The 120,947-nt window shown below is 39.8% G+C and overlaps 10 protein-coding genes and 1 long non-coding RNA gene across 20 annotated transcripts; 4 read left to right on the top strand and 7 right to left on the bottom strand.

The window, feature by feature from the left end:
• Window positions 1-8,351: 8,351 nt before the first annotated feature.
• Window positions 8,352-16,885, bottom strand: LOC125316106 (NAD(H) kinase 1-like). Its single transcript, XM_048283331.1, has 11 exons — window positions 16,786-16,885; window positions 14,431-14,512; window positions 14,266-14,355; window positions 12,857-13,032; window positions 12,482-12,574; window positions 12,192-12,286; window positions 11,253-11,356; window positions 10,763-10,821; window positions 9,925-10,003; window positions 9,474-9,781; window positions 8,352-8,943 (listed from the first exon to the last, which is right to left on the bottom strand). Exons 1-11 carry the CDS (start codon window positions 16,810-16,812, stop codon window positions 8,629-8,631), a joined length of 1,428 nt encoding a protein of 475 aa, XP_048139288.1. The 5' UTR covers window positions 16,813-16,885; the 3' UTR covers window positions 8,352-8,628.
• A 5,939-nt stretch (window positions 16,886-22,824) lies between these two features.
• LOC115735327 (NAD(H) kinase 1) lies at window positions 22,825-31,804 on the bottom strand. Its single transcript, XM_030666526.2, has 11 exons — window positions 31,638-31,804; window positions 29,781-29,934; window positions 29,552-29,671; window positions 28,443-28,645; window positions 27,783-27,896; window positions 27,491-27,585; window positions 26,177-26,283; window positions 25,635-25,708; window positions 24,116-24,194; window positions 23,661-23,968; window positions 22,825-23,391 (listed from the first exon to the last, which is right to left on the bottom strand). The coding sequence occupies exons 1-11, from the start codon at window positions 31,662-31,664 to the stop codon at window positions 23,083-23,085; spliced, it is 1,590 nt and encodes a 529-aa protein (XP_030522386.1). The 5' UTR covers window positions 31,665-31,804; the 3' UTR covers window positions 22,825-23,082.
• Window positions 31,805-36,659: 4,855 nt separating this feature from the next.
• Window positions 36,660-39,305, top strand: LOC115735528 (protein TRAUCO). 2 transcript variants are annotated; one of them, XM_048284438.1, is made up of 3 exons: window positions 36,663-36,808; window positions 36,901-37,955; window positions 38,806-39,305. In XM_048284438.1, exons 2-3 carry the CDS (start codon window positions 36,944-36,946, stop codon window positions 39,069-39,071), a joined length of 1,278 nt encoding a protein of 425 aa, XP_048140395.1. In that variant the 5' UTR covers window positions 36,663-36,808; window positions 36,901-36,943; the 3' UTR covers window positions 39,072-39,305. The 2 variants fall into 2 exon arrangements, with proteins under 2 accessions (XP_030522666.1, XP_048140395.1); XM_030666806.2 differs by having other exon boundaries at window positions 36,660-37,955.
• A 2,156-nt stretch (window positions 39,306-41,461) lies between these two features.
• LOC115735336 (ABC transporter G family member 15-like) lies at window positions 41,462-47,030 on the bottom strand. Of its 4 annotated transcripts, XM_030666543.2 has the most exons (10): window positions 46,840-47,030; window positions 46,200-46,279; window positions 45,197-45,658; window positions 44,664-44,783; window positions 44,184-44,336; window positions 43,618-43,771; window positions 43,487-43,542; window positions 43,114-43,386; window positions 42,904-43,011; window positions 41,462-42,162 (listed from the first exon to the last, which is right to left on the bottom strand). In XM_030666543.2, the coding sequence occupies exons 1-10, from the start codon at window positions 47,003-47,005 to the stop codon at window positions 41,806-41,808; spliced, it is 1,929 nt and encodes a 642-aa protein (XP_030522403.2). In that variant the 5' UTR covers window positions 47,006-47,030; the 3' UTR covers window positions 41,462-41,805. The 4 variants fall into 4 exon arrangements, with proteins under 4 accessions (XP_030522403.2, XP_030522402.2, XP_048140394.1 ...); XM_030666542.2 differs by having other exon boundaries at window positions 43,487-43,771; XM_048284437.1 differs by having other exon boundaries at window positions 43,487-43,771; window positions 44,184-44,306.
• A 1,130-nt stretch (window positions 47,031-48,160) lies between these two features.
• LOC115735338 (ABC transporter G family member 15-like) lies at window positions 48,161-53,513 on the bottom strand. Of its 2 annotated transcripts, none has more exons than XM_030666545.2 (9): window positions 53,016-53,512; window positions 52,296-52,375; window positions 51,103-51,564; window positions 50,789-50,911; window positions 50,559-50,690; window positions 49,912-50,196; window positions 49,545-49,817; window positions 49,361-49,468; window positions 48,161-48,722 (listed from the first exon to the last, which is right to left on the bottom strand). In XM_030666545.2, the coding sequence occupies exons 1-9, from the start codon at window positions 53,251-53,253 to the stop codon at window positions 48,366-48,368; spliced, it is 2,058 nt and encodes a 685-aa protein (XP_030522405.1). In that variant the 5' UTR covers window positions 53,254-53,512; the 3' UTR covers window positions 48,161-48,365. The 2 variants fall into 2 exon arrangements, 1 of the variants encoding a protein (XP_030522405.1); XR_004014763.2 differs by having other exon boundaries at window positions 48,587-48,722; window positions 49,281-49,468; window positions 53,016-53,513.
• Window positions 53,514-56,210: 2,697 nt separating this feature from the next.
• Window positions 56,211-70,923, bottom strand: LOC115735520 (RNA-binding protein Y14). The gene is made up of 5 exons (XM_030666792.2): window positions 70,893-70,923; window positions 59,046-59,338; window positions 57,756-57,892; window positions 56,748-56,899; window positions 56,211-56,471 (listed from the first exon to the last, which is right to left on the bottom strand). The coding sequence occupies exons 2-5, from the start codon at window positions 59,314-59,316 to the stop codon at window positions 56,426-56,428; spliced, it is 606 nt and encodes a 201-aa protein (XP_030522652.1). The 5' UTR covers window positions 59,317-59,338; window positions 70,893-70,923; the 3' UTR covers window positions 56,211-56,425.
• Window positions 70,876-74,179, top strand: LOC115735482 (zinc finger CCCH domain-containing protein 53-like). 3 transcript variants are annotated; one of them, XR_004014772.2, is made up of 9 exons: window positions 70,876-71,797; window positions 71,975-72,157; window positions 72,266-72,445; window positions 72,547-72,638; window positions 72,733-72,990; window positions 73,098-73,254; window positions 73,583-73,804; window positions 73,908-73,994; window positions 74,117-74,179. XR_004014772.2 is itself a non-coding variant. In XM_030666740.2 (9 exons), the coding sequence occupies exons 1-8, from the start codon at window positions 70,926-70,928 to the stop codon at window positions 73,939-73,941; spliced, it is 1,998 nt and encodes a 665-aa protein (XP_030522600.2). In that variant the 5' UTR covers window positions 70,876-70,925; the 3' UTR covers window positions 73,942-73,985; window positions 74,114-74,179. The 3 variants fall into 3 exon arrangements, 2 of the variants coding, with proteins under 2 accessions (XP_030522600.2, XP_030522599.2); XM_030666740.2 differs by having other exon boundaries at window positions 73,908-73,985; window positions 74,114-74,179; XM_030666739.2 differs by having other exon boundaries at window positions 73,908-73,990.
• Window positions 74,180-74,510: 331 nt separating this feature from the next.
• On the bottom strand, window positions 74,511-75,171 carry LOC115735483. The gene is made up of 2 exons (XR_004014773.2): window positions 74,685-75,171; window positions 74,511-74,651 (listed from the first exon to the last, which is right to left on the bottom strand). It is a non-coding gene; the product is annotated as an uncharacterized LOC115735483 (long non-coding RNA).
• Window positions 75,172-90,233: 15,062 nt separating this feature from the next.
• LOC115735441 (zinc finger CCCH domain-containing protein 55-like) lies at window positions 90,234-95,280 on the top strand. Of its 2 annotated transcripts, none has more exons than XM_030666678.2 (9): window positions 90,234-91,267; window positions 91,416-91,598; window positions 92,899-93,078; window positions 93,182-93,279; window positions 93,431-93,694; window positions 93,788-93,944; window positions 94,454-94,643; window positions 94,757-94,843; window positions 94,950-95,280. In XM_030666678.2, exons 1-7 carry the CDS (start codon window positions 90,348-90,350, stop codon window positions 94,623-94,625), a joined length of 1,974 nt encoding a protein of 657 aa, XP_030522538.2. In that variant the 5' UTR covers window positions 90,234-90,347; the 3' UTR covers window positions 94,626-94,643; window positions 94,757-94,843; window positions 94,950-95,280. The 2 variants fall into 2 exon arrangements, with proteins under 2 accessions (XP_030522538.2, XP_030522537.2); XM_030666677.2 differs by having other exon boundaries at window positions 93,182-93,291.
• A 5,546-nt stretch (window positions 95,281-100,826) lies between these two features.
• LOC115735457 lies at window positions 100,827-111,450 on the top strand. Of its 2 annotated transcripts, none has more exons than XM_048283275.1 (11): window positions 100,827-103,383; window positions 103,503-103,739; window positions 104,122-104,251; window positions 104,903-105,055; window positions 105,150-105,388; window positions 105,508-105,577; window positions 106,464-106,670; window positions 106,918-107,153; window positions 108,691-108,769; window positions 108,845-108,982; window positions 110,445-111,450. In XM_048283275.1, exons 1-11 carry the CDS (start codon window positions 101,120-101,122, stop codon window positions 110,646-110,648), a joined length of 3,957 nt encoding a protein of 1,318 aa, XP_048139232.1. In that variant the 5' UTR covers window positions 100,827-101,119; the 3' UTR covers window positions 110,649-111,450. The 2 variants fall into 2 exon arrangements, with proteins under 2 accessions (XP_048139232.1, XP_048139233.1); XM_048283276.1 differs by having other exon boundaries at window positions 105,508-105,580; window positions 106,467-106,670.
• A 1,295-nt stretch (window positions 111,451-112,745) lies between these two features.
• LOC115735529 lies at window positions 112,746-119,386 on the bottom strand. The gene is made up of 14 exons (XM_030666808.2): window positions 119,044-119,386; window positions 118,421-118,518; window positions 117,985-118,067; window positions 117,720-117,846; window positions 117,411-117,474; window positions 115,371-115,468; window positions 115,201-115,285; window positions 114,868-114,991; window positions 114,036-114,137; window positions 113,809-113,873; window positions 113,497-113,578; window positions 113,340-113,419; window positions 113,071-113,257; window positions 112,746-112,970 (listed from the first exon to the last, which is right to left on the bottom strand). The coding sequence occupies exons 1-13, from the start codon at window positions 119,304-119,306 to the stop codon at window positions 113,200-113,202; spliced, it is 1,329 nt and encodes a 442-aa protein (XP_030522668.2). The 5' UTR covers window positions 119,307-119,386; the 3' UTR covers window positions 112,746-112,970; window positions 113,071-113,199.
• Window positions 119,387-120,947: the final 1,561 nt, after the last annotated feature.

The following is a 120,947-nucleotide window of genomic DNA, read 5'->3' as shown; positions in this document are numbered from 1 at the left end:
TTGGGATAAATTTATCACGGGTGTACTGGTTTGAAATTTTTCGTGATATTAATCCTTAAAACAAATATGGGAATTCAGGCCTTTCTTTGAAATAAAATTTATTTCTTGGCCATGGGATGGGTGGAGCTCGAGTTCAGATCAGAGAGAACGAAGAAGACGATCGAGAGTCAGAGAGAGAGAGAGAGAGAGAGAGAGAGAGTCGCGCGGTGAGTGAACGAGCAGTGACAACGAGCGAGAGACGCGATTAATTATAAAGGACGCTTGGACTAACGCTAACCATGCGATTAAGGGTTTTCAAATTTCTCTTTTTACTTTTTTAAACTCCCGGTTTTTAAGAAAACAATGTGCGGCTATCTTTTCCTTTTCCCTTTTTTTTTTTTACCCCTCTCTAAATCAGCGTTCGGACAAAGCATGCAACTTCATAAAGCTGAAACGTATTCGAAAATGGTGAAAGGATGCTGAAAATCTACCGTGTCAAGGACGACTCCTTTTCTGACCAAAAAAAAAAAGGACGACTTCTTTATTCGATCAAATACATCATATAAATTAATTTAAACATGACTCACCGTAAGTCGGGTCGGAACAGGGCATCAACGGACCCACGATCCGACCCGGCTACGAAGCGTACGTTTTCCTGACGACCAAACCCGACTCGAGAGACCCGCTCCATCTAATATGTAAAGTTAGGTTTTTCTGTGAACTGAATTTCATCAAGAAAAAGGAAGGTAAGAAAAGAAGAAGATGGAACTGACTTTCTTTTAAGTCGTTGGATTTGTAGGTGGTGGGGGGCGTGGGATTACGTTGGTGGTGGCGAGATCGAAAAGGGGATCCAAGTTTGGTGAGAGTTGAAAGAGAACGGTTTGGGCAAGCATCGAAGGAATATTCCTTCGGTTATTTTCCTTGTCTGCCAAGTCCGATTGGTTCAAATTTCAAATCGAGGTTGGAAAGTTTTGGAGCTCCCCACGTCGTTTGTCCGTTCAAAGCATGCGTCGCGTCAATCGCGACACAAGAGAGTCGCAAATTGGGGGAAAAAAAAAAAGAGGCAAGTGGGATCCAGTTACTGAATTATCACTGATAGGTGAGAAAATTTTCGGTGGTTTGCGATTACTACTACGTTATCAACTGATTTGGTAAGCATTCTTTCTCACAACCTCTAAAAACTCGACACGTGTATAAAGTGCCACAGCAGCAAACTGACGTGGAGTAAGATTTGAAAACCCTTACGTTTCTCTCTCGCTCTTTCGTCCACAACCAGCTCACCACTGCTCCCTCGCTGTCGCCCGTATCGGTGCAGGCTGCGTCCAGTCACCACGTCCTCCATCGTCTTTGCAAACAAAAGGAGCAATTTTTTCGTCGATCTTCTGGGTTTTTTTTTTTTTTTTGGGGGGGTAGCTGCCTCCTCCGTTGTCTTCCTATACTCTTCCGGAGGTTTTTTTTTTTTTTTGTCAATCTTTTGGGGTTTCCTTTGATTCTGAAAGAGATGACAAAAGGAGCAAATTTTTTTTTTAACGATTTTTTCTTGGGTCGATGCTTGGGGTTGGAGGAAAATTGAAAGGAAGAGATTTTGTGGGTTCGATAATAAAACACTTCAGGAACTCCAAACAAACCTTTCACAAGAGCACACCAGACCTGTAATGAAAACATTCAAGTTGAGGAATCATCGTGGTGGCGGTGGTGGTGATGGTGGAGATTGAGCCGTCGCTGGGGGACTGTGACTCACCATAGATCTAAGACCACGATAGAAAGATGGGGTGAGGGAATCTCAAGCGACCACCAGCTCCACCTTCATTGTCGAGGTGGTGCAGTGCAATGAAATCAGAGCGATTGCCAAATTGGCACTAACATTGATCCCGTCAAGAGATTCAAATACGAATTCGCCAACACAAGTCCATGTGTTTCCTTACCTCTGGTTTCGATTAAAAATCAACGTTCGCAATGTAGTCCCGTGAGCTGGAGCTATTGCGACAAGTTCTTCCGCTGGTGCAACTCGATAATAATTTCTCTTATTTCATTTCGTATAAGTCAATTTGATAAGTCGCTAATTCAATTAGAAAATACGGATATTTAGAAAGAAAACGAATTATGTTTGAACACTCTAATAATAATTTCTTTTATTTCATTCCGTATAAATTAATTCGATAAGTCATTAATTCATTTTTGTGCACGCGCGTATCTGTGTGTGTATATATATATATATATATTTGTTCTTTGCATGAGGTTTTTTTTTTTTCGAGGTTCTTTGCATGAGTTCTCGCCTTGTTTAATCTCACACCCTGTCACTTTCGGTGGCAGGCGTGCCCAAAAGTCTGTTTTTTTTTTTTTTTTTTTTGGTCAGAGCCCAGAAGTTAAATATGGAACCTTTTAGCTCGTTGCCGATTCCAAAAGAAAGTGCAAAAGAAAAAAAAACTTTTGGGTATGCCTGCATTCACATTGGTCGATAGATCAAATAGCTAACAATTTCCATATTTAACTTTTGGCTTTGACCCAAAAAAAAAAAAAAACTTTTGGGCACACCTGCACGGCAACAAATCAAGAAGCGTTCACATTGATTGACAGATCAAATAGCTAAAAAGTTCCTTTTGGGCTCTGACAAAAAAAAAAAAAAAAAAACTTTTGGGCACACCTGTTTGGCGACAAATCAAGAAGCGTTCACATTGGCTGACAGATCGAACAGCTAAAAGGTTCTATATTTAACTTTTGGGTTCTGACCCAAAAAAAAAAAAAAAAAAAACTTTTGGCATGCCTGCGCGGCGACAAATCAAGAAGTGTTCACATTGATTGATAGATCAAATAGTTAAAAGGTTTCATATTAATGAATTAGTGACTTATCAAATTGATTTATACGAAATGAAATAAGAGAAATTATTATTGAGTGTTCGAACATGATTCGTTTTCTTACTAAATACCTACATTTTCTCATCGATAATAATTTCTCTTATTTTATAGTTTGAGCCTATATTTTCTCACCGATAATTTAGGTTTAGGTTCACGAATAGTTACTGCTATATATATTCTTTTTAATTGTAATTGAGTGGTACAACAAGAGGTGTGAGGTGCTAATTATAGTAGAATCTTATACTGGACGTAACCCTAGTTTAATAGTGAACTAAGATAAACCTTTTGTCGACTTCTCTTTCTCGCTTTTACGCTTTTTTTTGTTGTGATTGTGCGCCGAATCCTAATTGATTACCCGAAAAACAAAAACAAAAAAAAATTGCATAGGGATTTCTAAATAGCCATGAGATTGCGACCGAAGGGCAAACAAGAAGAATAATTAGGTATTGCACTCAGAATATGCTGTATTGGTAACAATCGCTGACTGAGTCCCGGGAAGAGTTATTGGAGCCACCCAAATTATCTCATTAATAAATCCGGAAGGGCCGCAGGTACCATAACTGGCTAGTTCTATCTTATTCTTATGCTCGCCCCTAGTTTTTGTTGGACAATTTCCCCGAGTGAGTAGGTTTTCGACGCTCCGTCAAGTGAAACAATGGTTAAGCAGACAAAAGCAAATCGAAGTTTTTCGATTTCTTGATTTAATGGGGTGGTCTTGGCTTGTCAATTACCCGATTATGCAAATATCTAGCGTTACGTGGATGAAAATACCATAATAGAAGAAATTATTAAAAAATTCATGAACCTATTGTAATTATGGTATTCGATCATAAGGTCCATTGGGGCAATTTTGGCCAGCCAACACTAACGTGTCAATTTTAAATAATTTTATAATACTTTCGATTTTTTAATTATTTTTTATTTCTTATGTTCTTTCTTTTTCTTTTTTCCATCTTTTTTACTGGAGGAAGAAGATGGGAAATAAAAAGAAAAAGGAAAGAAAGAATAATTAAAATTTTGAAAATAATAAAATATTATTAAAAAAATTTAACGCCAGCGTCGGTCGCGGCACGTCGGCAAGTTAATAATTTTCTCTACCATAATATTTTAGTTACATATAGGTTTAGGGCTTTTTTGATAGTTCTTTCCATCATAATATTTTAGTCTGGAGCAAGTTAGTAGTTACGAACAATTTTCTAGAAATTATGTAACATGTTAGTAAATTATAAACCTATCTGTTGAAGTGCCAAGAGGGTTTTTATTTTATTTTATTATTACTGTTTTATATTACCAACTATTTCCACAAGTTTTCATTTGCGTAGCTTACCATTTTTTGAAGTTCGTAACTCTTACATATAGAAAATTACCGACTATTATTTGAGTCCAATCACCATTTTTTAAGTTACCCATTGTTCCTACGACTCACTAACATCTTATATGCTAGTGTTACCATCATATTAAAATTACTCGCTCCAATTGCTAGTTACTATTGACACTTAAATTTTGAATACCTTTTTTTTCATAAAAATCAGGAATTAATTTTAATTCCTATAAAAAAATAATTATATCATTTTTCACGTTTATTTTAGCATGCATTACATTTTTTTTGCATATTGCATTCCAATTTGACCGGCAATGAAAACGGTCTTAAAATTGACAGGGGGACCGAGCCAGCACTGAAGCAGAGTCCGGTCAAATTATGGGACTAGATTGCCGAAATTTTCACATGAAGGGATGAGTTTTGAGTTCTAATTGGGCTTAGTTCATTAAAATCAAAAGGCCTTGAACTTAATTGAAATAACCTTGAAGGGTTAAGCTTGTTAATTGTTAAAAACCCGTAAGGCTCAAAGAACATAACCCATAATTAGCAAACAAGAAATCCTAGATGATGATGATGATGATTATTATTATTATAAGGCATCGTTCACGTTGAATAGGGAGACCACTCACTATAACGAGCAACACGTTCCTTCCTGAGCTGCTCAACGAAGTCCAGTCCAAGCCTATATTGCTTGTCGCCTCTTATTGTCCCGAGACGATGCCAAGCCCACGGTGTGTTCCCTGTGCTGCTTCGAGTCGTGGAACATTCGTACCTTTTATTTGTTCCAGCCTTCGTCAAAACAGTGAAGGGGATCCTCCTTGGCGTCCGAAATTATGTTTGCTGCAGGTTTCTCTGGCTATCAGGTTTCGTCAAAACACATCTTTGAGCAAAGGAACGAAGTCCTTCCCGTGATCGGCCGTAGCTCCGCCATTGCTGCACGCTCGTAAGCCGTCCCCGAGGAGTCCCTAGCCACAGGTCCTTCGGGTCCAAGCTTAATCGTCAAGTTTTGGCGAAGTTCAAATTAGGAAAGTGCAATTTTTGCAAGATAGGATCTTGAAATTGAATATTTGATTGTCTAATTCGAAATATTTGCATATCCTCACAAAAAAAGTCTGGGTTTTTCCGGAGAGGATGAGAATATTTTGCATAACCCGGCATATATTGCATAAAAGTGAACACTTTTTTAAAAAAAAGTACAAGTTGATTAAGAATCTTTCCTAATCCACAACTTGTCCATTTTTAAGATTATTGACCTAGTATTCGATTTAGGTAAAGATTTGAATTCCATAGTTAGCTCGTGAGATTACGGATTAAAGGTTGAGTTCAGATATTGTGAAATCTTCAAAAAATTGATTTGCATATATCCACTTCTTGTTTTGATTTGAATTGATTTTGCATATCTAATCTTGAAATATATTCGTCGTATGATGTAATATTTTTGAAAAATCTAAAAGATTTGTATTTATCAATTGCCATGTCAGGATAAAGATTGCATCTTTAAAATTTAAATCATGTAAATAATTGCACATTTAATCTATCTTGTAAAGATTTAAGTTAGATTGCATCTTTCTTCAAAATTACTTCTCTAAAATGGTTATTCATGTTAAAAATACTTAATCTTTAAGTTAGGGTTTAGAGCAATTTAAATCCTAAAATATTTGAGAAATAAAGTATTTTGGCATAGTTTTACTTAGGGTTGTAATTAAATCCGAAAATAAAAAATCATTCATGTCATGTGTTGCATACAGTTTAGTTCTTTACCTTTTCATAAATAAAAATCCAAAAAATAATTTCCCGGTGCATGCTTTTTGCAAACCATTTATGTTAATTGATTGTGCACCCGTGTAATCACTTTTATTAGTGACTTAGGTTAAAATTTAATCAAAGTTGCATGACAAATTTTTCATGAAATAAAATGGTACCGAAATGGATTAATTGAAAAAATTGATATAATCAAGTCCCCGGACTCTTAGGGCATCCATGGTAACCAGTCGGATCCCAAAAAGTGATTCCGATTAAAATGACTTTTTCTAATTTTGTTCCCTTGATGAGTTTTAGAGAATCAAATTGCATTTGGTAATCGCATAAAATTTCTGTTCTTGGAACAGGAACGCGTTTGGTAATCGCGTATAATTTTTGTTCCCAAAAATAATTGTTCTTCCCAATTTTTGTCATTTAAGTCAAATAATATATTTCAAATTAACCCAAGATTAATTCATATTGGTATTCTTATATAGCATATTGCATATTGAATCTTCACAAGTCATTTTCGCCATTTATTGTGAGATTTCATCCAACTCTTTTGAGTGAACAGACAACCGATACGAGCAACACCCTCATTTCTACAAGGAAAACGCACTGCCATACTATGTATTGGTGTGCATTGCCATACTATGTATTGGTGTGCATTTTTGGTTCTAGGAAATCAAATCTCTGTCTCAATTCATTCAAAACTTAAGAACAAGAGCTTGCTAAGTGCTCGCGCTGGTTATTTTTGTCCTTTTCCAAAATCTTCTAAAATTGGACTACGTCTAAAGTAAATAAATCTAGGCAAATCAAAACCAATAAAATCAAGTGCACAATCAAGGAATCATGGAATTGATAAATTGAATCATAAAACCCTAATGAAGCCCTAAAGACTTAGAGAAATATGGTTCGAGTTTAATTTCAAAGGTATTTATGATTTTCCTAAAAAAGAATAAAATCTAGACCCAAATTTACGAAAATAAGGTCGATCTAGCCTAATCTAAGCTTTTTCTACTTTTAGGGATGTTTTGAAATTTTTTTATTTTAAAGAATTTTTATTTTTATTTTTATTTTATTATCTTGTATATTTTTCTTTGAAAATGAGATCTCATTTTGTTTTAGGTGAAGAAAAAAATGAGATATGTAAGACTTCATTCTGTTTTATGATTCTCTAAAGTGATTCATTTCTCCGTAACCATTTTTTTTTTGTCCAAAACTGCTCCTGGAAACAGAATCAGAATTAGAATCATTTACGTTACCAAATAGCATTCTCATCTTTTTTTGTTCTTGAAAACAGAATCAGAGAACTAGAATAGTTACCATACAAACCCTTAATCTCTGGTGCATATGAGTAATTTAGTTGTCCCACTAATTTACTTAGTTTCTAATAGGCCTGCCAAAAAATAATTAGTGGCAGCTTCAATTTAAAGTATATTGTATGTTAGTCACATTGAACCATAAGTCACGATTTGGTAGAACTTGAAACAGTTCAAGCTAAGTTAATTAATCTAATTAATTAATTTGACAATTCATTAACCCGAAAGTGAACTCTCGATTTTTAGGTCGCGACAGTTATCAACATATATTGCAATGATCTACGACCTCTTAAAGGGATTAAGCCAACATCTAATTTTGACTTCATGAACTCTCATTCGATCAAGTCCCAACATTTAGTTAAATCGTTTAGTATTCGCCATTTTGTTTAAGGAATTTGCTAACATTTATGCGCACATGTTATCAACATGTTCAAGTTACCGGCTCATAAAAAGGCTACTGGCTCTCATTAACCGAGGCTTTTGTTATGAACTCGCTCAACGGGAATGACGATTCCGAATGAGCTAATTCTACTATTTTCTAGGTCAAGAGTGCTCAATTATCCGAAGAATAAGTACGTTGGAAATCATAAAACTTGTCATGAAAGTGCAATCAAATCTTAAAACTTGTCAAATTGTGATATTGAGTCCTAAACTTTTAAAAAATACCATTAACAGAAGGACTTAATTTCACCGAATTGATAAGTTTTAGGATTTAATTGCACATTTTAAAAATTCTAGGGCTCGATTGCACTTTTGTAATAAATTTTAGGACTTGATTGCACATTTTGAAAGCTTTATAAATTAATTGTACTTTCATGGTAAGTTTTAGGACTTCATTACACTTTTTGAAAATCTTAAGACTCCATTGCACTTTCGTCATAATCTTTAAAACTTCCGACGCATTTATCCATTCATTTAATCAATCTGGCGGTTCTCAAACACTTCATTCACTAAGACTTTGTTAGGCAGTAACACTATAGAGTGCCCACTATATCTGTAGCTCATAGTATAGCATGGTGCAATTTTCTCTCTTCCATAATCCCCCGAAGAAGCAGGTAATGTACTAGCAAGACAATTGGGAAAAGGGGTGCTCTTAAGTTTCCGACTCTATCGAATCGGGCGTGCCTCATATCGCACGCTTAAATTCTTGAAACTTTATCTGATCCAGCAGCTTTCAAACATTGTGAAGAAATACATCAGGCACGCACGCTTACTACTTCACTATTTTAAACATCTTGCCGCTGTTAAGGCGCTCCCCCTCACTTCAGGCGACAACTCCGAGTAAGAGTGTTGCAACAGCTTTAGACAATCTATAACTGGGAAACAGTAGATGTTCCTTTTCACAGGAATCACTTTCTTATTTAACTAACATGGCTTGATCTGGTTGGCCAACACCTGGGGAAGCAATGCTTACGGTTGTGGTTGTGGGGGAGCATCAGATGACTGAGTCTTTCTCAGATTCCAATTGAGGCCTTCCAGGATGCTGCACATGAAGTCCCTGGTGGAACCATTCAGGCAAACAGTAGGGACGGGCCACGGAGCCATGCTACAGATGAGCTGGTCCCCAGTTTTCAACTCTTTCCTGCCCTTGCCGTCGAATGATAGCCAAGCGGAACTTCGGCTGCCGGCAGGCACTTCTACCCCAATAGTGACGTGTTCGGGTAATATCAATGGCCTAAAGGATAAGGAATGAGGACATATTGGCGTCATTAGTATGCCGGGAACCTGCAAATTGACACAGCAAAGTCAATAGTCCGGACTTCCCAGATAATAATAAAAAAAATGTTTATTTGATTGATGATGCTTGTACTTAATATGTAGATGGATTGTAACTAATATGCAATTAACTCATGAGCATCTAGAATCACATTGCTTTCAATTTTTCTGAGAGCATTTGGCTTCTACAGTCAACAGCTCTCGAGGCTGGGGAGACGATCCTAAGAAAATGAGAAAGTAAAGGGCAATCTTCTGATTAATTTTTATAGTAGGTGAAATGATGATATACTATAAATAGCTTGTATATCTGTTTTAAGCATGTGCAAAGCACGGACATAGATTTATTTTTAATCTGAAACGTTTCGTAGACTCGTATGAGAATGCATTACCCTGCTATTGCAACATCAACGGAAAACACTGATCTGTCTTCTCATAGTTTTCATGAACTTGTAAAATTCCTCCACTGAAAAAGTCCTAATTTGACTAATGATATTGAAACATATAAAAAGTAAATAAATACCAAGAGAGGATTATGATACCTGTGGATGGACCATTGATCCTCCGGCTGCTAATGAATAGGCAGTGCTTCCAGATGTAGTTGACAAGATTAGCCCATCCCCCTGTACCGAAGTGACATATTCGCCGTCACAATAACACTTCAAATTTGTGAGGTATGGTGACTGCCCCCGATCAATTGTAACTTCATTTAAAACGAATATCGTTTTTGCTGTTGCATTTTCCTCTTCAGCCGAATCCCCAACAATTTGACACTGCAACCGATGCCGCAATGTTATCCTGGTGGGACATTTAATAATCGATTCAAGTTGTTTTTTATAGCCATCCCTGCCTGAAGTATGTTGAGGATCACTTTTCCAAGTTATTAACCAGTCAGAGAGTGTTCGATTAAATTGATGGCATCTGTGCATTCCCCATGCTTGGTACGTCTCATGCCAAAAGGATATCATACAACTTTCAAAAAGCAAAGGATACTGAAAGGGGTCATAAAGCCCAAGGACCCTAGAGAAAAGGAGACAAGAGGAGGCACTGGTCCTTGGAACAGTGATGCTGCCTGCAAAATATATACTCTACTTGTTACTCAAGATTCCAATGAAGATTCAAATAGGAACATCAGAAGTACAACCGAGTACAATTCCGCCACAGAAGCATGCGTTCATTCAATCGACCATCAAAAAAAGGAGCTAATAGATGAATATTCATGGTCTCAAGTTTCAGTAACTAAGTGATCACACCTTGAGATCCCTCCGTCGAATAGCAACAACAACATACTATTGAATGGATGACATCCGTGGCTCCTCAGGGTTTCCCATTCTTGTTTCTATTCAATTCTCCTCAGGGTTAAACGTTCAGCACCACTCGAAGTGCCAATTTAGGGGGAATTGGCAGTAGATTGCTTTTGAAAATTGAGAATGATTACCGTTTTACAATGTAAATGAACAGCATTTTCATTTTTTGGATTCTATACAATCCTCAGAAACTTTCTAGTAGTATAGGAATACCGTTCACCAACATTTTCTTCTTTTGCATTCCAAAGGGCAGAAAAAGACTCCATGTTAGTGAATGCTTTTCCCCTTTTGCTTTCATGATAAAAAAGGGGGAAAAAAAAAGAGTCGATTCATGTCCATATAGTTCGTGGAATGAACTTGAATGATCCAAGAATAATGACTACGCAATTACTTGATATTAGAAAAATAAGGGCTATCACACTCAGGCCTGGCTATGATGCTACACTCAGCAACCTACTATGGAAAAATAGCAGAAATAAGGACTCATCACTGATACTACTGTAAATGATGGATGAATACATTACCCAAAGGACAGTTCCATCCCCACCAAGAGTGATCAGAAGGTCAACTTTCTTCTGCAAGTCTGGAATCTCACATTTTGAAACAAAATCAAACAGAACAAGTCAGCAACAGTGGCAGCATGACTAAGACTGTAATTGACATGAGAACACAGTTTGAAAAAAGTTGAAGACTTGTAATATCTTTATTTAGCATCACTAGAGTCATTAGAATAACTGTCTCAAATGACATAACACCATTCCACTACGCTTGCAAAGCAGCTTATTTTGAGAGAGATCAAATTGGGAACATATACCAAAAAGAGAAAAACTTTGTCATATCCAATAATTAAGGCATGGTGCTGTGAAAGAGGCTGATGTTCTAGCTGAAAAGTTCTCCACAAGAGAAGATAGAATTTGAGATATTTATCCCCACAAAAAGTAGAAAATAAAGACCCATACATAAGCGATCATGAGTTAATTGCATCAACTACTAGTGATTCGTTCCCCAACTCACCATCTTGCCATATTTTCACAAACTTGAAGGAAGACGATATACTGAGAAGCTCCTCTTGCACGCGTGGTTCCACGTAAATTTTCTTCTTGTGCATGTATAACCAACTAGCAATAGTGATATGCACAAGAATGCACGTGAGTTCATGATTTCTTTTCCTTACCAGTATTTAAAGATGTAGGAGTATAAACAAATACTAAAATCATCCGAACGTTCCACTATTTTTTGCAGGAAATTTGAAGTCGTCAATTTATTTAGTGATGCACAAAAAGCGAACATCACTTTTGTAACTTTAACCTGTTGTGAACCACATCGTAGACACCTAAATTTGTGAGGAATGAAGGTATCCAAGTACCATCAAGCTGGACAAAACTAGGAGCCCCATGTGGACATCCAGACACCACAATCAACATTATCTGACAATAGGCCACAAAAGCCACCGAGTTGGCCATAATCAATTGCAATCATTGAGGAAATAAAAAAGACGTCACCCCTAACATAAGCACTAAGCAGCAACAACCTCATTTAAACACAAGTCCAGCAATACTTCAAGATATGAGCTGATAGAAAAACTCTGAATTTGTAACTTGATATAAAAAATTACAAAGGAAACTCTGAAACACCATAAGTCAGAACATCAGTTCATCATAAGTGAATTTGTCCTGTTTTCATTAGTTTGGCGAGAGAAATTTCCATCAACCCTGTACTTCTGAACATGCTAACAGCATGCCCATCACATAAACCACATTTATTCATACTTGTCCTGCCATAGTTTAGTGACTGGAAACTGAAACACCATCGGTGTGAGAGACCTAGCCAGCAGTTCTGGCAGAAAAGAAGTTGCAGAACATCATCCACGCAGACGTTGCTCCAAAAATAACTGCCTACAACAGCATGAAAGAAATTGAAATGGTGTGAAGCTAAGGATTTCATAGTTCAAACCTGACTATATCCTCACATAGATCTAGAACAGGAGTCGAATTTGGTTTTGTGATAATAAGCACTGTCTGTGGCTCAGATTTCCACGTCAAAGTAATCTGTAAAGATAATGAGCTTTTGATTATAACTGCAGTGAAAGGCGCTCATGTAGTACATCAAGAAGTTTGCCACAAAAACTGTCCTATATCAGTCAGCAAAATGTTGCAGAAAGGTACTCAAACCAATCCATTTAAGATGAAATATAAATTGTAGTCCACTCTTAAACACTGACTGACCATCAGGAGAAGACGTACCTGTTCACTAGTGCGCCCAGCTGTTTTTATATTTCCCATTTCACAAGACACAATGTCATTACCTTTAGAACTCCACGTAAGTTCAAACAATACCTGTCTCAAGAGAGAAGATATGCGCGAAACAAAATATTCACAAGCTTAAAAACTCTGAACAAGTCAGATATTGCTTGTATAATTACAAAGTACTTATACAGCAAAAAGTCTTCACTAAATGATAGTATGTACAAATAACATAACCAGAAAATTGCCTATATTCTTCAAAATGACATGATGCACAATGTGTGTGTGTGTGTGTGTGTGTGTGTGTGTGAGAGAGAGAGAGAGAGAGATAAATGTCTCCATGGGGATAGGGAGGACAAATGTATGATATCCAACCTTTTCCGTCATCTGGTTTTGAATTGCCCTGTGTGCAGAATCACTTTCCCCTCTGGAGAGAACCTCATTGGAGCCCATTCCATGCTCGTTGGTTTGGTTTTTCGAATCATTCTGGTCATCCAAGTTTTGTGCACTCTCGCAATGAACAACATCATGTTTACCTCCCGATATTTTGTCTGTGAGGATATCAACAAGAGCTATTCAAAGCACTTAAAAGACAAGGGCAACAGAGGAAAAAAAATTATTGCCAAATGTTATTCTGAGTATAAAATTTCTCATCTGCATTTTGTTTCAAATTCTTTCCAGAAATTCAATGTAACACATTGAACATGCCCGGCATCTCCAACAAAACCTAGAGCAGGTATGATTTCAGTGCCTTGACACCAACTAAATGACATTTTGCGCTAGACTTGTGAGTTGCAACTAACATCACCATTTGCATTAACTGAAGGACTGACGAGGCATATCCAAGGAGATTCAACATACATTGATGATCCATAACAGATGAAACAATTTAGCTGATAGGAGTTCATTAAAGTGAATCGAGCCTTCAAGGAGAACAAGAAAGTAGAGAAGATGATCACGCAATCACTGGGAAGTGTGATCAGAGAATATTAAAAAATATATGTGACTATTAGATTACCTTATCAGCGAAATGCGGTCAAAGAATACCATAGCAGCAGATCTTGATAAACAATACTCGATGATGGACGCTCTATCAAAAATGATGTCCATACCAGAACTAATGCACCAAACAGAAGCTTCATGCCTCCTAATCTATAACGGATGAAACAATTTAGCTGATAGGAGTTCATTAAAGTGAATCGAGCCTCCAAGGAGAACAAGAAAGGAGAGAAGATGATCATTCAATCACTGAGAATATGACCAGAGAATACCAAAAAATATATGTGACTACTAATCACCTTATTGGTGATATGCTGTCAAAGAATACCATAGCAGCAGGTGTCGATAAACAATTCTAGATTGTGGATGCTCAATCATAAATGATGTTTACACCAGAACGAATGCACCAAAAAGAAGTTTCATGCCTCCTAACCAGTTATTACTCCGTAGCATTCTATCCTATGAAATGAAGTGGTTTACTTGTTTGTACTGTCTCTGTAAGCTGTGTACATAGATGTACATATATACCTATAATCTATCCAAGTAAAGAAATGCATAAACAAATTTCCAATTTAGATACACACATGAACATAAGTATGCCAATCAGAACGTATGAACAAAAGGAGGACCAAACTATTCGTGAACAGTCGGTACCAAACAAGACACCATTATGTCCCGGTAACACATACATGAAAAGCTGAAGGAAGGCAACAATTATGGAAAGGAAGAAAGATTCAACTTGAGTTAGATAGGTTAGGCACATTTGTTATGTAATCTCACAAAACCTGGTTGTTCAAACTTCCCCTTCCATTCTGCAGCATCAGCTTGAGCAGGATCTTTCTCTTCAGCAGCTTGCTTTGATGCCTCTGCGATAGATACAAGTCAAAGATAAGCATTAATTCATGAACTGCATCTGGGGTACAGAAATAAATGTAACTGTCCAAACATACTTCTCAAAGCATCTGTAGATTCTCTGAGACGGTCATCGTTATCATGAGCAGGATTTTGTTGCAGAAGCTCCTGGATAGCTATCTCAAAATTTACAAGAGAACCCGAATCATCTGTGCGTGAGCTAGAATGATTTGCATTATCCTGTTCATAAATGGCTCATTTACATATGAACATCATATAAATAAAGGTGAAAAGCATAATGCTTGGTCCCAGTCCTTGCTAAAATAAAGGGCATGCAATGCCAAGCGATGCATAACAAAGCGCTAACTAAACATTAAGCACGGGAATGATAATTTAATTCATGGCATTTCTTATTGTCCAAATCCATTTCACATAAGCTATTACATAATAATTGGTTAATAGGAATTATACCAGATGGTGTAGTCACCTCATATATCGAGAATAACTGTTGTCACAGACCAGTAATTAGACACTACATTGGCAACAGCACCTGCTAGTGGAGTTATTCAAATGGAGGATCGGCAAAATTGCTTCCGCATAAGAATGCACACCAACAGCTCCTCAGACACAAATTGACCACAGGAACCCTAAACTGGTTGCATTTCACAATTTGTTCCATAAATAGGCTTAAAATGACTTATGCACACCTCCTCTCAAAGCATGTCTAGAAGCCCTCCTGACAATCCTTGATTTGGAAAGCTCCACATTATAGTACAGTAGCAGTCCAGAACACTAAACCATGGGTTCAGTACAGAAACAATCATCATACTTTCATATGATGTATTCTCTGCAGTATTACTATTCATTGAAAAAATTCAATGTGCTTCGACAATTTCCGCTCCCGGAAAGCAGCCCCCCACCCAACTATCCATCTATTGAAACTCTGGATCTGACCCTTATTTGCCTCCCCAATAAAATATTTCTGCGCTTGGTATCACGTAAAAGACTAAATTAAGTACGAGGGAGAGTGTAAAGCTTCAATTTTAAGAATAGTTGAGAGTGATCCCATGAAATCTAAGGCCATCAGCGCTCTACGGTTCGAATGTATCAATGGAAATCACTCAGCTAGGTCCATCCAATCATCAACAATCCCTCGTCGCACTCTTCTCGATCCCAAAGGTAGATGGTGCTGCGTAAGGTCGAATAAAAACCTGAGAAGGAACGGAAGAAATAGCAACAACGAGCGGGAACAAACAACAGAACCTGAGCTCCCCGTCCTTACTCCTCGAGTCACAACTGTTCTAGATCATCAGCAAGTGAAGGCGGCAACCGAAAACAAAGGAAGAAGACAACATCGGGGTGAACTTAGTTTTGAGAGGTTTTTGTCTTTTTTTTTTTTTTTTCTTGGTCGGAACATTAATTTTTGAGAGTTTTTTTTTTTTTTTTTTGGGTAAATAATTTTGAGAGGTTTTTTTTTTTTTTTTTGGTCAGAGAAAAGAAAAATTTTAAGTTTCTTGCTTAAATATATTTGAAGTGACAAACCCTCTTTTCTGAAATTAAGAAGAAGACAACATCATGGTGAAAAATAGACAATTTCTTTCTTCCAACGTTACGATACCCAGAAAAAATCATTTTTTATTTCCAAAAAATAAGGCTAATGCCAATGTCATGAATTAAGAAAACCTAATTAAATTTAGTCATACAAAACCAAAAAAAAACATGCTAATCGGTTCTAGTGAAGGGTTGAGATGAAATGGGTGTAGGTTTTAATGAATCAAATTGAATATCGGTCAATATAAATATAAATAAGTTTATATGAGTCCGAACGGATCTATTTATTTTTAGCTTGACAAACTCGACTCGATCAATTCATTTGTCTCGGATTCGACCAAACAAAAAAATCATTCGTCTCAAAGAGAGAGAGAAGGGGGGAGTGCAAATGAAAAGCTAACAATCAAACTCCAGCTATCGTGAATGGGACCGGATGTAAACCGATTCACAAGAGCGAAGGCATTACTTGTCATCTAGACAAGATCCACCGCCCTTCGCCTCACGACAATCTTCGCTCCTCCATTCATAACCCGACCCTCTAAGCCCCTCAACGCAAGTGCTTTTGTCCCCGTTATCGCGGTGCTTGCCCTCGTATCCCACATCGCTCATGCGCCGCGCGAGGTCTTAGCCCATTTCCGTACTCTCGACCCTTGGTCACTAGCTTGGCGAGTTGATTTATGGAGTTACTCATTTTTCAGGTGCAAAATCATGTTGATAAAAATGAATTAAACAGGTTAATTTAGGCTCGAGCATTTTCGATTCAATCCACCAATTTAACGGGCCTATCAGCCCCGCACTAACCTATTGCGGTTAGATTTTAAAATCGAGGAGGTCTCAAGTCGGAGAGAAACAAACATGCACACGTCAGCGTACTAGAGAGAGAGAGAGAGAGAGGGGATTACAGCTGGATTGATCTTGCTCGGAGACATGACTGAGTAATTGGAAGTGACGATCTGCCCAAAAAAAAATAAAATTTTGGAGGTGACGAGTCTGAGAAAGAGAGAGCGTGCGAAGCTTCGGTAGAATTGGGGGCTATAAGTACAACGCGCAGGCAGATGGAGATAGATAGGAAGTTGGGAAAAAGAAAAAAGAAAAAGAGAAAAAAATAAAAGGAAATCAGAAAAAAATAAAATGATAAAAGACGAAAATTGCCTTTCGACTGTGCCTTTCTTTAAAACAAGAGTTAATACTATGAAAAGCCTCGAAAACTTGTACACATATGGCAAATTTATTTCAAATTATTTTTTTTACCATAAAAAATTTCAAATTGATATGTCCGTGACAAATTTACCAAAAACTCATACGCCGTGATAAATTTACCCTCGTTAGTTTCCGTTAAATTTTGTCTTCAAATTGATGAGTTGGATGGCACGTGACAATTGCCGGATATACATGTTTGGGGTTTTTACCATCTATTTGTCACAAATGTATCAATTTGGGGTTTTTCTTATTATTAATCCAATTTAACGAAAATTAACGGAAGGTAAATTTATCGTATATGTACCAATTTAGGATTTTTAGTGGTCAAAATAAAAAATTTAAAGTAAATTTATCACGGATATATCAATTTAAGATTTTTGGTGATCGAAAAAATAGTTTCGGCTAAATTTGTCACAAGTGTGTCGATTTAGAGTTTTTCGTGATATTAACCCTTAAAATAAAGAGGGCACTTCAGGTCTTATTTAAAACAAAATTCACTTCTAGTTTTTATTTGAAATTTTCCCTAGAGACTTTTCGAATCTCTCGTTACTCAATTATCACCGATGGGTGAGAAAATTTTCGGTGGTTTGCAATTACTACGTTATCAACTGATTTGGTATGCAGTTTTTTCTCACAACCTCTAAAAACTTGACACATGTATAAAGTGCCACAACAACAAACTTGTTAATTATGTCTCGAGTTTTTTCAGTAATTTGGATAAATGTCCAAGATCGGTCGCACCTTGGATTCTTATATCATCTGTTGAATGGGCTTATCTATATTTGGTGTTTGTCAAGAAGATCTGGCCAGATCTAGTGGTGTTGGATATCTTTAACCAGCATAAAGCAAGATATCACACTTTCTTTCTTTATCTGGATACAGAATAAAGCTTGTGGGGCTCATGGAGAAAACCTTTCAAAAGAAGGCAAAATAGAGGGTTTTGGCTTTCTTTTGTTTCACGCCTGCTGCAACAGCGAAAAGGGGGATTTCTTCTCTGAACAGGGAGCCGCGCCGCGAAGTAAAGAAAAAGAAGGACGAGCTACAACGTTCTTTCTTTAGTTCGTACAAGAAGAGTTCAGAATATAATATTTGTGCATCGTGAGTTTTTTTTATTATATCCAATTGAGTTGTTTTATTTGTAAATATTTTGGGTTTGGTTATAATCTAAGCACGGAAAATACAAGCGCATTGAGCGATTAAAATTTCAATTCTCCCATTATAATGGATTGTTCTTGCCGACTCTCCCAATGGATATAGGTACCGATATTCGAACGGAACCACATAATCTCTGGTGTCCTTTATCGTTCTTCGTTATTTTTCCGGGCTTTTCCGATTAACTTAATTTGCAAGATTCTAGTTAGTTTCCACGTTATATTACAACAATTGGTATTAAAGCTTGGATCAGATATTATGGATTGTGATTTGGGGTGTTTGCTTGTCTGATTATTACTTGGATATCTTGTGATTTTAATTATGTCCGGAGTGAAAGCTGAAATTGAGAAGTTTAATAGGAGGAACATCAATACTAAAGGTAAAATGGGATCGGATTATCGGAAGGAGTCTCAAGATGAAGGCATTATTAACAACTCAAGGTTTAGCAGAAGCATTGGAAGGCAAGGCTGAGTTGCCCAAAATAATGACAAATGCTAAAAAGGATATGTTAATGAGGAAAACTATAAGTTTAATCTTGTTGAATTTATCAGATGAAGTGACAATAGAGGTAGGCAAAGAAAAGGATACCACAGTGTTGTGAGCAAAACTTCAGGTGCTCTATATAACGAAAGGTTTAAACAATCGCTTATATATATTGAAGAGGATGTTTTAGTTCGGATATACTGAAGGTACGTCTATCAGAACCCATCTAGATGAATTTAATAAACTTATGATGGATTTGAAGAACATTGGTAAGCCACTTGATGATGAAGAACAAGGCATGATGTCGTTAGCTTTTTTACCAAAGTCATGGGAGCACTTTATTAATTCAATGTTGCATAGGTGTATTACAATTGCCTCGGAAGATATAAAGTCCATCTTGTTTTTTAAGGAGTGGCAGAGAAAGTTGCGAGATGACAGTCTAGCGTAGGAGGTAACGTGGGGACTAGTAATTCGAAGTCGAGAGCAACAAATAAGGTCCGAAGTAGCGAGAGGTAAAAGCAAATCTAAATCACACCATAGAAAGTTCAAAGGACGTGTGCAGTATTTTGAGTGTCTCAAGAAGGGGCACATCGGGAGAGATTGTCCTAAGTTAAGAAACATAGGTGATAAGCAGAAAGCCACAAACAGAGTGGCGAACATTACCGAGGAGAGCACTAGTGAAGCAAAGACTGTCTTGTGTGTGACTATAGGTTCATCAAGAGACGAATGGGTGCTAGATTCGGGGTGTTCTTATCATATGACGCCTCATAGGAACCGGTTTATTACTTACCGGACTACATATGGTGGTAGAGTTCTATTGGGGAATAACACGGCCTAAAAGATTGTGAGGACAAGGACAGTTCGGATTCGGATGCATGATAGTGTAGTGCGCACATTAACGGACGTGAGGCATTTATCGGAGCTTAAGAAGAATCTTATTTCTCTAAGGACATTCAATAATATTAGGTGTAAGTACACCGCTGAAGGTGGAGTGCTAAAAATCTCTCGAGGTGCCATAACAATGATGAAAGGAAAGAAAGTGAGTTTTCTCTATCATCTACTGGGAGAGACGGTGATAGGAGCCGCTGTAATTTCATCGTGTGAATCGGATTCTGATTTAACTCGGTTATCATTTATGCGCTTGGAGCACATGAGTGAGGCAACTATGGCGATGCTAAGTGATAGAGGGTTGTTAAAGGGTCGGAAAACAAGTAAGTTAGACTTATGTGAGCACCGCATCTTTGGGAAGCGGCGCCGTATTAAGTTTACCACATGTATTCATTCGACCAAGCAACCGGTTGAATATATTCATTCGGATGTCCGGGGGCTGTCTCCAATAGATGGTAAATTTGTCAAATCCCAAACCGTTACACCCGTCAACCGCCACGTGTCATTCAACTTAGCAATTTGACGATACAATTAAATTTGTCACGGGGGTGCCAATTTTGGATTTTTGACGGTAAAAAAAATTTAGCTTATGGTAGATTTATCACGGGTGTACAATTAGAGAGTTTTGGTGGTCAAGAAAATAGTTTGAATAAATTTATCATAAGTGTTGTCGGATTAGGATATTTCATGGTATTAAACCTAAATAATAACTGCTTGTAGGTAACCCACGGTGGTGGGCAACAAATACCCATATCGTAACCTTTGTACACACAATCAATCACAGAATACATATATGTCCTTGCAAATTTACGTTTATCTAGTTCTATGCTAATTTATCTTTCCAGCACTTTAAATTTCCAGTACAATTTACCTTTCTCGCAACCTCTACCGGTACTTGCATTTCCATTCCTTTCTACGTGAACGACATTTTTGGCACGGTGGGACCCTATTTTGAATACGAGGAAATTGCAATAGCGAAAACCAGGATTCAATAGGAGGCTGGCAATGCTGCTCATCACAAGAATCCATTGCCAAAAGCTAGTCAAGATGGCTGTGCATCCCGAATCTTCGGCCGCTGGAAGATCGACGGAAAATTACCGTTCGAGAAATGTTGTCCTCCGAAGGAATCTTATTAGATTCCATTTGTTTCACGGAAAATATTTTCTAGAAAATATTTTCCCTCAAGTTTCGGTGTTTGGGGGAAAAAATGAATAGTCAACGAAAAAAATTTCTAAACTAAGGAAAATGATTTCTCTTTTTTCAGAAAGCTTCATTTCCCATTCTCTCTCTCCTCCATCGCCGACAGTCTCTCTCTCTCAAGACAATCCCCTCCGCCGTTGGACCCACCCCCGCTCCGGCCGATCCTTCCTCTACCCCTTCTCGGCGCCTCCCTCTCCGACGCCGATTTCGTCCTCCAACCCCTGATGCTTGCCCTCGATTTCGCCTGCAGCAAAGATGTGGTTCAAGCTCTTCTCGCTCAACCTCGCCTCAGCGACTATCTAAAAACCCTAAGCACGCTGAGCGCGATGGCCTCCTCCCCGTTCCCACCTGACACACGGCCCTGTAACAGCCTGAAAATCAAGTCCAAACCTCCACGAGCTCGCCAGATCTGGCCTCGGCCTCGCGATATGCCCGCAGCTTGGGACAATGCCGATGGGAACCATCCGAAGGAAGGCTCGAGGATCAAGGCGGCGGAGGTGAAGGAGGGCGAGGACGACGAGGGGATGAGGTCAAGTCTAGGTGAAAGCGAGCTTGGCGTTAGAGAAAAAAGATCAAAGATAAAGATAAATAATTTTAAAAATCAATTTTAAAAAAATGAAAATAAAAAAATAATATATGTATATATATATATATATATATAAAAAAAAAAAGTGAATGGATCTCATTTTCCATGCCAAACGACAGAAAACATTTTTTAGAATTTTTTCATATTTTAGCCAAACACCGAAAAATATTGTCATATTCCTGAAAAATAACTTTTCAAAAAATATTTTTCAAAAATATCACATTTTTCGCTAAAAAAACCAAGCGATATGGTTTCAACTATGAGGAGGCCGCTTGAAGAACAAAATAGACATGGCTAACTACGATATGAGGCACACGTCCGACTTGATCAAACTTATAGTCATCAATGTTGTAAAAGATGCCATATCAAGATTGGGCTCATCTAGTCGAACACTACCATTCCAAGGAAACCCAACGATGCAAGGGTATGTTCCTCGTTCATCTGGTCAAAATAATAATGCAAGCAATATAGGCCATATTATTCAAAACGGCGTGATTTAATGGTAATAATTAAACCATTGGTCAGAATAATCAAGGTCGGGCTAATAATTTGGCAGATCAGAATGGTCGATAGACTGGACCGATGCCAAGTACTGAAAATATAAGGCTAGTCTATGCAATTATGCCACCAAATGTGGCAAAACATTCGCCGTTGGTCTGATGTGCCAATTAATCTCAACTAAGACAATTAGGTTAGGCTAGACCGGCGTTGCCAAAAAGGCAGCAAGATGAACAACAAAACCTGCAACTGACTCCTGATCAGTTGGTGGTAATTGTCACTAGCTCATGTAAAAAGATTACCAACTCTCTTTTGAGTCCATTTATCAATGTTTGTTCGATTGTAAATTTAATACGTTGGAAAAACTTCTCCTTAACTGGGCCTAGGATTTTGACCCCCAAAAAAAAAAAAAAAAACTGGGCCTAGGATAAGAAGAACACCAAAATAGAAAACACAATGATTGAGGCTTTCGTTATGAAACTCGCTCAGCAGGAGCAAGAAAAGAAGGACTCCGAATGAGCTAATTCTACTAGTTCCCAAGTCAGATTGCTCGATTTATCTAATCAATCTAGTGGTTATCATACACTTGTCAGAACACTTAACACTATATCAGTAACTCGTAGCATGGCAAACAGAGCGCTTTTTGTTTACTTAACACTACACCAGCATTTACCCGAAAAAAAACTACTCCAGCAACTCATAACATGACAAACAGAGTCCTTTTTTTTTTTCCTTCTTTTGGCCGAGTGTGGTCTTGAAGAGCTTTGATCCTCCAAATCACATCTTTTCTAATCGGGAAGTGGAGAATGGTGCAATTGTAGCTCTTCCATTATCTCCCAAAGAAGCATGTAATGAACGCAAGACAATTGGTTAAGGATGATTTAAGTTTCCAATGCTATTGAAATACAGATACCTTATATGGCACGCTTAAATACTTGAGCTTCATCTGATCCAACAGATTTCAAAGAATATGAAGTAATACTTCATGTACACTTACTACTCCAGAATTTTAAACATCTATCTGCTATGAAGGCACTCCCTTCACTTCAGGTGACAACTACGAGTAAGATGTCACAACAGCTATAGACACTATTGTGAACTAGCAGATTCCACGGGAATCACTTTCTTTTTAACTAACATAGCTCGTTTTTGTCGGCCGATACCTAAACTACATATATTGGGGAGAAAACACTCACAGTTCTCGTGGACCATCAAATGACTGGGTCTTTCTCAGATTCCAATGGAGGCCATCTTGGATGCTGCGCAAGAAGTCGCTGGTGGAATCAACCAGACAAGCAGTAGGGACAGGCCATGGAGCCATGCTACAGATGAGTGCATCCCCAGCTTCTAACTTTTTCCTGTCCTTGCCATCGAATGATGCCCACGCGGGACTTCGGCTGTTGAAAGGTACTTGCACCCGAATAGTGACATGTTCGGGTAATATCAATGGCCTAAAGGATAAGGAATGAGGACATATTGGCGTAAATAGTATGCCGGGAACCTGCAAATCGACACAGCAGATTCAGCAGTGCTGACTTGCCAGTAAAAAAATATGTTCCCCGATGGATGATGCTTGAACACTGTATGTGGAGAGGTTGTAGTTCATATGCAATTAATTCATCATCGTCTAGAAACAAATTTCTTTTCATTTTTCAGAGAGCCTTCGGGTTCCCAAGTCTACACCTTTGAGGATTGGAAGACAAGCATCTATGAAAAGTAAAGAGCAATCTTCTAATTGAATGCTATATTCGAAAAGAAGGTTTGTAATACCTGTGGATGAACCATTGATCCTCCAGCTGCTAATGAATAGGCAGTGCTGCCAGAGGTAGTTGACAAGATTAGCCCATCTCCTTGTACCAAAGTGACATAGGAGTCATCACAATAGCACTCCAAATTTGTGAGGTATGATGATATTCCCCGATCAATTGTGACTTCATTTAAAACGAGTATCGGTTCTTCTTTTTCGTATTCACTTCTAGCCGAATCCCTGACAACGAGACACTGCAACCGATGCCGTAATGTTATGCTGATTGGACCTTTAAGAATCGAATCCAGGTATTCTTTGTAGTGTTCACTGTCTGAAGTATGTTGAGGATCACTTTTTCAAGTCATCAACCAGTGAGAGAGTTTTCAGTTTTTAGTTGATGGCATCTTGTGCATTCCTCATACTTGGTTCATTTCATGCCAAAAAGGGTATCCAAAAACTTTTGAAAAGCAAAGGATACAGAAAGGGGTCATAAAGCCCAAGGACCCTAAAGAAAAGGGGACAACGGGGGGCACTGGTCCTTTGAACACTGATGCCGCCTGCAAATAAACAGAATTTGCATTTGCTACTCAAGATTCAAATGAAATTCAATAGGAACATCAGAGGTACAACCAAGTACTATTTCACCATGGAAGTATATGTTCATCTAGTTGACAAATGAAAAACGGAAATAATAGATGAATATGCATGGTCTCAAGTTTCAGTGAAGTGATCCTCGAGATCCCTGCATTGAAAAGCAACAAGAACATACAACTTGTCTATCATATGGGAAGATGGATGGTTAAGCACCGAAAATGTCCAAACTGAATGGATGCTACCCCTCGGCCCCTCAGGATTTCCCATTTTGTTTCCAGTCAGTACTCCTCGGGGCTAAATGCTGAGCGCTGCTCTAAGGGCCAATTTAAAGGGGAACTGGCGGAAGAGGCTTTTAAGGACTACATAAAGGCATACACGATGCTTAAAGCCAATAAAGAGAACATGGAATCTTAGACAAATGACCTATATAGATTCACAGCTCGTGTTGCATTACCTAAAGTTGCCTTCTCTTCTCTGGTTATACAATTTTCGATTCTTGCTGAATTGGCTTTTAGGATAACCCTTCCTTTCCCATATGAGATTGGAACGACATTTGGAGAGTCTCTAAGTCAATAATCACCTTTTTGGGCGTACGCATATGAAAACGTGGAAAAAAGAAGAAGAGGGGGGGGGAAGAAATGCCAAGGTTTCATAGCCGGAATTCTTTATGAAGAACAAAATAGAGATATTATATTATCGATATTTGTATATAATATAAGATATCTATAAACACACATTGTGTACAAAATTTCATATAAAAATAACAGAAAATTAAGAGGAGGATTTAAATATGTGAGGCTGAGGAATTTACCACCCTAAAGAATGGTCTACTGGACTGTGCTCCAAAATGCTATAACACATAAATTCAAAGCATGATATAATTTTGATATAGGGGATGCATTGATATTATTCTTCTTGCAATACTTTGATTGATTTAGTGGAAAATAAAATTTAAAGAGTTTCTGGAAATTGAAAATGATTACCGTTTTACAAAATAGACAAACAACATTTCCATTTTTGTATTCCATTCAATCCTTGGAAACTTTCGAGTAGAATATGGATACTGATCATCAACGCTTTCTTCATTTGCATTCCAGAGGGGCAAAAAAGACTCCATCTTAGTCAATTATTTCCCTTTTGCTTCCAGGATAAGAAAAGAAAGAAAAAAAGAGTAGATTCATATTTCGTCAAATGTACGTGAATTATCTAAGTATAATGAACTTTGCAATTACTTTATATTGGAAAAACAAGGGGTCTCACACTCAGGCCTGGTTATGATGCTACACTCAGTAACCGACCATGGAAAAATAGCAGAAAAAAGGACTCATCACTGATTATATCGTCAATGACAAATGCATTGCCTTGGGAATCAATGATAAGGAGGGGAAAACAAGCACACATACCCAAAGGACAGTTCCATCCCCGCCAAGAGTGACTACAAGGTCAACTTTCTTGTGCAAGTCCAGAATCTCACTTTCTGAAACAAAATTCAAACAGAACAAGTCAGCGACAATGGCAGCATGATTAGATCATAATTGACATGAGAAACCAATTTGAAAAGCCTGTGAGGTTGAAGACTTGTAATCATTTATTTAGCATCACCAGAGTCATAAGAACAATTGTCTCAAATGATATAGCACAAATCCCACAACGTGTGCGAAGAAGATGGCTTTGAGAGATCAAAATTGATACACATTAAAGGATAAATCTTGCTATTTCAAGTAGAAGTTTGTCGGTTGCACAAAAAGAGTAAAACTTTATCATATCCAATCATTAAAGCACAGCGCAGTGAAAGAGACTTAACATTCTTGCTGAAAAGCTACTCCAAAAGAGAAATGAGAACTGGCAGACACTTATATCTTCAAAAGGTAAAAACAGAAAGACCAATCAATAAGCGATCATAAATTAATTGCATCAACTAGTTGTTATATGTTCCCACACTCACCATCTTGCCAAGTTTGGACAAACTCAAAGGAAGACGAATCAGCGAGAAGCTCTGATCGCACGCGTGGTTCCACGTAAATGTTCAAGTTCTTGTGGTCTTTTAACCATCTAGCAATAGAAAATGAAGGAATTAATTTTTATCAATTGAAAGAATACGCATGAGTCCATGTTTTTTATCACTACTAGTATTTAAAGATGTGGGAGTTTACCCAAATACTAAGGTAAAAAGAACATTGCACTGTTTTTTTTTTTTTTTGCAGGACCTTTTAATTGATCAATGTGGTCCCTAGACTTTTGATAAATGATCAATTTAGTCCTTGTACTACACGTAAATGATCAATGTTGTCATTCCATTAATTCAAATTAATGGAATTTGCTAATTTGGCTTCCAATCCAGTAAGTTTGAACGGTGGACAAAAAAATAACGTTACACAATTATCATCGTAAGATATTCAACTCAAATCGGCATACATAACAGAGTAATCTCCCTCATAAAAAAATGTTGATAATGGTTTTTCCAAATTGAGCAAATTAAATAAATTGTAAAGACTGCCCCGTCTGTCTCCGACATGGACCCGGTGAAATTGAGTTCACCGGAGGATCCGTAATTTATTTAATGATGCACCAAAAGCCAATATACTAAAATAACTTAAATTTGCAAGAAACGAAGGTATTCAAGTACCATTAAGCTGGACAAAACTATAAGCTCAATGTGGACATCTAGACACCACAATCTATATTATCTGACTATATGCCACAAAAGCTGCCGACTCAGCCATAATCAATTGTGATAATTGAAGAAACCAAAAGAAGACTTCTCTAAAAATAAGCACTATGCAACAACAGCCTCATCCAAACGTAAGTCCAGCAATCATTCAGGATGTGAGTATTGATTAAAAAAAAAAAACTAGTTCCGAATTACAATTTGTGTTGCAGTATTACTTGATAAAAAAAAATTACAAAAGCGACTCCGGAGCATCATAAACCAGAACATCATGTCATTATAAGTGAATTTGTCTTCTTTCGTTAATTTAGCCAGAGGAATCTTCTACTAACTTTGTACAGAATGCGCAAACAACATGCACATCACATAAAAGACCATTTTTGTTTCTACTTGTCCTGCCATAGTTTAGTGATTGTATTCAAAGACCACTCGTGTGAGAGAGAAACACCTAGCCAGCAGTTTAACAGGAAATTAGGCAGAAAAGTAGTCACAGAACAGCATCCACACATAGATGTTGCTTTCAATGGTAAATGCCAAGAACAGGTTGAAAGCAATCGAAATGGTGAAACTAAGGATTTCTTAGTTTCAAACCTGACTATTTGCACACATAGGACTCGAACGGACTTTGAATTTGGTTTTGTCATAATAAGCACTGTCTGTGGAGGAGACTCCCACTTCAAAGTAATCTGTAAAGATAATGAGTTTTCCATTATAACAGCAGTGGCACGTGCTCATGTACTATACTATATGAAGCAGTTCATCATAGTAGTCCTATATTATGCAGCATATAATTGCAGAAACGTACTCAAACCAAACCATTCACGTTGGAATATAAATCATAGTCCCCTCTAAAACACTGACTGACCATTAGGAGAAGACATACCTGTTTACTAGTGCGCCCAGCTGTTGTGATATTTCCCTTTTCAAAAGACACGATGTCATGTTTGTGCTGATCACTTCTCTCACCTTTGCACCACCATGAGAGTTTAAATGATGCCTGTCTCAAAAAAGAAGATATGAATTAAACAAAATATCAACAGGCTTACATGACTAAACAAGTTAATATTGCTTGTACAATGACAAAGTTCTTATACAACAAAAAGTCTTCATTTATGAATATTACAAATGGCGTAACCAGAAAATTTGTTTATCCTCCTTGAGATAACACGATGCATATTGTGAGAGAGAGAGAGAGAGAGAGAGAGAGAGAGAGCAACGCCATTAGAGAAGCATGATTTTTGTCATAGTACGCAATCTCAAGAGAGAGAGCAATGTCATTAGTAGAAGCCCCTATGATTTTCATCATAGTGCAGTCTGCATGACCAATGGTTTCAATATGAAAAGGTAGTAATAGGAACGAGGGGTGTCAATATGAAAAGGTAGTAATAGGAACGAGGGGTGTAAAGCTTTTTATCATCCTGGCATCAAGCTATTTTCTACAAGCCTCCCCTATGATTCTGCAGTGATAACTGAAACAACAGGAAAGAGAATTGATGAACAGTGACTCCGTGGGGATAGAGAGGAAAAAAAAAAGAGATTGAACCTTTCTCGTCATTCGGTTTTGAATTGCCCTCGATGCAGAATCGTTTTCCCCGTTGAAGAGAACCTCATGGGAGCAAATTCCATGCTCCGCACAACACCTTTCAGGTTGCTCGTTGGTTTGATTACACAAATCATTCTGGTCATCCAAGTTTTGTGTATTCTTGCAGTGAACATCATCATCATGGTTACCTCCTGATATTTTTTCTGTAAGAGTATTAATAAGGTCTTTTCAAAACACTTAAAAAGACAAAATTGATTGCCAAACCCTATACAGAGTGTAAAAGTTCTCATCCATCTGTCATTTGTTTAAAATTCTTTCCAGAATTTCAATGTAGTTCATCAGAAATGCCTGGTGTCTCCAACAAAACCTAGAGCAAGTATACAATCGTGCCTGGACACCAACTAAATGAAGCTTTCCACTAAGCTTGTGAGTCGCAACTAACATCATTATGTGCATTAACTGATGGATTGACAACGAATATCCCAGAAGATTCAACATATGTTGTTGATCCATATGTGATTTAGTTGATAGGAGTTCATCAAAGTGAATCAAGTCTTCAACGAGGACAAGAAAGGAGAGAAGACGATCATGCAATCACTGGGAAGTGTGATCAGAGAATATTAAAAAATATATGTGACTATTAGATTACCTTATCAGCAAAATGCGGTCAAAGAATACCATAGCAGCAGGTCTTGATAAACAATACTCGATGATGGATGCTCTATCAAAAATGATGTCCATACCAGAACTAATGCACCAAACAGAAGCTTCATGCCTCTTAACCTACAGTTATCCCAGATCTTTCTATCCAATGAAATGGAAGGCTTTACTTGTTTGTACTGTCTCTCTAAGCTGTGTAAGAGATGACATACATATATCTAATTTAGCTGTGTAAAGAGATGCACGTATTCCCAATTTAAATACATACATAATTACATCAGCATGCATATCAAAAAAATGTGAAGCAAAAGGAGGACCAAACAATTTGTGAACATTAGGGACCAAACAGGACACCCCGATGTCTCGGTAAGGCAGCAATTATTAAAAGGAAGAAAGATTAAACTTGAGTTAAACAGGTCGGGCATATTTGCTATGTAATCTCACACAACCTTGTTGTTGAAAGTCCTGATTCCGTGCTCTTTCAAGTTCATACTTCCGCTTCCATTCTGCCGCCTCAGCTTGAGCAGAAGCCTTTCCTTCAGCAGCTTGCCTTAATGCCTTTTGAACAGCTACAGGTTAAGGAAAAGCATTAATTTTAACAAAAAAAAAAAAAAGAACAAGCATTAATTCGTGAGATGTATCTGGGGTTTAAAAATAAATGTAACTGTCAAAACATACTTCCCAAAGCCTCTGCAAATTCCATTAGATGGTCATCGTTATCATGTACAGGAGTTTGTTGCAGAAGCTCCCGGATTGCTATCTGAGAATTTACAAAAGAAGCTGAATCAATAAAACCGCTCTCTGGCTGTGAGCTAGAATGACTTGCATCATCCTATCCATAAATGGCTCGTTCACATTAAGCATGACATAAATAAAGGTGAAAAGCATAACACTTGCTCCTAGTCCATGCTGAAATAAAGGGCAAGCAATGCCAGATTTTGCACATGGGGATGATAATTTAATCCATACGATTTCTTATTTTTCAAATCCATTTCACGTCCACTAATTCCTAATTAATGGTTAGCGGGCATTATACCTGATGGTGGAGTCACCTCTGAAACCAGAAAAACTGTTATCACAGACCAGCAATTAAACAATAGATTGGTAATAGCGCCTGGTAGTGGAGTTATTCAAACAAATGATCAGTCAAGTAACTTCCCCAGAAGAATTGAACATGACAACTCTTCAGACACAAATTCACCAGGAGAACCCTCAACTAGGCACATTTCAAAACATGTTCCATAAACGCGCTTAAAATGATTTTTCTACGCGTCCCCTTGTAGGCAAGTCTAGAAGTCCCAGAAAGCAAGAGCTGTTGGATCTCTCGAGATAGATACCCATTACCATAAAGCTCCAGTTCATAGTACAGTAGCATTCCAGAACACCAAACCATCGCTCGAATACAGAAACAATCCTAACAATGCGACACTATGTATTATCTGTACTATTACATTCCATTGTCAAGTATAGTCCCAAGCATAATTCTAGTTCAGGACGCATCCCTTCACCTGAGCATTAATTCCGTTGTTATTCAACTCCATCCAACAAACCATAGACAGCAGCCTGCCTTTACTTTTGTTCCACGTGTTTGAAGACTGATGTTCCTCGTTCTCATTTTCAAGTCTATGTATTGAATCAGTCATGCTCTATTGCTCTTGCTAATGATTGAATGCTCGGTCAAAACCCGATCGCCACTATGCCCCCCTCCATCGGTGGGCCATGGCTTAGTTTTAGAGGTCAGTTACATGTCTATCTCACTAGCAACTACCTGACATAGGCTATCGGACTATTGAGATTAACCTGAAATCAGAGTTGCCAATGGCACACTGTCTTGTGTGCTAAGAGAAAGTCTTCGGGACAACTCTTCTTTTCTCCGTTCACTCCTCTCATTTAGGTCTTTCACCTAGAACATCAACCACTGATGGATCAAATGGAGTCCAGCCCACTGAGGCCTTATTACCTGTACGTGATGTGTTTTCCAGTTACTTTGTCATCCAATCGAAGCTGGACACTAGCAAGGTAGACAGAGTCGGCAGCTCAACTCACCAAGGCTAGGCTAACAGTTCCTCTATTCCATTTCTCCAAAACAGAAATTGCCCAGAATTTCAAGCTCATAAATTTCCAGTACTACTGCTAATCGCTTGTATAAAAGATTCGACACCCATTTCGTCATCATCAACAAACAAATTAATCGCGCTTTCACAATTTCTACTCCTGGAAGCGGCCGGCCACCACGCGACTCATCAGCACTCCACAGCTCAATGCATCAGTGACCATCACTCGACTAGTTCAAACCAATCGCTAACGAAAAGGAATCAGACGAAGAAAGAAGGAAGAAATAGCTAAACCACAAACGGGAACGAACAACGGAACCCGAACTCCGCATCATTACTCCTCGGGTCGCAACCGTTCCAGATCACCAGCAAGCACTAAACTACTGCAGCTAGATTCGAATCAAGGAGTTCGACGCGAATTGAAGCCGGAGAGAATCAAACACGCACGCATGCCAGCTCAGAGAAAGAGAAGAGAGATTACAGCTGAATTCATCTTGCTCGGAGACATGAATGAGCAATTGGAGGTGACGAGTCACGCAGAGAAAAACAGAGAGAGACTTTGTGAAGCCCTGATGACTGAACCGTCAACGCGCACGGAAATCGGAATCTCTCTTACCAGCAAAACCCAACGCGCACAGAGAGGGGGGGTGGGGGCTTTTGAGAGAGAGATTTAGGTGGGGCCCGGACTCGAATAGTGCGTGCCGCGTGGCGAGGAGCAGATAGTTAACAACCCCCCTCCTGCCCCCCGACATCACACAGAGCGCGGATCTGGTGCGCGTCGCATTACAAAGGACCGTCGTGGGCCGCCCAGCCGTGGCGCGACGCGTGGATAGTCGGCTCTCCTCCTCCCGCGTGTCACGATCGAAGGAGCCGCGAGAGCACACCCGTCGCGCTACGATTGGACAGAGCTCCGTAGAACGGGGGAGAGAAGTGCAGAGCCTCCTTTCCCCGTGGACAGTTTCTGACTTTTTGGGCGGGACGTGTTCGTGTTGTCTTTGACGTGTATTTCTTTCGCGGCATCTTTAAAATTTGGACAACACCTCTTTAAAAATAATTATTACATCGCTTCTTATTAAGGTACATAATATCAACTCATTTCAAATTATTTTCGCGTGTGATGAAAATATTTTCATTTATACATTTTCAATAAATGACGTAAGTGATCCTCTTTCGTAACATAATTTTCAAATTCTGATTTTCAAGTAAAACAGAAATTGAAATTTTTGTTGACGAGTAACTAGCACTGTGATTAAATAAGCAATTAAGGAAATTTTTGTAATAACATTTAAGGTATCGATTTTTTTGTGCGACGGGTGAAATGTGTTTGAAATTATAATGCATGGTCATCTAGTGTTCAAGAACACCAGTTGGTAAAATATTTCCCGTCGTTTCATTTTTTTTTTATAATTTTTGAAATTCCGTTGAGTATCAAACTTATCTCTGATTTTTTTTTTTAATCCTTTTTTGGACCGCGTTTGCATCAGCCATGATGCATGTGCGGGTTAGCTATGTTCCTGCCTCCCATGGTCGTCCGCTGAAAAGGCGACTTTTTTCGTTGTAAGGAGAAAAGTTCCCTTTTTGGTCTTTTTAAACTAATCTACCGGCTTACGACCAAAAAAAAAAAACTAATCTACCGGCTTGATTTGATGTCACGAACATCGATTGTCCTTGGCCTTTGATTTGGTAGTTGGTACTGTCACGATCGCCGTGAGTAATCAATTTTTCGCCCAAGCCACCTCCGCTTTCATCGTGTGCATTCGATGTTTCCTTAATTTGAAAATTAAAGTCGTCATCCTCCTCCTCACACGGAGAAATGTTGTCCCTTTTTTTTATGAGTACCCCCATCTATTTCGTGGATCATTACCATCATCCAACAGCTTAATTCGGAGATGCGGTGATCAATTGCCCTTGGCCTCGATTTGGCAGTTGGCATCGTGATGATCACCGCGGGGTCATCAATTTCTCACCCGATCTATCTATGCCGTTTAGTCACGTGATTCGATATCTTTCCTCTATTTTCTTGATTGGGAAATTAAAATAACTATTGCCCTCTCCGGCCTCGACGCCCCTTTCTATGCTGATGTGAACGTGATTGGTCTCGTCGAACGAGCACGATTGATCTTCCGTTGTGGAAGTTTCGCGCGTGGCACATCGTTAGTAAATATGATATGCAACAAATCAATCTGACTCTTACGTATCTGCATATGCAATAAGAGATTAGGCAGCGGCCATCATTTTGACCGAATGCGCATTTACTATATGGTCCATGGCCAAAAATAATACTTTAAAAGTTTGAAAAGAAAATGTATTGGAATGGGTCGGAAAATTTACTGGGATATATTTACTGGGGGGTAGAATGGAGCTGAGCGAGGGAAGACAAACATCGGCTGGGCGGTAGGGAAAAAAAAACAACAAATCAAGTCAAGGTTCCATCGCAAATTTGCTTTATCTTTCGCTATTGGTCGACCGTTGACCAGAGTTCCGTCGGGGTAGGGGTGTGCATGGTCCGGATTGATCGATTCCCTCGGAAACAGTGGATTGGACCGGAGGTCCTTGGAACTTAATTACGGCGGTTCATCGCTTTTTGTTCAATAAAACTGGTAATTACCGGTCGAAAATACTTCTAAGCCCGAAAAACTCCAAGATTGCTCGATTCTCATTTCTTATGGAAGTAGCTTTTAATGTCGAAGTTAAATTTAGTTTCGCTCAACGGAGGCGCTGAAGAATTGGATGAAGTCGAAGCGAGATTGATTAGTATAAGTTTGTACATACTTAAAAGTTCTTCGACTTCGTCTTTTCGTTTCTTAGGATGCCAACATAGAGAATGCCAATGTAGGAGCAAATTATGTACTTAAAAATTAAAATTAAAAAATTTTCGGTCCGAGCAAGTTGTCCACCCATCCGATTCACCCTTAGAATTGGGAATCGGACCGCCCGGACATCTGTTCCATCTTGACAAACCGAGGACCTCTAGAATCGGACGAAGTCCGTCGATCCGATCGATTCATCTTGCTCACCTTTATCTATCGGTCTTCCCACGAAGTTTAACCAGAAAATATGAGAAATAACAAAATGAAGAAGGTGTGATCGGTGGGCCGGTGGGTTGGAAAAAAAAAAACGATACGCTTAATCAAAGTCAACACGACTCCATTGGCCCATCACAAAAACTGTCCGGTGATAAACCGAACTTGATTTTTGAGTCGCTTTCGGTCAATTTTGGACATTACTTGTATCAAGAGTCAAAACTATCTAACATTTAAATCTTCGTTAAGTTATCACACAAAATCACAATATGTGATCCAACCCAACGAAATGACGTTCGATTTTTTTCGAAGAGAATACTTTGTTTCTCTTCGAACGTAATTGGCCGAATTCACCGACCATTTCGTCTCGCTTCTTTTTATTCATTCTCAGACCATCCTTCACGTCGTCAAAGAACAAGAAAAGTCAAGTGTTATCTATCATTTGACCAAAAAAAAAAAGGTGTTATCTATCAATGGAGCATCCGCTTTTTTCACTAAGGAAAAAATATTTATCCTTACCCATTTTCTCCATTCACTAAAAAGGTAAAAAAAAATTTATCTTTTCGTATTTTTTTATATAACTCTCACTTTACCGTTTTCCTTCTTACGCATCAATTTAACTTCGGACACTTTACGGCCCCGTGCGTGCTCAACACTAGATTCATTGCCCCGCTAGATCTTGTGTAGCAACACCGCTGCTCTAAAAATCAATTTCTAGGCAGAAGTTAATTTTTCTATTGCTGAAGAGAAGTAATTTTTATTTTTTTTTACATTCTTCAAGTGGCTCTAAAATTATTTCTGGATGAAAAAATAAAATTGCGTAACTAGGTGGATCTCTACTCGAGAAGTTGGGTTACTAAAGAGCCCAAGCCTGAACCGACCCGATCCAAGATTTGCTCGGACCGGCCCATCGCAACCCAACTACTTTCGTGTCCCTCTCTATTTCCATGTCGCCGCATTGCATGCTTCTGCCTGTCATCGCTCCTACTCCTACTACGAAACTGGCCTCTCCTCTTTCTTCGCTTCTCCGACCTCTGTCGTAGTGGTGTAATCTCTACAACAACGTTGATTATTGTTTTCGAATCGAAGCTCCAATCACCAGCTTCCTTGTTAATTTGTTTACTTTCCTTCCTTCTTTCTCAAGGCATTCACTCATGGACTCTCAATTAGGGGTGAGCAAAAAAATCATAATCCACCCAGACCAGACCGGACCGTACTCAACCGGCTGATTTTGGAGAGTAACTAGCCGGTACGGTCCGGTTCCTAATTTCAATTTTCTCGAACCGACGGGTACCGGTTCAATTCTCGATTTCTGGTGGGAACCATCCAACCGGCCCAACCGAACCGGTCCTTTTATATAATACAAGTGTATATTCTTTTAATTTGAGTGCATGACTTTGAATATGTATTACTTTATGAAGTATGGAACATGGAATAACTGTAGTGGCACAACGAGATTGCGGCACATTGGTTTAGACTTGGTTAGATAGTTGCACTAAAGTGGATATGTGCCTTTTGGAATAACTTTTGCGAATATTACAATGCTTGTTATCTTGCATATTGAAAATTTTACTCCTTCAACCGCTAGAGATTCGGTCCTTTTTCTTTTTTAATTGATGTTGGTGCTCGTTAGGACCGTAATCGGAATCCAATGGGAAAATGGACTGGACCGGTGGTTCGGTTCTCTAGTAGATCCATGAAACAAGCGGGTAATTTACGGTTCGCGGTTTACGGAACTCGCCCCTAGTAGGCGGTTCTCGATTCTAAGGTGGGAACCAACTATCCTCGAACCAATCACCCCTACTCTCAATAGATACCTACCGAGAGGAAAACACGAAAGAAGAAGGGGAAGAAGAAGATGACGGATAATCGATGAATGCTTCTCTCGCCACTATCGCCACCAATGCACAGCTGCTAGATTTCTGCAGAGCAAGCATCCGCTTTTTCCATTCCGAAAAATATTTATGCTTGCCCATTTTCTCTATTCACTAAAAAGGAAAATGAATAAAAAATTACCTTTTTTATTTTCTTGAGATAACTCTCACTTTACCATTTTTCTTCTTTTGCATCCATTCAACTTCGAACACTTTACGGCCCTGCACGTACTCATCACTAGTTTCATTGACTGCTAGGACCACGCATGACAATATTTCCGTTCTAAAAATCAATTTCTATCCGGAAGTTAATTTTTCTACTTCTGAAAAGAAGTAAATTTTTTTTTTTACATTCTTCAAGTTGCTCTAAAATTATTTCTGGAGAAAAAATTGAGAAGTAGAAAAATGAAGTTGCGTAACCAAATGAATCCCTACTTGAGAAGTTGTATTACTAAACAGATTTCTACTCAAAAAGTGCAGTCATGCACACCGAAACGAGCCCAAGATTGAACCAACCTGGCCCAAGATTTGATCGGACCAGCCCATCCCAGCCCAACTACTTTGGAGTCCCTCTCTGTTTCCATGTGGCTGCATCGTCCCCTTCTGCTCGTCATCGCTCCTACTCCGACTGCGAAACTGCGAAGCGACGACGACGACGACATAGTCTCTCTACCTCTCCTCTTTCTTCGCTTCTCCGACCTCCGTCGTAGTGGTGTAATCTCTGCAACAACGTCGATTATCGTTTCCGAATCGAAGCTCCGATCCCCAGCTTCCTTGTCAATTTGTTTACTTTCCTTCCTCCTCTCCCAGGGCATTCACTCATGGACTCTCCAATAGATACCTACCGAGAGGAAAACGCGGAAGAAGAAGAAGAAGATGACGGAGAATCGATGAACGCTTCTCTCGCCACTACCGCCACCGATGCGCAGCCGCCAGACTCCGCGGAGCAAGCGTCCGAACCCGAGCCTCCCGCCGAGGCTGCGTCGGAGGATTTGTCCTCGGACGAGCCTCCCTCCGACGACACCTTTAAATCTCGGAAGCGAATGAGGGTGGATGATAGCTACGGGGACGGTGAAGAAGTAATGTCTCCCGGGAAACAGAATCATTTGTCGTCGCTCGCGTCTCGTGCACCGGATCAACCACAAGCAGAGCGCGAGCTGTTAGGGGATGATGAGCAATCGGCATTGCGTGAATCAGGTGTTAGTAACGGCGAGGCCAACGGTTTTCCCAGTGGCGGCTTGAAAACTCCAGGCGGGACTGGTTCGAGCGCCGGCAGTGGGAAGAAATCGAAGAAGAAGACCAGCAATGTGTGGGTAACCAAAACTACTCGGAAAGGGAAGAAGAAGAACAAGAGCGGCGGCAATAATAGCCACAGTGTGCCTGCTGAGGACACCGTATTGATAGCTCCTGTCCCTCGGTTTCCGGACAGAAATGACGATGCGCTGGACATGAAAATATGCTTGTCAAAGGTTTATAAAGCCGAGAAAGTAGAATTAAGCGAGGATAGATTGACTGCGGGCAGTTCCAAGGGGTATAGAATGGTGAGAGCCACAAGAGGAGTGGTTGAAGGAGCTTGGTACTTTGAGATAAAGGTGGAGAGATTGGGGGAGACAGGGCATACCAGGTTAGGATGGTCCACGGAGAAGGGGGACTTGCAGGCTCCAGTTGGGTATGATGGGAACAGTTTTGGATATAGAGATATTGATGGGAGTAAGGTGCATAAGGCACTGAGAGAGAAATATGGGGAGGAAGGGTATAAAGAAGGTGATATCATTGGATTTTACATAAATTTGCCTGACGGGGGATTATATGCACCGAAGTCGCCACAATTGGTTTGGTACAAGGGTCAGAGATACGTTTGCATGGCCGATTCAAAAGAAGATCCCCCAAAAGTTGTACCTGGTAAGTTAGCCATTGTTTGCAATTGTGGCACTATATCCAGAGTTATCTTTGCATATCCATGTTCTTCGTCTACTCAGAAGCTGCTATGAACAACTATAGATCTCCACAGGAAGAGAACCATTGTTTTTACAGATGCGTTTGCTGCTTACGCATACTCATTACTTGCATATGTGGCTGACTATTGTCTTGTCTCTATGTCTTTGAAGTCATATATCGTCAGTGAAACAGTTCACAGGTTCAAGAAAGTTACTTATATTTGCAATCAATATTCTTACCTTTTTTTATTTCTTTTCCAGTTTTCGGTTCAAGGATGTTATGTTTGAGTGTCAGCACATTGGAGACATTTGTTTTGCAAGTTTATTCCTTAGTTAATATCTCAAGGAGAAATCTTTTCAGGAGAAGCAGCTGTTCATGATGGTGATGCCAGATAGTTATTCTTTGGTTCATTTGAGGGATTATAAACATATTATTTTTCTTTCTGAATAAACTACAGGAGCCTATGGCATTATGATTGGAAGAGTTGTGCTATAGAGTTTTGTATGTTTGACTCATTTTTTCCAGCAGAAAACCAACATATCATGTGTATCGCCAACCAAAAACATTGCGTCTGGAGCAATATATTCTGTACATCTATAGGGTATATATCTATTAAATGAGGTGGGACATTGCCATAATCGAGATGGACACGGTGATGGAGGGTTTTTCCTATGCCGATGTTGCTATGTTTTTTTTTTTCACTTTAAGAATAGTTTACGTGATTTGTTCTTTGAGAGAGTCTAATGCTAGCCACAGATTGATTTTGAATATTGGTGCTCAGCTTATAATGATGCATATCATCATGTGCATGCAGGAAGTGAGATTTGTTTTTTCAGAAATGGAGTTTGTCAAGGGGTTGCTTTTGAAGATCTGTATGGAGGTCGGTACTTCCCGGCTGCTTCAATGTATACTCTTCCAAATGAACCAAACTCTGTCGTCAGGTTCAACTTTGGTCCCAAGTTTGAAAGCTTTCCAAGTGACTTTGGAGGACGTCCAATTCCGAAGCCTTTGATCGAAATTCCTTATCAAGGGTATGACAGCCACATGGATAATGGTGCCTCCACTGAGCAAAAGCACTGACCAAGAAAACTCCTAAAATTACATAACTTAGGAACCGTTATTGAGACATTGATTTGAGTTTGACATTTGATTGTAATTCTCATTCTTGTGGAACCAACACGCTTGAGGAATGATAAAATTATTTTTCTTCCAAAATGTCTGCATTAATTTCATTTTCTTCTTGTTGAAACGTGTGTCTTTCTGATGAGCTAACATCATGTTATCGGATTGTTTTACTGATTATCACAGGGTTTACAGTATTGTGGTGTTTTTCTTGATGAGTTTATTCCCTTTTCCACTGTGGACTACTTTGTTAGGAGCATTGCTAGGGATGTGGGAAAGTTGGTCCTTGTTATGCACAAATAGTGAGACATCAGAGATGGCTAGGAGGGTTGGGGTTCCCCTCCTGGCGGGCGGGGGGGGGGAGGGAGAAGCGGCGAACAATGGAGGTATATAGTTTTCTTGACAAATAGTAGTTCTGCTGAATATGAGGATAAATTTCATATTCATATTTCTTTTCACCTGATAGTCATGTGGATTACAGGCAATGGTTTCTTCCACTTGTTTGGTCTTGAGCGTGATGTGTGAAATAAGATCGAAGAGAATAAAACAACTCTTCTGGGGTCATTTAGCATCATTTTCACGGAATATGGCTTTTTAGTAGTCTTTTCTATTTGCTTGTCTGCAAAGGAAGTGACAAAGACCATCAAAAGAAAGCTATGAGTGCCCATTGAGCAAGAGAAGAACACATCTGGAGCAATGAGCTGGAAGACTGATTTCTCATTCAGAATTATCGCATAGGTTTTCCTTGTACCTAGTTCATCTTTTTATTATGTCTGCAGTACCATTGCTTGGGGTAATTTTTTAGACAATTCATGTGATAATGTCTTGTGCTGGTGCTGATCGATGGCCCCTTTTGCAAAAGCATGATTGATCTCACCAAGGTAGCACCAGCAGTTTGCACAAGTAAACACAAATAAATCAGGTGGGTCATATTAACCCCCCCCCCCCCCACCAAAACTGTAAATAGGCATGCGGCCCTACTGGTATAAGGATTGGGGGGGTGGGGGGGAGGAGGAGGGGAGGGGACACTAGCATCATAGGTCCGGGGTTGGACTTCGCACTCTGCAAAGAGGCAAAGCAAAGATCTATGAGACATTGCTCCTCTTTTTGTCTTTTGTTAACGCAAGCTTGCATTTTGGAGTCTTCCCTTGACCAAAGGAAATGAAAATAGTTGAATAAAAACTGGAAGTTAAGTGCCCCCCAAGGCTGAAAATATAAATAAGTAGAAGTTGATGGTCCCTATTTCCTTTATTGAACATGCAGTTCGATTCATCGCGTAATTTAGCTCCGGATGCCTTTGTTTTTTTTTTTCCTCCTTCTGGTTTTGAATTGCATTTATTTAGGTTATTGAATTTTCCAAATTCATGTTGCCTCCTTCATAACTTGGAAATTGTTTTGAATGAGATTATTGGGAAGTGGAGAAATTTTGTCATCTGAGTTTCTCTTAGATATCCTCTCTATTCTTGTTCCCTTCTGAACTTGCATTTATAATGGTGTGCGCTATTATTATGCTTTAGATAACCTTGCTTTTAAAACCTTCAAAATTGTGTTACCATTCAATATGATATTTGTTGGAACATATTATGTGATTTTTCCCTCACTTTTTCTCATGAGCTTAGCTAAATTCATCTCCCATCGGCACCTGCAGTTCTTCAGCTTCGCTCTTTTGATAATCAAGTCTCCATTATAAGTTAGCAGGTGGCTCTTTGGGTTTGTGGGAATTTTTTTAGGTGCATGAGATATGATGATCCTTGACAGTCGTTTGTATGACATTTATTTTGGGTACTGAAGGTTACTAAAATTAAGGCAGGAGTTTGAGAGCATTTCGCTGTGAGAGATTCATACTACAACTTGAGTGTACATTTGAGGTATGTGCTCACTTTGTGCTTCAATGCTAATGCAGTAAGTTTTCCTATTGGCGGAATATTCATCCTTTTCATTCAATTATTTGAAGAAAGGGAAGGTTAGGAAAAATAAAATAAAGAAAAGAATGAAACCATGCTGGTGATAGTGCGAGGCTTATTTTGCTCTACATGTGTGCCAATGCACCTCAAAAGTTCCTTTCTGCTAGGGAGGAAGTTGGACATTCCATGGTCAAGTGCCTTGAAAGTCTGGACTGCTTGTTGTAGCAATACCAACCATTTGACCATTAGACATCCAAAAGAAGGTGCTTAACAATTTATCTCATGGCTTTGAGCCCACGGTTTATTTCGGTAAGACATTCTACATCAGTATTGTTTAGTGCTTTATACCTTTTAAATGACTTATTTTTGTGGCAACTTGCCAACTTTACATAAGCACTAACTGAAGTTTGCAGTGAATTATTGATGTCTGTGAGATGTCCAATATTCCTGAAGTTTGGAACATGGCTCAGTTTTTATTATAATGGATTGTTTTAAAGAAAAATGGCTATTTTGAGAGGTATCATTGAGTTAAATGAAAAGCCAAACCCCTGATTGTCTCATCATTCTCTACGCAGCATGGTATTAGCTATATTTGCCAAAAAAAAACTTGGTATTTATCTCTCTCTCTCTACGTGCGGCAGGCACGCGTGCACAACATACATCCATAGATGTCTAATACATAATATGTGCTGTGCTGGGATGCTTCAAGCATAAAGAGCTCTTGGAGCATTCTCTAATAGTCAGCCACTGGTCATTTGAGCAGAGAGACTTGTAACTTTCTGGCTTCTTTAAGGGATTGGTGAGTCAAGACCTTCCTGGGAAGACAGAGAATGGAGCCTCTGGTGCCTCTTGGAAGGAATCGATGGAATCTTCTGGAATGAAGGCCTCTTGCTGAGTTTTTGTAGAGTTCTCTTGGCATGAAGTGTCCGTACAATTGGAGAAGCTCTCTCTTTGAACTTAAGAATGGCAAAAAAGAAAAGTCTATAACATATGAGAATGGTTAGAAGTGCAGCTAAATCCCACCATTTTGAGTAATTGAGTTTGATGCCAAGTATATTTGTGAGCACAAGTTCGCCTTTCAGTTTTGGCCCATCGGGGACTGGTGAATCAAACTCAAGTCCAATCAAGTCATTCTTGTATGCTCCCTACATTGCAAATCGAAAGTTGTGAGATCTAAAGCGATGTGTTCACTATTACCAAAGTGAAATAGTGGTCCGACATTAGTAACTGACAGAGGTATGTGTAACCTGTGTAATTGCATAAATTATGTTAAAGAGGCTAGGATAACATGATCTATTTAGTTGTCAACTTGCTAACTTGTATGTAGAATGATGGTCAAATATCCAATTTGAAGGGGTTTCGACCTTTCTTCCTGTCATTTTTAGTTAGAGTTGCCTCAATCCGTATGTTCTTTTGATCTTTTTGAACTGTTTGCTAATTCAAATTTCATTCGTCTAAATCTGATACACTTATCTTGCTTGCTTGGCTTCTTAGGTTTGATCTGTATCATGGGGGATGGACCAATTATTTTATCTGTTTATTTTCCATGCATTTTGAACCTAATGCGAATGCTTCGTGCATGGCTTGGCCCTCTTCATGCTACCGCACTGTTCTTTTGCTCTTGAACTTATACAACACGATGCTTGAGCTCATGTAGAGAGAATTATTCTGGGTCTTTTTAGCTGGTTTGTAATATTTGACTTATGAAGTATTATGCTTTTCAGTGAATGTGTTGTTTTTTTTTCTGGCTTGGCAAGTGGCAGAAAGGTCTTTCTATACTTGTGTCTAAAGTAACTACTTGTAAGTGATAACTGCTCGGAAAATTCAGGTCTTCTCAGACTTTTCTCTTTTTGGGTAAGTTAGAACTAGGGAGTGAGGAAACCCACCTGCAATGCCCATGCACCATAGTTGATGTATGATAATGGATAACGCCAGATTGCTCTAGGAAGGTCAGGAAGTGATCGGAAGTACCCTGATGTCATCATCACTATTCCCTGTACGAGGAAATTAGAAAAGAATGGAAATAACTTTCGGATTGTTTAAAAGCAGAACCTAGATGAGAATCTGATGGAGAGAAACTAGAAACTTATCCTTACCATATATCCTGCTCCTAAAATGGTTCCCATTAAAAAGTTGGGAACAAGTGAAGCTATAATCATCATGCAGCTCTCTACAACAGCTATGGAGCTGAAAAGATCAAGGCAGACATACAAACAATGGGAGAATTCTGACCGAAATTTCACCATGTAGTATATAATAGTCCCGCTAGCAAATGACATCATTACAACAAATGGAAATGATGAGAGGAAGTTTGCTAGAATGTAGACGGCTATGCCATAATGCCGATTGAGTCTTTCATGGTAGAACACCTATTTCAGGAGAAGAAAAATGAATTATTATGGCTTAAACTATCTTCCATTTTTGTAGCAAGGGTCACAATCTTGTTTGGCTATGAAAATAATTGGCTACCTTCATTTCCTCAAGAAATGATGGGAAGCCTCCAATTGACATGAAAGTCATATACCCTGCGATATATGCACCACACGAACCCCTCGCCCAGATTGATGTGTAGCCTGTTCCAATGTCAAAGAAAATGGTGCCAACACAAATTGAAAGTGCTATATAGGTCACTATCCTTATCCAGTAATACCCGAGATCTCTTAACATGTTCTTAAATGATCTCCTTGTCAATGTGGAAAGCTGCTTCCACCATTTTGCCGGGCTCCCTTCACTTCTCCTATTCGTAAGCCCTTCCTGCAGGTTTAGGCCAACTTAGTTTTGATGTTCTATCTGTCCAATGTAATAGTACTCAGGTTGCGTGACTTAAGTTGTGAGGGTAATGTAGGTATTCTTTGTATGCAAGCTAAATGCTAGCTTCATTCAGTTAGTGTACCATGTATGTCAATCTATACTTGATTGAATAAAAATTGCAGCAAGGCCTCCTTATTTCATATTTAAGTCTGATAATTATTATCCAAAGGTGTTGAATGTCCCTATTACTCTGGCAAAAATATTGTGATCAGAAAAGTAGCAGGATATGCTGCTTTTATTTAGGATTATATCATTTTCCTAATGATTGTGGCTGGTGATATTGGTGACCTAAATTGATAGAAATAGAAAGCGTTGAACATGTTATGGTACGTGTAAAACAATTCAAGTCCCTTACAATGTGTGCGATCTCCTGAATCCTAGCTCTTGCTTTTGATGCATACTTCGATCCCCTGTAGGTCTGTATGAGCAATGCTTTAATTTCTGCTGTCGTCATTATTGTAGCTGGATCCAGCACATTCTGGGTTTCCTTGGTTGAAAAGTTAGAAATCTTTTTTAAGAACGATAATGTCAATGAAGAAGTAAACACAAAAAAAAGTTAAAGTGCGTTGCAATCTGTGCTTGTAAAGTTTCTTGAAAGAGCTGCTTAATTATCACTACACAATGAGGCAGCCTTTAAAGTCTGAAATTCCAGCTTCTGTTGAATGACACGACAATTAGCATTTCCAGTCTACAAACTTGAGCTTGTCCTTTTCACATGTGAGTCTATCTTATGCATTCATTCTGCCTCATTATCAAAGTGACTTACAACAATCCTGGTACTGTGTTCAGAAGCTAATACAGGTGAAGAAATGTGAAACTGTGATTACGTACGTACATGTTTTCTGCAGGATCCCATGGAAGTTGCAACAGTGTCAAAGTCAGAATTGATACAAAGAAGGAAGTGATCAGAAGGATTTCTGTTATTTGGACAGGGAAACCCTGCTTCAGCAAAAAACTGTGGAAGAAAAATGAAAAGGCAAATATGAACAATTACGAAGTCATGAGTACTGAATGACTTGAAATTGTGTTTTCACATGGACAGAAACATCTCATGCGTGAGGCACTCTTCAGATTATTTGAAAATTTAAACGTTTGTTGAGAAAATTTTGCAATGTTCCTGGTGAATATTAGTGTTTAGCTTCTTTGGACAGGGTTTTGTTCTTCACTTTGTCAACCAGAGTTAAACAACTTGAAGTAGAGGAGCATTTCAAATTTGTTCAAGAGGATATGAGATTTACAGTCTTTTTACATAGTTCTTTCTGGACGGCCTTCTTGAAGAGGCATAGATGCAACTCTAGCTATATATGATCTCATTGGAAGCAATTTTTTTAATAATGTTGAAGATGTAAAGTCATGACATATTTCTACCTCTACCGCCAGCTTTGCTCCTCCGAGATAGACTGTTTCACCACCAGAAAGAAGATATAGATCATCAAATAATGCAAAAACTTCACTACTGGGTTGGTGGATTGCAGAGAGAATTGTTCTGCCATCACAAGCGATGTTTCTTAGTGTCTGAACTACGAAGAAAGCTGAAGCACTATCCAAGCCACTGGTGGGTTCGTCAAGAAACAGTAAGTGTGGTCTTCTCAGTATTTCTAGTGCAATGCTGAGCCTCTTTCTCTCTCCTCCACTTATACCTCTTAAGTGCCAGTTTCCTATTAGCCGATCGGCACAATCTTGAAGACCCATTTCCTCAATGGTGCTCTCAATGATGCCACTAATTTCATCTTTGGTCATCGTTGATGGAAGCCTCAAGTCGGCGGAGTACCTTATTGTTTCTCTGACTGTGAGAGTTCCCAACAATGCGTCATGTTGGGTTACATAAGCCTGATATTGCAGGAGACTCTGAATCAGAAGGTAACCCCTAAAGTTTTGTACTTTTGGATGTTTGTTGACAGTTTATAGTCCTAATTCAAGTTCTGTTTGTGCGCAGCGTGAAATTTGAGGCCTCGAGGTGCAATGAAGCATGAAAGCAATTTGCAGCAACTGAAATGAGTGAGAACATGTATAAATGCTTCAAGCTGCATCGACTATCACAAAATCTAATATGCAAGTCTCACTTGTACTGCAACAGAATGGCAACATGGTAAAGATGAACGTTTCTTTTTCAGTTATCCTCATGAGATCTTTGATAGAAACTTTGAGAAAAGACAGCCATTTATTATTTTTAAGGTCACGTTAATCTTCATCAATAGCCATAAAATGGTAAAGCAGGAAGTCAACTGGAGGACATAACAGGATTCGGTTCAAGTATGCTGGTAAGATTTCTTAATTGACTAACTACTATAGGACTTAGCAGATTGTTCCACTTTAACTTCATTAGAATGATTATGAAGGCTAATCTGTGACATCATGCAAAATCACTTACAAGACCACCACAGTTTAAGTTCCTCGTCTTCCCATTAAGGATAACACTTCCGGTCATGACAAGGTTTCCTGATAGTCTTCCTGCATCAAAACAGATTTGGCAGATTCAGTATTTGTAGCAGCTAATAGATACCCTGGATAGCTTGCAATTTTAAACAAATAAAATGTGGATAGTCTAATTCCTGTGAATTCAGCGTTTGTTGCTTCTCACGCAGTATCTGCATTATTGTGCGAGATAATCTTGATGATGACAAAAATATTTTTTAGATGTTAAGGATGGACTAGTTCTCTTGCTCCTTGGGGTCCAATCTTTTGCTGATCTTTAAGAAATGTTCTCATATATTTGGAGATTTCAGTTTGACCATTGTAGCACTAACAGTATCAACACTGACAATATTGTTGCGCCTTGCTTAGAGAAGCAAATGAAAGGGCTTTATTTAAGTTCTTCTGGACCAAGGACAAAGTTTTTAGTCTCTACATGACAGATGATGAATTTAGCAACTGCACCAACTTCATCACTTCTCAACAGAAAAATAGGGGGAAGGGAAAAGAAAAACAGATGGCCCCATAATGGCCATGATTCTGCCTGGCTTGGCATGCCGAGTGAGGGAACACAACTGTATGAGAGAGTGAGAATGAACCTGCAAGTGAATCAAGAAGAGTTGATTTCCCTGATCCTGATGGACCCATAATGGCCATGATTCTGCCTGGCTCAGCATGCCCACTGAGCCCTTTAAGTAACTTTCTCCCATGCCCGTTTCCAGAATTCGGCAGTATCACCGAAAGATCATTCCACGCCAAGTACATAGCTTCTTCATTTTTACCTTCTTCCAAGCTCATTTCAGAAGTTGAACCGTCAGAATCACCATCCTGTGCATAACTTTCTATCTCCATGGTATGTTAAAGACAGGATGTTGGTTACTGGAAAAATGATAAGTGCAGGACCTTTAACTTGAAAGAACAAAGAGACCTAAGAGGGATTTTCAGGAAGCAGTGTTTTAATAACAAAGTCTCTCACTTGGTTGCTGTTAAATATTGCCAGGCTGATGCCGAGCCCGAAGACGTCAAGAAATCTCCATCCAATGGTCAAAGATGGTCTAGAGGTGTAGTTAATAGGTGAAGCCAAATAGCAACCATCCTTTCCTAAATTTTTTTAAAAAATTAGGACCATAACCAAATGCTCTTGACCTACCATGAATAGACAGTTCAATCGTCAATGTTCCATTGGCATTCTAGACCATGGGCCCTTTTTTGTTTTCACCTTTAAGTATGGCAGGACAAGTCTGAATCTAGTATTTAATGCTGGCTTTATGATCTAGTACACCCTGAGTTCTCCCTTTTCTACCCTCTTCAATGTCAGAAATGTCTTTTTTTCGAATATCACTGAAAGCCTCCTATATGAATGACATCCGTGATTTTATGGTGGAGATACAGGTCGAACAAAAAAATGAAGATAAAGTGGAACATGCCTATAATGAATATCTTTTCTAATTATTAAATTTCCTGGTCATGTGAAATGAAAAGGAATCTCGCATTTTTCTTTTCTGGGAATTGAGGATTCAGAAAATGCGATTGATCTCTAGACCTTCGACAAACACGCGAAAAGAAACGGCTCCAACGGTACAATCCCTGAGCTTAGCAAAGTTTTGATGCAAAATATAGCACAGTACTGTAAGTGGATGCACATTAACCCAGTACTTACTGGAATAAGACTTGGTTATTGTTCTTGTTGTGTTACAGAGTCCTGCAAGAAGTCCATATGTGGAGCGTGAGGGATGCACATTAACAACCCCACTTGCTGGGGTAAGACTTGGTTATTGTTCTTGTTGGATTGAAGAGCCATCTCAAATGGTGATGAGTCCTCTTAGATTTCCATCAGAGCAGGCTTTTATAAGACTACCGATTGCAAATCTTTGCTTAAAAGAATTATTTTGCTCCTTTTCAAGCATAATAGTTTTTGCATGAGGAAAGAGTTGGAGGGTTGGCATAGTATGATTATTATATATTTGAAACTTGTATGATTTTTTTTTTTTTCCGTGTTGCCAGAAGATATTACAAATGCCCAATGAAAAATTGTATACTCATCTGTGTGCTGTAAGAAAAAGTTACAAGCTACATGACCATAAATTTCTTGCTATAATTGCGAATTCCAACTTTCCTGGAGCTTTTAGTTGAGTGGAGAGTTAAGGCCCTCCTGAGAAGACAGTGAATGTAGTGGCTGATGCCTCTTGGAAGATAAAGAGGGTACTTTCCTGAAGGAAGGCCTTTTATCAAGATGATGTAGACTTCTCTTGGCATAAATCTTGTTAAACACAGGAGAAGCTCTCTCCATGAGCTTGAGGATGGTGAAGAAGAGAAGTCTGTAACATAGGAGAATAACGAAGATAGCAGCCAAATCCCACCACTTGGAATGATCCAGTGGAACCCCAAACATAGTTGTGATGATAACTTCGCCTTTCAGTTTCGGCTCGCCAGGTATTAAGGGATCAAATTCAAGACCAACCAAGTCGTTCTTGTAGGCACCCTACACAAAAACCGTACCAAAATTAAGCACTGGGAAGAAAGAAAAGTAGTTCTATCTACATTATGAGGTCAACAAATCTATGAACCAACATCTTCCTATTGAAATCTTACACATGGAATTGGTGTTGGTCAGTAAACTACTAGGCGTTATATAGGAGTCACATTCCTTGTATGGTCCCTCTTGAGTTGAGTCGCATGAAGTTACCGAGGTTTTGCCTTTATATTTGCATATGGACACCGTTTGGAGATTTTGTAAATGGAAGGGGTTCTGCTTCTGCTTTGATATATTATCAGAGGTATGGAGAAGTTTTGCTGAAATTCTTCTACTGAATGGCATGGCATGGCGTGCCCTCTTTGTTAGTTAAACAAGGAAAATGAAACTCAGATCCCGTATGCCGAAATGTATTTCCACATAATTTAGTGTCTGGGCCCTTTGTAAATCTCGGCCAAAACAATGAACATTTTTTTTAGCTTTGGAAACCTAGTAATAATCAAGATGGCTAATCTTAAGCTCCTACTCTCAACTTTGTGTTCTACCTTATTTTGAGTGATCAAGTACCTCACTTCTGGTCTTAAAAGTTTTCCTTCTGTCTAATATCCATTTATGCTGCTTCTTTTATAATGTTAACCTAGAATTACCTGTATAGCCCATGAGCCATAACTCAGATACGAAATTGGGTACCGCCAAAACGGTTTTGGAAGGTCTGGCAGAAGTCTGAAGAATCCAGAGGTCATCATCAGTATTCCCTGCAGCAGCAACCCCAAATTGTTGGTAAAGATGCAATTATCATATCAAAACATGAAAGATTGCATATTCTCTTACTATAATTCCAGCTCCCGTAATGATTCCCATCAAGAAGTTTGGAACTAGTGATGCAACAACCATCATGAGGCTCTCTATGACAGATATGCAGGCATAGATGTTGAGGCAGAAGAACACGTAGTGAGAAAAGCCCGGCCTAAATTTCACCATGTTGTAGGTGATAGTCCCCGTGGTTAACGTAATGGCAACCAGGAAAGGGAATGAAGAAAGGAAATTTGAGATGATGTACACTGCCACGCCGTAGTACCCATTAAGTCTTTCCCGATAGAAAACCTGTTCATGAGTCAGAAGAAACTTTTAAGAACTCTGCATATCGCTGATGCTTAGTTTCTTTTCTTTGTTTCTTTTGCTACCTTTTGATGCTTACCTTCATTTCTTCGATGAAGGATGGGAAGCCACCGATGGACATAAATGTCATGAAGCCAGATATAAATGCACCGCAAGCTCCGCGAGCCAGGATTGCAGTGTAGCTGTTGCCAACATCATAAAAGATGGTACCAACGCAAATTGATACAATCAGGTATATTATTATCCTTAGCCAGTAATATCCTACATCTCTGGACATATTAACCAGTGATCTCTGTGTTAAAGTTGTAAGTTGCTTCCACCATGCCGCTTGGCTCCCACTTTTCTTTTCAACATCAAGTCCTTTCTGCGAAGTGCAACTTGTACATAAGTATGTATATGTTACCCAAGTTCTACTCTTACCCACCCACCCCAATGGAATTCATCATCATACAGAATAACTTTTTCAGTGACAACGATAGCTAGTGAAATTTGTCCCAAAAGTGTTTGGTGGCTGCTACATTTCTGGGGTGTAAGTTATTGCATGAGGATGAATAGAAGGCTGCTTAGCTTGTTTTTTCTGGTGCAGTGGTGCTACTCTTTTCTCTAGTGTCATTTTGTGAAAATGTGCAATTTACTCTAAAGCAGGGTCGGCATACTTTTCAAGTGACTTTGTTCTTCAAAAGAACATCCACCACTTTCATGCAATGCTAAGTGTGAGAAGCTTACAGTAGTTTTTATCTCTCTGATTCTGGCTTCAACTCTTTTTTCGTACTTTGAACATCTGTACTTCTCAACCAGCAGCGCCCTGATCTCTGCTGTTGCCAGATTCATGAAAGGATCTGATGATTTTGGGACATCCTGCGACAGAGAATCCATAGATCAAAGGTATGTAACTCTGAAGCACTTCCAACATATTGGGCTTTGCAACTATACCACTGTTCACGTATGATACTTACACTAATTCTTTGAGATCCTTTCAGTGTGGCCGTCACGATGTCAAAGTCCGAATTTATGCAACGTAAGAAGTGATCTGAAGGACTCCTTTTTCTTGGACATGGAAAGCCAGCCTCGGAGAAAAACTGAAATTCAAATATTCAGTTGCAATTTGATACAAAAATGGGGGCAAAATTGTTCAGAATAACATATTTCTTTCGATGGTTTAGGATAATTTCAGAGACATCAAGATCAAAGGAAAGCCAAACAATGCAGAAGTTCGTATAAAGCCATGTAAAATAGAAAGTGAAATTTCAGTGTTATTTTATTTTCAAACCTCAACAGCCATCTTTGCTTCTCCGAAATAGACAGTTTCACCACTGGACAGCAGGTAAAGATCATCAAAGAGAGCAAAGACTTCGCTACTCGGTTGATGAATTGATGAGATGACGGTCCTTCCATCGCGAGCAATATTTCTCAGAGTCAGGACCACAAAGAAAGCCGAAGCACTGTCCAGACCGCTCGTGGGTTCATCAAGGAATATCAAATGAGGGCGGGTGAGGATTTCAAGCGCAATGCTGAGTCTCTTCTTCTCTCCACCACTTATCCCTCTCGAATGCCAGTTGCCAATCACTCTATCTGCACAATCCTGGAGACCCATTTCCATGATTGTTCCTTCAACAATAGAATCCACTTCATCTCTGCTCATTGTGGTTGGAAGCCTCAATAGAGCTGAGTACTTTATGGTTTCTCTAACCGTTAGTGTTCCCAGTAAGACATCCTCTTGAGTCACATAAGCCTGAACATGACACAGAAGCTCAATCGCTCAGAAGAGATATTGCCATGTTGCTTGCTCATACAGTGTACTCAAGTTTTAGCTATCATTTTTTTTTTTTTTATAATTCAAGATCCACCAACTCACCAGCCACTCTTCGGGAGGGGCGAAAGCGACTATACCTGGAGGGAGGCTAGCCTCGCAGCCCACCAACAAGGGCCTCCCACTTAAGTCTACGAAACGAGTTGGGAGAGATTCGAATCCCTGACTGTGGTTTGCCGGCGCCAAAGGGTTCGATTCTCACCAACTACGCCATGCGCGTGGTGGGTTTTAGCTATCATTTTTATTGACCAGAGAACTTACTTTTTTGAATGAATTGACAGTTGGGATATATGGACATGGGTGATGAAGATATATGGACATGGGTGATGAAGAAGAAGACGGTTTAAGATTGCAAAAATAAGGTATCATATGATCTGTTTATATTCAATTTGGTTTCCTATAATCTAGTGACATTTAGTCTATTGTTGCAGGTGTCAAAACATGTCAGGACTATGGTTGTATGACTACTTAAGTTTCTCTCTCATCAACTCAATTTCTAAGATCTCCAAGTCAGCAACTATACCTTTTCAATTAAGAGTTCTACCTGAATCTATCTTGTAATCGTGCCAACCCCAGTTACTTGGAACGTGACTTTCTCCATGTTCAAATTGGGCACTTATCCATAGATTGAGAGAGCAGCAACTAGCACTTACCGCGACACCATAGTCGAGTCTCTTCTTCTTCCCGTTCAGGAGAACATTTCCAGTCATGATCACATTCCTGGATAATCTACCTGCAGTAACATCAATGCTACTTTACATCTGGGGAATCTATGCAGGCTTCATGCAAGTAAATGCTACCCAATATTTCGAAAAAATTCAAAACCATAGAACCCGATCTAAATAGAAGTAGTTGCTTAATATACCAATTCCAAGTAGATCTTATGTTGGTGTTAATGGATGATTTTAAGCCATGGAAGTTTTCCTGAATAGGCCGCATGAACTATATAAAATAACTCAACAGAAGATTGGATTGCTGATGTTAGATTTTCTTTTGCTTTTGTTTTGATATAGCTTTCGATGTTCATACAGAGATAACCCTCTTAATACCAGGATATGGTTGGAATTCAAAGGGGAAAAGGAACGATAACGACTCTTTGTTGAACAAAGTCTACAAATACTCGATTTGCACATGCCTAGAGAAATTGTCGCAACTCTCTAATTGGTGAATAAGATTAAAAGCAGAGGAGGCACTGAAACCACTTAAGACATGAAGATTCTTGGGTTCTAACAATTTCCAGAAACAAAGGAAAATTCCCTGAAAAGTCAAAATTTACTGAATAAGACGCTATCCAATATTCTATGCGCACACTTGTATGTGCCACCTTATTGGCAATATAGATAGATTCAGAGAGAGAGAGAGAGAGATCAAACCTGCTAGAGAGTCGAGTAGGGTGGATTTTCCCGACCCTGAAGGGCCCATGATGGCCATGATCCGACCCGGTTCAGCATAGCCGTTGAGGCCTTGCAGCAACCTCTTGGTGTGTCCATGGCCGAAGTTCGGCAAGACCACACTCAGATCCTCCCAAACCAGAAAAGTCCCCTTCGGCAATGCTTCGCCCTCGTACGCGCTGCCGCCTCCGCCACTCCCGCTCGCTGCCTCTATCTCCATAACGTCCAGGCGAAAACACCGAGCTCAAACCGGAGAACGTCTTATTGAAAGAGAACAAATATCTTCAACCAGCCCATGGAAAGGCCGAAAAGAAATAGATACAGTGAATGATGAATTAATGACTGAGACGCTAGGCTAGTCGCCAAACAACTAAAACCTCGGCGTCGTTCTGATATTTTGGGAGGTGCGAACAATTTGAGTTCAACAACAAACGAGTCTTTTTGTCTGTTCTTCTTCTTGTGCTTTTGCTTTGCTGTTGGGAAAATTAAGGTGGTGGGTGTGCGAACAGATCACATCATACTGGTGGCAAGTGAGGGAATTAAATGAGGGTGGGGGTGACGGGTGCAAGAGCAAAAAGCCGACCTGGGCGTACCGCCATGCAGTGATGGCCCTAGTAATGGCCGCTCTCTCCTAAATCCCAAACTGCCATGAACAAGACTCGTTAGTGATGATAAAGGCCCCTAACTAATACCCATCAGCGGAATTTAATGCCCATCGACACTTTTCGGGCTTTTTTTCTTTTTTTTCTAAATACCCAAATCAAGAAAAACGTGCCATTTCCAAAGTACTCTCTCTTTGGGGTTATGCATGAAACGTTTTCTTATTAGATATGATTAATAGGTGCTTCGGAGACACTTATTAGCAATATCGTTATTTTTTTTCTCCCCCAAAAAGGGTCTCTAAAGATCTCGGGTCCATGACTTGGGTGAAATCAAATTTTGTCTTAGGCCTCGTTTATTTCGCGAAAAAATAAATATTGTCAATCAAGCTTTGTGTGTTTTTATTTGGGGGGGTTGGGTGTGGTTGGTTTGGGTTCCTGTCTCTTTCTTCTTCAAAGGATGGAAGCCCCTAACTAATACCCATCAGCGGAATTTAATGCCATCGATACTTTTTGGGCTTTTTTTTCCCCCTAAATAACTAAACCAACAATGATGTGCCATTTCCCAAAGTACTCTCTCTTTGGGTTTATGCATGAACGTCTTCTAATTAGATATGATTAATGAGTGCTTTGGATATACTTTTAGCAAGATCATTTAATTTTTACCTTGAAAAGGATCTCTAAAGATCTCGGTCCATGACACGGGGTGAAATTGAACTTTGTTTAGGCCCTTTTTTTTTTGTCAGTATTTAGCTCAATTTGTTTGGCGAAAAATAAATTATTTAAAAAATATTTTTATAAACACGATCACTTATATCGTGACAAAGATAAATGAATGTTAAATATTTTTACCATCCAATAAACAACGCTAATGAAGAGATTTTCTATTGACTAATTATTTTCAAAATATCCAAGCGAACGTTTTTAGGAAAATATTTTTCGAATCATTTATTTTTTACAAAACAAACTTAACTTTAACGTTGCAAAGATGTAAAAGCATTCACCAATCAAGCTTTGTTTTCTCTTTTTCTATGGGTTTTTTGGTCAGCATGAGACCTTTCTGTTTTCTTCTTCAAAGGATTCTAACATAAGGGTCCTTTTGATCTCCGGCCTTTCCCAGGAATTTAATGTCCGCCTGGACCAGGACTCTCAACATCGACCTTCTCTGTACTTGTCTTTTTTATATCTTTTCCTCTTCTTCTTCTTCTACTTTTCTTGGTCCCGAGCTACTCAGGTTGTTCAGGGGACCGCCATCATGACCTTTCTTTCTTTTTCCTACAGGGATTACTTCCATCGCATTGAGGTGAATTCTAATACCATTAAGGGATGTTGTTATGACCCTCGCTGAAAGACATGAGACTTGAATTTCACACCATGTGTGAGACTTCGATATGGTTTACATCAGCTGCTGTTATGATGCTACTTACAGCGCATGGAACTTAATCTAACGTCACATGTACAGGAGCTTGACACCTTGACGTGAAGCGTATACGGCCATTCACTCCTCCACCTAAATAGTTGGCTTTCTGCGGTAAGGTTCTCAAAAAAGTTCGACCAAATCCAAGTTTTTGATTTTCGATTCATCGTTTCTTTGTTCGGTGCTCTTTCGCAAGAGAGCAGAGTCGATTATTTTTGGTTTGTTTCAATCTTGGTTTGACTTCTTTTCCATAGATATACATAGTAAAAGCCCATCCTTATATGATTATTTCAGAACAAACCGTGTGCTTTAGAACTGTAAACGTACGTTTCATATGGAATAATTGATGTTATTTCGTTTGGATTTTGAGACTGTTAAATCTCTTTCGATTGTTTTCTAACATTTCCTTTCAAGATATCGTCATTCAAGAAACCATGTTTCTCCCGCACTGCGGGTTACTATTTGATAGTTGTTTCTTATTTATTTCCGGAAATTGATGATGATAAATTAACACAAATCGAGCCAATATTGCACCGGTTTAGGTTACAGATTAATTTGGAAATCCAAACCATCCACCTCATCTGAACACCTAACGCTTGGTGCGATTCACATTCTGATTGTCCAGATGAACATGCCAGTGATCGTGCAGTGCAAATTTCCCAGATCATACATTAGCTAAATACGAGATTCGAACCCTCTATATTTTGGAGGTTAACAAAAGTAACTTGGGAAACATCGCAAGCAGATCAGGCCCTAAGGAACATCACATCATAAGCTGATGGATGGCCAGGCGGAGCGATTTCAAGCAGACCAAGCCTTTTGTTCTGCTGCATAACATAGCCCACCAAATCGAACGACAAACCAATAGATTAGCGAACGCAACATCTTTCACTGGAAGCCTATTCACAGGCTCTTTCATAGGAAAACATTTCCTCGGTCAGTAATCAAATTTTCCCAGAAAACAGAGCGGAGAGACATGCTCGGTGCATGTGCTTTGCCAAAGAACTAATTAAACACGTGAAGAAATGGTGACAGTGCTACGGCCATACACCACGCAAATCGCCCAGGAGGTAATCTAGCCATCAAGACTTTAATCACAAAATGGGAGTCATTGTCTTAGACAAGATGCTAGCAGGAAACTTCATAGCACCAAAATAAATGAAGTCAGTGATTCACAGGGAGACACATCCTTCCAAGAGTTAGTTAGGCCATCACATAACACCACGAGAATAGAATATTAAGGAAGGCGTCAGCAAACACAAACATTGCTAATTCTAGATCACGAAAAACATATCTCTTGATTCATAATAAAAACGAATACGATGTTCTTGTGGAAGATCCAAACATCCACATAGTATTGGAGACCCAGGCCGCCCTTAGTATCTTCTGTTAGGGCTCCTCGAGCGATGTCCTCGTGGTTCCCTGCAAAGTTTTTAGGCATATACAGCATAAATAACGTTCAAAGCTTCAGACTCGACTCAAGCTATGGAAATGAAAGTGACAGCCACATCTGGGGATCTACTAAAACCTCTCCAATTAAGATTATCACATGAAAGCGAGCAAGCAGTGATTTTTTAGTTGACCCTATATTTCTTTCACGTTGATTGCCTTCTAATTTTCAGGCATTTTGGCTGAGTGCAGGAAGAAATCACAATATTATGATGATTTATAGACTAATATATTTGTTCAGAATCAAACCTCCTCTTCCTCATATTCCTCCTCCTGACAGAAGGCCCGTTGCTAAAGGCCCAGTCAACAATGATCGTCTGGGTGAGAAGTTCCGTCCCATTCATCTGAGCTATTGCATTCTGTGCTTCCTCGAAGTTCTCATATTCGATGAGTGCATAACCCTAAGAAGGAACCCACAATAAGCTATCCATAAGAATAATTTATGTCAAAATTAACAACAAGAACAACTGCAACCACAGTGAAGAGGCTTATATTCCTCATCGACTCTTTTTTTAGTTTCCATTGAGTAGTGGAGGTGATTATATCTGCAAAGAGTACAAAGCACTGCTTGTTCAATTTCTTTTATGATTATGATATCACTTATCTGGAAGGTAGATATAAGTCAAGGTTGTTTTGTTCTAAGGAACTATCCAGTTTCCTAATCGGGGTTTGCACAGGAAATTATGTTGAAAAGTAATGAACAACTTTCTGCGGTACAGCTTTTCTCATGTGTGTTAATAAGTTCTGGTAAAAAAACATATAAATGATGCATGAGATTTGGGAGCCCAAAAGAAACGCTACTAATGGACGGTTTAACCATCCTATTGCATGAAGATATATGTCTTAAACCCTAAAGATGAGAGTGTTTTGCCATCCAGCGAGGTTTAGAATAAAAAGAAAGCAAGGACTATATAGCCCTTGGTGATTTTTCCCCAATTGGTTTTCATCTTTTTTCCCATAGATGAAGCACTCCATGTCTGTTAGATATCATGTAGCAAAAAAATGGATCACGCTAAAAACTTTAACCCACTTAAAATTCTGGGGAACGATGATGATACCCAAAAGTCCACTCACATTAAGCACTATAAGCAAGTTTCAACAATCAAGTCCAAAACCTTGCTTTCCTTTTTTTTCAATTGCATTATTTTCCACTTTTTTGCAACTACTAAATAGATAACGTCATCACAGAGTTTGCCAACCAGAAAGATTCGAATGAGATGAGCTAAAAACTAATCCAAGAACAAAGAAGTTGTTTACCTTAACAAATCCAGTTCGCCGGTCAAGATTTAAATGCAAATTCTTGATCTCTCCAAACTCTCCAAAAGCATTTTGCAGATCATCTTCTTGGGCCTCTTCATGCACTCCAGTCACAAGAATGATCCATCCCTCAATGGCTGCAATAGTCAAACATTCCAATAAATACTAACAAGTAGAGCAAGAAAACCAAAAATGAACTGAATTCAGCAGTTTCCTCCTTCGTCATTTATATAGCAGTCCGTTAGAACCAAAGTAAGAGTACAGGGGCAAACTTCAAGAATCAAGTTCAAGCATCATATGTGGGCAATGACAATTTCCTCTGTAAAGAACGAAAGGCAGATGTGCATTTATCTTTATTTCAGCTGAAAGCCCCATCGTTGTTTGTTGTTATTTTCTAATTTCAACGTTACTCATATAAGTAGAACGATTTATGAAGGTGGTCAACTTCACTACATTTTTAGGCTTCACTATCACAGAGAAAGATTGGCATGCTAAGCAACATCCTGAGGATTTTACATTTTCCTGCAAATTCAACCACCTAGTCGTCCATTGAAATAGCATCCAGACTGTTACACGTTACAAGAGAAGAAGGGCCAGCAAAATCCGTCCCTGGTCCCCGCACAAAGGCAGAGACATGTTCTATTTCCTCACAAAGCGAATAAGCTCCCTTAAGCATTCAACAAAGAAGGTCATTAGATTCACTCTACTTTGCCTGAGATAATTAGACTCATGTCGATCCTGCCATAAACCAACCACGATTTCTTCCTCATCGCTTTGACATCGTACTCTTACACAGAGGCCAAGAAAATGATACCAGTTCAAGCCCTAACTATCACGTACTAATGATAAAATCTACACTGTCCACCCACTGTGGCCCTTTTCTCACCAACGAGAAAAGGAAAGCCACACCATGCATCTCCTCTAAAATTTGGCTCGCGTATCAGCACACATCAGTTTATCAGCACATTTGTAACATGCTGATGACATTGATTTTGTGCTGTCATGTGCAGTTATCTTCCCACTGGTCCCCTACATCATCCCGCTTAGTTTAAAAAGCAAAAGAAGAAATCCTACGCCGGTATTAATCCGAACAAAGCTTGAAAGGCAATACAGTCCAAAAGGAAATTAAGCATCGAAAATCACATGGAACCAACAAAACCCTAGCGTTGGGAAATAACATTCAAATCTGACGTAAAAGAGACCGCGCATTTAACGCATCAATCTATGAGCACAAACATGAAATCCTAGGCACAGTGAATGTCAAGGAAGATTAAATTAGGGACTACTGACATCGCAGAGGGCCGGGGCCGCCGTCGGTGTCGAGGGAGTCGAAGTCGCGCCCGGCGAGGCGGTTGTTGCGCTCGACGTCGGCCTCCTCTCGGAACCCGCGGCCCTTAGTCTTCCTAGGGGCGAGCGAGGAGGAGGCGCCGCCGGTGATGGCGGATTTGAGCTTGGGAAGCGGGGCTCGCGGGGAGGCGTCGGCGTCGGGAGCGCCGTCCTCGTCCATGAGGTCGTCGTCCTCGGGCTCGAAGTCTAGTGCCTCCGCTTCCGCCGTCGTCATGGTCGCCGGATCTCTCTCTCTCCTCTCTCGTTCGTTCTTGAAGTACCGAGGGTTAGGAACCTTTTGCGCTCTGTGGCTCGAGTGCTCAAGCTGCGAGTTTTGTCAACTTCGTGATTTCAGCCACGTCGAGTGGATTGGGTTGATTCCGAACCCCAAAGTTCAGAGATATTTAACTTTTGCCCCCCGAAAAATTGTTCCCGTATCAATTTGACCCCTAGGTTTATTTTGGGCCTTCCCATTTCTCAACGTAAGGTTGTTTTATGAAAGGCGTTTAGTTATTAAAAAGAAAAATGGCACAAATAGTCCATAAAATTTAATCAAATATGCAATGTCATCTTTCAACTTTTAATTTGTTCGGTATCATCCATCCCCTCACTATTGACAAATGCTTAATGTAATCTTTCTGTTTGCTCGACAAATCAGATAAATGATGATGTGGATTGTTGTATGCTGAGTTGGATTTTCAATAATGACGGGTCAACATCTCATGCTTTTTATCCGTATGCTTTTTGAAAATGAAATCACGGAGTTAACATGTAAATTATTATTTGATAACCCTATTTGAGTTTAAAATGTTGCTTTGATAATTCACGTGAAACTATTTTTTGTTAACCGCCATTTTGATTTAACGAATTGGAAACCACGTCAACAAATTCTTAAAAACGACATCGAACACTTTCATATACTCTAGGGACTCAATTGAGCACTTATAATTTATGCACACGTCAAACAAATTAAAAGTCGAGAGACAACATTGCACGTCAAATCAAAATTTGAATACCATTTATGTCATTTTCCTCCATTAAAATAGCTTGCTTCCGACCGTCTACGGTATTGTTGGGTGGATCTATCCACCCTTGTGTTTCTTATATTAAGATTTGTTAAAATTATGAGTAGTTATAAAATGACCTTATGTTGATTTTTGTATGTTTTTATGTGCTAAAAGATTTTAGAAGCTGGACATTATTTGAAAATGATTTTTTTTTGTCGAAATATAAAGATGAAAGTTCGCATGCCTATTAATAATTTGAAACTTAGATCAATGCAAAATGATTTATTTTTTTTTCACTTTAAAGAAATAAATCCTAGAAATTTAATTTAATATGGAGTAAAGATAAGTTTGATTGCTTTCCATTCGTCTTAGTGTAATAAAATATCATAAGCACCGATACAGTGAAGTGATTGCTTTTTAGCATGCTTAACTAGCGGTGAGCGTGGGCCGAGTGAGTAGGTTCTAAATCTAGACCCTAAAATCGACGCTATTATAACTGGTTCTAAAAATTTGAAACCTAAAACTTACCATGTTTGTCTTGAAACCTATTTTTCAATCCAGTTTCAAGACCTATCCGAAAATTTGTTTTCTTTTATTTTATTTTTTGATTTAAACTTTTCCAACAAAATAATGTGAGTAGCAATGAAATGATTCAAAGTAAAAGATGAGTAGCAAAACTTACTATCCGCCAAAAACAACCACCCCTAATATGAGTAATAGAAATTACAATCCACCGAAAACAAATGAGGTGAGGCTAGCCAGACTAGGGTTTTTTTTAACAATAGCTAAAAACTGGTTCCAATACCAATTCGGTTCCTAAGTCCTTGGAATCGAGAACCGGCTCGATTCCAACTGGTTTCCAAAATTTAGAACCGGTTTTTGGACCTATTGTTTGGGTGATCGAATCTAGGATATGGCTAAACTTGTTCCAGTTGCACACCCCTATGCTTACCAAGCGAGAGTGATCTCAAAATAACGTTAAAAGATGATAATGACATTCTAAGTCCCGAGCTTTTGATTAATGTGCAGTCTCATATCCTTGTTACTAAACTTTCAACTGATTCAATTATGTCCTTGGAATTATATCCAATGCCTACTATCTGCAGTCTCATATCCTCGTTGCTCAACTTTCAACCGATTCAATTATGTGATTGGAATTATATTCAGTGTCTAATTTCAATTGGTTCAATTAGATCATAAACTAATTTAACGTATTAGTGTTTGTTAGCACACTTCACAAGCCGAGTGTTCTTCAGACACCATTAAAAGTGATAACAGCATCCTAAGCCCCTTAATTATTGATCAATGCGTAATCTCAGTACTAAACTTTCACATCATTCAATTAGGCCTCTAAATTTTATTTTTTTTTTTATCAATGTGCAATGCCATTCTCGAGCTTTGAATGAATTCATTCAAACCATAAGTATCTTAGCACGTTCAATGTTGTCATGCTACGAGCATTAAAAGATATGCTAACACGGACGTAGGTCTAATGAAATTAACATCAAAAGAAATAAATTATGTAAGTATTCACTCGAAATCGCCAAAAGTGGATACATGTTCCCTTTTTACCACATGCGCTATTCACTTTATATTGATATTATCGTTTTTAATGGACATTCTCATTCAAACGAAAATACCACACCGAACATTTATCAACGGGGTTGACGGTGGGTCGATTGAATCTCGATCCATACGAATCACTCGATTCATGACCTAAAAATCCGAACCTTAATGATCGGGACTTGAACCTAATCCATTCGGCCCGATTGATTGTAAGTGCAACGTGCTGTAGTTGCGCTTTGAGTTGAAATTTATCCGTGTTGGTGATACACATTTTAAAATCGTAACATTTTAAAACCGAGGGTAACAATTATTTAAAAGTTATTGTAAGCTCTTGTAGCAGTGAAATGCTGCGGCCATCGAGGCGCTTGCCAAAAAATTTTACTACTGCAGCACTCGCTTTCGCAATTAATAATTTTGCGAGAAAGTTGTACCCAACTATTTGTGCAGCTTGAGGATGCGTTGCAAACTTCCACCGGACCACCACGCGACACCAGCTCATAAACGGGTCCCAGACCCAAACCCGGATAGTCCAAACCGGGTCCAGGTCCAGGCCCGGTTTAATTAGTTTCGGGCCTTTGTTTACTTTTTTCTTTTACGTTTATTTAATTATTTTTCTGTGGGCTTCTTCTTCACCTTCACAGTTTATTCTCTCATGGGCGGCACACCGGCAGATTCTCCACACAGCGAAGAACCAGCGAAGGGTCTCGACTTCGAGGCCGTGAGGTACCTCTCTTCGCATTCCGACTCGCGAATTACTCGGTTAATTTCTTTGCGAGATCGCCGTCTCTCTCCGCTCGAAGTCCCCGTGGATTGATTGGCGAATGAGTCCTCCGTCGCGATGAGTTCTTCTGCTCCGGTTTCGTCCCGATCGAGTGATTCCAGAGCGAGCACGCTGTGGGGCTCGTTCTTCGTCGCGGTCGGTTGCGTTTGCTTCGTCGCTTTCGCGTACGCAGCCGTCGTGTCCAAGCTTCTTCCGCCGTCGGACAACGCCATCGTCTCTGCCGTGCGGGATGACAGGTCAGTGCTCGACGGCGAATCGCTCCCGCTGCTTGTAGTTTTCCCGAGGAAATCTGTATGATCGTGCCTGCGGCGAATCGTATTGATTCAAGATTAGCTCTCTGGCTAAGAAATGGAGCAGGAAATCATAGCGAAATGCTTCGTCTGTGCGGCGATCGTAATGTTATGGCTAGCGAGTTTAAGTAGGAGAGGATCTTGAGGCGTTTGGAAGTCATTTTGCGTCAATTACATCAGGAAGTACCGCAATACTACTTAACGATTCCGAGAAGATGGGTCATGGTCGTGGAGTCGTTTGAGTGAAATCAGAGTTTCATTGGTTGAATGTAATCTGACCTTCGCAGGATATCATTTTTACAAGTTTGTTCATTTCGTTATTGTCACCTGGGGATTCTTGTCTTGGTTAAGGAAAATCTCCTCCGTCCGGTACAAGTATCCTGAGACCTCTGAATAAACATGAGTAGTACATGGTTAAACACAAGAAATTTGCGTTGTTAACTTATGATTATTCCGGTGGTCGAAAAAAATCTGTTAACTGATCAAAGATCGGATTGGGTTACTCATCATTTGAAGCACCATACAGATAAAGTAGAAGTTCTCTTTAGCAAATCATGACAAAAACAAAGGATCCACCGCTTTGGTTGTGATGAGAGCGGGTATTTGATCCACTAGAGTAGGGCTAATGGTGATTTAATGCTTGTGACAAGGTGGAAAATTTTTTTCGAAGGAGGAGAACTGCCATAGTAATTAAGTGCAGTATGGACTTTGAGACCCTCATATGTTTAGCTTCTGCCACTTTTTGATGTCACTGTCATGTGACAAGCTCTAAGTATTGTCGGCTATATGGCATATGCTTCCTTGCACACAACATGATCACCCAGGGCAAGTGTTTGGCTAAGTCGCAGATTGCCATTATTATGAATCCTAAGTAGTGAAGTTGATATCTCTCATGGATTAACTCCCAATGTTTGGACAGAGTTAAAGCTTTAATGCATAATTTGTGACAAAGATTTCTTCATGTTCTGCTCTGGGACATCATGCCTTCTCTGGATGAGCATTCTCTTTCACTCTTCTGCTATGTTTGTCATGTATCACCAGATGTATGACTGTAAGGATGCCAAACATGACATGTTATACTTCTGTTAATATTGTGCATTCCTTAGACTTAATTGATGCACATTTGCTGGCTTCTCTTTGCCGCATGGTTTATCCCTTGCTGCATAAGGTGTTATCTCCGTGTATCATCTAAAAAGGTTTTTCATTAACCCACCAAACCTCGCTTCCTAGCATGAATTAAACCTTTTCTTAAAGAACGTGTTGGGTCCTTCATATAACTATTTGTTTGTCAGTGATGGTTGTTTTATTTCTCCCTATTGCTTACGTCATTTGAGTAGCTCATATACCTTGGTCCTAAAGCACATTTTCACTGGAAATCAGCATTCTTGCTGTATGGTGCCTCAAATTCCCAAAAAAATTGCAGATTTCCTTTTGTTCAAAGTTTTGTTCTTTCTTTCCTGTCATTTATCATCTAGACTCTGGGCTTGATCTTGTTTTGTCTTGTTGCTCAATTTTTTTGCTTCGCCTAATTTGTTTCCTTTTCTATGGCAGGTACTATTGTTTTTTGGTTCCCCTTACACTTCCCATCCTCGTCGTCGCTGTATATTTTCATTGGCTCAGCATGAAGCTTTTCAAGCACGCATGATGTTTGTCTCATCATACCGTGGTTGATCAAACAAAGTGGCTGGTCTTCTCACTGTTCGCTATATCCAACAGTGATAATAGAATTAATGCATCTTCTAGTGGACAACCACTTTTCTTTGCTGTAGTATGACAATATCATATATGCTAAAGCAATGAAGTTCCTTGGATTTGATACCTTTCTGGAATTGGGTATATCTATGCAAAAAACAGGTACTGGTATCGTATTTGTGTTCATGGCAGGTTGTCAATATTTCAATAGTCTCCAGTGCATGTATTTTTGCATCTTCCAGCTTGTCTATGGTTTATTATTATTATTTAATCATCGTGGTTTCCTAACTTCTCCTATGGAAACTATTTTATGCCATAGTCGCATATTAGAAGCTTTATTCATGACATAGATTATTTCACCATAATTCTGGATTTCAGTGACAGTGGAGTGTATGTCAAAAGATGGTGAGTCTTCAGGGTGTTTTCAAATTTGAAGAGTTCCATTTTTCATGCTATGAAGTGCAATTACTGTAACTGTATTATGGTCACATTCGCCGCCCTAAACTTTTTTCATAGCGATCGTATGCTTTCCAAAGCTGTAGTCGCTTGGCTGAGAAAGTTAATGGCCTGCTATCCGTGACACACGCCAATTATGAATATCAGTATGCTGTATTTGCTGCTTATGACTGGAACATATGGAAAAATTTGCTTCAAGAATTTAATGCATGTGCCCATAAAATGTTGTTCATAATGTAATGCACTTCACTCTGAAAGAGATACAAATCATCTCCATCTATATTTAACTTATTGGTGTTTCAAAGGAAGGAGGATGATTAGTCCTGTGATATATTTGCGTAGTTCAGTATATGTGTGTGTACTTTGAGACTCATCAATAGTCTTTTTTGTTTTTGATAGGTTTGGACTCACCAAATTGTGACGAGGGTTGAGCATATGCTCTAGGGGATCTCATGTCCATTTGGATGATTCTCTAGCGGCTGGTGTGCAAGTGTGTAAGAGCTTTCTTACACATCTTTTGAGTAAGAAAAGATTCATCACAAACGTCTAGTACTATGGATACTGCTTGCGAAGACTTTGGGACATTTGTTGCTGCTTGATGCGTCGTACACGAAAAGCAGCATCCACCAATACTATACCTTTGTTAGGATGCCCATCCAAGTAGTTGTCAGCTGCCTCGATTCTTTTTTTTTTCCCCCTTCCATAGGTCTAGCATCTTCTGGTACACATCGACATCATTCAAGCTCTCATCTGTTCATATGAGCATATAGACACAAACCGCGGTTACGGTGGCATCTGCAATCTTGTTGTATGTATCAAAATCTCTGATGTGTAAGTTCTGCAAATGGCGGGGACCATGAACAAGGAGGAAGAATGAGACTTAGGAGTCTGATTCTCGTATAAAGTTGATCTGTGAGTAAAGTGACCAGAACGTGCTTTGTCCCCTGCAGTTGGCTTATTACAGGGAAGAGAAATTATGAGAACGAAAGTGGGACAAAAAGGGGAGGTGAGATCCTTAGTGCATCTTGGATTCTGTTTGGGTGAAGTCCCTTCCCCGCCTGCATCGGAACCAATTCACAAAGGCAAAGAGAGGGAAAGGCTTTTCCTTCTCCTTTCTGATATGGAATGCTAATCTTCTTGTCACGGATCTTATTGTGGACGTCTTTTCTTTCTTTTCTTTCTTTTCTTTTTTCTGCAGTGCAGCTGTGTAGACCTTGAACTGGAGGCCAATCTTGTCCACATTGGTGTGGATTTACGTGACCGAGTGTGATCCCCCGTCTTTGATTTCGACCATCTGGGCTGTGGAAGACGATGGGTTCAACACGGGTCTTGCGTGAGTCGCACCCCATCCGACGGTCCATATCGAGTCTAGCATACGCACTAAGGCTATGGAGCGCTCGCTCATGAGGTCAGGGGAAGCAAATGCTAAGTCATTGGAGAGTCACGCCATTGTGTTCGTCCGCGGGTCGGTGTTGCTCCGACTGCGTTCGGGGCTTCATCCCAATTTTCCGTTCAGGGGCCGGCCTCTCTAAAGGCCCTAAACGACGTGGGCTCACTCGCGTTTTGATTATAGACGGGGTCTCCTCTTAGCTATTTAGAATCGTGTTTAGGACAAATATTAAACACGACATTTAAGAAAGAAAAAAAAATTCAGGGATGTGATCGGACTTCGCAACTCAAACTCAGTGGGAGAAGGGGCAATTGATAATGGACTCACGACAGAAACTGTCGGAAGCATAAAAGACCACAAAAAAAAGAAAACGACGAAAACGAAACGCGACAGGACAAAGATGACAGCACGGGCTTTAGTTTTTGAATTTCATGTCCGCGGCCTAGAATCGCGCGAGCTCAGTCTTTATGGTTTTGTTTCTACCCTTGCTGGGCGTTCAGGCGTGCTCCATTCTCGTCTTCTTCTTCTTCTTCTTTTTTCCCCGAGAGATTAAAAAACAACGAAAATTTCGAATACGTGGGGGTCTTCATCAAAGAACAAATTGAACATTGAATCCACAAGTTGTTCTAAACAGTGAGAGATGGCAAAATGGGTGTAAAATCGACATTTGACCCATATTTTATGGCGATGGGTCATAAATGGGTTCTTTAAGTATTAAAAGTGAATCATAAACGGGCTATTCAGAAACTTAATGGGTTCTGAATAGATTTTAAATAGGTCATCAATCAGTTAGCTAAGAAAACCATAAAAAAGATTTAGCAATATATAACTTTAAAAATGTTAAACAATTTTGTCTTCGCTGAATTTTAATATTGAAGTGCTTTAATAATAATACCATACGAGCAACATTGTATGCGCTATGTGTAAGTTGCAAAATCATAATCTCTCCTCACACGTCCCCATCCCACTCCCTCCTAAGGTAGGGATTCGAAACCCCTACCTCCCTCTTCCCAAATGAAAAGAATGAACACTGGGGTAAGGCTCCAATGATTAACACTTCTAATTTAAAACCATTTTTTTCACGCGAATTACTTTATGTTGTTGCACTCCATTTTGATGATTCGCTAATGTCTGTGCCCGGATGAAGTTTCGACATCCTTTGCAAATGAAAATGTCATAATTTAACGGTTCTCTCTCTCTCTCTCTCTCTCTCTCTCTCTCTCTCTCTCTCTTCTTTGTTTCTTTTTTTGGAGGTCCATTAGTTCTCCTGTTTTAAGGCTTTAAGATTTAGTAGCGTGTCTTAGATAAGCGTGCTTACTATCTTTGGTGCTTGCATCTAAGAAGAAGTTCAATCTCTTCTAACAAGCAAAAGTGTGAAAACACAGCCATAAACATATTGCATTTGTATTAATTATATCCTAAATCTTTTGATTGTACCAATTTAATCTTAAATCTTTGGCGTTTGTGTCGGTTAAGTCCATCCAGGCAATTTTGCTATAAATCACCGACGTAGACACCGATAGTCTTACGTAGCACAGCACGGCTAGTGTCGACATTGACATTTTTACTATACTTTTTTTTTGTCCGAAGCAAGGCCCTCGTCCGGGGCTAGGTGAGGACGAGGGTCGCTAGCCCTCAATAAAAACGAGTATTGTAAATAAGAAGAAGAAAAAGCCGAAATTATTATTAAAAAACTATAACAAAATGTTTACGTCTGCGCCGATCGTGCCACATAGGACGATTGATGTCCACATCGCCGATTTTTGATCAACATTGATCCGATAAACTCAATTGACACGAATATAAAATATTTAGGATTAAATTAGCACAATTAAAAGGCTTATGACTAAATTGTCACCAACGTAATAAATTTAAGACTTTTTCAATACTTTTTCCCTCCGAGCGGGAAAGATTGGCTTACATTCATTTTTAAATCCGTGCGCGTACGAGAAAGAAAGTTTCATTGAGAATTAGTAGGCTCGCCTAAAAACCAGCACGTTCGAATGTATCACTCTCCACATTTCTTTGGACACGACGCGCGCGGGAGAGAGATTCCTCGACATGGAGGACTAATTCTCTAAGAAAAACTCTCAATTATAGATCCAGTTCCGAATAAACCTTAAACTATTTTTTTTTTTGTCTAGAAAAAATCTCAAATTTAGGTCTAGTACTAAATCTAACCCGGATTTTTTTTTCTGTAATCCTAAACTTTAGGTCTATTGCCAAAACTTAAACTTTCTTAGCCGATGACGGGCAATCATCTTTTGAACTTTCTTAATTGATATGGAGGCCTAATTTTCTGAAAAAAAAAATCCCCACTTAAGATTAAGTCCTAAATCAACATAATTGTTTTTTTTTTTTTGTCTAGAAGAAATCTCAACTTTAGGTACAATCCTAAATCCACCCCTAATTTTTTCTACCTCAGAAAAAATCCTAAACTTTAGGTCCATTCCCAAAACTCAAACTTTCTCGAGATGAGTTTGATTCGGCTTTAGAAATGAGTTTTGAGGAAATACAAATATCTTTAACCGAATGGACTTTGAGGTAATGGAAATGGCGTTTGATAAAAACTCATTTGAAAGGCAATTTTGGGTCAAATAGTGTTTGGAAAAAAAAATATTTACAAAGGGCTTTGGCTGATATTTTTTTTTCATCTTTTTTTCGTGGAAAAAATCAAAACCCTTCCCCAGCCGACGAAGGGTTCGAGAAGTCAATGAGCCAAATTTGGTGTCGTCAAGAAAGGCCACTTGGTGTTTGGAAACCCTTGACGAGGGTTGGCTGGGTCGCGCGACCCAAGGCGGCCTTTGCCTAGGTCGCCGACCTCACCGTCCTCTTGTCGGCCCTTCGCTGCCCCTCGTCGACAACCCTAGCTCAATAAGAAAGAAAATGAATAGTGATTTAGGGTTTCACTTTTTAAGAAAAGGTAAAATTGAATTTACAGTAAGGTTTTGATGGCAAAACAGGTAGCTGACTATTTTTCATTAATGGGGCCTTCAGCATTTCGAAAATATTTAAGCCCAATATTGGTCCCTATCGGTATGAGCTTTCAGCCCTCCCAACATTAGCGTTTGACCCAATGCCCCTTGAAATAGCTTGCCAAACACTCGAGCATTTTCTCAAGGGGGTTTGGGCCTCCAAAGCCCTGAAGAAGACTTAACCAAATGCACCTTCAATCGATGATAGACAATCATCTTTTTAACTTTCTTAATTGATATGTACACCTAATTCTCTAAAAAAAAAACTCTCAATTTTAGATCAACTCCAATTCAACGTTAAACCCTTTTTTTATCTAAAAAATTCCAACTTTAAGTCCAGTCCCAATTTTTTTTTTATCTCATAAAACCCCCAAATTTTAGATTCAATCCCAAAACTGCATTGAATTTTGTTTTTCTCTAAAAAATCATAAACATTTAATCTATTCTCAAATCCATTTCATGGTCAAGTCTCAACTTAACGCGGTCAACAAAGTAATGAGGGAGATAGGTACGGACCGACGCAATGTTTCCACGTGGATAGCAAAATGCACTCCAATAAAAATTGTTAAAATTCTCCAAAATGAATAGGGATGACTAATAATAGATTTTTTTTGGTAGAGGGTTGAATGCGGCAGATTTGATATTAGAGTTAAAATTAGTGATTTTTCTCTAAGTTAGGAGTACATTTGATACTAGACTTAAAACTTAGGTTTTTTCTGATATAAAAGAAAATCGGGATGAATTTGAGACTGAACTTAAAAAAATTTCAGATTTATTTAGGACCGAATCTAAAGTTTGATGTTAATTTTTCGAGGAATTAGGCCTCGACAGGGATGATGGCGACGTGTTTCGTCGGATCTTTCGATGTCGAGGGGAGAGAGCGATCGGTGTGCGGTCTCTGATGCGGGATCAGCATGGGCGCGCCCATGCACACGCGGAGCGTCGTAGATTTTCCCCTCGTTCACTCTCTGTCTCCCTCCCTCTCGCTCCGCGGCTCCAGTGTCAGGGCGTGCTCCGCCACCGCCAGCATCGCCATTGCCACGCGCGTGCTTCTCCCCGCTCGGGGGAGCGAGTGGCTTCACTGTTCCCCCCCCCTAACTTTAATCTTTCTGGGAGGGCGCAGATCTGAATCTATACCGCTTTTGCCCTGTTTTGTCCATTTCCTTGCGGAGACAAAATCCCTTCCCCCCCGCATTAAATTTAATAATAATTGTAGTCTCTCTCTCTCTCTCTAGACTAAGAGAGAGAAAGAAAAGGATGCCTTTTTCGGGGGGGGATGACGACGCTGCTCGCTGCTGCTGCAGCTGCTGCTCTGCTCTTGGTGCTCTCTTAAAACTGAGAACCACATCTTTTCTGGCATTGCAATGACCTGCACTTTCTTTGGGAACCAAGCTCTCTCTCTCTCTTGAGGTCTCTCTGTTGCTTCCTTCCTTCTCTTTTTCTTGCTTTCAGGAGCATGAGGCAAACAAGGACCTCACTTTCCTCTCCTATCTCTCTCTTGTTCACTACCTCAGTGTGATGTAATCATCACTCTGGATTACATTACTACCGAACTCCATCATCATTGCCCCCCTCTCTCTCTTCAAAGCCAGTCGTGACGATCTTCCTCCGCTCTCTCTAGGCGGAGACTTCATCATTATCATCTTCAGTGAGCTCTCTCTCTCTCTCTCTCTCTCTCCGTGTGAAAATGGACTCATACGAAGCTACGAGGCTCGTCTTCTCGAGGATCCAGAGCTTGGACCCGGACAACGCCTCCAAGATCATGGGCTACATACTACTCCAAGACCACGGCGACAAAGAAATGACCAGACTAGCCCTTGCCCCCGATCCCCTCCTCCGCACCCTCATCCTCAAGGCCAAGTCCCACTTGTCCCTCTCCCTCTCTGCGACCTCGTCTTCAACCTCCGCGACACCCTCTCCTCCTTCCTCCGCCGCTCTCAATCTCAACCCCATTTCACGAAGACCCATCACCCACCACCACTCTCTCTCCATCCCTTCTCCGAGAACCACCCCGTCCTACGCCAATGTCGTCAATGGGGTCACTCGCGACACCACCCCCAACATCCCCAGCGACCCCGTTGACGATTACCCGCTCCAGGACCACCTCTCCTTCTTGAACGACCCCAAAAGCGACGACCTTTACGACCCGAGACTCGAGTTTGTTCCGAACGGTGACTCTGGCTTGTCGCACAGAAGAAGCTACTCGATACCCGGAATGCGTCTTGGGTCTAATGCAGCTAGCGAAGAACCGGGTCTTCCCGGTTTCGGGTGGAGGCCGTGCCTGTACTTCGCGAGGGGGTTCTGCAAGAACGGCACTAGCTGCAGGTTCCTCCACGGCGACTCGGGGGACTGCACAGACGCCTCGGCGGCGGTCAATGTCGGGTCGCCGGTCAAGTTTGGCGAGCTCGAGCAGTTCGGCCCCGACTTCGCAAGATCGAAGGCCACGGCCGCGGTGGCGCAGCAGCAGAGGTTGAAGCTCTTGGCCAGTGCTTCGGCTTCGTCCTTGCCTTACAACAGTTGCGTGGACTTGTTTCTGCAGCAGCAGAACGACACCCAGAGGTGAATTGTGCTACTATGCTGTTGTTTTAGTCGTTACATTTTTGTAATTCAGAACTTTGTTGGAGTTCGATTGATCGGCTTGGAGAATTTGACTCTGCATTAAGAGTACTGATGTGGAGCTTGTTGGGTTCTATGGTTCGTTGAGATGTTTGTGATGGCATTGTGATTTTGGTTTAGATCGACTGCTCCAGAGTTGATGCTGAGGGACGAGTTGCACAAATTCGGGCGCATTCAGTCAGAAAGGAGCGATTTTTCGGGACTAGGATCGGGAGGAGCGAGTAGCCCTGGGTCGAGGCAAATTTACTTGACATTTCCTGCTGATAGCACTTTCAGAGAGGAGGATGTTTCACATTACTTCAGGTAAAATCATTGTTGCCCAAGCCCAACGTTGATTTCATGAAATAGTAGTTTGAAAGTTTCAGCTGAGAATTTGATTTCTTTTCTGAATTTTTTTTGTGGGAATTGAAGCAATTATGGACCGGTACAAGATGTGAGAATTCCTTACCAGCAGAAGAGAATGTTTGGATTCGTTACTTTTGTATATCCAGAGACCGTGAAGCTCATACTGGCCAAAGGAAACCCTCACTTTGTTTGTGATTCACGGGTGCTGGTTAAACCTTACAAGGAGAAAGGCAAAATTGCAGATAGGTGGGGGCTGTGTTCTTGTTTTCAAATGCTTGCTGGCTCTTCATTGTCTTGCTGAGTTCATTGATTCGTGATGTTGGTATTGTTCGCAAAACTTTTATCAGGAAACAACAACAGTTCATGGATAGGGGTGAATACTCAGCGTGCTTGAGTCCAACCGGGTTTGAATCGAGGGACCCTTTTGATCTCCCCTTTGGTATGGCAATAAGTGAAAGCGTGTTCAACTAATTTATGCCTAGATCATTTTCGCCTCCCGATATGTTGTAAATTTGCTTTTTGTCACAATGAAGGTTCGAGAATGGGTTACAATGCTCAGGAGATTTTGCTTAGGAGGAAGTTGGAGGAACAAGCCGATCTGCATCAGGCAATCGAGCTTCAAGGGAGAAGACTCGTGAATTTGCAGCTTTTGGACTTGAAGAATCGCTACCGGCAATACCCTCATAATTTATCAACCAGCTCCCCTATTTCCTCACCGGTATTTCCTCGCTCTCCCAATGTTCAATCACTCAATCTTCCGCCTAATGCCATCAACCAAGAAGTTGCCAGAGGTGGGAACTAATGATTCTTGTTTCTTACGGCCGAGTTCAGCTGCCCTTTAGTGTAACTATAGCTAGTTATCCTTAGTAGTGATAGTTTTGCTTTCGACTTTCTACAGCGGCATTTGTTGATGGTTCGGCGTGGATGAATTCCGAATCAGCAGAGAGTGAAAACCTGGTATTGCAGGGTGTGGATGGAGCTTGGGTTGAGAAAGAATCCACTGGCAAGAGAAAAGAGGAGAGCTCTGTTCCTGGAGAGTATGATCACCATGCTAGGTGCGAAAAGTTTTCCCCCTCCCCTTCCCCTTCAATGAATAAAATGATTGCCCTCAATAGAAAATCTCATTTCCAGCTCAGTTCCTGTCGAAGGACCTGTTTTCTAATGTTTTAGACATTCTGGGTACTTGTAGACCCATAATTATTGTCTGCTTTTGACATTGTCACTTCGCGCTATGATTACTCAGCAAGCATACTCAATAAAGATGCTTTTTTTCGATAACACGAGAAAAATTATTGATTGAAAATGCAAGTTGCTCTATTTAATTGATTTAGCCATTGTTAGACTTTAGTAATTAATTACTGTTTTACTCATGTTCTCGGACAGCTTAGAGCACATCCTCCCAGATAACCTCTTTGCCTCTCCCAAGAAATCAAGGCCTGAGAATCTCACTGCCTTCAACACTTCTCTTGCTGATGATGAGTGTGATGATAGTATGACAAGTTTGATCACTTCATCTGCTTCTGCTCCAACCAATGAGCCCTTGCTGACCACCTCATCAGCTCTCAATATTGCTACTCTCAAATCATGTTTGTTTCACGTGCCCAGGTACGGTCTCTGGCCATGATTTCCAATGATCAGTGAGATTAGAGTTTCCTTTTTTTGTGGGGGTGCGGTGGATTATTTGAACTTTCTGTGATGTTCTTCCCAGTTTCTCTTCTGGGCATGGAGCAATTGGAATGTAGTTTGAGCACGTGTTAGCATGGACAGCCGTAGAGATATTTCCTTACTTAGGTAGGTGGAAATCCATTTGAAAATTTTCATTTTGATTGAAGCTGTCACTGTATGAGAGAGAGCTCTAATTTTTCTGTTTAAAAATTTGTGTGTAAAGACATTTTTTTTTTACCCTTTTTCTTGCAGGGATGTTTCAGAAGAATGAGCAGTAAAGAAAGAAAGATCCTCCTCTAGCTGCTGTATAGACCAGGAAAAATTATAGCCTCATCAAAGAAAGAAGAAAGATATGTCGACAAGATCTGAGCAAAGATCACCACCATCTTGGTCATCATCACCAAATACATACTTTTAACAGTCAATACACACTGCAATACTTATATAAAGGACAGATGAACCAATTTATGGAAGTGGGGTCCCTCTCTTTTCCACATGGAAGTGCTCTGTCTCTCTCTCCTCTGTCTCTCTCTCTCTCTCTCTCTGTCTGCTGGACCACACTGCAATAGCAATGCCAGAAGAAACAAAGGCTAGCGACTCCTAAATGTTTTAATATAATATTGTTGTTTTTCATCATCTTTTTTCCCTGTTGCTTTTTAAGACAAAGGGAAACAAAAGTGACTAGAGAAAAATGAGACGCTTTTCATCTCATGTAAGGCTTTAAGTCACAGTTGCATGTACAGAAGCAGAATTTAAATAGGTCAGTAGCTGAAATATCACTACCACACTCACTTTTTTTATTATTTTGGGTCGAAACTACTACGCTCACTTATAAAATGGAAAATGTCACTGTTTCTTATGGGGCCTTTGGTGATGGATCTGTGGCTATTTAAATAGATCTGTGGCCTTTTGGCACTTTTGAGCTTCTCTCTGCCTTTCTTTACTTATTTTTCTTTGTTGTTACTACTGTACTCCACTAGATTATATGGTAAAAGCAGACAGAAAAAAAAAAAAAGAAATTTGACAAAAAAAATATAACAGATGAGGGGAGAGGTGTCTGAAGAAAGGGCTGATGCATTCATGTGATTAAAGGTCGCTTTAGGGGACTCTTTTGTCTCAATTTGCGGTCTCTTTTAGGTGGACATGAAGGGCAAAGGGCCACACTGTCACATGGGTCTCTGACACTTTGAGTGAATGATATATGGGGGTCTCTCCCCACTCACTCCTTTCACTTTCAATCATCACCCTTCTTTTGCTTGGCCTCTTTCAAGTTACTATTATAATCTGCAGCTCCATAATTATTAGGGAAAAAACCACACCCAAACTAACTTGGCTACCTCAACTTTTTGCGACACAAAAAACCTCAAATTATCAATGTTGTGACACATCTACCCCACGTTCCAGGTCCATCTAAAATCACTGTTAAAACGCTGATGTGGATTCGCCGTGGCGTTTTTAGTGACAAGTAGATCTGACGTGGCGCCACACTTAAAAAAAAAATAAAAACTAAAAATGCAAAAGCTTGCACTGTTCATCATCTTCTCCAGCGCTTTGCAGACTACTGTTCATGGCTGCGCGTCTTCAATCAGTTGGCCAAACTCCCGGCACTTTGCTTTCTGCCCACTGCTACCTCGACCTCAGGGCTCTCGTAGGTGTTTGCCACCATCCATTAGCTTTGAAGATCGATGGAGACCGTCGAGCCAAGTTTCGAGCTTCAGCGGCCATGGAGGCTTGAAGCTCAACCTTCTTCTTCACGCCTCCTTTTCAATTTCTTCCGCTCCTCATCTGCTGCCTTCCCCTCTTTGAGCCTCTCTTTCTCAGCCCTCCTCATAGCCCTCTTGTCTTTGATAAGAAGAAATCAAAAGGTGCAAGGTTTAAGCTGCCGCCCTGCCTCGAAGCTTGGCTGAGGATTAACAGACGCTCAAGCTCAAGCTCAAGCCTAGTTGATTCGGATATGCCGCAAGTGATCAACAAATTTGGGACAGGAAGGAGGAGGGAGGAGGGCCGAGGAGGAATCTGGGCATGGGGAGAGGAGTCACCCGCGACTTGAAGAAGCTCATCCGATCCTGCCAGAAACTCCCAGTTGAAATCTCGTCCTCGATGTTAGCGACAACTCGTCTCACGTTTTCATCAAAGATCTGCGCAATTTTTCTCTCAGCCCAGACCAAAGTCGAGCAGATTCAGTCCCAATCGCGGAGAGGAAAGTTCGAGAAGCTCGATTTGCTGTGCGGGGACGAGCGTGAAGCCCATAAGGATGATGTGGACACTACTTTGTCTTTGATTATTCGGGACTACTGCTCTGAGAAAAATGGTGGGATGAATTTGTACAAGGAGGATGATGATGAGATGTTGGAGGGATGAAGGGCTCGAAAAGGCAGACTTGAGGCCGAACGCGATTGAGCGATCAAGAAGGAAAGAATCAAGACCTCCTTATTCGTCCGAGAAGGTCATCGCTAGACGGCCAAGGGATTGGACGATTCCGGGACGATTGCGTTCAGCCCACGCTCCCGAAGCTACGGATGTAATCGATGCCATGAACAGTAGTTGGGAAGTGCTGGAGAAGACGATGAACAGTGCAAATTTTTGCTTTTTTTTAGTTTTTATTTTTTTTCTAACGTGGCGCCACATCAGATCTTTGTTATTAAAAATGCCACGAATCCACGTCAGCATACAGTAATTTTAGACCGAGCTGGAATGTAAGGTAGATGTGCACAATGTTGATAGTTTGGGATTTTTGTGTCGCAAAAAAAAGTTGAGGGTAAATATGTCACGCCAGACATAGTTTGGGGTTTTTTGTGATTTTTTCCCTAATTATTATTGAAAAAAGTTAATGATTATTGTCAAGGGTAGTGCTCAATGATTAGTGATTATGGGAATTTCATGTTCTGTAACATAGGCATGAATGGATGGCAACTGATTTTGCATAGCATAAGAAGATTTGAAAGAAATCTGTGTTTTTGTCCGTTGGGTAAAGAAAGTTTGAGTGGGAGTTTCATTGGCATAATACCCAAAAAAAACCTCCAACTTTAGCATGTGTGACGATTATATCCAAAAAGAAAATTGTCTTATGAAAAATCCCAAATTTTTACTTTAGCACTTGTCCCAATTATATCCAATTGTCTTATAAAAAACCCACAACTTTTACTTTTATCCCAATTTTACCACCATCGCTTTTCCGTCCATAATCACCATTGGTTAATCCTACGTGGTTCGAGTTTTCTCACCGAACTCACTAATGAATTTTCAAAATTTAGAAATAGTGGGTTTCAAGGACGACGAGGTTTTATATCGTTAGTCCAAATATCTCCATGTCTAGCCATTTTTTGAGTTGCTGAATGCCGAAAAGAATATGAAACGTGTTGTTTTGAGTGACTCTATATCTCCCGAAAATATGTAGGGGAAGCAAACTATAGAAGAGAAGTTTAGGAGTTTTTTCATGTCAACTTTACCGAAATGTAATTCATTAACTAGTGGTGATTATGGACGGAAAGCTAGAGATGATAGAATTGAGACAAAAGTAGCAGTTGGAAGTTTTTTATGAGACAAAAAAAGAGTTTTGGATATAATTGGGACATGTGTTAAAGTTAAGGATTTTTTTGGTACTAGGCCAGTATAACTGGGACAAAAGCAAAAGTTTGGAGTAGAATTTGGACAAATGTAAAACTTAAAGTTTTTTATGAGATAAAAAAAAAAATTTTGGATAAAATTGTCACAAATACGAAAATTAGAGGTTTTTTTGGATATTGAGCCGAGTTTCATTAGTGCTCCAAGTGATGATTAACAATTTTCTGTTGACCAAATCTTTTTTTAGATTGTATAATGTGAGTGGCGGTTGTTGCCCCTGTTTTCTGGCAGTACTTTTCACCAAATGCTGGTTCTGCATGTCAGCATGCCATTCTCTCTCCATGCTGCTCTGGGTTCCTATTTACAAGAAAATGAAACAATAATTACTACCATAACTCAAAATATAATTATTCTATGTTTTTTTAGAATGTTAGCTTTATTAAATCTGATTCACAAAGTTCATTTACTTAGCAATTTGTTGTGTTCGCAAATATCTCTTTAAATAAGCGAGTCATATTTTATAACCAATAACAATCTAGCAAATAAATTTTGTAGACCATATTAAGTAAACTTAGCATTTCTTACCGTACCTTTTCCTTGAAATGAGAAAGGAAATGGTACCATCGAATTGTATTATTTAAGTGTTTATTGTTGCCAAAGATCTCATTTCTGTAATTGGTAGGTCACCGGGTTATCCAAATAAGTCGTATTTTCCATGGTTTTTCCATGTTACAGCTTATTCGGTTGATTCAGAATAGTGCAACCATCCAAAAACTCTCTAGTTAAAAAATGTTCATTTTCTTTTGCCTTTTGTTTTCTTATCATGAATTTTTTTGGGCCGCTCCCACGGCTTTCGGTGGAAATGGAGGTAATTGTCCTTATTCTATGAACTACAAACATCTCTAAATGTGTCCATTTTTTACGTGGAAAAATATCAAAAAGTCATAAATCTATTGCATTGGTACAAATCTTGTCATAGACTTTTTAATTTGACCAATTTAGTCCTAAACCTTTTTGCATTTGCTCCAATTCAATTAATCCGATCAATTTTGACTGAAAATCGCCGACGTGGACTCCAAAGAATGCCACATAGGACGGCCGATACTAATGTGAACACTTTTTAATAAACATTTTTGAAAAAAAAATATTTTTAATAAATTTTCCTTTTTATTCTTAAACTTGACTTTGGCCGCGAGGGTCGCTGGCAACCCTCGGGCCGCTTGCGAGGGCTGGTTGGCCCTTGCCCACCAAAGCCAAAGTTTAAGAACAAATATTTAAAAAATATGTTTTTACAAAAATATTATTTAAAAATATCCATATTAGCGCCTACCATCCTACGTGGCACCACTAGCGTGTACGTTAGCGATTTCCCGTCAAAATTGACTGGATAAACTGAATTAGCACCAATGCAAAAATGTTTAGAACTAAATTGGTCAACTTAAAAGGTTTATGATTGAATTGATACAAATACAATAGGTTTAGGACTTTTTTTATACTTTTCCCAATCTTTGACCTACTTTTTCTTTTTTATTTCCTTCCTTTCATTCTTGAGATGGAACTTTAGCAGATTGGATTTAAAAATGGTTTAAAATCAATTTCGAGATTAAATAAGGGAAAAAAAGAGTAAAGAATTTACAGGTTTGGATGCCTTGCGGTGAACACTAAAGCTTAATCATTTAAATAATTTTCCCCACTTTTCATTGCTTATTATATCTGAAATGGAAGCTGCCACTTTGATAAGTGGAAATAACATCCGCCCTGTTAAAACGATAAAGATTGAAGATCTTCCTAATTCAAATATAGTAGGAAATATGGCTGAGTTGTGCAATATTCATAGTTACCAAATTCATGATTGTAACACATTGCATTGTTCTCTATTAAAGGATAATAAATCCTCCCCAAATAAAAGAAGCTGAATTGGGGATTTACCGTCGTGGATGTAAGCTTCCAAGAGACTCTTTTTCTCTTGGTTGTCCGAACCACGTTAATTATTGGGTGTTCCTCTTCTCTTCTTTTATCTCTTTTTATTTTCATTAAAATATGGTATCGGAGCGAGATTCGATCCTAAAGTCAACTCCTTTGTCAATGCTTCCACTTGTCTATTGGTGACTGAGAATTCGATTTTTTTTTTTTTGTGGTGGTTTTTGGGTTGCGCAGAGGGCGATCATCTTCAACACACCTTCATTGGATTCGATTGTTCCTAGATAAGTTCGTTGAATCTTGTGTTATCTTTCTATTCAGCATGATGGTTGATACTAGTAAATCTATTTCCAAGATGTCAAATAAACTTACGACTATTATGTTAAATGGGCATAATTATTTGCCTTGGTCTAGAGCTGTCTCTATAGCTCTTGGGGCCATATCAAAGTTGGGTTATGTGAATGGCCTTATCGTAGCACCCGTAGCTACGGATGCGAAATTTGCTGAATGGCAGGCAAATGATAATATGGTCATGTCTTGGTTGTTTAATTCAATGGAATCTCAAATTTATGAGATATTTGCTTATTCGTAGACTACTAAGTCCCTATGAGATTCTTTGAAGGACATGTATGGAAATGTTGATAGTGCATCCCGTGTCTTTGAGTAGCAACATGAGCTTGCTCATATTGAGCAAGCATCTAATCAAACATTCACCGAACATCTTGGTAATATGAAAAAGAAGCGGGATGAATTGCGACAATTTCGACCACTTGCCCGGGATCATGAGGTTTATGCTCACCGTGAAGAGCAAGACAAGATTTTTCAACTTTTGGCTAGTCTTAGGCCTAAATATGAAGATCTTAAGAGGCAAATCCTAATGAGTTCTACTCTTTCCAATTTTACTACCATTTGTGCTATTGTTCAAAGGGAGGAAACTCGTCGTCATATAATGACTCCCGATCCTAAGAAAGGGGGAGATTTGGTTGGGAATTCTGCCCATGCTGCTTTAAGTAATCGCTCTAGTTTTGGTACTAAAATTAATAGCACCGGTTTTGATGGCAATCGTTCCGGTTTTGGTAAAGGCAAAGGCAAAGGTCGAAATAATAAATTTCATTGTGATCATTGTGATAAGGACGGTCACTCTAAGGACCGTTGTTGGGAGCTTTATCCTCATCTTCGGCTTAATAAGGATAAATGGGTGGATGCCAAGGTTGCAGCTCATACTCAAGGCTCGACGTTTGATTTTCAAGCCTCTTTGAATAAAATTGCTCTTCGACCGCAGAATCTTATCCAAGCTGGTGGCATAACATCATCTCGTCTCGATTCTAGCAATCCGGCTCAATCTAATAATTCCCTAGCTCTTATGACTTTATCTCCAAAGAATTCTTTTATTATTGATTCGGGTGCTCTAATCATATGTGCAGCACTTCTTATGGATTATCTGATTTTTGTGTCATTGATGAGAGTTCTCGTGGTCCGATTATCGTGGCTAATGGAACTCAAGTTCCCGTTAAAGGACAGGGCACCCTCAATTTATTTTCTATTGCTTGTGATGTGTTATTTGTGCTAGCTTTATCTTCAAACTTATTATCCGTCAGAAACTTACTTAAGAATTGACCTGCAATGGTATTTTTTCTCATTAAAAGGTAGTATTCCGGGACAGGCTCACAAGGAAGACGATTAGTGAAGGCCGTTGTCAACAAGAGCTTTATGTGGTTGATTTTCCGAGCAAGACTTTGGTTGCAAGGAAGAATAAGGAGGCTATTTCGCAACTTTGGCATTTACGCATGGGCCACCCTTCAGATAATGTGTTGCATAATTTGAATTTTGAATTTTCTCTTGATTCAAGTCATTGTGAAACTTGTCGTTATTCTAAGCAGCATAAACTACCTTTTACTTCTAGTTCACATGTTTCACAAGAAGTGTTCGAATTATTACACTCTGATGTTTGGGGTAATGTTCATGTGGATTCGAGTGATGGCTTCAAATATTTTATTACTTTTATTGATTATAAGTCTCGTACCACTTGGCTTTATTTATTGACCTCTAAGAGTGAAGTGTTGAAAGTATTCCAAGAATTTTGCAATATGGTTCACACTTAATATGGTTGCCACATCAAGATTCTTCGAACCGATAATGGGACAGAATATACAAATCATCCTTTTGAATCATTTTTGAAGTCCTTGGGGATTATTCATCAAACTTCCTATGTCGGCACACCTCAACAAAATGGCATAGCCGAACGGAAAAATCATCACCTACTTGAAGTGACAAGACCTCTATTATTTCACGGTAATTTTCCCAAGACACATTGGTCGGATGCGGTGCTCACTAGTTGTTACTTGATTGATCATCTCCCCAAGAAGATATTACATTACAAATCTCCAATGGAGGTGCTTATTGGCCGAACTATGAATATTTCACATCTTTGAATATTTGGGAGTATTTGTCTTGTTCACTCTTCAGGAGGAAAACTTGATCTTCGTGCTCGTAAGTGTGTTTTTATTGGTTATTCCTCTGTCAAGAAGGGTTATAAATGTTTTGATCCATCTACTAATAAGGTTTTTATCTCACGTGATGTTGTTTTCGATGAGAATCACATGTTTTTTTCTAGCAAGGATCAGCTTCAGGGGGAGAATAGTGGTACCGAATTGAACTATAATGAGTTCGATGTTGAAGTTGCTCCCTTTCCGATTGTGAGTGGTCACATTAGTAATAATATTAATGGTTCTAATCTTGCTTCACAACAAGTGGATGAAACCGTTGAGGTTGAAGAGCCCGCACCTGTTCCCGCCGCTCCCGCTCCTATTCGAAAGACCACTCGAGTTTCACAACCATCTATCGAACTTCATGACTTCATCACTTATCATTTTGCTCGATTTCCTATACAGGATTATATTTGCTATGGTAAAGTTTCTCCCGCCTTCCATGTTTTTTTGTTAGTTGTCGATGCTCAAAAAGAGCCTGCTACTTTTCTTGAAGGTAGAAGTTCTCAATTATGGCGAGATGCAATGAAAGAAGAGCTAGAAGCACTTGATAAAAATCATACTTAGGATATCGTCACCTTATCTGAAGGAAAGCGCTCCGTTGGCTGCAAATGGGTATATAAAATTAAATACAAGAATGATGGTTCCATAGAGCGTCACAAGGCAAGACTTGTTGCTAAGGGCTACACGCAAACTTATGGTGAAGATTACAAAGAAACGTTTACTCCTATAGCAAAAATGAACATGGTGAGGGTATTGATGTCCATAGTAGTAAATTGTGATTGGCCACTCTTTCAAACGGATGTTAAAAATGCGTTATTATAAGATGAACTGGAAGAAGAAGTTTATATGAAGATTCCTTCTTAACATCCCTCAAAAAATCAACCCAATGCGGTATGCAAGCTTAATAAAGCTACCTATGGTCTCAAACAATCGCCACGTGCTTGGTATGGGAAATTAAGTTCGGCTCTTGAAAGTGTGGGTTTCAAAAAGTGTGATTCAAATTCCTTCTTATTTGTGAAGTAGAATGTCAAAGGAACAGTGGTTGTTCTTGTTTACGTGGATGACATAGTTATTACTGGTGATAATATTCATGAAATCGAGGCTCTCAAGCGGCACTTGAATGTACGGTTTGACATCAAGGATTTGGGACACTTGCATTATTTTCTTGGTATAGAAGTGGCCTACTCTAGTAAAGGATTATTCATCTCTCAAAGAAAATATGCTCTTAACTAGTTAAAAGAGACTGGGAAACTTGGAGCTACTCCTGCTCAATCTCCCATGGATTATAACAATAAGTTTGTTGACAACATCGCCCCTTTACCCTATATTAGACGATTTTAAAGGTTGGTTGGACAATTGATCTACTTAACCATTACTCAACTAGATATTGATTACGCCGCCAGCTATGTAAGCCAATTCATGCATGCTCCTACTGAAGGACATATGGTGCTTGTGGACCACATACTTCAATACCTAAAATCTAGTCCAGGTCGGGATATTTTGATTAAGGAACATGGTCATACCGGTATTGTAGGGTATATTGATGCATATTGGGCCTAGGAGCCCTATGGACAGAAAATCAACTACGTGTTTATGCACTTTTGTAGGCGGCAACTTAGTCAATTGGAAAAGTAAAAAGTAAACCGTTGTGGCAAGGTCCAGTGCAGAGGCTGAATACTGAGCCATGGCCTCAAACTACAAGTGAAATGGTTTGGCTTTGTTTGCTTGTGCAAGAATTGGGATTTGAAACCCCTAGGTCTCCTATGAAGTTATTTTGTGATAATCAAGCCGCAATCCATATCGCTTCAAATCCAGTTTTTTCATGAATGGACAAAACATATAGAAGTCGATTGTCACTTTATTCATGAGAAAGTTCAAGCTAAGACAATTGAAACTCCTTTATATCCGTAGTGATGAGAAACTTGCAGATATATTCACCAAGGCTCTTGCTAAAGGTGTTTTCCAGAATATGATATCCAAGCTAACCTCCGCGGACGTTTTCGCTCCAGCTTGGAGGGGGAGTGTTAAAACGATAAAGATTGAAGATCTTCCTAATTCAAATATAGTAGGAAATATGGTTGAGTTGTGCGATATTTATAGTTACCAAATTCATGATTGTAATGCATTGCATTGTTCTCTATTAAAGGATAATAAATCCTCCCCAAAGAAAATAAGCTGAATTGGGGATTTACCGCCGTGGATGTAAGCTTCCAAGAGACTCTTTTTCTCTTGGTTGTCTGAACCACATTAATTATTGGATATTCCTCTTCTCTTCTTTTTGTTGCTGTAGAAGATCAACAAGACTATAGTTTTTTAACACTCTATTTGAAATACATACGTTCAAACTTAGTTGGAGTTCATTCGTTACATCTCCGATTGCCTTTTTTTTTTTAGGATGGTCCTTTTTCATTGTAAAACAAAACTTGTAAATTGAATCAAATAGTTTGATATGTGGAATGAGCAAGTCTCTTTTGACCGTACCAAAATAATTTATCTTTCGACTTTACTTGCTCTGTGTGATTTACATATTTATCTCAAAGTTATGAACATCTCTTTTGAGTGAAATGAAAATTTTCCTACCCAACCCCAAAAAAAAATTGAATTCATATAACCGCGTATCTGTCAAATTTTATTCTTTCATGTATATGTCCCGTTTGAAATGATTCTCGAGTCTCCTTTTTCTTATTGTGATTTTTATTAAAAGACAAGGTATTGCGCATTGGCATGATAATTAGACGCCTTGACCTTCTGCCTCAAAAAGTGAGAAGCGCCAAGTTCAACCTTCATTGTCGTCCATTCCTCGGGCTACTCCAAGGATGTGGACGTATGTCACTCTAGCCTTACTTGGCGTGACTGTGATAGAAATGATAGGATTACCACGTCCATCGCGATATCAATCGATTATTCACGTCAACATACATCGGACTTTCACATTAGCGATTTCAAATCGAGATTATCGAATTGACTCGATTGATAAAATATAAAGATGTTTAGAATTCTATTAATAAAATTGAAAAATTTATGATCGAATTAGCAAAATACAATATGTTTTAGACTTTTTGGATAATTTTCTCTGCTTGATCATTACTAATGAAGGCTTCTTTACGGGATGTTTCGTGAATCAATAGACATGCCTAGATAAAGATTTTTTTTTTTGTTGGGTCAAATAGATAGAGAAGTTTAACTGCAACATTCTAGCCGATTCCATTTTTCCGCAGTCATCTAAATTATTACGTAACATGACACGTGTTTTTAATTATGCGCGACCATCTTCTCGTTGTGTCTCGAAAAAGGCTAAGGCCATTCAATTCGACAGGCAATTTAGGTGCGGGAGAGCATGTGCGAGACTCGAATGATATGCATGCGAATCGGTGGAGACAGTTAGCCCTAAGTTTTAGAAGTCTTTTTCGGACAACGACTTCTCTAACGTGGTCCAAAATTGTTTCGCCGTACAAGTTCATCGGCATCTAGAGAACCTTAGGGTGAGTTAGGCTTAGTTGGACTTGTGCAATTAAAGCTTTTTGCCAACATGACCCGTGCTCGGTTTGCTAAGATTGGTTCTGGAATTTTAGTAAATCGGATGATGTGACGGGTTATTTGCTCGGAATTCAGGATAACGAATTCGTGGGCCGGTCTTCATATACCCGACATTTGCTCGTCCGGAGTATTTCGGACCTTCTAGAAGCTTCTCGAATGCGACACGCGGCGCGGCTCTCCGTAATCGAGTTGGACACATATGACTGGAATTAGATTCGAGTGGGTGATGCGGAATCAAAGGAGAAATTACTTGTTAATATCTAGCCAAAAAGAATTTTTAAAAGGGTTTATATCACGAAAAATCTCGAATTGATACACTTGCGGACAAATTTATTCTAAATTAATTTTTGGACCATCCAAAATTCCAAATTGATTTACGCTCCATTAACTTCCGCCATATATTTACCGCGAAATTGTGAAGCTTGATGACACGTGATAAAATTATTCATTGACCTGGCAAGTAAAAGCACAAATCTCTTTGTTCATCTATTTTTTTTTTTTTAAGAAGGAATTTTTAACCATCTTTCGGTCTTTAGGCTCTATGAACCAAACTCCACCGCCAGTAGAAGGTTTGCTCGGATATGCTTGGAAACCGATCTATTCATCTCTTGAATTTTCGCGTGGACTTATCGGGTCAACTTATTTATTGCAACATGTGATCCAATTCGGCAATTTCACGGTAAAGTTGACGAAAACTAACATAGGGTGAATGAGTGCTGGTTTTAAGTTTTCCTAACCAAAACATTAGTATGAGATAAATTTATCATGAGTATACGAGTTTAGGGCTTTTGGCATTCCACAAATTAGTTTTGGAAAAAATCGTCACAACTGTACCAATTTAAAATTTTTTGTATTTTAGCTGTTTTTTAAAAGATCAATATACTTAAAATTATTCATTTGCAATAAAAGGCGAAGACAATGTGAAAATCTCCCCCCCCCCACAAATTCCAATCTCATTTTTTTCCCTTTAAATTGGTCGTGTCCTATTCGGGCGTATCCTTGATGGTCGTTGCGTACAATATTTCACAAAGATCTTATTCAATGGCCGAATTGTTGTCATCGGATGCTAAAGTGGATGTGCAAGATTATAGACATTGTATTGGAGACCAAACATAACTCGTTGGTTTAAATATCAAAATGCTGTGGAAACTTAAGAAAATTGATATGATGATATTCAAACCACTAATTCAATGTAACATGGATAAGAGAAAGTTGTATTAACTATTAATCACAGGCGTTGTTGCCCCATTTCACCCCGAACGCTCGTCGTTTTTAGTGGGTCAAATGAGAAAGGTTAGGCCCAAAACTAATTTCTCAGCCCAAGCCCCATTTGCACTCCAGCTCCTGCTTGCTGCTGTTTATTTATTTATTTTCGATTTTCCCTTTTGTTAAAGACTTTCGTGAAATGTTGTGGGTAAAATCAATTGGGGCTTCGACCAAAAACGAAAATCAATTAGGGCACATAAAAAAAAAAAAAAAACTCGGGTTAAATGTAAAGTCCAATCTTACTAAAATATCACCTATGAATAGAGCTTTGTGGGCTTGAAGGACTTAGCGCTGTGATAAGTGGTATAAGAGTCAAAGGTTAGGCCAAGCCATGGCTTGGGGGGCTAATAGAGACTAGGAACAACAATGCTGCCCTCACCTGCTAACCGCACTAGACCGGTTCGTGCTTGCTGTCATGCTGGCAAAAGCGGGGGTTTCGGGGTGGACATCGGATTAGCGTATATATAATTATCGAGATGCCCCAAAACATTAAGAGCATAAAAAATCCAAATGGAAAAAAAAATATATAGCATATCCTACTCATCGTAGGTCGTCTAAGAACTCGTAATCTATGCTAGCCAATCTTGATAGCACAGGATGACCGAAGAGAGAGAGTAGCTAAAAGTAGCGGTGATTGGTGCCAAGGTGGGTAGGTTCTAAACATAGAACCCCCGAAACCCGCCATGTTATAATCGATTCCATAAGAGCAATTGGCTCTGCCCATTCACAATGACTATATTTTATGTCCGAACATCACACACCTGCAAATGTGGTCACCATTCTAGGTTTTGGAGCCTAGAACCTACCCTATGTTTACGGTACCATTATAGGTCTATTCGAGAACCCCGTGTTTTCTTTTGTTCTTTCTTATGGTTTCATCTTTTCCAGCAAAATAATATGAGTAGAAATGAAAATATTTAAAGTAAAATATAAATAATAAAAATCACTATCTGCAAAAAGCAACAATCACTGGGAGAAAAGGTGAATGAGTGACGCCATGTTGCTGAGTCGTGTCTAATAAGGTTAGATTTTTTTTTTTGTACGGGAAACACGTTAGGATTTGGCTTTTTAAGTCGTGAAACCAATTCCGAAACCGGTCGGGTTTGGTTCCCGGGTGGGTATTAACTCAAAATCGGGAATCGGACCTATTCCAACCTGTTCCAAAAATCTAGAACTGGTTTCGATGGGAATCGATTTTTCAGATGGTCCGATCCAATTTCCGAGTAGAACAGATCCAGTTGCACACCCCTAACTAAGAGGTAATGTGTAAAGTTAGGATTCGATGATTCAAAAGGGAGGACATATAATCCTCAACCAACATTTGAGATTTGACTACCCGGAAACAAAAAAATTTTAAAAAGAAAAGTAAAGAAGAAAATAAATTACAGCATCAAATGCGGAAAAAAAAGAAAGAGAAAATCAAGGAATTAGTCAAAAATAGAATCACACGTCCCACAGTGATAGTCCATTTTGCTGCCGTTGAATCTGACCCTCGGTTTCTGTACGGTGCATGGTATTTCTGCCCTCCTCTCTGTCCAATTAAAAGCTTTCCCTTTTTCTTTTTCCCTTTTTCCATTTCAGCCCTTTAATAAATAGTTTTATTAATTTATTAATTTTCTCTGTCCACCTTTTTTATTTTGATCTTTGATTTTTTTTTTCCTTCTCTCGCAATTACGTAAGCATAAAGCTCTATTTTGTAGGGAAAGCGAACGTACTCGTGATGATTGAAGACAAGCGCGCCATATTGCATAGGTTGATATCATAAAATATTCCAAATCGATAGATTTGTGATAAATTTATCTTAAATTATTTTTTTGATTATAAAAAAAATTCCAAACCGGTACACATTTGTCAAACTTCCTACAAGTTATTTTTTGACCACCAAAATCCTCAAATTGATATATTTGTGACAAATTTACCTAAAATCGGACTTGTGATAAATTTACCGTCGGTTAGTTTTTCGTTGAATTTTACCTTCGATTTGTTGAGTTTGATGATACGTGACAATTGACTGATGTACTAGTTTGGGGTTTTTACCGTCTCTTGTCTTATATGTATCAGCTGGAGGTTTTTTGTTGTATCGACCGGATTTAATGAAAATTAACGGGAGGTGAATTTTTTTATATGTATACTAGTTTGGAAATTTTGATGGTAAAAAAATTTAATCTGTGATGAATTTGTGGCGGACAGATGTATTAATTTGTGATTTTTTCGCCGCTCTCTTTCGACCGTTGGTTAACGTTGACATTGTAAAATATTTTCAAAGAAATGGCGATGTTCTTGAAATGATAAAAATCAACGATCTTTTAATGATATAATAAAGCCGAATGAAATCTTTTGTAATTCTTCAAGGGCTTGATTAACGCACAAGAGAATTCATTTCGTAGGAGCTTTATGTTAAGTTTTAGAAATTTGATATGATATCCGATCATATTGATTTTGATTCCCAATTTGAAGATGTCCTTGTGGATTGAGCAACGTCCCAATTAGGTTAGTTTGTTTAATAGGTTCTTCATATTTTTTTTCATACATCTCCAATGTCATGTCGCAAGCAGGCCTTTCAAATAAGCGACTGAAAAATCAATAACCATTGGACGCGTCGCTCAATAAACAAGATTCTATGAATCACACTCGATAAGTCCGGAATTTTCCTTTTTCCAATAGCCACATGAACTATTTATTATATGCCCATTATTTGCCATTGGCCAATCCGTCAATTCGCCAAGAGCGCTGCTCTTGCGGCAAATGATGAGCGCCTACGACAATGACAGGGGTGGGATCGGAGGGATGCGTCCTCCTATGCCGACTTGCCGCGCACCGACCATTCTACGCGGACACCTCGTGTTTTGTCATAAATTGCTACGATCGAGATCGAAAAAGTGCATTTGAATAACGTGCACAGTCTTTCTAGATTGCATACTCCCAAAAAAAAAAAAAAGAGAGAGAGAGAAAGAATATGTTGGTCGATAAAGGAGATTTCAGAAAAGGAAAATGCATCCGATCTTGATTAATGCTGCGGTTGCTATTCTTGGGGCCAAAAAAGCCAACCGGGATATTTGCAAATATTTTCGTACAGGCTCTAATCCAAAACGAGAAAATTAACTTTTACAAGACAAGCATGCAATTTAACCCCTGAAGTTCACTTTTTTTACTATTTACGGGGATGAATACGATGACGTCGTTTTCCCTTTTTCCTCCAAAGCAGCAAGGAGCAAAGGGACAAAAAAAAAATTAAGGAAGAAAGGGCAAAAAAAACCAGGTCGTACATACTGGTCTGTCACGTGCGCGCACACGTACTTGGGTGGGGTGGGGGGCGTGCGGTTAAACATTCAATATCTGGCGAAATTCCAGTCTCGCCCCTGAGGTGGGCCCGGAATTACACTCCGTGCTGAGTCAAAACAAAACAAAGAACGGAGTCCCAGAAAAACGATGGAAGAAGGAAAACGGCAAAAGCAGTGAAAAATAAAAAGGTGGTTGGAGACTTGGAGTAGGAAAAAGATAAGGATTTGGTTTTGTTTACTGTTCTCCAAGCCCGCTTTTTACACTTCAAACCCTACTCTCTCTCTCTCTCTGAAACAAAAATGACACATAAAGATACTGCAGCACCCTGAACCCCCCCCCTCTCTCTCTCAACCCTTTTAGAGAGAGAAAGATCGAGAAGAAGCAGGAGAAGGAGAAAGAAGAAGGAGAAGCAGCCGTAGGTGGGCATGGATGCGAACGAAGCGACCTCCATAGTGCTGTCCAAAATCAGGGGCATAGACCCGGAGAACGCTTCGAAAATCATGGGCTACCTCCTCATCCAGGACCTGACCGAGAAGGATTTGATACGCCTCGCCTTCGGGCCGGAGACTCTCTTGCACAGCCTCATTCTCAAGGCCAAGAACCAGATGGGACTTTCGTCGAGCGCCTTGCCCGCGCAGTCGGCCAACGCTCCTCATCACACTCTCGCCCCCACCATTTCCATCCCCACCAACCCAGCCACCGCCAACGCTCACGGGCTGCCTCAGTCCTCTCCTAGAATCACTCCCAGGGGCGACTATGAGGTCGGGAAGGGACCCTTTTCTGGGTTCGCCGGCAACGTCGTGAGACAGAACTCTAGCCCTTCGCTTCCTTTTGAAAGTGCTCGTTCTGGGTCGTATTTCGCTTCCCTGAATGGTAGTAGCTGTAGCGTGAACACTGGCGGTGCGAGCGATTTCATGGAGGAGAACAGTCAACTCGGCGATTACTTTGCGTTCCTCAACGATTCGTCCAAGTCGGGCGACGTTTACGAGATGGGGTACAATGCGGATACGCATTTGCACAGGAGGAGTTACTCCGAGAGCGACGTGGGTTTCGGCTGCGGTGGCGAGGAGGCGTGCTTCGGCGGCGGGTATAGGCAGTGCCTGTATTACACGAGAGGCTTCTGCAAGAACGGGAGCAACTGCAAGTTCCTCCACGGCGACGATTTTGAGGGTTCTGCGAACTTCGTTGGTTCGCCGAGCAATTTTGATGCCGAGGAAATGATGAGGCTCAAAGTCGCTCACCAGCAAAGATTAGCCGCTGCTTCGCAGTTTTTACCTGGAATTTCCCCAACATCGCATGGGAAGTACATGGCCTTGCTTATGCAGCAGCACAATGAAACCCAGAGGTATATTCAAATGCCTTTCTTTTTCGCATCTTAACTTTGCTTGTCTTATTACTGTCAAAGGTCGTGCCTTCCATGGTTTTTCCGACGGTTAAAATGTTGGGTTCTTGTTTTTGATTTGCGGCTGTGCATGATTTCCCTTGCATTTTAGGATGGGGGTACCGGGGGTGGCCATGGGAGATGAATTTTATAAGTATGGGCGATACCAAGTGGAGAGAAACGAGTATTTGGCTATGGGGTTGGCGGAGAAGGCAAATTCAGCTTCCAGGCAAATCTATCTAACATTCCCTGCGGACAGCACTTTTAAGGATGAAGATGTTTCTGATTATTTTAGGTAATGCCGCTTGAGATTGTATGGGAAAGATGTTTTTCTACTCATGTGTTGCTATTTTTTCATTGAACTAGTGCGATTGAATCTTTTAATAATGCTAAAATATCTCACCAGGTCTGCAGTGAACTGAGCATGAAACTCTGGCTCATTTTCCTCTCAAAACTGTTTCTTTTTTCGTTTTATGTTTTATTTTGGCAGAGCATGCTAATTTCTTGCAAACTGGGGCTTATCGCTTTCGTTATACTACTTGATTGAGCCATCCTCTCCTGTTCTAGGAGTCAGACAAGCAAAGCCCTCATTTTTACGGATTTGATGTGCTCTGTACTTAAGTAATGCTGATTGATGATGCTATTTACAGTTACGTCTTGTATATTGGTTATTTGTTTGAATGATTTAATGATCGATCCTATTATTTCCACTGGTATTTCTGCCAATGATCCCTTTCTAGCAGTGCTGTGCAGCGCTGGCTTTCCATTCTATTTATACTGCATCTGATGTCAGCAGGAAAATGCTGCTGCTTGTTCATTTTTTTCCTCTCGTTACGTGAAAACTATGACGTTATATCCATGTGGATCTCATTTCATAATACGAAGTTGCAAACACATCACTTCAATAGAAAAAATATGTCATTAGTAGATCCCTATATAAACGTCAGAAGTGTACTGCTTGTTTTTGTCTTATACTTAGTTAGGTCACTACTTTTTTACTGCAATAGCAATCTATGTTCCTGTCTATGGTTTGTTAAAAGAAGGCTGTTCCATCAAGTCTGGTTGCATTTAAGCCCTTACAGCAGAAACTTTTCGTGGATTTAGTAAGTTATAGGATTTTTTGGCAGTTGGAAGTAGAGTAAATGGATGTTTGAGTTTTAGAAAATCGAATGCAGATTAAGTACTGGAAGTACATGGCCTTGCTTTTTATGCCGCTAAGACCTGGGTTTAAAAGAGCGATACTTTATTGAGGACTTTTTGCCTCTTGGAAGATGTTGGATTTTCTGCTCTTTTCACAGGCATTTGGACGTTCCGCCTTTGCTTGATTGTGTTTGACTGCATGTAGCCATTCTTGAAGAGTGCATGGCCAGGAAAATGCTGTGATAATCACAGAGAAGCATTTGTATGATGTAAAGTTTTCTTCTGTTCTCTTGTATGTCATATCTTATGATCTTTCTAAGAAATTAATTTGGAGGAAAGATTTGTATCTAGTTGCTGCTAAGCTTAAATTTTTGCTTCGCTCTGTACTTACTCTCTTCTCTGGTCCGATTTGAATCTCCGTGCATTAATGGTGTTATTTCTGATTCTTCTGTAAGCAATTACGGACCAGTTCAAGATGTCAGGATTCCTTATCAGCAGAAGCGAATGTTTGGATTTGTTACATTCGTCTACCCAGGGACTGTAAAGCTCATACTGACGAAGGGGAACCCTCATTTCATATGTAATTCACGTGTACTGGTTAAGCCCTACAAAGAGAAGGGAAAAATTCCGGAAAAGTATGGCTTGTATTTCCTTTATTTTTTTATTTTTTTTGGTGTGGCTGCATAACCAGTCTTGTGTGGTCTAACTATGTGTTGATACTCAATTTGTTAATATTAGGAGGCAACAACATCAACAACAGCTATTCGAGAGAGGGGAGTTCTCGTCTTGTTCCAGTCATTCGCTGCTTGACTCAGGAGAGCCATATGACCATCTTGGTGAGAGAACAAGTGCACATTTCGAAGGAAATTCTTCCGATATGATGTCCTTTATTCTTCACTTTTACAGTTTGGCCTTTATTCTTAGCAAAACCTTTGATTAAAAATAATTGACTTGGATTCTATGCCTGTTTCCATTGCATTACTCCAGCAAGGTCAAGAGTATTCCACAATCCACAAGAGATGGTGATTAGGCGGAAACTGGAAGAGCAGGCTAATTTGCAGCAAGCAATTGAACTTCAAAGTAGAAGGCTAATGAATCTGCAACTCCCAGATTTGAAAGATGATGGAATATACCATCACCTACGCAGCTTTTCCGTTGGCTCTCCTGTTTCACCGCCTATTCATCCTCATACTCAGATTAACCATAAAGTCGTTATGCCATCTGATGCCACTAACCATGAAAATGCTGAAGGTTAGGTCATGATTAACATTTTTTCTGGTAATGACAAAAGTTCATTTGAGCAGCTGCGATCTCTATTGGCTCATCTGCCTATCGTCATTGCAGACTGCCGGAACGGCCCAGCCGCCACCATCTCTGTAATTGCTGCAACTGGTGAGCAGCAGCTTCATTATGATGTCAATGCTGCGTGCGCTCAGGATATTGGCAGTGGTGAAGGCAAAAGTGAGAGCTCCAAACTCACACGTGGTGATAGTCGGGGAAGGTATGGATCTAGATTTCATGAAAATTGATCATGACTAAATATTCTAGGATTTAAACGGAGAAATTGCATTTTGCCTAAGTGGGATATTTTGCACGTCATTGAGCCTACCATAATTAGAACTTGGAGTGAAATGCATTGCCATCCTTTATTTTTTGGGACAAGAGGGAAAAAGCCTCATTCAGAGAAGGAGGCAATTTTATGTTCAACTGTTTTGAGTGTTTGCATAGATTTTTGTAGCAAGTCTGGATATATGCGTTATCTCATTATTTGAAAACAAAAGAGTTAAGATGACGTTGTTGTGAGAACTTTTGGTAGATCGTGTGAAGTGTTTTAAGAAGTTGGAGTAGGCTTTGTAAAATCTGGATACACCACATGGAAATAAAGTGTGACTTCTTGTGCCTTTAATGCTTTCCAGAGTCTTGTGGCTTCAGGGTTCCTTTACTTTTGCATCGTGGGGAAAGTGTTGACTCCTGAGAATCTTTTTTATATATCTTCTTGTATGATCGCAGCTTAGAAAATATACTTCCCGACTCGCCTTTTGCTTCACCGACAAAATTTTCTGGTGATCATATTCCGGACTTCTCTAGATTGGCTGATGAAACTGATTTTGCTGAGAGCTCTGAGATCCCTGACAATAATGTTTCACTGACCATGAGTTCTGGTGACGGGCCTTCTCAGTAAATGATTGTCCTAGCTAAGGTGCTGTCTCCTTCACAATTTAAGCGGCCTCCATTATAATCTCTCCTTTGCTCTCTTCTATATAAATCATTTTTTATTGAAGCTAAATTTCTGGCGTAATACTGTGATTCCAGGTTTTTATTTCCCTTTCCCTAAGCATTTGATCCATTAACATGTAAATGACGAAGATGACTGTGGTCGGCAGGATTTGTTGTCTAGAGGTAAGAGACACCATTTCTTCCACTCTTCTTTTCGGTGTGGACCTAAATTTTGCAAACCTAATCTACTGCTGTTTTCTAATGCTATACCTTTTTGCATGTAATGCAGAGTAGAAGCAAATAGGAGGGAGACATATCTGCTAGATGTATAGCCCAGGCTTACCTGCACCTTAGATTAGATCCTTTAGAGATGATTTTGGTGAGATTCGGCGCCGTCATCATCGATACATACTGCTAACAGCAAAATACATACTACTACTACATCTACGATACCTCAAGGGGACAGGTGATTCAATAGTAATGTGTAGGTTCTCCCTATTTTCTTCTATGTAACCTCTGTGCAGGTGGGTGCAGGACCACACACAACAGACAACTTCATAGAACAGGCAGACAGTTGTAACTTTGGATTACCTCTAATTTATACATAGCTTCTGTTTCAACATTTTCTATTGTTCTACGTCGGTTTTATGCTTGTCTTGAAGATTGGTAGATAAAATGCTAAAACAGTTGACCTATAATTCCATAAAACGCACACGGTTACCGAGGCACGCGGGGAGGGCTCGGTTTAAAATGGGTAGAAGTACAACGTACAAATTGGTTTTGTTCATCACTGATCTCATCTTTCTTCCTCATGTTTTTATGTTACACACATTGGAAGAGCAAAGTGAAGATACTGGTTGTTTTCATGTCTCTGCTATGTTTGCTTTTAGTGTGGGGCTTCTCTCTTTAGTTTCACTTCATTTCATGATTTCACGATTCATGATTCTTAGGCCCACACACTGGGAAAGTGCTGACTGGTCACATGGGTGGCTGACATTCTGCAAATGGCATCAAAAGGGATTTTAACTCCTTTCACTTCCAGTTAGATGAATTATTTTTTGGTTCTCTCTTTTCTGTTTTTTTTTTCATTCTTGCTTGGGGGGGGATTGCGTTGCATTTTCTTCTTGATTTCTCTTTTATCCTTTGAATGAAAGCTGAGAAGTCATGAAGTGCTCAGTGAGGCCTTCTTTATTGTTTGATTGTAATAATAGGCTAGAGGGAGAAGCAAGCATGTCGCCCAATTACGGCTTGAGTGCAGTAACAAGACTAGGTTTTTCCTGTTGATTGATCGTGGACGTCAGATTTTATTTTGATCAACTGAGGACTAGTCGGGTCTTGAGCTAGCCATCAATGGAATTCCGGTGTCGGAAACCCGACTTGGCTCCCATGCCGAAGAATCTATTCCATTGACGGTGAGCTCTGAGACTCGGTTGGGGTTCTCTTAAAACTTCAATGGTCACACTCGACCGATTGCCAAAATCCTTTCAAGTCCTGCTTTTGCACTTAATTTCCCGCCTAATCGTGTCTCTATACTTTTCTCCTCAAAGAAGAAAAGAGGCCATGAAAGTGAATGTGCAAATAAAAGGAACAAAGCTTGTTAGTGAACAGCATGACTCTCTTCACGCTTTTTGACCGGCAGATGCCTGGAGGAGGAGGTAGCTCTGTTTCATTCTGGTTTATTTTCGGATTTTGAGTTGCATCACGTTCCAGCCCACCCTATTGCCCTTTCCCTTTCCCTTTCTTGAAGTAATGAAAGTGACGGGGCCCGCGACTTTCGGTTCATATCCGCTTGTCTCTCGCCGTACTGCACAAAGCGTGTATAAATTTCCATCGTTGGAGTGCTAAGTGGATGATATTCTCTTTGACAACACTCACTTTTGCTTTTCTGGCCTTCGACCTTTGGGGCCTTTTTAGAGAAAGTGGAGTCTTTTTTTTTTTTTTTTTGGTGAAGGGTGAGGCAACATCTTCTCCAATTGAAAAAAAATCATGAGGGGTGTGTATGAAATGGCTAAACTTCGGGGGCAATTTTTGCTTCTTGGAGGAATGGAGTCCCTGGTCTCTTGAAACGACCATGGACCGAGAATTTCGAGTTTCGGGGGACCAGATACCGAAATCTTTTATTGATACGGGAGTGCATAGACTGGCTGAATGTTGAGGTTAGTGACCCGTTCGCGCCTTCGCCTTCGCTCGAAAACTTCGAAATTTATGCTTACGAGATGACTCGAACTCGTGCAACTTGTGAGCTTTACCTTTCTCTGCCAAATAAGATATGAAAAAGTTGGCTTCTTGCTTAGCTGGAGAATCTTAGTGTGGTGCAAACTGATAAAAATACATGTAAAACTCCGTGCCCTTTTCAGTTTATCCTTTTCACTTTCACGAGACAATGCGCCAATTGACAATGTGCCAAATGGCAATGCTCATGTTGTAGTGGATGAGATACATCGGATGGTGACCGCAAAAGATAAGTCCGAAGTACCGATTAAATAACCCCACGAAGATTTTTAAAAAAAAAATGACACGTGATTGACTGATCAAAACATGTTTCTTCATGGACTTCAATCCGAGTTACTTGCTCTTGAATATTCCAATAAATTACTAGCTACGAGAAAGAGAAAATTTGGGGAAATTCTTTGTCCAATTTCATATTTTTTTTCGCTTCTCGCCTCTTGGGGACATTCCCTCAGCATTCGAGTTTCTGCTTTGTTCTCCCCAGAACAGGTCAACAGGATGAGATGCGGATGCTTATCAAACTTGTTGAGATCTCTTTGGGAACTCACAACATCAGACCAATGATTGCAAACTTACAAAGGGGTCGTGGAGTTTTTGACACCAAATTGCCATTTTGGAGGTGGATGACCCATTGCCATTGGTGATTGGCCTACAGTCTTGGAAGGCTGCTTCCTTTTGAGGAGGACACACTCAGGCATGGACCAGGAACAGTAGATTGGACGGTAAGCAATGGCCCAAGTAAAATCCAAAAAATGGGCCTTAAAGATCCAGCCAAAAACTGGTGATGTGATGCCCTTTTAGGCCTTCAATCAAATCTCCTTTCCTTCTTTTGTTTTTGCATGGATCGCTGTGTTTGGTGAAAACCAGAAGCAGCAACAAGTGTCTGCTTTCTTCTGATCCCAGACGGGGGTGAAGTCAGGGCATGGGGAAGATGGAAAGCAGACTTTCACATCTATGGTAAACCAGAATCAAAGGAGGAGATTTTGTTTCTATCTGAGGAAGATGCTCCTTGCTCAGCCATGTCCGTTCCTCAGATTTGGTGATTGGTTCATCACTTTCACGTTACAGTGACAAATAGCTTTTTGGGTCATATATAAAGGCCATGTTCATGATCTGCTCACCACATGCCCACCTTGTGAAGAACTGGGGACGCCAAAAAGAGGGCAGGTGAAAGAAATTTGGGCTCGGTAAAACTTAGTATTGTGTACATGCACGTTTCAGTGAAATTCTTGACGATTCATAGGCTTGATTGATGGCTCTTTTGTCCCCTTAAAAAGATGCCCTTTTTTTCGTTTTGTTAACATGCAGAAACTTGCTGGTGGGATGGAGGATGGAAGTGGGAGCTCACATGCTTTGCCAGGTAAAATTAAGCTGGCAAATATGTCTATACTTTTGCTGGGTTTTTTTTTTTTTTTTGGGTAGACTGACCACATTGTTTTAGGATGATGGGTTGGATTTGTCTTGATGATTGAACTCACAATGTAATTAGAAAAAAAAACAAACTTTGAAATTTTGCAAGGGGGAGAGGAGTCGGAGCTACAGAAGTTGCAGAGACAGCATGCAGAGAAAATGGCGAGGATTCAAGAGCTGAAGAGGGAGATCGAGGCGGTGAAGCTTCGCCTGGAGCAGAGGAAGAGCGAGGTCCCAAACGAGAAGGTTGAAGCCTTCAAGGCCTTGAGCGACAAGTATGAGAAGCTCAGGGGAGAGTACAACGCCCTCGTTGCTGAAAAACAGAGCAGAGAGAAACTGAACTGAAATTCTCAGTCTCTTTGGAAAAGCTCTGTATTTCATCCCCGGATCAATGTGCAGGGAGCCGGTTCTGTTTTTCAATCTATGATCTAGTCATGTGTAATAAAGATTTGAAATTCATATGCGGGGCCGGGTACGATCTTATACGGGATTAAGAAGTTGGATTATGACCGGGTAAACATGTGGCATTTTGATATAATCGTACTCTTTACCTATCCGTCTTGTTTGTACCATCCTTATCTCCGTTTACTTAAAAGGCAAACGCATCTCTCGTAGACCTAATCGTAAGGTTTGATTTCTCGGAAGCTCATCAAAAAACCCAGGCCGAACCAGAGAGGCCCGAAGATATTTTTGGGCAGGCATGGACAAAAATTTAGGACCGATTTGAAGGGCCGACTAGACTTGGGCCAACCCGATAATCACCTCTAATTAGAGGTGAGCATGGACCGGATGGATAGGTTCTAGGCCTAGAATCTGAAACCTTCTTTGTTATAACCAGTTCCTATTTTTTAGAAACTGGAACCTACCCTTTTTGTCTTGAAATTCGTTTTGAAACCTTTCTGTTTTTTCGGTATGGTTTCAGGGTGAACTTGATTTTTTTTTTCTTTTTCTGATTTCATTTTTTACAACAAAATAAAATGAGCAGCAATTAAGCGATTCAAAGTAAAAGATGGATAATAAAGCTCACTATCCGTCAAAAGCAACAATCCTTGAACAATAGAAATTAAAATCCACCAAATCAGATGAGGTGAGGTGAGCAAGACTACGTTTTTTTTCGGTTCCGAAATCGGTCCGATTCCCGGATGGGTCTTCACTTAGAACCGAGAGCTAGACAAATTCCAACAAGTTCCCAAAAATTAGAACCTGGATCGGTTTGAACAGGAGCCGGTTCCTACATTTGTTTTTCGAGTAGTCCGATTCGGTTTTCGAGTAAACCCGATCCGGTTGCACACGCCTACCCCTATTCACCGATTGTTCAGAATGATTGCCATTACAAAATGCTTATGTCCTCCTTAATATTTGATGTGATGATAAGATTTTTTTTTCTAATTTGTATTGTAAACAAAATATATGTGACACATAAAATACACTTTCGAGATATCGATATAAAAAAAGTTGAATGCTGGAGAATTATATCTGAGTTCAAAACAAGTATATTTTAACTAAGCGATGTGCAATTTTTCTTCTCTCTATAGAATAGAGTAAATTTGGAAGGAGAGTTTCAATTTCATTTTCGAACATCTCTCCATGAAATTTCAAGAAAGTTCACACACCATAAGAAATTGCAACACAACAATGCTTTTTTTTTTTCCTTTCAAGCGAAGACAACAACGTAAAATTTCTCGACATAATAATCATATATTTCGATAAATTTCTCGTTGAATCATTTTCCATCCTATATCAAGTCAATTATCCTCGTCTTTTTCCCCGGCCTTGTTTCGTTACATGTTTGAAACTGTTCTTGATGCTGACTTTCGCTCATATTATTTCAAAAGAGATTACTTACTTCTCTTTCAAGCTCGAATCATCTGGGCATTATTCCAATAAATGATTTGAAATTGAGTTGAGTTTTCAAAGGGAAACCGACAAAGAGTTTGAGTGCAAGTTGGGCCATTCTTGTCCTATACATAACGACCAAAAATGCTAATTTTTCTCACCTTAATATTCATATATGACCTAGGCTACACGCGTCACCCAACAATGCCCCAGCAATTCCCTTTTTTTTTATTTAATTAATTTCATTTCGATTTAAATTGTGCCTTAAAAACTCGATTTGAAAAAAATATGCTTGCAATAATTCGGCTCGCTCGTAAAATGATAATTTAACTCGGCCCTTTTGAAAGATTGATAGAGTAATAATATAAAAGGGGTCGCATTAGTGATTTACTTTATGGTAAAATTTTAATATTCCGGCTTGGCCTTCTTGAAAGATTTGATATAGCAATAATGTAAAAGGGTTGACATAAAAAATTTATTTATTTTTTTTGTAAATTCTTAAGATTAATTAGATCTTTTCCGTCATAGGATAATTAGGATTCGTTTTCTAAAATAGCTCTTTTGGACAACCCATTTCCTAAATTAAGTTAAATCTTACTCCAAGTAATTTTTTTTTTGCCTGTATATAAATAAGAAGAAAAAGAAAAGAAATATATATATATATTTTCTCTCTCATTCATGATTCATCAACCAAACCGAAAAGGGAGAAAAAGAAACGCCATCATCTCCGGCTCGCTCGCTCGCTCGCTCGCTCATCATCACCTTTCTCTCTCGTTGATCCGGCCCCTCTCGCCATTGGATCGTCTCCTCCGTCAATCCCGCCCACCTGCGGCTGCGACCTTCGCCGATGGCTCCCACCGCGATGCCGCGTCGCCGGCGTTGCTGACTCGCCGGCGGAGCTCTGACGCCGTCCGGAGGGTCCTTAGCGCTAACGGTTTGGTTCCCAGCGACTTTCCTCTTTTCGCCCTAGATATTGAAACGAACATGAACTCGTCGAAGCTGGGGGACGGCGGTTCTGGATATCCGAGCTCGGCCGACATTAGCTCCAATTTTCACTTCTGCACGCCGTCGGTTCCGGGATCAGGGTCTGTCTTCACCAAGTCGAGAATCTCCAAGAGGAGAAGCATTAATCGCCTGAACTTGAATCAGGAGAGCAGAGCGGGTCCCGGAGCGAATCCGTTCTTGTTCAATCCGCGTGATTCTGCGCTTGGCTCGTTTCCAAATACGGCCAATGCTCCTCCGGCGAGTGACTATGTGTTTAGCGCGAATAGGAGTGATTCGGATGGGAGTTTGGGGATAGGAGTTGTTAAGGAAATGCAGAACTTGAGAATAGGGAGTGGGAATGAGTCCGTGACTGCACGGAGTGGTGTTTCTGATGCAAATTCAAGCTCAAGGTTCGAACCAAAGAGTGGCAACAATAAGAGCTTTAGCCTTGATGAATCAGTTGCTTCTGCATTGCCGGAAGGAATGAGGAAGCTGAATATCCAAGCTTCAGATAACAAGCCTTCCAGTCGAACCGGGAGTTTTAAGTCTAATCTAAGTACGAACGAACAGGTTAAAGTTGGTGTAGGGGTTGATGCAGGCACGGATGGTTCTGCTGGGAAAAATGTGGAAGCCGTGCTCCTGGATCAGTTGAAGAAGAAACTGAATATCAGAGAAGCTAATCAACTGGACGGCAATGGGGTTGTTGATGAAGCTGATAAATTAAATGAATCTACTCGTGGAAGTAGAAAGGAATATAATGGTGTGTTTGCTGGAAATTCCGCGGCTGCTCTCCCTGATCAGATGACGAATCTCAACTTAAGGGATCCTGCAACCATGGATAACAGTACTGGAGAGAATGATTTTGAATTAAACACAAAGAAAACTGGTTTTGTATTTGGAGGGAGCACAAGTGCCACTGGTCGTACCCGTGGGGTGACAGAAACTGTACTAGTGAATGAGATCAATGAGAAACTGAATATTGGTAGCAAAATGAATGATTGTATTGTTGAGCCAGTTTCTAGAGAATTCAGTTTTCAGTCTGGAATGGAAGTCAAGCACGCATTTGGCAGTCAAGTTCCTTTAAACCGACCTACCGAAGATATAGGAGTAAGTGGCACTGCTACATCATCGTATGAATTCCCGTCAAGGAGCATGCCTTTAAAAGGAGGGAAGAATGTTTCTAGCAGAGATGAGAGAAATATTAATATTCATTCCAAGAGCAAACAGGATGATACTGGTCCATCATTTATGCAATTTAAGACGCCTGTGGCGAAAGTGGACCTGGCTTCTGGCTTCACTGAAAAAATAGCATTTACTGCAAAGAGAGAGGCATTTGATAGCTCAAAACTGAAGAAGAAAAAGGGAAAACTGAGGCAGTCCGCCCATGTCCAGCCCCGGCTCATGCAATCCTTTGTGTCAATGGAAAGTGTATCTCTGGAAAAGCCGGAGGCCTCTGAGCCTTATTCACCGATGGATGTGTCTCCGTATCAAGAAACATTAGCAGATAATCCATGTTCAAGAGATACTTCAGTTACTTCAAATGAGTCTTACAGTCTGGACAATGCCGATGCCTCAGATGCTCCTCACTCCACTTTTTCAAACGATGCTATAGATGAAAGCCTCCTTTCTGCAGCACAGCGTATGGATATAAATGATTACGAGCCAAGCAGAGAAGCAACAGAGGATGCTCCTAAGCATGGTTTGGAGAAGAGTGTCAACACTGAAGGCTCAACTGAGGAGCCTGCATCGGGGGCTGAAACTGAAAGCTTTAAAACTGCTGCTGATGATGTAGAATTGGTCAGGGATGATGATGCTGTTACTTCATCTGGTAGAACTGGAGCCTGTTGCAGTTTGAAGATCGAGAGAAGTGATGATGAAAGGAGGAAAGAACATGGCTTAGCTTCACATGTACAAGAAATGGGGGACGCTAACTTTACTTTTACTACCTCCTCGGCTTCTTATGGACAATTTTCAGCACCGAAACATAAACACAAAAAGAAAGCTTGGGTGAAATCTGTTCATGATTCCCACAATTTGAGTTCATCTCTTGAAATTCCTTATGCTTCATCCTCCATTCAGCCTTTTCCATCTTCAGCCATCTCGTTGCATCTTTCCCCTCAGCCAGAGAAAGGGAATCTACCTTCTTCTCAATACAAAGTTGGAAAAGATTATGGGGTGGATAAAGGGCTGGATGGCAAGCTTGATTCAACATCTACTTCTGCCACAACCATCACTCAGGAAGCATGTGAGAAATGGCGTTTGAGGTTAATACACTTATTCATCACCTAATGTTCAAACTTCATATACTGCGAGCTAGATTTTAGTTTGTTTGTGTAATTCCATCTCTTTTACTAAGTTTTCTATTTAATTTGATATATGTTAGGGGAAATCAAGCTTATGCAAGTGGGGATGCGGGTAAGGCTGAGGAGTATTACACACATGGAATAAATTGCGTTTCAGATGAGATGTCAAGAAGCTGCTTAAGGGCTCTCATGTTGTGCTACAGCAACCGTGCAGCAACCCGGATGGCTTTGGGCAGAATGAGAGATGCAATAGGAGACTGCATGATGGCCATTGCAATCGACCCTAACTTCTTTAGGGTGCAAGTTAGAGCTGCAAAGTAAGACGTTTTTCCTCATCATACAGTGAAAGAAAATAGTAATTTTGAAGGATATAGCTGGCATTTTAATCTTGGTTGTATCTGGTTGTGTCCTGAAGTTAACAAAAGTCATTAAGCTCTTCATACATGGGGCAACATGATTATATTTAAGGGTTCAATAACAGTTTGTGTACTTAACACAAGATTCTGTGTTTTGGACATAAATTCTTAATTGATGGTGAGCTTCATAGTGACATCTACCTTTATGTTATCTTATCTTTTCTAGTCCTAGTAAGCAGTTTCAAACCATTCTTGATTTAAATGATGAGCAGCCATAGCTAACCTTTTCTTAGAGTTTGTTCGAATGTCGTGTTCCCTGATTCATGCAATTTCCCTTTTGAAGTTGCTACCTCGCCCTTGGGGAAGTTGATGATGCATTGAGATATTACAAGAGATGCCTGCAATTAGGAAACGAGGTGTGTGCGGATCGAAAAATTACTGTAGAAGCTTCAGAAGGCTTGCAGAAGGCACAGGTATGACATTGTAATTTTTTGTCTGATTTAGATTTTAGAAGACTGATTTCTTATCCAGGTTACCAAAAAATCTTACTAAAACAATAAGGATGGGTGCTTAAATTTTGTACTGATGCAGTAATTGTTTTTGCCATGCTTTCTGCTGATGCAATTATAGATGCATGGAAATGTATATGTACTCTGAAATTTGATTTCCAGTATATTATGAATGTTGTCTGGCATGGTGACCCTGTTACTGACTCCTGATGTAGTAGTCTAGAGGGCAGTCCTCATTAGGAGCACTTTTGAAGATTTGTTATATCATTGGCATGACGGGTGACGACCTTGTTACTGACTAATAATAGTCTACAATAGTAATTATTTGGTGCACTTTTAACAGCATTTTGGGGATATAGTCGAGAAAGACTTTCTTGAGCATGTCCTGCTCCCCGTCCTTCACGGTTGATTTGGGCCCATTTGAGGCCCTGCCGGTAACAGGCTTTGGGCTCTGTGCTTTTGCGTTTCCTGTTCTCATATTTGTGTCGTTAGTTGTCTTAAGGTGCATGATTGGTGGTGCTCAGTATTCCGCTTTATCTTTGTTGAACATTCAAAAACTTCAATTTGATGCAGAATGTTCTTTTTTTGTTTGATTAGTCTGGTTTTTGGTGGCAGAAAGTTTCTGAATGCATGAACCATGCAGCCATGCTCTTGCTAACAAGAGCATCCAAGGATGTGGAAGCTGCTGTTGAAGTTATTGCAGAGGCTTTGGTTATGAGCTCATATTCAGAAAAACTGCTTGAAATGAAGGCCGAAGCACTTTTTATGGTCTGAAAAGCTTCTTTGATTTGCTAGATTAATGTAGTGCATGAAAATGGCAATTACATTTGTGTCCTGTGGGTGTCTTTTCTGCATGTGGCAGTTGCGGAGATATGAGGAAGTGATTCAGCTGTCTGAGCAGACCCTTGATTCAGCTAAAAAGAATTCCTTGGATATAAATGACCTGCTTGCTGATCAGGATGGTCTTGAGTATTCAAATAGGATATATTTCAGAATTTGGCGATGCCGCCTCATGTTCAAGTCATACTTCCAATTGGGAAGGCTTGAGGAGGGCCTTGCCTCACTGGAGAGGCAAGAAGAGTTGATATCAGCTACAAATAGGTATACATTGGGTGATGCAGATTCCTCCCTTACCTTAACATCTCTTCCTTTTGGCTTGAAATTGTAAATGGACGGCGGTTTTGAGCTCAGAAGTTTGATATATTATTTTCATCATGCAGGAATCGGAACTCCAGTTTAGCGTCGCTAATTCCCCTGGTTGGGACTGCACGTGAACTTATACGTCTCAAGGTACCCCAATCTTATACCTGCTCTATATACGTGCTACTAAATGTACATCTAGACATAATATTTAACATCAGTAGGACTAAAGGTAATGGGCTATGAAGCATGAACTCAACTTGGGTTACAGGTGCTTCAACAGTGTGTTGGACACTCTTCTTGATTTTCAACAAATCATGGACGTTCTTATATTGTTGTTTCTGGATGTTTTTGTGTGTGTATGTGTAAGAGAGAGGGAGAGGGAGAGGGAGAGGGAGAGGGAGCTTGAGAGAGATAGAGATAGAGAGGGAGGGAGGGAAGTGCATGAGCATGCGCATGAGATGTTTTAGTTTCAAGAACACTGAAGATGATTTTGCAGCAAAATGTTTGCAAAAGCAGTATCTTAATAAAGATCAGTTTTTTTCCAAAAAAATTGACAAAACTCGTGGTAAAATTTTGATTAGACTTTTACTGTTAAGAGACAAAACCGTTGTCTATTTTAGTTAGCGGAAATAATAATAAAGTCAATCTTCAGATACCTATATGTTCATGAAAGCCACTAGAACATGTTACCTTTTTCTTTCTAGGGAAATTTTTCTGAAAATAAAGGCAAATAATATTGCCAACAACCACTTAGAAACACTTAATGGAAGATCTTTGAGGAGTGTCTGGTAGGATTCTTAAAATGGGACTGGTAGTTTACAACCTTTCAAATTCTCTTTTGCCCCATCTAAAAGTGGAGGTTCGTGTGTCAAAAGTGTAAATTGAGGGACATTGTTTGACTCATGGATGGTTGTCTAAAATTGGTTAATCTTCTCGAATACTAGTACTGAAACTTTGCATTGCTTTATGATCTGGAGGCATTACTTTTGTAGTCTTCGGATGATGGATTGTTATATGATTTTTGTGTACATAGGCGGCAGGTAATGAGGCATTTCAAGCTGGAAGGCATGCAGAAGCAGTTGAACATTACACTGCTGCCTTGTCATGCAATGTGGAGTCACGTCCTTTTGCAGCTATTTGTTTTTGCAATCGTGCTGCTGCATTCAAAGCTATGGGCCAAATCACTGATGCTATTGCTGATTGCAGCCTTGCCATAGCCCTTGATGGAAACTATCTGAAGGTTTTACTATGCAATCTCTCTCTCGCTCTCTCGCTCTCTCCCTCCCCATATGTTTGTGCGAGAGTGCATACATATATGCATGCAATTCATGTTCCATGCTACTGTCCAATTTGCCATTGCAGACTAGCTAATTATAGACCATTCTTGATGCACAAGTCATTCTGCTTCAATGAAAATTCCAATAATGAGGTGCTTCAAATTTGGTTGTTGCTGTTTTCTTTTTTACATTTTCTACCTTTTAATACAGGGAATATCCAGACGAGCCACTTTATTCGAAATGATAAGAGATTATGGACAAGCAGCAGCAGACCTCCGGAGGCTTGTTTCTATTCTCACAAAGCAAGTAGAGGAGAAGACAAATCAAGTTGGAGTTTATGATATGTCTCTTAGTTCTGTCAATGAACTAAAACAAGCAAGCCTACAGCTTAGTGAATTGGAAGAAGCAGCAAGAACGGATATTCCTTTGGATATATACCTAATTCTGTAAGTTTTTGTTTTCTCATTGGGTTATACATGTTTGTACTGTTTGATGATTGATCTTGCCTATGCCTCATGCTACTGCAATCTACGTGCTATATTATTTGGCTAGTCTGGCAAGACCTGGAAGTTTGGTACTTGAGCTGTTAAGATGGAGAATTGCCTCCTTTCTCTAAATGATTGTCACTTTTCTTACAGCTTTTATTTTATGCTCTGGGATGGTACATTTCCTTCTTGGGTAGAAGGTTCATAGGTGAACTTTCTGTGTAGACTCCGTAAATATTGTATGCATATTCCACTTCCAGCAACCAGATATAGGGATTCTTATACTTGTTCTCTGCTAAGGAATCATTTCTTCCTTGTCCAATTTCTTTAGTTGGTCTTCCTCTTATCTTTGCCTAAGCAAATTGCCAATGTCTTTATCTCCTTTCCTTGTTTGAGGGAATATCATGCAACATAATTCAGGGTCCTCGAGTGAAGTTATTTAACGGGTTGCTTATTCTACTTTTATTGGTCTTTTAGATGGTATTTTAGTTGTCAGAATATTTAATCATTAAACTGTGCCTTCATCATATAGTTGGTCTTACAAAAGTTTGCATGGTATCAAAGTGGGAGATCACGAAGTTCAAATTTCTCCAGGCTCTTTGTTTACCTTAAATTTATTTTTTCTCCGTCTTTCAGTATTAAGCCAAATCTCAACCTATGCTTGATGGAAAGTGTCGGAATATTTGAATAGTAAACTGCACCTTTATCTTATAGCTTACACTCTTATAGCAGTTCATTGTGCATTGACAAAATTTCACAGTAGTAATGAGTAATGAGATTTGACTGGGGAAGACATTGTTCCTGGGTAATAGTAATCATGTTAAGCCTTCCACGCACCATGCCCACTTTGTTTACCTGACTATTGCCTCCTGGGATAGTGCAGTCTTTGCACTTCTCATTTAAGTACTTCCACTAAACAACAACAAACAAGTGTCGTCTTTTGGGGAAAAAAATTTCAATTGTCCACCTGTTCTCTATTTTCTCATTTCTTAGACAGTATGGCAGTCTTCTTCCTTTCCTTTCCTTTTCCTGGGATCTGCAAATAATAGAACCAACAAATCGATATGGTGGTTTTGGGGGTGGATCTTTTATTAGAAAGTTTCTCCTTTCTAGTTACCTATTTTTTGCTCTTTCTGCACTCCAAAGATTTTTTAGATAAATTATGTTTTGTTTCCTGTAAGATTTCATAAAAATTTCTCAACGTCAGCAATTTCTTATATTCATCGTTCTGGTCGACTTTCTGGCTTGTCATTGTGGTACATGTAAGTGCTGTCATGTGATTTCATGTCATCAAAGCGCAAGTGCTACAAGCCTTATGTTTGATTCACTTACTTCCCAAGAATCTCGATAGTAATATGAAGTCTCAAAACCAACCATTGAAGCCACTAATTTTCGAGATTCTTATCCCATCCTTAATGTGACTCAAGTTTAGAATTTACGATGAAGACTTTATTGCCATTATCTTTTTGAGCGATTCACTTGAAAATATTCATGGCAGAGGAGTAGAACCATCAGCGTCACTACCAGATATAAGGAAGGCCTATCGTAAAGCGGCACTTAAACATCACCCCGATAAGGTCTGTAATTTCTTACTCTGCTGAGTGCTTTGATGTTATCAACTATTTATGACCATTTATTTGCATTTGATGTAGGCGTGTCAATTTTTGGCAAAATGTGACAATGGAGATGATAATCTTTGGAAGGGAATAGCAGAAGAAGTCCGGAAGGATGCTGACAGACTTTTCAAAATGATTGGAGAAGCACATGCTATACTTTCGGAACCTACCAAGGTATTAAACTTCTGTCTTCTTGCTCTGTTTTCATGATCATAGGAAATGCTATTTGTTATTATCCATTTACATTCGTCTTCTTGCTCTGTTTCATGGTTATGGGAAATGCTATTCATTGTTATCCGTCTATGTTAAAAGCATAGTTGTATATGTATCATTGTAACCTTGCTGGTAGTACTTTTTAGTTCCATTTTTGGTTAGTCGGACCCAAGCCAGCAGTTTTCTGCCCAAAGCTTTACATAGTGAAGTCTCTTTTTACTTTGTTTTTAACGTGATCTTTGACTACTCAAAGAGGACAGTACACATTGTGAATGGCTTTTGGACACAATGTTATGCACAATCATAAGTGCTTGCGTGACAACTTTGAGAGAGACAAGAAACTAATACCAAGTACTGCATGCTTAAGTCGGTTACCATATACAGTCTGCATAGAATCAGTTGCCAGGAGTGTAGGTAACATTGTTCACGTTGAGTACACAGGAATAATGCTGAATTTTAAGTTGGCATCACCCTTTTCCTGTCTTGGAACTTATCACGTTGTTGTGCCCGTATAGAATTCGCTATTATGAGGATATCTCTTATTCCATCCCAGAGAACTCTAAGTTACTAATTAAAAAGCTCAGTCAGCACTGTCAATTTCCTTATTACCAACTAATTTATTGGTGCTTGTAAATCAAGTTTGTTCCTTAGCGTCTACATCCTTTTCTCCATATGAAAACCAGACACAGCTCGTGACACTTGTCAAGCACTTTTTGACGTTCTGATTAGCAAACTTATCAGATATTTTTCTTTCTCATAACTTGCAATACGGTTTAGCAGATGCTAGAGTGCAGAAATCCTCCAAAGAGATAACCAAAGTCTCTGGTCGCTTAGTTAGTACCTTCCCGATGATCCCCAGTCATGAGTCCTCTTTCTATTAATATATTTGTTCCAGATAGTTTAAATTGTAGTGACATCAGATTTTCCACTCAGGAACACTAGCAAGATGTGTTTCAAAAAAGGGTTATCTGGTCGTAGGTCTGCTTTTTCTGTGATCAGCCCTAGTTAGATGGATTTACTGTCTCCCTACCTAATGAACGAAGTATGAAACTTCACACACTTTATAGTTCATATGGAGAAGCCTTCCAGTTGAATGTTTCGCCCACATGTTGCAATAAATGAACGCTGAGAATCGACTCTCCCAGGTAAACAGAAGAACATTATGCACAAGTTGCTCCAAACATCTTCAGTGAGATGGTGGGTTGGTCCTAATTGTCCTTAGTTTTATCTGGTTTTACCGCGCATGCTGTTATTTTATATAATATTTACTGGAAGCACTCTATTCTAGCACCCTTTATTTGCAGTTAAATTGCCAACAGAATCAATTCTCTTTTTGCTTGTCATGGACAGTTTTCTGTATTTCAACATGGAACTTGTTGATTCTCAGACTCTATGGTACTAACTTTTAGTTTTTGAGTCGCAGCGTTTACAGTATGATCTTGAAGAAGAGAGGAGGAATACCGAGAAGAAACGCAATGGAGCCAGTACAACTAGGACACATAGAGACGACCAAAATCATCCACTCGAAAGAAGCGGCAGCAGGCAGCAAAGGAGGGAATCTTGGAGAACTTATGGTAGTACCCAGTCTCGAGCCTCAGAGTCAAATCGCTGGACGAGATACACTTGATCGCCGGGCGCGGTATAAGCATAGTAGTTCTGGGGCACTCCTGAATACAGAGAAGCACGGCCCACACGGTTCTTCGCGACTTAAGGATCCTACTACAGCATAGGATGTGCAGAGGTCTAGAGGCGATACGATTTCCTTTACCCCTCCATAATTGGAACTCAGTGGAATGCGTGTACATGGCTCTTGGGGAAGAAAACAAGCAGAACAGACCCACCCATTTGAAACTTGTAGTCTAAAAGGAGGGAGATTGCTCTTAGCAGAAGGGGATGCAGTTTAACTGGAGTAAAGGCAACCGATAAAAGTAGATCCCAATTAGTATGGGATGGAGCTTCGCTTGTGTTGATAGACTGTTGATAGACATGACAAAGGAGAGGGCGAGATGGAAGAAACATGGGACTGGAACAAATGTCCGAATACTAACTCCTGACTTTTAACAGTAAATATCTCAGACAATCTGTACAGAATGGGGGAAGTGTTATTTATAGAGGCAAGACAATTACTCAACTCGACAAGCTCTTCGGTTCTGGCAAAGGGTGATACCGATGGAAATGGTTCTGCTGATATTCTTTCCTCTTTACGTATCACAGAAAGTAAGTTTTTCTTATCCCACCGTGTCACTCATTTTCGCTTTTGCCCATGCTCTCCAGATACTCGAGCAAGTTGTCTTCTTGTTTCAGATAAGAGAAAAGGGTTTGCTATGCACACAGATGAAAGATGGTTTTGGTGTACAGTCGGTTTTCGAGGCCATCATCTTTTTGGTTGTAAAGTGGTTTGATATTTACAGTTTGTATTCATTGATCAAGTATTCGGGTGGGGAGCTCATCCCTTTGAAACCAATCTCTGCATACAAGTGTCGTGGAGGGGAAAATCCCTTATTTACTAGTGGGGAACAAGGGGATTGTCTATTTCAAATAATGAGCGCGACCCTGAAATCGAGAAGCGCCTGGACCTTTTCCTAAAAATTGGAATTAGGAATCGCCCGTTGTGGGTCCCATTCTCGGGTGCGTTCATGAAACCAGTCCCACCAAGTCCCACCAAGCTTCACGCGATCTGTGAGTTGTTTTCTAGCAAGTCATGAATCGGTCCCACCAAGTTTCTTCTTTTTTTTCTCCAGCTAAAAAGAATACCGTATTCTTTAATTGCCTTGTTGTTTGTATAAAAACTTCAAATTCAGTGCAAGAATATTTCACTTTCTTCTCTTTACTTGAATAGATTGAAGACACTAAAAAGGGATAGATTCAGCAGAGTTAAGGTTTTTAACTTTAGAGAATGGCAATGGAGAGTGACAGAAGGAGGCAAGGCCGTGAGTCATGCAGGGCAGAGAGTCGAGAGACGGAAAGACCGAGGGAGTTACTTGAAAGAGTTGACTAACAAGGGAGACTATATATATATCGGTATGGTTTCACATTGAAAATCGGACCAGTACCCATCAGTATCCTTGGAATTTACCAATTCTAGGCCGATTCGATTCGGGCGGTTTTCGATTTCTTTACACACTGCTATGAGAGCCTATGGTTAGATACGTAGCGTACCAATATAAAGCGTTAAATTATGTTCATCTGCTGCTTGTTTTCGCTAGCGGGACTATTTTGCACTGGAGTCTCTGTGTTTCCCAGTAAACTTAATATCAAAAAATATTCCCCCTAATTTTAAAATCAGAAATCATTTTTCAAATACGATTGGATTTCCACGTCCAAAATTAGGACCACTGGGCTCAGACCCGGTCCCTCGCAGCCAAGCCCAGGACGTCAACGCTCGTGCATGGGGGTTCTCATAGCGCGTGCTCAGGGCTGGACTGGCTCCCCGCAATTGAGTCCCGACCCCCATGGTCGAGACCCCGCCAGCCAGGCTCGGGCCCCACAAGGTCAGGCCTGAAATTTCGGCGCCCGTACTCGGGGTTCTTGGATTCTACATCCGGGCTTGGGTCCTCCGTGGACTGGCCTGGGACCCCGACGCCTGAACCCTGCTGCATACGGGGGTTGTCTTCGAAACTTTCTCTCAATTGTGTACTTCATAGTTTTACCATAACGTTACAAAATGATTTGGATATTACTTGCAAAGTACAGCTAAACATTCATTTTCCATGAAAATAAGTTCTTTTAAAATTAATTTTCATGAAATAAATTGAGCAGTACTAGCACCATTTTCGCTGTTAACTCGAAGGAAGACACTGTAGAAAAAAATCATTCATTGATTCAAGCGCTATGTTCTCAGGCCTATGTCGGAAAATGGGCATGGATTCGTAAAGTCAACATCGCATGCTGGTTCGTATCACGAATCTAGTAAGAACAAGGGGGCGAAAATGATATCGGATGTGCGAACCTGCAGAATCACATCGATAGCTTAAGTCATGATTAATAACAAACATGAGATTCGGAAAGAAAAAAAATTTGTCAATAAGACTCGTAGACAAGTTCGTTACCCGAGTCTTGTCGAGAAAGCGGGACAGAAGTGGCAACTCAACTATAAGGACAATTTTTGCAGCACTCTAGAGAGCCAAATTGATATGATTGGCCGATTCTTCGATCTCCCCATATCACCAAGATTTTATTCAAACATAAATTCCCAATCCAACTTCTTTTGGGGCGGTCTCCACCATCCAGGGAGGCCTGTTGATCAGAACAGGATAAGCAAAATGGAGAAAAGACAGACAGACGGCACTCAACAGTAGGTCATGGAAATAGATGTTACTTGTTTATCACAAAGTTGGTAGTTCCTTGAGATGCGCGTTTCAGAAGAATCTCCCTGGCCTCCACCGCAATTCCTTCAGGCTGCATGCACCCATATGTACAAGGTTTATTAACAGGAACCCTAAGATGTGTGCTAGTCATCACGACAATGTTCACACCTCTTCTGGGAACCATACGCCAGGTTGCGAGCTTCCCTCCAGAATTGCGAGAACAAATGCAGCAGTAGAATATCCAACTGACCTGAAAAGGACCCAAAAACAAAAGGAAATCTGTATAAGTTATCTGTGCCTTCAGCAACGTTTTTTGTGTTTCTTCAGGGGGAGATACCGTCATAATGAGTACCAAAACCCCATGAAGATCTCTCAGTCATAAGTAAAAATATAAACACGAGCAGTCGGAGAGCGTATGTGTGGACATCTATACAATTGAAAGGGCTGATAACATTGATAACTCATGTACAGATTTCTTACACTGAGAGTCTCCTATGAGTGAATATGGAAACTGTATGACGCCCATCAGAACACTCCAAATCAACCTACCAAAAGACCGATGGAAACGGATTCAAGATAAAAACTTAGCTATATGCAATATTCAATTGGGATATAGGTGGTTCCCATATGACAGGATCCTCTCGAGAAAAAAGATGGAATGCAGAGAGATGATGTCACATAAGTAGAAATCACTCGGTAAATCTCACCCTCATTGAAACACGCTCGCCTGCTATCCCATCAACTGCACGAACTATGGGATCAAATAGTTGAACCAGTTCCTGTACTTTGCTTCTGTCTCTAAGATATTCCTGTATAGTTTGTTCATGTATGAATCAGTACAAGACTGCTTCTAGTCCTAGTGGTATGAGGAGCAAGTCAGCAGTAAGTATTGGTCACTAGCAAAAAAAGAATCAAATCATCTTCTGAGACTCACCGATAAATGAGCTACTAAACGGGTCTATGACCTATGCCACCCCTACCACTAGCATTTCTTGACCCATGCCCGTCACCTTTTATACTCAAAACACATTGTAATGATTTTGCACAATTAAGGATCGTACGCAACTCCACCTATGTAGGCATTATCTTACACTGCTAGTCCTAAGTCCAACTAAAGAATGAGGGGAGGGGTGTATCAGTCAATCAACTGCTGGCACTCTTTCTTTCTATTTTTGAATTCTTAATGAAATGAATCCTGTACGAAATTCGCGAAACCTAGGTCTCGAGGATCCAATACAGGGTCAAGCATAATGGCATAATAGGATGCATATTGCATATAGTTGACACATTTAGTGGGACAATGGATGAGGCTTGTTGTCATCATCATCGTCATTATTGTTATACTAATAGTATTCTAAGGAAAGTCAGAAATGGAAATGGGAAATTAATTGCTATTACTGTAGGAGGTCATGGTCAATTGTCCCGGCTATCAGGCTATTCAGTCAGTCTTTCCAATATATCACAGTGATTAGGCATGTCCCTGACTCCCTGCTAATATGTGGCCATGAAACATTGAAATAGTCTAGGGTTGAAGTTTACAGGAGGTAGAAGATTTGTCATTGCCGACATCCCCCAGTTCCAGAAAAATGGGGCAGTTCCAAAACGAGCACTGACAGTGGGCACTCTGAGGATTTCATGAGCACTTCTCACCTCTGGCAAGTTCCTGGAGAACAGTTTATTCCTGGTGAGATTGCTTTTATAGCATGTAAAAACTTATGGCAGCAGTACCAAGTATCCAGTGTTGAATGTAGCCATACAAGTTAAGTGCAGGGGAGAAATCACATCAAATATCTAAATTGGACCAAGAAATTGACGACATGTTTCCATTAGAAGGGTTGATCCGCCAATACAAGAGTTTTTTCCAGAACTTACAGCAGGAAAACATCCCTCTTTCCAATCCCCTTTCCAAAATCAATGTTTAGACCTCCACTATATGGCTTTAGTTTGATCTCTTCTCCTGATCAAAGGTAGGAAAAGCCCGTTGTCATCTTTGAGCATTACATATATACAGATTCTACATTTCAGATGAAAAAGTCACTAACCTTTACTATAGGCAACTACCTCTTCTCCGAGAAGTAGAAAACTAGTTGCTAAAATTGTTGGACCAGCACCGCCAGTACCTGCAGTGTAGTAATAGAATCTGACCAGAAATTATCGTGTAAGTTTATTACTAGCTTCAATAAAGAGCAAAGAGTCTTCTATTACCACTTCATGGACACAAAATATTAACAATTAGCTGAACTTACATTACACTTTTACTTCCAAGAGCAATTTTGTCAATTTAAAATGGACACATGTTGTGTTAAAAAAGGAAGAAATGATTTGTAAAAGAATGCTCTGATGATCTGACTAGCCAGTATCAAGTATGGCAACAATAGATAGCAGAAAAGAGACATGACTTACCATCCACACGGAATACGAGAATGACAGAAAACAGAGAGAGAATGTGATGCCTTTGGTTAGGAGCAAAGGCACATTGGTTATTTTAGTGCTAGTAAATATACTGCGATTTAAGGAGCAATGACATGGTAAAATGGAATATAGGTATGTGGAAGGTTCTACGGTTCTTAAACTAGAAGATGATAATCAACACTGAAGCAGACAACTAGATCATTGTAAGTGCAAATGTTCAGAGGGAGCTTTCATGTGTCTAAACAAACTAAAAAACAGTCTTACATGAGACAAAGGAAAACCAGTCTCATGCTTATCAAAGGAAGAAATTAAGAGAAGGAATTATAGAGGGGGAAACAGAAAATAAAAGAGAAGAAATGGAGAACTCAAGTAACAACAAACTAAAGTGCCAATTTGCGTTAGTAAATAAAGTGCCTTCTGTAGGCAATGGAAACTCATTGACAATACCCATGAACAACTAAAGAAGCTACAGTAATTTATGCAACTAAGGTGCTCGTTGGCCTAAACTGAGGCACCAGATGGCTGGTAAAGGCATAATGCTACGGCATGCTAAAATCTAACATGTCATGCACCTGAAAAACGAAAGATAGAAGTAGACTATTATGGAATAATAGATCTTTCCTCAGCAGTTTAAAGAAATCTCTTGTGATCTATATCGTACTTTGTCTGAGAACAATACAACTGACAAGTAGGGCGGCTAACATTACACTGGACTGTCCAGTGAAGGGAAAACAAATTAATATTGTAAAAGAACCAGAAATATATGGAATTTATTTGACAAAGGGTTGGCAAAATAGAACTTTAAGAACCAAAAATGCAATGCACAAATGGGAGGAAAAGTTAAAGGACAAAGAAGAGATATACCATGGGGGTGGGGAGATGAATAGAAAGTGACGGAGACTAGTGCAAATACAGAAGAAGCAAGAAAGCCTGTGGCTGATAAGTGAAGTCAGAGTAGGGAATAGAGAGAGTGAAACAGGAGAGAAAAAGGAAGTAATTTAGAAAGATGAGGAGGCAGGAAAATAGTATGTGCAGGATAGCTAGCTAAGAAATTGCCAGCAAGTCTATATAAGATGCCATTGCCACATCAGAAGGATATGCCTTGAACTTTAGTGATCTTTCCGCTTTAGTAAGAATAAGGAACGGATCAGGATTTGAGGAAATCTAAAATGTTTACAAGCTGACAAGAGAAAGCAACTCTAAAGAGCTTATGTGTCTTATCCCCGCTTTAGTAAGAATAAGGAATGGATCAAAATGTGAAGAAATCTAAAATGTTTACAGGCTGACAAGAGAAAGCATCTCTAAAGATCTTATGTGTACTTATCCAACCCAAAGTGAGAATTCTTGAAGTGTATTCTAACTTCGCCTTGATGCTGGACATGTGTCAAAGAAAGCAATCCCCATTAGGCCAAACAAAGTATATTACCACCATATCCTCTTTGTCCTCCAACCTTTTACAAGTTAACAGCCTTAAAATATCTAGGATGTGGTTTATTTATCTCCGATGAGGATAAATTCAATCGACTCTCAGTTCTACCAGAAAAGAAACAAAAAATATCCAATACACCTAATTCTCAGTCCTTAACTAAATGCTGAGAAACAGTCCATCCTCAAGGGCCTTCAAAATAATTTACCTCAAATTTAGGGTAACTACTTCAGAAGATTCTCACCTCAATTTCTCAGGCTCGCCCTTGCTCTCATCTTTGGCTGCACGGACAAGCTCAGCTGCCATAACTGTCATAAAGGTGGAATTAAATCAGCATTTGGCTCCAATAAAAGTGAAAGAGCTGATGACAAAACCTATCTTTTTCACAACTGTGATCTCTCTAGTTGAACTCGTTAACCTCCATTTCAAATCATACTATGTCACTTCCTTTCTTATTCCCCTTCGATTGACAGGTTCAAATGCTAACTTAAAATAAAGTGCACGAACTGTGAGCCAACTAAAAGAAAGCAATCATAACAGTTGTTCATAGCACCATTGCTCACTCCTGGGTAAATTCCACCAGTTGTGATGGCCGGAATATTTACAGCAGCTGCTTGGTCATTGAACGACTTCGCATGCAATGCATAGTGAATATCATCGCAAACATCAACATATGCAGTCTGCAAAGAAAGCCCATAGACGCAAAAGAACGTAAAAATTCTTTGTAATCACATCATATCTAATTTTCTATGGGGGAAATATATTAATCAAGGCCAAATAACAAGGGAGACCCAAACATATCAATTACCTTTTCTCACCTTGGTTGATATAGCTGCCTCAAGTACATTGCAATTCTGAGCCTGTTGAAAGGGTCCTGCTGCGTGAACCACAAGATCTACATCTGCAATGACATGATGATGGAGGTGACATGCAAGAAGTAACTGAAATTGTTGCTAAAATAACTCGAGCACAATCCAATAAGGCCTGATTCCCTCTCACAAATTATACATCGCATTTCATTACTCCATTATTTTCCCTCATCCACTGGGAGGAGAGGAGGGGAACAATGAAGGTACCCACTTTCTAGGCATCCTGAAAATTTTGTCACTAAAAAGGCTTTCAAGTTCCTCACATTATCCTTACACAGCATTACCATGGATTTTGAGGAAAAATCAGTAGATCAACTATAGTATTATCAGCAGATAAACAGCATCCGTGCCCTAGTTCTAAGAATGTGAAAGAGATCTACTTTACCATCCATAGCTCTTTCCAAGGATACCATATCGTCAATGTCGACTTGAGCAAACGCAGAGTTATTTCCCAATGTAGCCACCATTGAATCACCTTTTTCCCTTCATTGAAAATGTATAACGTAATTAGACAATTACCACCTAATTGTCATCTAATACTGGAAGCAAGAACCAGTACAGGATCAATGAGAGGAATGCAAAATCTGAACACAAATCTTTATGATCCTGATACTGAAGTGTCTGCTCTATGTAAGGGGCGTTTATTTGTTACGCTTCAAAATTGAGACAAAGGCATAGTTCACTCTGGTCAATCAGACTGAAATCAGTCATCAGACTTGTCCTTCAAGCCAGTGTGACGCCTCTTAACAATGTCAAGCTCGCGAGAGTGAACTATTTCTCTCTCCTTCTTCGACTGCTCCTCAAGTTCTAACTTATCCCGAATATATCGGAGAGACTAAACGGAGACGAACTCCACAAAGAAGACTGTTCGTCCACGACATAGTTGCGGCCATTTTCACTTGTTTCTACTCGTGCGACTACGCAACGGAGCTCGAAATCTCTCCCAATTATCCATAATCGCGCAGCGGGTCGCTTGAGCTGGAAAACCAAACGGGAGCCCTATATTACCTGTTCCGACCGCCGACGACGATCTGGAGATCGGGGGAGAGATTGGAGAGGGCGAGGGCGGTGGAGCCGCCCACCCGGCCGGTACCGCCGAGGACGAGGAGGCGAGCATTGCGGGCCTTACCGGGGAGATGGACTCGGCTCGGGTGGCTCTCCAGGGCGCATGCTCTGAAAGCGAAAGCTGAGCAACAGCTCTTCGAATGGACCAAGCTTCGCGCCATTAAGCCCCTCAAGCTCTTCTCTCTCTCTCTCTCTCTGGCTCTCATCCAGAGAGGGACGGAGCTTTATCTTTTGGGGCGACAGTGGTCGACGTCGTTTTGGTTCGTTCCTGCCGCTTTTAACGGTTGGTTTGCAACTTCCGTACGTGGACGTTTGCGCGCAAGGCCGTACCAAGAGACTTTTAGATAATGTCCACTTATTTACAAAATTGCCATACGATATAAACCGGTCTAATTATTCAAATGTCTCTCCCTCACCCAGTCACCCTCACGCTGGGGCGGTTCGTTCACTTGCGAAGATGAAGAATACTTCTTCCTTCCCCTTCGCCCGGCCCGGCGAGATCCGATCAGATTTGAAGATCGAGAAATCCCTTTTTTCTTTATAAAGGAGAAAAAGTCTATGTCCCTAATTATAAACTCTTCATCAACCCCAGGAAAGATAGATGGGAATCCCACTTATCTGCAAAACCCCTAATTTGATTGGTGACGGGGGACTTCTGGCATTGGGGAAAAGCCCTATGGCCCGATCAGGGCATGCTGCAAGAGCATAGATGAAGTCCCCTTCTTCGATGAGCTTACGTTCCAAATCATCCTGCGAAGACAACAAATACTCGTTGTCCGTCACATCACTCGGTATATTTATTTTTGCAAAACCGGTCTTACTATATATTAATAAATGTGCTTAATTTTTTATTCGCAAATGCTATCTCACTAAAATGTGAAGTCGGGAAACTTGCTTCTTGAGTTTTTAGTCACGTGTCTTGTAACACGACGACAACTTTACCAATAAGGTAATTTTTTTTTTATCTTGAAATATGCGTAAATAGAAAGTATTTTATGCAGCGGATGCATCAAGTGGTAATAATGCATGGTGTGACCGACCAATCACTGTTATTCTCGTGCTGTGAATCCTATCTTCTTCTTTTGTCAGGAATGAATCCCATCTGACGCAGCGTAATGTATGCATGCTTAAGAAAAGAGAGACTATTGATTGGGCTCGATATGGGCATCGACCTATAATGAGGGGCCCAATGAGTTGAGGCCCATTTTCAAAGGAAACCAGCCCAAATGTCCCGAACCAAACAATAGGGGAAGAGAAAGTCTTCGCAGGTTGTGGTGCTCATGCCTGAGTCGCCCACGCCGGACAATTGAATTGGTATAATATGATAAACGATGGCGACAAGAGAGTTCATCATTTTCAAAGCGTGCAAGCACGAAGGCGTGGCATGTGAGATTGCTACTAATTCAATCTCCACGAGTCTTTAGACCAAAACAAAGAGAAATCTCCATGAGTCGCGTTTTCTCGTTTGTATTGGGAAAAATGAATGATTTGAAAAAAAAAAATTAATCGCTTGTGTGACCGATAAAAACAAATAAATGAAAAATATTTTCAAAATCTATGAAAATAAGAAAGAGTTTAGCCATGAATTATTATCGATAATGGAAACATTTTCCATAAAAAAAAAAAGATTCCAAACAATCACTTTTGAAAAATATTTTAGAATTTATTCATTTTTTTCCCGAAAGAAATGGAGGAGTGATTTAATATTTAAATGATTTAACACTATCTCTTGCCCCTAGGCTAGAATCGACAATGTTGTAAATTGTCGTGCCGTGTAAAATTTTATATAATCATTATGAATTGGCTGAAAAGTTTCAAGCTGTTAAATTAAAGCGCGACTTTTATGA

Source organism: Rhodamnia argentea, chromosome 8 (genome assembly GCF_020921035.1).
Source record: "Rhodamnia argentea isolate NSW1041297 chromosome 8, ASM2092103v1, whole genome shotgun sequence".
Lineage (NCBI taxonomy): Eukaryota > Viridiplantae > Streptophyta > Magnoliopsida > Myrtales > Myrtaceae > Rhodamnia > Rhodamnia argentea.
The sequence above is the reverse complement of the archived record's forward strand: the minus strand, read 5'-3'. Positions and strand labels throughout refer to the sequence as shown.

Bases quoted from the DNA above. Each gene is read 5' to 3' on its own strand.
- LOC115735529 (XM_030666808.2), bottom strand. From the start codon at position 119,306: ATGAGAGCCAGAGAGAGAGAGAGAGAGAAGAGCTTGAGGGGCTTAATG. The intron at 117,475-117,719 runs GTGCTATGAACA...CCTTTATGACAG, and splicing joins TTACCCAGGAGTGAGCAATG to TTATGGCAGCTGAGCTTGTC. The intron at 113,420-113,496 runs GTGTGAACATTG...GGGTGCATGCAG, and splicing joins GCGTATGGTTCCCAGAAGAG to CCTGAAGGAATTGCGGTGGA.
- LOC115735528 (XM_030666806.2), top strand. From the start codon at position 36,875: ATGGACTCTCCAATAGATACCTACCGAGAGGAAAACGCGGAAGAAGAA. The intron at 37,956-38,805 runs GTAAGTTAGCCA...ATGTGCATGCAG, and splicing joins TCCCCCAAAAGTTGTACCTG to GAAGTGAGATTTGTTTTTTC.
- LOC115735336 (XM_030666544.2), bottom strand. From the start codon at position 47,005: ATGTACTTGGCGTGGAATGATCTTTCGGTGATACTGCCGAATTCTGGA. The intron at 43,012-43,113 runs GTAAGGATAAGT...TTCCTCGTACAG, and splicing joins TTTTAGGAGCAGGATATATG to GGAATAGTGATGATGACATC. The intron at 42,163-42,903 runs GTGGGTTTCCTC...TTTGCAATGTAG, and splicing joins ATGGTGCATGGGCATTGCAG to GGAGCATACAAGAATGACTT.
- LOC115735520 (XM_030666792.2), bottom strand. From the start codon at position 59,316: ATGACGACGGCGGAAGCGGAGGCACTAGACTTCGAGCCCGAGGACGAC. The intron at 57,893-59,045 runs GTCAGTAGTCCC...TGACTATTGCAG, and splicing joins CGGCCCCGGCCCTCTGCGAT to CCATTGAGGGATGGATCATT. The intron at 56,472-56,747 runs GTTTGATTCTGA...AAAACTTTGCAG, and splicing joins AGGAATATGAGGAAGAGGAG to GGAACCACGAGGACATCGCT.
- LOC115735441 (XM_030666677.2), top strand. From the start codon at position 90,348: ATGGATGCGAACGAAGCGACCTCCATAGTGCTGTCCAAAATCAGGGGC. The intron at 93,695-93,787 runs GTTAGGTCATGA...TCGTCATTGCAG, and splicing joins TAACCATGAAAATGCTGAAG to ACTGCCGGAACGGCCCAGCC. The intron at 93,945-94,453 runs GTATGGATCTAG...GTATGATCGCAG, and splicing joins CGTGGTGATAGTCGGGGAAG to CTTAGAAAATATACTTCCCG.
- LOC115735482 (XM_030666740.2), top strand. From the start codon at position 70,926: ATGGACTCATACGAAGCTACGAGGCTCGTCTTCTCGAGGATCCAGAGC. The intron at 72,639-72,732 runs GTATGGCAATAA...GTCACAATGAAG, and splicing joins CCCTTTTGATCTCCCCTTTG to GTTCGAGAATGGGTTACAAT. The intron at 73,805-73,907 runs GTACGGTCTCTG...TGTTCTTCCCAG, and splicing joins TGTTTGTTTCACGTGCCCAG to TTTCTCTTCTGGGCATGGAG.
- LOC115735338 (XM_030666545.2), bottom strand. From the start codon at position 53,253: ATGGAGATAGAGGCAGCGAGCGGGAGTGGCGGAGGCGGCAGCGCGTAC. The intron at 50,691-50,788 runs GTAAGTATCATA...TCTCTGTCGCAG, and splicing joins AAGGATCTCAAAGAATTAGT to GATGTCCCAAAATCATCAGA. The intron at 49,818-49,911 runs GTAAGCATCAAA...ACTCATGAACAG, and splicing joins CCTTCATCGAAGAAATGAAG to GTTTTCTATCGGGAAAGACT.
- LOC115735327 (XM_030666526.2), bottom strand. From the start codon at position 31,664: ATGTCTCCGAGCAAGATGAATTCAGCT. The intron at 28,646-29,551 runs GTTGTGTGAGAT...ATACTCTTACAG, and splicing joins TCAGGACTTTCAACAACAAG to AAAAAATATCAGGAGGTAAC. The intron at 26,284-27,490 runs GTTTGAAACTAA...TTCTATTGCTAG, and splicing joins CTATGTGTGCAAATAGTCAG to ATGGTTAAAAGACCACAAGA.
- LOC125316106 (XM_048283331.1), bottom strand. From the start codon at position 16,812: ATGTCTCCGAGCAAGATCAATCCAGCT. The intron at 13,033-14,265 runs GTTTTGTGAGAT...ATATCCTCACAG, and splicing joins GGGGAAGTTTGAACAACCAG to ACAAAATATCGGGAGGTAAA. The intron at 11,357-12,191 runs GTTTGAACTATG...CACTATTGCTAG, and splicing joins CTATGTGAGGATATAGTCAG to TTGGTTATACATGCACAAGA.
- LOC115735457 (XM_048283275.1), top strand. From the start codon at position 101,120: ATGAACTCGTCGAAGCTGGGGGACGGCGGTTCTGGATATCCGAGCTCG. The intron at 106,671-106,917 runs GTTTTACTATGC...CTTTTAATACAG, and splicing joins TTGATGGAAACTATCTGAAG to GGAATATCCAGACGAGCCAC. The intron at 108,770-108,844 runs GTCTGTAATTTC...CATTTGATGTAG, and splicing joins TTAAACATCACCCCGATAAG to GCGTGTCAATTTTTGGCAAA.